Raw genomic sequence first — 117,509 nt, forward strand, 5'->3', positions numbered from 1 at the left:
CCAACCTTGAGCTCTTGAGGGGGCTCCTAAAGCACCGTGGTCCCAAAGTGCTCCCACCCCCGAGCCTTAGGGCGGGCGAGCCCCCCCCGCCCGGCATCAGCGGAGCTCGGAGGATGCCGACGCTCAGCCCCGCAATTAGCCCTGGGCTAATGACTCCCGTTAAGGCTAATTAACGCCGGCGCGACGTGCCTTTCAGCCCGCCCCGAGCTCTGCAGCCTGTCCGGCAGCTGCTAAAAACGCAATTCGGGGTTGGAGCAGGGTGTGCGGGGGGGGGGTGGGGGGGGGGTGGGGGGGCGGGGGCGGGGGCAGAGCATCCTCCTCCGGCACCGCCACCCACTCGTGAGCATCCCCCGCGGGTGGGAGGGGGGACCCTGCGAGCGGCGCGGGGCGCTTCGAAGGGATTAAAGAGCGAAACTCTTGCTTTTAGGCAGCAGAAAAAGGCGAGCCGGTCACCCTCTGCTTTCCCATACGCATCGCAAAGCTTTTTTTTTTTTTTTTTTTCTGATTTAAATTATTTTTATTATTTTTTAATATTTTTTTGTTGTTGGTGGTTGTTGAGATTTTTTAAGGGGGGCGGGTGTCGCTGGTAGGGATGCGGGGTGACCCCATTTTATCCCTAGCACTAGGAAAAAAAAAAAACCGCTTTTCCCTGTGGGAAGGGCCAGCCCTGGGCTGGACTCAGCCCCCGGGAGGTGGGGGGGGTGGGGATCGCCCTGCGGCCGCTTCCCCCCCCCCCCCCCCTCCGTGCCTCCGTGCGGGGCCGCTGCGGGCGGGCGCGCTGCCACCTCCCTGCGGTCCCCCTGCGGCGGGAGGGCACCCACGGAGGTGGCTTTCAAGAGGTGTTTCTTTTTGTTCTCCCTCCTTTCCACGCTTTTCAAGGCTTTTTTTTTTTTTTCCCTTTTTTTTTTTTTTTGTGGGGAGGGGGCATCCCGCAAATGGGGCGTGTGGGGTGGGGGTGTTTAATGGTCCCCGGTCGCCTGCGGTGGGCGAGGGGTGCTGGCAGGGGGGACCCTTCGGACAATTTTAACTCCTGATCGCTCCGGGGTTGCAGTGTCAGGTGCAGGGGAAGGGTTCCCCAGCGCAGCCCCCCCCCCAAAAGCTCTGAGCAGCCGCGGGGCAGCACCATCCTCATCCTCACCCCCCCTCCCCAGTCCCCTCCACCGCCCCCGGCCAGGCGCTGGGAGCGGGCAGAGGTGACCAAAACCCCCTGGAACTGCGGGAACAGCGTGTCCCCAACCCCAGTGTGACCCCCACACCCCACACCCCCCCCCAGCTACTGACCTTGAGCCCCGGGGCCGCGGGTGGAGGTGGGCGAGGGTGCGGGGATCCAGCGTCCGGCACCGCGATGGGGGGGCTGGGGGCGGGGGGGGGAGCGGCGGGGACCGATGGAGGATTTGGGGGGGGCTGTTTGTCCTACAGCATCCCTCAGCCTGGCTTGGGGGGGGCGGGGTGGGGTGAGGGGGGGGAAGGCTGAAGGAGGGGTGCCGTCCCCCTCGCTTTGCCCCTGGAGGAAGTTTGGCCGGGAGTGGAGCGGAGCAGGCGGGAGGTATTTTTATTTTAGAGCAGCACTGCAGAGGGGGGCTGGTTCAGGAGCCGTCTGTCACGGCAGCTGCTTGGAGAAGACCTGTGCTGGCTGCCAAAGCTCACCCCGGGCCAGGGAGCACGGCCCAGGGCTGGCCACAGGAGCCCCGGGCCACGGTAGCCCCTCCACGAAGGGACAAGCTCCCTCCCAAGGGGTGTCTCTCGGTGTCACCACTTTGAGCCTGGCAAAGGAGCAGGTAGCCCCCCCGTCGCTGTGAGCAAGAGGGGAGGCAGCTATCACCTCGTGGGGCTGGGGAAACTGAGGCACGAAGCCAGGAGGTGCAATTCCTCCCCTGGTTCGGGCAGTGTTTAAATCGGCGCGGGCCTGGGAGGTTGCAACATCTCTGCAAACCATCTCGGGGGTCGTCTTCTTGCATCCACAACCAAACCAGGGGTTAGGAAGGGGCTGGGATGGGTTGTGGCCTCTGTTATTTCAGGATGGACAAATGCAAGTCGGCCAAGAACGAGTCAACCCAGCGTCAGGTCCGTCCCCGTGTCCTGCACGAAGCTCTTTCTACCAAACCCCTACGAGATTTGGGGCGAGCTCACGCTGGGGCTGATGTCCCTGAGTATCTCCTGGGCTGTCTGTGGGGTTGGGGGAGAGAAACAAGGCAGATGACCCTGGATTTTAGAAACATTTCCATGGGTTCTCTGCTTTGGGGTGAGAGAAGTCGCGTTTTGGGGCTCCAGGGGGAGGATCTCCAGAATGGGAGCCCCTTGGGCCAGCCCAGCTTTGCTGGCGCATTGCCCACCAACGAAAAGGCTACCAGCGTTTTTCACTCGATGTACAGAGAGAGAAGCTCTCCGTAGAAAGCCTCGGCGATGGCTGTACGGCCACCACCTTCAGCACCTAACGAGCCACTTTAATTTGCAGCAGCCGGGGCAGGATTTGGCTGCCTGCCCCTCGGATGCCCCGGAGCTCCAGCCTTCCTCCTCCTGCCGCAGCTCCGTCCCTACCCAGGGACTTTGGCTCTTCAGACCTCGGCCTAATTGACTGTGTGCTTCGAGGCGGAGTAATTAAGAGGTTGGTGCAGATAAGCGCAGCGAGACACGACTGTGCCCTTGTGGAGGGCAGGGGATTATGGCCACCGGCCAAGGAGCCTCGGCAGGAGGGAAAATCGTGTCCGTCCCCCCCACCAGCGGGTGCAGACGGACGGACGTCGGCTCGCCGCGATGGAAGGCAACGAGCAAAGGGGCACCGAGGGACCGACAGGTCCCCGTCACCTTCCCTGCCTCCCAAACCCACTCACCCCCCACGCAGAAACCAAAACCAGCCCCGAAATCCTTCTCGCCGAGTGCTGGAAGCACAGTGGGCCCCGTTGTGTAGCCACGGGGCTGGAGGCGGTGGGGATCTCGTTTTTGGGGACACGCGGGACGCCAAGGGGGGCTCCGGGGAGCGGGTCCCGGAGGGCAGGAGGATCACGGCCCCATCGTGCTGCTCCTGCTGGGCACTGGTATCCAGAGAGTTATGGGCTGATGCTGAATTTTTCTTTTCCATTTTTCCTTTTAATCCTGAGTAATTTGTTATCTTGCTGGATTGAAAGTGCAACGTAGGTGGAGGGCTGGGCGGCGGTTTTTCATGAGGCTCTGGGAACTGCGGTGATAAAAATCATTTAGCTTTAATTTATAGATATTATAAAAAAAATTAGAATAAACCCCCCCCCCCGCTCTTCATTTCTAATATAAGAAGATTTATTTTTAATGTGACCAGCGCGCCTTCCGCTGCACAGGGGACGCCTCCGTGTTTTATTGCCCCCGTGCCGCTGCTTTACGACGAAGGGCTGTTTATGGCTGCGAGCTGGTTTTAAAGGTAGTTGTTGTTTTTTTTTTTTCCCAAACCTTTGGTGGGTTGCTGGAAGTTGTGGCAGAGGAGCTGAGGCCAGGCCCCTCTTTGGTGTCTGAGAAAGGGAGCAGGGAAGGTGGCAGGGTTCGAGGAAAGGCGCTTGGCTCCGTCCCAGCAAGGCACGGCACGCCTTGGCGATGGGGACGCCAAAGGAGCCTCCTGCTGGCTGCTTGCTCCTGCCCTGGGCTGCTGGAGCTGGGAGGAACTGGAAGGCGAGAGGGTTATAATAACCCACACGGGGTGTTTTGTGCTGCCTTAGGTTGCCCCATCGGGTTCCCCATGTTGGGAACACGCCAACCCCACCAGGACCTCGGCAGGCCCCTCCCTGCTAGCAGGGCAGCTCAGGAGAGGTGGATGTGTGCCCCATCCATCCATCCATCCATCCATGATCACCCCCAGAAGGGCTCTGCCTGTCCCCCATGGCACACACCAACCCCATCAAACATCCCAGGACCTCCTTCCACCACCCTGGAGGAAAAAGAAAAAACCTCTGAAGAAGGCTCCCACCACCTGGCGGGGACAACCCAGCTGCCAACTGCCTTCAGCTCCTCTCCTCGCGATCCCCTCCCGCTCTCGAAAGCAAAAATGCCCCAATTAGGTCAACGCCGCCGCGGGAGGACCCCGCTCCTCCTCTCGCCGTGCCCCGCAGAGAACTATTCTGGCTCATGAGCTGCTCCAAAGCCCAGGACGTCACCCCCTGCCTGCGGATGGGTTTCGGAGCTGTAAGGGGAGACGCGTGGGGATCGAGGTGGCATTTGTCGAGCGAGGCCGCCCTGTCCCGCGGGGGCTCGGAGGGGAGAGGATGAAGGGAGAAACCCAACACTCCTCTGGGCTCAGTCGTGGCTTAATTTAGAGCACGGGGTGGGGGGGGGCGGGGAGGCGCTCTCGCTGGGGTGTTTTTCCATTTAAAGCCGAACCTCGTCGCTTTTGTCAAGCACGGGGCGAGGGCCCTGCGGCTTGCAGGGCAGAAGCAGCTGCTGGGCTGCGGCTGCCGGAGGGGTTGGCAAAGCAATTTCCAAGCGAGTTGCCCTTTGCCACCAGCTTTTCCCCCCGTTTCGGCCTGCAATCTGTCTCCTCCTCGCACCTCCGTCGCGCTTTGGAGCCTCGGGGAGGGCGCGAGCCACCCGCAGCCCCAATCTACTGATACGGGAAAGCAGAAAATATCTGAAAATAGTCTTTTTGAAATACGTGATACGCTTTAGTCTCTGCAATGTTAGCTCGCTAGCCTTGTCTTTGGTAAACAAGAGTGTAACCCCCTGCCCCTTGGCAGGGCTTCAGTAGGGTCTTGATCCCTCCAAGGCCGGCTTCAGTGTTTTGGGTGAGATGGGGACGGGGGAGGAATTGTCTTTGTGCCACAGACCGTGACCACGGAGGGGGATGTCGCCTTGAGCTGTGGTCGCGGGGGGAGACCCTGCCCAGCTGCCCCTGAACCGCCCACTCTGGAGGATGGGTTCAATGGGACAATCGTGATGAAGACCATCGAGGAACTCTTACTCCCTCCCCAAGACCACCAAAAGACCCCCGAAGGGGAAGACTGCGCCTGCGCGAGGGGGAAGAGATCTAATTGACATCCGAAGCGGGACAGAGTGATAAATATGGAAATACGTCAGTTTTGTTGCTTTAAATAGGAGGCAACGCCCGCGGCTCGGGGTGCAGCATCCTTAGGGCACCGGACCCTCGCTGCACCCAGCGCTGCAGGGCTGTAATAACCAGACCTGCTCCACAATCCACTGGGATGGCGGAATTCTTGCGCAGATCACTACGGCTCCAAACGGGAGCCGTTACGGTGGGATGGGCTGTGACCTGCTGGCTGGTCCTGGGCCACTCGGCCGAGCGGAGCCCAGGGCAGGGAGAGCTCGCCCGTGGCGGCACCGTCTATATTTAACCGCACTAATGCAACTTAATTCACGGCCCGGCCCGCCTGGAAAGCCGCGCTCCTGCCGCGCCGGCTCTTCGCAAGGAAAACGATGACGATTCATCAAAGGTCGTTTATTCCCCGCGGGTCAGCTGTAGTTTTTAAAAATGGGATGCATCCGTCAGGCACTTTATGGCTGCTTTGTGGAAGGGCTCTGCCCAGCTCCAGGGCAGGAGACAACCTTTGGCTCAGCCCAAGTGTTGGGAGGACTCATATTCGGACCGTACATTAGCTAAAACCCGTCCAATTCCACACAAGGAGTGTCCGTAGCCTCAAATACTTGCAGCAAAATTCACCTGATGCTGTTCCTCACAGCTTAACTGCAGCCACCAGGCTGTGCCAGCGGTGCCGAGCGTTGTCACCACTAACCTGTCGCCACCAGTAGCTGCAATGAGAGGCTGGAAAAACTCAGAGCTTATCAAAACGTGGCCTGGGATGTGACTTTACAGCGGATGAAGGCTGTCCCAGTGAGGAAGCGCTGGGGGCTCACGCCGCTTTTATCTAGCAGAGGAAGGCGTAACGATGACTGGCTGCAAACTGCAGCCAGAGAAATTCAAGTGAGAAAGCAAAGCACGGGATTTTTTTTTCCACAAGGACAACCTTCCAAGGAAAACAGGGGGTTGTGGAGGTTTCAGACCAAGCCCAGTTACATCCCTGAAAGAAATGGTGTAGCTCAAACAGCACAAGCGTGCTGGAGAGATTCAGCTGGCTGAGGACCAGTGGTATGCGTTTGTGCAGGCAGGGAGAAAAGTATTTTCACTGATTTTCTTCTCTGAGTGATGGGCTGGGGGACGTGGGGCTGCTGCAGCCAGCTGAACTGGGGCTGCCGCTTCCAAAATCTGTCAGGGTTTCTTAACATTCAGCAACCAAACGACACGCGCTGCAAGAAAATCGGTCTCATACCTCGGAAACGGGGAAGCAGTTGCTGCAAGAGTCAGCATTCGAATTCAGCATGTGGAGGAGGGTCACTCTGTGGAAGCGCAGAGGGAATTTATTTCAAAACTAAGGTGAAAACTGAGAAGACCTGGACAATCTGGGCCGTGTTCAGACGCCTCCACTGCTCTGTGACGGGAGAGAGGTTGCACATTCCCATGAGAAGCAGTTACTTACAGGCACGGGCTCTCCAAATGAACTGTTTTACAGTGCCTTTAGTTCCTTCTTTGTCCAGGCGTGTGGCGGTGCTGTGTGTTTGTGCAGAAAAAAAAAATAGAGAAAACGCTTCTGTGCGACCCCAGACAAGCGTATGTTTAAAGAAATGAGTGTTGCAGCACTTGAGAAGAGGTTTGCACCGTGTGCTAGCGAGCCATATGCTAACACCTAGCACTCCCAGGTCCTTATCTGCCTTTCCTGCCTTGATTCACAGCCACCCCAGGAAGAATTTTGCTGGGGAGTGGCAGGAACTTCACTGCTTCGTCACAGAACAGGAGGCAAACGCTGGGCATGCATTAGAAAGGACAGAGAGGCAGATTGCCTCTCCTGCACTCCTGTGAAAACATTATTGATTCACACCGCTGCGCAGGCGAAACCAGAATCTCCAGCTCCAAGCTACCAGCCTGAATTTAGCAGGCACGGCATAGCAAAAGCTCCCCACCTCTGCCACAGCTCAGGCAGCTTTTCGACTCGCGAATGCAGGTCCTTCAAATACCTGATTTCTTTGGTCTGCTCACCCTAGCCCACGCTACGTGATCATCGGGACGGAGCTGAACAGAGACGAGCCGCAGCTCACCTGAGTGAGACTCTGTCGGTCTCTCGCTCGAGGATTTACGATTCCTCGAGGTCACCGGGAGGACTGCAGGTTCAAGATGCCTTTTCCTGGGATGCTACCGGCAGGGTGAGCAGGAGGAATAGGGCAATGGACCCTTTTGGTCCCGGGAGAAACACCTGGTGGCTTTGCTGAGCTCCAGGCCAGCGCTGGGGGAGCAGAGCAGGGCTGTTAAGCACAGGGAGGGTTAACCCGCAGGTGCTGAGTTTATCCTCGGCTCCGTGACCTCCTCCATCAGATTCCATGAACTGTTTGAAGAGAGACTTAAGCAGGGAAAAAAGCCAGGGACGACACCACCCTCACCGCCTCTGGAGCGACTCCTGCTCTCTTTTTCCACCCTGCCTTGGTGGAGTCAGGACGCAGTCGCCGTTCTGGGGAAGGGAGCAGCTGGGGTTAAAGTCTGACCCACTCCACGCTCACAAAAAGAGGCTGACAGAGCAAAGCAGGAAAAGAAAAGCTTTCAAGCCGTTCCACCGAGGAACAAAGCAGCACTCTACCAAAACGACCAGCTCTCCATTTGCTTGTAATCCCCAAGGCTAGCCCTCCGCTGGCAGGCTGCATGTTAACGCCTCATTAGCTTGCTCTTGGTGTTCTCCCCGTGCTGCAAGAGAAAAGGACGGAGAGGCAAGGGCTTCCAGCACCTCCAAAAGTCCCTCCGCTACTGCGTGGAGGACCTGCCTGCGTTCTGTTAGCGGTTCTTCCTAGCGAGAACAAGACCTGCCTGACGGATGAATGCAAAAATAGGGAGTTCATCACCCGGATGGCAAGTTGTCGTACGGAAGGAGCTGGGTTTAAGGGAGGTCTGACTGATGGCAGAGGTAATCTGCACAGGTTTCAGTGGAAACTCCACTGAGTTTCAGAAAACTCTGCTGCCAGTATGGTCAAGCAAAGAAGCAGGTTGGAATGGTGAGTGGAGGCCCCCCCGAAGTTCCCTTGTGGTATTCACAGGCCAGGCTAACCCACTCCCTCGGCACTTAAGCCCTGCAGAGAGCTGAGACAGGCAGGTGTCAGCGTGCTGATAAAAACCAGCATTCAGTTTGCTCCTGGCCTGACTTTGGAAGGGAGCTGGCATAACTTTGGTTTAGCGAATGCCTTTAGGCGCTGATAAAGGCAGCAGCATATTCAATATTGAGCCCTCTCGAGGGAAATTCTGTTGAAACTACACGGGGGGAGTCTTGCCCCCACCCCCCCACCCCCAATCACACTGCGGAATTGCAGCTTCCGAAACCTGCGGCATGTGCAGCCTGGGAGCCAGCTGCTCGCTGGCTCTTAACAGGCAAAGCTTGCTGACACACAGAACCTTCCCTCTTTCTGTGTTTCCTCTCCATTTCTCATCCTCGCCTGCGGACGCTAAAGAAATGACACGATCCGAGGCTGCAAAACTACACTGCCACTGCATTTCAAACCACGGGCACGATGCCGGAGCTCTCTGTCCCTGCTTTGCAGCCCAAAGGACTCTGAATCTCTTGCTTAACTCTTCTGCTGTTTCTGCTGCCGAATGGCCTGTAGAAAGATGTCCTTCACTTGGTCCATTGTGTCTTGAAACAGTTTAAAGTCTTCCTCTTTCTTTCTCCCAGCAGCCTCCAAAGCATCCTTCAGAGCTTCGTTCTCAGCCAGCTGGATCACAAGCCTACGAGGAAACAAAAGGGAAACTTTCATGTGAGCCGCGGAGCTTCAAAGCAAATTAGAACAGTGCTTCAGCTCTGGGGGAGAAAACAGAGAAACACATGCTCTCTGCTCGTTTTATGACAGGCATGAGAAAGAGCAGACTTAACGCTTGGTCCTTCTCTCTTTGAGACAGGGTATTAGATGACCAAGATACTTTTCAGATCTGTTTTGTTAAAGATTGTCATTTTATTTTCACTAACAAGCTTGCAATCGACGCACAAGGACAGAAAAGGGAAAAAAAAAAAGGCGTCGTCCTTGCACGTGTTTTGTGTTGCTTAATACTTGCATTAGCTTAACTCTTCTGGATAGCGGTATAATTACGAGGAAATTTGTGTAAGGATGACCTAGACAAACTCAAACCAGAGGATCTGCCGTTTCTACAGAGTTTGCTAGGTTTTCTCTTCTGAGGAGCGGGTGCAGGTAGTGCCACTGCTGGAAGGACAGCCATGAATTGTAGCTATTGTAGGTAACCCAGCACGGAAAGAGGGAAACCGTACCTTGTGCTCAGCTCCTCTACCTGCGATTCCAGAGGCAACTTGGAGGGCTGGGCTGCAGAGGGCTCCTTCCTGCCACCCACAGTCAAGGGGAGCCTGGAGTGACTCGCAGACGGGCCTGTCGATTTAATCACGACATGGAGTTTTAGGAAAACATTTTCACGGGTAGCGCACTGAGTAAATATCAGGAAACGGTGAATCAGTGCTAAGGAATCTGTTAAGTTCTATGTATATCCATGAAGATACCGCAAATGTATAGGACAGGCTTTTATTTTAATCTCCTTTCAGCAAAACGCAAACACGATGAGTTTGCACTGCAGGGCTAAACGCAGGAATGTGTGTGCCTACCTGTTTAGAGCAGAAAAAAATCCAAAATATTTAAGTGGCGAAAAAAAATGGATGAGAGAAACAGTTGAAAAGGATTATTTTAATGTTTATCTTGTCGTTGTGTTGCCTCCCGAATGCCCGTGATAACGTTTGCGTGTGGCACACGCTTCTGTTTTGACCCCCAGCACAAACACTGCCCAGGGTAAGTGCAGGAAAGCACTTCAACGTGTACTTCAACCTAAGGTTCTGATTCAGGAATGCTCCCCTCATTTCAAAGGGACACGGGACCTTTTTTCAGGGTTATAGGGAAAATACGATTCGAATTTACTGCTGGGATGGGAGGAGCAAAAACCCTGGGGTCGGCCAGTGAACGCCTGCAAGGGAAGAAGGCTCAGAGGAGACAGGCAAGGACGATGGGCTCAGGAAGCTCAGAAAAGAAGGTAGAGAGTGACCACAGCCGTTGTAGAGGATGCTGAACTCCCCCAACCAACAGCAAGGGGGCCGGAGGGTGGTCTTTGCTGCAGACAAAGGGCTGATCAGTCGAGTAAATGGGAATGGACTTCCCTAAAACGACCAACAGAGCCTTGAGCCAGCCACTGACAGGCCTTAAATTGGGATGCGTCCTTTTAATTCTGCTCTTAACCTTCAGATGAATCTCTCGGGCAGAAGTGCACAGGGAACACAGCAGTGGGCACGGCGGCAACACAGAGCAGTGTCAAGTTTGCTCTGTAGACTGTGATCCCGTGGAAGAAAACACGTTGCAAAAGTCCTGCTCCCACTTAAATCTGTGACAAAATCCTCTTCAACTAAGTGCGGCCAGGATTTCACCTCCTGGCTTGGCCCACTGGCCTGAGTCGGTCCAAATCGCGGTGTGTAAGTTCAAGCCCTTGTGGAGGTTTGACAGATAAAAGAGTCCAAATGTTGTTGCTGTCCATTAACCACGGTGGGACGGGGGACATAGGTGCAGATAAGGGCTCCACCTCACCTGCTTTGCTCCTCAGGGGGGGTTTCTGTGCGCTCCTGTTCCTCCCTGGGTCCTTTTGCAGTTTTTCAAGCTGCTGTTCCAACACGACACATCGCCGCCGCTCTTCCTGAAGCCTCTTCTCAGCTTCTAAGGCTTTGTCGCTGCCTTCCTCCACCCTGATGGGCAAAAAAAGGTGGTTCAGCTTATTTATTTCACGACTAGCAAGCATCAGTCAGTCTTGATACTCAATCCTTCAGGCTGCACAGCTCCCAACAGAGGGAAAAGGAGAATTTTCCGTGCACCCACAGGCAGAAATCCCAGCACAATTGTTCCAGATGTCATCCTCCAGATTTGCCCACCAGACTTAACTAGTGAGTACAGTGAATGGAAGTTGCCCAGGTCCCTTAACACTGGCTACTCGGGTGAACTGACCACTCAGACGAGCAGCCAAGCTGCAGATTGCTGAGGAGAGATCTTTTATTACAGGAATCATAAACTGTGGGGTTTTTTTAAACACTCCGGGAAAATTTGGAAGGAAAATAGTTTATAAAACCGCTGTCTCGTATTTAGCTGTTTTGCGTCAGTTATCTGCAAGAAAGAAAAGAAAATTGACGTTGCTTTTAATAAACGTGGCCCTTAGACACTACTGTGGAAGGGAGTGAGTGGAAAAGAAAGGGATGGTTCACGCTGCAGCACAGAGCAGAGGGGCAAAGTGCCTCAATTCACCCCCAAAAAACATCTTAGAAAAGCAACTACAAAAAATTTGACATGCGCCCACAGCTGCAGTCAGTGGTGCATCTCCTGGTACCAAATGATTTAAAGGAGTTTAAAGCTAGAGAGAAACCTGAATTGACTCGCTGTGTGGTATAGTGCAGAATAAAGGAATTTCCTTCTTGACCCCACGGGTGATAGCTGACTAATCCCTGAATCAAAAGGCTGGACCAGTCTTAGTTCCCTCCTAGTTGGCATAGCTAAAAAAAAAATATTACGACTGTGATAAAATTATATCGCTCTCTTAAAAATCTAGCTACAGGCAAGACTCTGACCTCCTGTGGCAGTAAATTACCAGACTGGTGACGTGCTATGAGAAATTGTGTTTCCCTCGGTGGTTCTGAAGTCACTAAACTTTCACTTGACCAGGTCTTCCCCCAGCATCCACAACCAGCGGAGGAAAAACGACAAGGCTAGCTGGTTTTTATTAAATCTTCTGCCAATATGAATAACAAACTAAAACGTTCCTCTGGCTCTTCCCCTTCCCCCAGCAGGGCCCAATCCTCCGAACCCTTTACGTTCTGCTCCGCAGTGACTGTGCAGCCCCGTCCTAAATCCTGGCAGCTGCTGTTCAAAACCACCACTCGTGTAACCCTTCCCAGTGCTCCTCTCTTGACTTAAGCACTACGTGCACTGCTTGAGCTTCGCTGCCCCACGCTCTGACAGGGGAAGAGGAGGAATGCACCATTTTTTTTTTTTTTACACATATTCACGTTGAAATGTGACCGGGTGCTCTATTATCCTGAGGTCCTCCAAGAGTTATTGCACGCGGTCTCACGGAATTTACTTTACCTGCAGGAGCTCTTGATAAATGTGCCGTTACTGTGGAGGTGCTGAATCATCAGTCTGCGGTACGTTTTACAAGCGACTCTGCATTTCATTGACTCCACGTTCTCCATGACCCCACGTTTGTGACGGCCCCATTTCAGCCATCACTCACACCTCCATCCTCCTCTAATTGCATAGCTCTATTACACTCACCGGACTTACAAACAGGAATAAAAGTCTCCCCGTTTGTATTTCCAGGATTTAGCCCTTAAAAGCACAGGGGATGATACCTTTACCACAGTTACCAAAAAACGTGTTTTCCTGACTGCGATGAATTGTACGGCACAAAAGCCAGACAAGCGAGGAATGGTAACTAGCGTAAAATCACGCAAGCAAATAGTGCCTGTTGTATTCAAAAGTGCACAGACAAATACATACCTTCCCACAGGCTGTAACGCAGATTTGGGAATCTAATAATATACGTACTCTAACTGCGAAAAAAAGCAGTAGCTAGAAGGTATGTAGACAGAAAAGACTTTGCTTCCTGCCCTCCTAAAACTGGCTTTTAACACCATCTTAAATTGAACTGAATAATAGAAAAGAAAAAAAAAAATCACTGCTATGCTTCAGTTGAACCAGAAGGAATTCATTTAAAAGAGGATACAGCGAAACTTAAAAGAGTGTGAATCTGGCACAGAAGTCAGATTGTAACTATAATTACAGTATTTACTACTGATGAATAATATTGCTGCCTAAATCAGACCACACACATAAACACACGAATTTTAGTTTTATCTAGGTGCAGCAAGCTTGAAGACGACACTGTTTTCTCTGTCCTTTGTTCTAAAAGAATAATAATAATAAAAATGAATCATCAACTAGGCGGGGAAATTGAGCAGAAAAAATTTAAAAGCCCCTCTTGAGGGAAAAGCTCACGCTGGCAGCGTGGGGGTGCACCGTACAGCCTCTCCCACGTCTCAAGCGCTCCGTCATCGCAGCATCCCACAAAGGATCCTGGCGGAATCAGCCTCTACCTTTTCTGCAGCACAGTGACCAGCTCCAGGAGCCTGTTCCGTTCCACTTCAGCAGCCTGGCAGAGCGCCTTGTGCTCTGTGACCTGCGTCTGCAGCACCTCCAAATCCGGGCTGTCAGCGCCAGCGAGCCTAAAAGCAGCAGAAGCGTAGAGAGTTTGTTTCCCATTTCAGCAACAAAAGAAAGGAAACAAAGAGGGGATTTGAAAACCCTATCAAAATACACTCGTCTGAAGACTAAGCTAGAATGCAGAGCCAGGCTCCCTACCTCCCCCCAGCACCAATCTCTACGCTGCAATAAAGGAAAGAGAAAGATTTGGAAATAAAGCCACTGTGAGTTTCACTAGAAAGGGGTTTTCCCTCGCAAGGAGGCTTCCCCTTCCCATCACCCCTGAAACCAAACTTCCACCCCTGAGCAAGCCACGATCGCTGACTCTCCTCCCTTTGCTACTGCCCAAGTAAAACAAGCCTGTACGTGGGCTCTCCAAAAGCTAAGCCTTTAAGCGGCACGCTGTTGATTTTCTCCCACTGAAAGGCTTCAGGCAGCATCAGTACAACGGCTGTTCTTGTGCCTGATACCTGACGAAAGGAAGGGGCAGTTTTCCCACGCATCCCATTATTATGTACTTCATCACTTCTCCCATCTCTCCCTGCAAGAGTATTCAGGAATATGTCCTTTAGAGCAAAAAGCAGGAGAAAACGTGGTGACTGGGGGTAAAAAGGGAAAAATGGGATTTATGGGGAAATAAAACTAGAAATCGATTAAAAAATTGAGACAGCAAGAAGACATTAGAGCCTTTGGCAGCAGGTAGGAAAGGACGGTGAAAGAAGCTGTTCACAGCACCAAGGCAGACACGGACAAGGTTTGCCAGCAGCTCGCGGAGCGTGGCGGGAAACCTCCCGTGTTTTCGAGGAAGTTGATGCACGTACCTTCCAGGCGTGAGGTTAGTACCGGGAAGGAAAGGCTGCGTGGCGGCGGACTCGACAAGCGTATGGCCCATCTTGGACACTGTGCTGGGAGGAAGAAAGCTTTGTGAAGCCCTGAGCTCTCCAGAGGGCAGTCGTCCAAGAACTCCGGACCTTTTCCAGTGTCTGTGTTTATTGCTGCCTTGTAGGGAAAAATCTCCCAGAGCTTCCTAAGTGGGTATCACTCCGGCTCTGCATACACAATAGCTCAGCTTGCTCCCCGACTCCAAAACACTGCTGCAAAAACACCTCGTGTCTCCGTTTTAGGCAAAAACTACCGGGCAGCGTTCGAGCTCTGCGCTTCTGGGGATACTTTGCTGGCCCTCCAGACCGGCCTGGAGGAGCTCCACGGCACAGAGGAGCCCCACAGCAGCTCGTGAGCAGGAATTTCTCTCGATCCCGCTTGGCTCCAGCTGAGCACGCGGCCACACAGGCGGCCACTGCTGCTCTGCTGCCTCAGACCCTGGCAGGGAGCACCCTGATCTTGCACCTTCCCCCACTAGGATGAGGGACAAGCACAGGTTACTGTGCATGTTTTACGTGCTTTCACAACCAACAGAACCCCTGCTCTGCAGCCACGTGCGCAGCTTTTCTTTCCAAATGCCCTTTAAAAGTACCTTTATACAGTTTTCTGAACCCTTCTGCTTTGTGGAGACGCTCAGGAAGAGCTGTCAGGCTTACTGCTGCAAGAGGAGGAGTGAACTGGTAACACGAGAGTATCACCTCCACTCTGGATGAGTTTTATGCATAATGACAGGTGTGCTCGGGAGGTAAAATTCAAGTTTTCCAAACTTGAGCTCCGCTGCCTCAAGGCAAGTCCTCCACGTTTCCTTGCCTTTAGGCTGCAGCTAACAGAGGATAAAGCCTTCGTATTGTGGAAGAGGCAGAGCTGCCTTCCAGGCTAGGAGTGGTTAACCCCCAAAATCAAGTGAAGGCTGATAACGACAGGAGCGGCCCAGTCTAACAATGCAGACTTTTCTTTCGACATCTCCGAGGGGCTTTAGCTCCTATTTATAGCATTTTTCATGTCATCTTTCCTGATAGGAAAAGATGATTCACTAAAGTAAAATGAAACAGAGAGTTCATCAGCATATTAAAGTTAATGGAAGGAGTGAGCCCTGCTGACCAAGTCATTAACGGCTCTTGCAGTTCTCAGACTCCCTCGTTGCCCACCTGCCAGGTCAGCTGGTTTCGTGACCGAGCGGTGTCGGCCACGTACACAAGCAGTCAGTTATGCATCGCACTTAGCGGTTTCTACAAAGCCATTACCCAACCTCGTTTTCCCACTTGCCTTCCTGCTTACCGTCAGCAGCCCTACGAAGTAAAAAAGTGGCTAAAATGCAGATTTGCTCCGTGAGAGCACAACTTCTGCAGAGTTAGAGGTGGGAGAATAAAGCCAGTCAGAGGGGTATAGCAGTGGAGATGCAGGCACAAAGTCAGGATGCTCTAACTCTAACTCAAAAAGAGCGAGAAGAGCTTTTCTTAAATTTTGTAGTAAAGCTCTACTTAGACTCGGGGATACATCTGACGATTTACAAGCCAAATTCATTAGAAGCCCCGTTTCTCATAAGAGGGAAGAATCACAGGCACTTAAGCTAACCACATAGACATCCTCTGAGCTGCAGAAAGGGAATTAGCTGCGCTGCCATCATGCCAAATGCAGTAATGTCTGCAAGTCTGTGTATCTTTCTCTGTTCCAGGACGAAAGTCGACGAGATAACGTGATTAGAGATTCCCATATACTGTAAACAGGCTGCCACAGCTGTTGGCACACAGCACTTGTGGTTGGAGCCAACTGCCTGGGAAAACCACGCTTCTGAATAACTCCCAATCATTTTCAACATTGACATTGGGGGCTTCTTACCGAGCAGATCCAATCCTTCCAACCTGATTGCTGCCTGATGCCAGAGGCTTAAACAGAGTAAAACCTGGATCTTCCAAGGGTTCAGAAGGTGGTGGGTCAGCAGCTCCTGAACGGTCCCCTTGATGGGCAGATTCCTTCTGTTGATGTTGGAGCAGGTTATAAAACCAGTTACGCAGTTCAAAGGAAAATAGCTGCGTCCGTGCCTAATCAGCAGCTTAAGATCATTGCTACGAGCATGCCAGAAGGTTTGAGTTACAGGACTTCCTCAGAAACTTTTCTTTCGTTTCTATCCATTGCAGGATGGAAACAACAAAAGTCAGTAAAAAGTTGCAATTTCATATGAAATCCTAAGGGGGCACACAGTGTTGCTAGAGAACCCGCAGCACAGCACCACCGCTACTGGTGCCAGCATGGCTGGTTTGTGTCCCTAACCCAAGTTTTACCTTGGGTTCAACGCTCTAGCTCCCATTACCGAGGGACCTGACAGACTGAAAATCTCACCACGGCCCTCTGAGGGTGTTAGATCAATGGGAATAGATCTCAAAGGATTACAACGTGCGCTCCTCCAGCTCGTTTCTTCTGGCTCTCTACCTGGAGTGCGAGTTGCCCAATCTCCTCTTCCAGCTCTTTAACCTTTGCCTCTCGTTCAGCCACCATCTGTCTGAGCTGCTCTAGAAGGCAGTTTTGCTTCTGAACCTCGCTGTTCAAGTGCTGCCCTAGCATCTGCTGGGACTCCTTGTTCTTCTCATCCTGCTGGTTCAGGTGCTCCTGCATTTGCTTCTGCTGGTTCTGATAACACAGAAACAAAGAGTGAGACACTGACTTTTGTACACAACGATCATTAAGACTCTTTGGGTGTTACACCCCCCAAGACAAACACCCGTTTAGGAATGCTGGGACAAGCCACTGCCCTGCCAAGCCCCTTCCTCAGCGTAAGCACGCTGATGTCACTAGTGCTGCTCCAAGAATCTGGTCCGTTACGTTTTAAGCACGAGATCACCTTGTCTTGCTCGTGGCGTCTGTGCCTTGAGAAGACTGCACAGCACATCTACGGGCAATGCCCAGACACACGTGGCTGGGTAAGGACCATCCATCCCCACTGTGGGTCATATCAAGACTTTAGTGACTGGATGGTGCAAGTAGAAAAGACCTGAGCAATTGAGAGATTCAGCTTTCTGGCAGGTTTGCTACTCGGTGTGGCAGAAAAGAGAGCACGAAAGGCTGGCCTTTGACAAAGAAGGTGACTTTTTCATAAATTGGATACGAGTAAAGCTTTCAATGTGCTTTTTGTGAAATTAGAACACAGATTGTGCAGTAGTGGCAGTAAAAGATGAGGGATGTATGAGACAACAGCTATGAGGCTAGGCTGCTTTATCAATGGGCTTTGGAGTTTTTCTCACACTGACAAATCTAACACTTGTTGGACAGTTTGTTCCGTCAAGCCAACCAACTGCAAGCAAGGTGCTTCTTTGATGTAAGGGATAAAACAAGTTAACCCTTCCTTCCCAAGGAAACTCCCATCTTTCTGTAACAATTTTAGTGAGAATGCTCAGGCTGTGCAAAAGTGACCACAGTTATTTGGCTCCCCTGCAATCTGCCTAATCTGCTGGTCCGTACCCGTATTCCCCACGGCTGCCTGGTGGGCAGAAAGGCAAATGCCAGCTTAGTCATAAGCATGTCTTCGCTAAAACCGAGGTACAGAAGCAAGGAAATGTGATTTGAAACTTGGGAGGGGCTGGATCAGGAAACACAGAACTAACCCTACTAGAAAGTGGCATGTTTTCCACTAATGGTTTTTTATTATTGTAATTGGGGAAGACTATTTAGAATCATGGCAGGACGAAAGGATGCCGCAAGACCATGAGAGCAGCCATTTATTTCAGCATAACTGCACCTCGAGTCTCTGCTAAAACTCTTGGTTTCGAGGAGGCCAAATCCCCTCAGCTACTGCGAATGGGTGGGCGCGTGGTTTAGTGCACGGGGTTCAGCTCGTGCGTTTTGGGCTGCGTCCCGCACCAAATGAGAGGGCAAGACGGCAGGCATTCTAAGGAAAAAAAATATCTCCCAATGAGCTGAAAGCAGGACAAAGTCCAGCTTCCTGAGTCAGGAATGAAGCCCTTCCTACTAGACAATCCTACTTCAATGCTGCTGCAAAACGTTTCCTCCGATACTTGCAGCTTAGAGCCACTTTGCTGCAACTGTGTCACGCCTGGTGCCGTCTCGCAGCCTTTACACAACCCGATGCAAAAGGGCTTTGGCTGACTAGGCAACCTCCGCTTGTCACAGTTTGATTCATCAGGCCCCTGTACACCTGAAGGTTGTCTATGTCACCGTGTCATTAAACAACACCATGTTTCATCACCGATCTGCAGGGGCTGGGACCAACAGGAATAGCCAAGACTGTACCAGTAAGGCGTCTATGAGCTCATCGTCGTGTTTTCCTTTCTCCAGCAAGGTGACGATCTGTTCCTTCAGCGTCTTCACCTCGCTGCACAGCACTTTGTTCCTGGCTTTCGATGCCTCAAGTTTTCTTTTCACTTCCTCGTGACTTTTTTGGAGAGCATCGCGTTCCCCACTGAGTTTCTGCAGTGATGCAAACACACCAAGGGAAATGACAGCGACAGCCTATCACCCAGCCCCAGGTGCTCTGGTGAGCTAAAGGAATCACCCAGCACCTGGGAGAACCTAAAAAAAAAATAGAACTGGCATACCCCATCATCCCGAAGCAAGTAGAAATTACAAGTGCTACTACTCGCTGCCTGCTTGCCAGCATCAAAAAAAGGTCTGTCTGCTCAGGAATACGAGTGGACTAGGTTGCTTCAGTAAATGCCAGGAAGCAAATAATAATTTTGTGTTAAAATCTCATTCTGTAGGCTCCTGCTTTTTCATTTGCCTCATCGTTCTCCACGGGGAAGCTCTCTTCCAGCCAGATACAGGGGGGGGATGCCACACTGTCTCCCAGAAGCTGCCCTTGGCATATGCTGCCCCTTGTGCCATGCCTTCACCCAGATGAAGCCGGCCAGGGAGCACGCTAGAAGTGAAGTAGTAACGGAGAAGTGCGAGGGAAGTTACTGTGAACGAAGCCTGAAACACAAAGGCACAAGTGGGACCATGCAGGCTACAGCTATTGAGGAAAGCCTTCCCTGTGCTGCGTGCCTGTAGCCACAAATCTTCTCTTTCCTTCTCATGGCCAAGAGGGAAAGGTGGGCATCAGCCCATTGCTCATTTTGTTGCCCAGTTAAACTGTGGTGAGAAAAGCAGGAGCTAATCAAGCTCCGGGATGGTGCCAGGCAGCCTCTACGGAAGCGACTACAGTGAAGAAGCACAGGGAGATGCGCTTTGCTAACCTGGGTAGGTGCAGCTGACCCCAGCTACCCAGGTTTCTTGTGGACACAGGGCTACACATCCTTTCCACCTCGGGGTTTACCACGTGTGCCACTAGCTATAGCCTCCCTCAACCCCTCAACAACGGTTGCCCGTTTATTTTTGTGGCAATTCCATGTGACAGACAAACGGTGGGACCCATTTTCGGAATGCCTCTTAGAGGGCGTCTGGCGTCGCTCTCAACGTTATCCTCTTCAAATGTAGAAGGCCACAGCCACCCAGATACGTGCGGTGTGAGGGGGACGTTTGTACTTAACACCACATGAAGAACGGCCAAAGGGTGAGAGGGATGCTACAGCCTTCGGATGCAGCTGTAGCAGGGATTTTCTCTGCGTCCACCTTCAGTACAAAGCCAGTACCAGCTGCATTGCAACCCAGGGCCTCCCTCCCTCTTTCCAACATCACCCATCAGGCACAGTTGTCAGATGGCCACATTTCAGGCCAGGCAGACGTATCTGACACACCGATCATGAAGCAGAGGGGAAGACCAAACCTTGTACTGCAGAGGCAGGCCTGGCCACGTAAGAGTGCGGTACCGAAAACACACGGGGAAGCCCTTTGCTCAGTCTGTGAACTATGGCAGGACTTCCTCCAGCAGATCAAATGGGTTCCTGACATTGTCTCCTGGTAGGGTGTAACATACACCCTGAAGGTCAGGCAAGTTATTACACACTATATACCCACACAGCTCAAGGTTTTTTACCTCCAAGGTTTCTTTCTTTTCTTTTTCCAAGCTGCGAATCTTCAGCAAGTTCTTCTTTTGGGCTGACAACTTTCTCGGATCAGTAAGTGCCAGCAATTCCTCATCAATCTCACTCAGTGATGTTCTGGTCTTGTTTTGACCCAACTGATTCTCCAGCTCTCGAACCTAGGGGACAATAATGACGACTCATCCAGAGGCTTTACCAGGGGTACAGTGGTCCAGCATCAAAGAGGACATCACCAAAAGGAGCTCAGAGTGTAGCATCATATTACTTCTTGACCTTATTGTGGTTAACTAACATAAAGCAGTGTCTGCTCTTTCAAATTTAAATTTGTTAGCTGCTAACAAACATGCAGATGTCTACAGCATCTGTGCAGGGAGGAGATGTGACACCAGACCTACAGGAGAGTCAGGACATGTGGGAGATCTGTGCCTTACTGGAGCCACGTGTGGAGGCCAGGCAGACACTCCAAAGCATCCTGAATGCCACTAAACACGTGTGGGCAACAGAATAATACCTTAGATCGCCTCTAAAAGGGCAGACACCCACTCACCCCTATACACTTAAGCACCTTGGTCTGTAGCAGAATCACCATCCAGGATGTCCACAATCCAAGGCACAGTTCATCAGCCTCAACACAGGTACCTAGCACTGGTCTAGATGTCTTGGGATACTGGAGACCCATATGATGCAGGATTTACAAGTCTCTGGAGAGATGACCAGAGGTCAGAGGGACACCCTATGGCATCTGGGCTGGCATTAGACACTTAGGTGCAGCCAAGTGAACTCAGCCCCTGCATCCCAGCTCTTCACCACAGACTTCTTCGAGAGTCAGTAGAGGGAAACGGGCACTGCTACAGCACAGTTCCTCTGCCCTGTTCTGGAGGTGCCTCCCAAGAGGGGATGCACCTTTTGACTCAGTGACTGTATTGACAAGATCCCCACTGACTACACAAGGGGCCTGAGGAGGCTGGCTCAGAGAGAAACTTCTGCAGTACCGTAGAGTACAGTACGTGCAGTCTTCAGATGAATCCCAGCCAGGGGGTCTCATGGAAGGAAGATGTAATCGGCTCAAGGGAAAATTCAGTCAATCAGTGCAAAAATCAAAAGTTTGTTGGCATATAATTAAACAGCGGAAAAATGGAAAAATACGTATCAAATTGCCTGAGAGAAGTTTGATTTAAGATGGAGACAGAACTGCCTCCCTGTCTCCAGCCGACATTTCGGCTAGACTGTGCCCTTCAGGAGATTCAAGAGTTAAAGATTTTACTCAAGTTCCTGGGGGAACAACTTGAAAAACTTATCTGGCCTCAATTCTTCCCATCTGACTTTAGGCACTGAACAAAGGTGTCCAAGTCAGAGCACAGACACTGGCAGGGCTCCTTCAACACTCAGTGGAGAGAGGCACCTTCAAACCATCCTGGGGTTTTAACTAGGCTGCCACAGCTCTCCAAGGTCCCTGAACTCTCTCCTTCAACAAAGATGTGAAAGATTCCCAGCTTAAACACTGAAACTTGCATGTTTGCAATAGACTAATTAAAATAGTTTGCAGGAACTCCGAAAGACACATCAACACATATTTAAAATTTAACACCCCACCTCCCCACACATATGTGCACACACACATATAAACATACCAAAAAACTATATAAAAGTTACCATAAAGTGTTTTATTCTAACAGTTGCTTCCTTCAACAGAGAAAAACCTGGCCATCTATTTGCAGTAAGCACTGCAAAGTACTGGGATATGCCTTATAAGCAGGTACAAATGTTAGGAATTAGGTAAAGAAGAACTAAGAGTATCTTTAACTCAAACTGAGGGAACACCTCGACGTAGAAAGAGCATCCCAGACCCAGCACCACGCAGGGTCTTAACTCACCTTGCTTTGGAGAACAAGAATTTGCTGGGCTCGTCCACGCCAGCTGCCAGAATTGGTCAAGAGACTTTGAATATTCACATCGTCACCAACTTCATTTGCTAAAAGCTACGAAAAAGGGATGAACACCAACAATAAGGCTAGGCTCAAATACACGGGTTGGGGAGAGGGGAGGGAAAGCTACTCTTCCCAGCGGCAAACACAAAACACTGTATCTATAAGCAGGGGCCATTCTTTATCGCCTGTATCTGACCCCCTGTACCCCACGTGATGGAAGCTCTTTCAGATCGTTGCCACGGTACAGGGTGTTGATGCTTAGGAGGGGTTGGGCTAACGTGAATTATTTCACTTTGTGAGGTGGGTCATTCGGTATTTGGACGTTTGAGTAATATCCTTTGAGTTTTGAAAAACGTGAATCGGTGGTTTGCTGCCTGCCGACGGGGAGGGTCAAATCGTACCATCCAGCTGGGTGTCAAACTGCGCTAGTGTTGTAAAAACGAGGATTTCAAGTTCGTCACCGAGGTTGACTAAGCGTTACTAACAGGTTTCCATATTAGTTTTGATATCATGAACACTTAACCAGAACGAAACAGGAACAGAGTAGAGCTATTTTCTTAATACACACCCTTGCCACCAGGAATTGAGCCAATCTCTCTTGCACAGTTCTGACACAGCCACATTAACGAGAGCTAAAGTTAGTATGAAGAGCATTTAAATTATTTATAAAAAGGTCAGCAGAGTTCTATTTTTAGGACCATATCCTCTACTCTGATCCGCATTGCAGGTCTCTTCTGCAAAGTAATGAAACCCAAGGAAACAGAGCACATAGTAACACGTTAAAATCCATCACAAATCAAAGAGGAAAAGGTTACGCCGGATGTCACTCCAACAAACTGTTGTTTAAACATGTGCTGTAGTTCAAGTGTGGCCTTTAATCCCGTTGACTTCCACGGGACCGAAGCCTACACTGAAAGTCAATACACAATCAAACGTTTCGGAAAGGAGGAATGGGCCTGAACGTATGCTGCAAGTCAGTCACAAACCTATTTGGCTGAACTGGGACTTAGAAACCTTCAAGAATCTGAGCCCATCGTGGCAAAAGAAATACTGGACGCAGGCATCCAGCTATGGTGGCAGAGCATGAAGGCTGTGTGTCCACGTGCACGCCTTCCCAACGCAACCACTACACCCCTGGATTTTCTTACCTCCTTACACTTCACTGAAATACTTCATGGAGGTTAATCAAAGCTCAACAGAAAAGCAGCTTCCTGATTTCCCAAGAATATACCTCTCGCACGGGATCCCAGCCACAGACTCTGTCCTGCAACAGTACCTTTTGGGTCATCTTCAGCTCCTGCTTTGCAGACTGGAGTTGGTTACGATACTCCGTCACTTTGAAGTTGGCTGTGGTTAATTTTTCTTGCAATGCTTTCACCTCTGGACTTTCAGCCTTTGAAGAGAAGAATGTACTTGGGGAGAACGGAATCCTCAGGGAAAAACTGAAGTGATTAAGATCCACAGACCCATCAGGATCGCAGAATCTTTTTTCCCCAGACCCATGCAAATGCCTTCCCTCGTTTTTGGGGTCACAGAGAAGGTACAAACAGAGCAAATTGGTTATAAAACTAGTGACACGGGTACATCCTTGTCATGAGGAAAGGACTGTGCAATGGGAGAGAACTAAATTTTCCCTTTTCAATTACAATTCGTACCAAGTTTCCTTCTATCATCTGCAGAATTGATTGCTTGATTCCTGCATCACCACCACCAAGAGAATGTATTTTTTCTATGGCTGTCTGTAGCTGGAAAAAAAAAAAAAAACAACATTGTTATTATAGAATGAACACAGTGAAGAGCACATCTCCATGGAATAGTAATTAGTAAAAAAGTACAACAGCGGTTTTGATGATCCTGGATGTTTACTTACTCTAGAAAAAAAAAAAAAGTACTTCATTTTCCCCTTGATTTTTTAAACACAATCAGTAGGAAAGCATATAATTTTTTTCCTGAAACGCTTCCCAAAGAAGCACATGTTATTTTACTGTGGAATAACTTCAGTGAAAACGTCTCTGGATCCGCTGAGATGGGATCTGTTATCAAGTGTGGAGACTTCTGGGGGATTTTATCACCATAGGTTCATAAAGTAAGTGTTTATATACCTAAATGCAAATCCAGTACCGTACAGATCAGGATGCTGTCTCTAGATTCTGGATGCCAGTTTACCCATTTTGAAAGAAAATCACAGGATATTTCATAAAAAGCACATAGTTCTACTCACCAGAGGAATGTAAAAGGAGAAACGACTACCTAAAGCCCTATAGCTGAGATTCAGTAACGATGTTAAAGCTATTTTCTTTAGCTGGTGGCTCTAAAGTAGCATTTCTCAAGCCGTGAAGGGTATCTCTCCTGTTGGTTGCCACAGCAAAGGCAGGCAGTCATATAGTCCCTCCTGGTCTGAATCATGCCCAATGTTGAGGTTGCAAAGACTTCTTACTGGAGGGGAGGGCAGGGAATTTGGAGCTGGAAAGGCCAGGAAGTGTTGCTTTAAAGGGCTGAGACTTCATTCTTTGAGGTGGGTGGGAAATCTTGACTATTTGCCCCAATTAAAGAAGGCTGTAAGGAGCAGCTTCTTCATTAAAGTGATACCAGGGGAAACCCGGCGTGTAACTCGGAGCCAGCTGCAACTTCACCCCTTCTTTGCAAGTCAGTCAATGGTTGGGCCACCCTTTCTATCCAGCTCATCAAGTCTTTCAGTCAATGGACTGAGAACGAGACATTTCAGCTAGTGGTGGCAGCTGCTAGGTCAAATCCTAAGGAAGCTTTCTGCAAACATCCATTTGCAGCCTTTGTTTACATCTACCACCCTTTGCCAAGCGATTGCTCAACGGCCACACCTTCCATTTTGTTTGTGGGAATGTAGTCATGTTAAAACACTTACGATTTACATATTTTTCGGTCTTCATACGAGCAAAGAGCTAACAATTATGTAAAAGGACAGTGTTTTCCACTGGGGAAAGCGCATCTTGTGAGGCATTTGGAAGGTACCATCACCACAATTCATTTTGCAGAGCTTAAGGCATCAAGAAGTAGGCAGAGGGGATGAGATTCGACTCACAAATTAACACGTTCCTTGCTCTCGGCGTGGGTGTCTCTATAAAGAATGGAGTCTCCTCAATACGACCAGGGAAGTCTAATCTTCACCTCACTCTACAGCAGACACCTACACTACATCGAGTGGAGGGACTGACTGCACACTCGGTCTTGTTGCCCACCCACAGCTGTCTAGTCCCCTCGGAGGCATCCGAGGGTACCCCGGAGGCCTTCGGCTGCTCGCCAGCACTGCCTGTCCTGTCACGTCTAACAGCCCTGCAGGGATGTCTGAGAGGTCAAGTGACATCACAGACTGGACTTTTACGCTCCTGTGTGGGCAACTGAATTGCACTTTAGCTGTCTTGGCTCTTCCTACAACCAATGGAAAAAGACGAGTGTGTCTAGACAGTGATCTTCTCTCTCATCCCTCAACATTTTTCATGGATACCTCCCACTGTCCACATCGCTTTCTTTTTACCCATCTTTTACACCTTCATATAGTTCTACTGAACAAGTAGAACCCACAAACTCAGCCAGTGACCATTAGTTTAGAGAAGAGCCACCCCAAATGAGGTTAGGAGAAAATACAGCCCATTGACCAGGTTTCAGCGGGTTCACGTTGCGGTTCATCTTTACCTCAGACGAGACAGGTTGCTGTGTTTGGGTTTGATTCTGATGGCGCTGGTGTCTAAGAACAGATTAGCTCATATCTAAAGTGTCCATCACTGCTCTGACCAGCAATTATTGCTTCTTGAAAATTTCTGTTTGCGTTGAGTTTGATTTCCTTTCCGGAAATGCCTGTGGTCCCTTCTTTTGGGTCAAGATCTGACGATATTTTAAGTTTGTGTTTGAATAACGGTCATTACAATGCTACAGTAGGGGATTATAACCAAGTGGATTTTACTTGAAATTATTCACGGCTTGCTCCCCTACTTGTGTGATTTTCTAGGTCCCCAGCTACACGGGATGTTTCTTAGCCAGCCTGCCAACTGTTTGACAAGACTCCTCTGACCAAAACGCTCTGGATTTCTGCAGGAGTCCTCAAAAATTTAATCTACCATTTCTTGATCTTTCAGGTAACTAGAGCACAATTCAGATAGAGGCACAATTCCTGATCAGAAGTGATTATGAAAGATGCAGTCAAAATGCATCTGTCAGCATGACAAATGTTATTGATCCATTGACATGCTGTCTCTGTTCTGGAAGTACTTATGCCAGAAAACAGCTTTCATTATGTGGATTAATAAAGTTTCGAAGAATAGAGTACCAATTCATGACTGGTATTAACAAAGTGGGAATGTAAGACATAATAATATGAAATTTGTACCTTCTCTCAAAAAAAAACCACCAGAAAAATATCATTGCCATACTGTTAGAAAAGCCCTTGTGCTTCAAATCCAAGTGAACACCCTTTCCCAGCTGCTCCTTTCTGCAAAGGTGAAAACAGCTGAGGGCACACATCCCTCCTATCATGGACAGACATTACCAGAACTCAAAGCAAACACAGATTTAAGAGCAAATTCAAAATGGGAGCATGAATCAAATCCAGTTTCTACAGCTCCTCTATCCCAAAGGCTGGATTTCTCTGGTTTAGCATGCAAAAGAGAACAAGAAAAAATGCCTCACTTCTCTCTCCAGCTCTTTGATTTTGTTATTCAGTTGCTTCACTTTGGCTTTTTCACTCTCAGCCTCGGCAGTTATCTCACGATTCTTTTTGGCCAATTCAACTATTTTAGTAGCTGCGACATCTCCAGCTAAACCAGCCGCCCCTGAAAAGTATACATAAAAGCAAAGGACATGTCTTAGAGGCAAGATTCAGCACAGATGACGCTTTTCTTCTCTGTCCAGTGCACAATGTTCTTTTATTGTCTAATCCATTTCTCTCAGAGCTGTGCCAGGCACTTAAATGAACAAGTGAGGGAAAAGAGGCGTCAGCGGCTCCAGCTGGATCGCCTGCTCCTTTCAGCCAGCATCACACTGTGGCTAGCAAAGCCACGTTTCACACTTCAGCAACAGCCACACATCAAAAGGCCACAACAGCGGTGGTAGCAACATTACCACAGAGAAAGGGTAGAGGTGTTTTTCTGCTCGCCGCTGTGAAGGACAGTTATGAACAGGTTTTTGAGGCATATTACAGAAAAAGACAACGCTCTGTTTCGCACTGGTTGTTTACTACTGGAGGAGCTGCTGAAACAGAGGTGCGAACTTTTCCAGACATCTGTCCTAAAAGGTCAGGCACACTGTGACAGTTGGGCCCTGGATAAGGTCCAGGAAATGTCATTGTGCCTATTTATATGTCCCTTGAGATTATACATGGAGCCTTTACTGTATTACACGTTTAATTGCTCTTTTAAACTGGTACTTCATTCACCTCCTCAGCAGAGAGGGTTTGGTTAGTGTCACGGATAAAGCAACCCCCAGGACTGGCTCGTGTGTCACTCGTGTTCTTGTGAACATCACAAAGGTCAAGAAAAGTTCTTGCACAAGTGCAAAACTAATATGATTGTACACCATGTCCATGGAAACCTCTAGCTCAGCAACGAGCACGACCCTGCAACAACAAATCCTTGGTGGGATAAATGAAGATGGAACTGGGCTCTCGTCATTCTTCTTAACTCTTCCATCCTCCTTCAGCGCTCTGAAGTAATGACTTTTCTACTGACATCCATGAAGATTATATTGAAGAACCAGGGTGAGATGCAAGGATGACAGATTACTCTGAAGTGAATTCTGAGTCCCACAAAACCCCTACAGACATTAAAGGGGCAATGCAGAATATAGCTGAGAACAGAATATGACTCTATATCACTATTTAAAACCCTGTGGAGAGCATAAATTTATTATTTTTAAAAGCATTTCCACTGTTCTCACTCCTTTATGTGATTTGTGTTTCTCTTCTCATCTAAAAGCTACTTTCTCCCTAGTTTTCATGACAAATAATGCCTGGTAAGGATCACAGTAAGTACTAAACTCACCAAAAGCCAGGCTGTTGCTTCCACGTGATGGTCTTCGAACACACTGTACACATTTAACCAAAGCTTTTAATTCCCAAACAATGTGGGCGAATCTCTTGCCACGATGTAGACAGGGAAGACAGAGGCATGAGGCAAACTGCTGCAAGCTGGCATACGAGTCAGCCAGAGAAGCTGCAACAGCACCCCTGGCTCCAGACCTGACCCAGTAATAGCTCATCGTGTCTCCTACATACAGCTAGAGAGAGATTCTACGAATTAAGGCGTAATTTAAGTGTTACTTATTTCTGCTTATTGCTGGTTTCCCCCTTCTCTATTAGCCCGGTCACCACCGCTGCCCTGAACAACAGTGGCACCCAGTGGAGGAGGTGCAACCTGCACAGTTCAGCTTCCCGAGGACACCCAAGCCACTTTAGAAGCTGGACTTTGCATTCCCCCAGCACCCTGCTCAGACAAACGAAAGGAGCCTCCACAAGGAATTTAACACCACGTAGCACAGAAAGCTGCAACACTGTTCTTGGACATTAACAGAGAGTTTTCCAAGCCACGATTTCTACGAATCATCGGGTTTTGTGCCGATAATAGCAAGCTTGCAGAAGATCTGTAAGGAACAGAGGGCACTGCGCCCCCCAGAAGAGCGTTCTACTTCTTTTCAGGGACACATCATTATCAATAACACCTTAGGTCTGACCTGCCTGACTACCAGAAGTCATTTGGTCCTTTCCACAGCTCCCTGAGATGGGGAATAGCAGTATTCAGATTTTGCAGCTCATGGCACTGAAGGGGAGAGCAAGTGTACGTGCCATTCCATGCGTGAGTGCTGACCTGTCAAACCACCGTGAGGAACCTCCCTCTGCAAATAAAGCAATGAGACTCCTTACACGGGAGAGACAGGGATGTCCAGCAAACTCTGCAAATGCAAACCAGTGTCAGACCCTTGCAAGTTGAGGGAGCAACTCTGAGCGTTGACTAAATCTATACACCGGTGTCCAAGTATTTTCAAAGTTCGGAGGCAAGTGGTTTCAGTGCTATTGCAAATTCCTGCAGGCTCAACAGAGCTCTCGGTTGAGAGCTGAATTTTGATTCTTCCTGGCAAAAGCTTATTACAGGAGTGGAAAGGGAGGCAACCAAAATATGACCAAAATACTCCTTTTTAATATAAAGCAGGTGAAGAGATGTCACATGAATATTTCACTGCCCGGAGCTCACAATGACTCTGTCATCCTACCTCTATTGTCACCACCATCAAGCAAACACTGGTACTAACACAGCGAGAATACAAAGTTTACCGTGCTTACCTGACAAAGCTAATCTGTCCTCCGGGATTTTTTTCTGGAGTTGCTTTATTTCAAAGTCTTTCTCTGTCAGCAGTTTGTATAGTCTGCAGTTCTCATCTTGGACCTCTCGAAGCTGATTCTGGAGCTGCTCGTTCTCAAGCTCAAGCAACCTGGGAAAAAAATAAGCCATAATGGCAAATGTCACTGTAATGTGCTTCAGATTCCAGGAGTAAAATAATTAAATGACTGTATGCTGGATGAGCTGAGTTCATCAGGAGTGAGTTTACTGAATTAAGCAGAATATCCTAAACCTCAGATCAGAACACCAGATGATCTGATCTATCCCTATAACTTATTTCTTCTTAAAAAATTCTGCACTGCCTTGTGTTGTCTGGGGCAAAACATCACAGAACAGGTACCTTTTCAGTGCTCTTGAGGTTACTGAATAGTCTTGTCTCACTCAGTCTTATGTATCTGGTTCCTCAGAGGAAATCAGAAGGGTTCACCATCCAGCATCCACGGCATCCAGGCTTTCCTTTCTGTACTTACCAAAGCTAACAGAAGCCAACAGCGCACCAGCTACAAAAGCTGCTGCTGAGGTTCTTGAAAAAGGAATGCTTCATAGCAACTCACAAAAGACCAATTTCCTCTGCCCCTATCTGATTTTCTTGGAACCCCACCAGGATGGACTGGCATCAGTTTGTATTTTTGGAATTCATTTAGAAACCAAGGCTATCAAAAAGCGCTCTGAACAGGAGGAAATAGCCTCTTGCTTCTCCTGTTCTTCGGTACATTGAGTAACATTCATGAGTTTCATCTCTCTGAGACATCCAGAGAATTAATAACTCCAATCTCTTTGCTGTCCTTACATGATGGTACTGCAAAGGTAAAACCAAGAAGCTAAGGCCTCAGGGGCTCAACTCAATTGTGGGCACGCAGGCATCTATTTGAGATGCCCCAGGATTAGCTGAGCTCCCTATGTGAGGCCAGCAGCCACCACGCAGGGCTCTTGGGAAAACCTCTGGAGCCCAGGCAGAGAATTGAGAGCATCTCAGAGAGCGCTCGCCACCCCTGTGCGGACATCTGAGCCAACCCCAAGAATTACTACCATCCTCCAACTTCAAGCTGTCAGCCAGATTCCTCCAGACAGCAGCACTTCAGGATAGAAATGAACCTGTCTCCATCCCCCAGAGAGGGGGGATGTGCTAAGCGAAGTCATACTGACACAAATAGGTTTGGGGTAGAGATCCTGCTGGCTCAAGCCAGCAGCTCCCGTTCTGCCTGCCTCTGAGCTTCCTCTTTTCTCCCCTCTGACTTTCCAGGCAAGGTCCCACTCCATACACAGGGGTGTCTCTCTGTGAGCAGCAAGCCAAAATGCACACAAAAGGCCAAGGAGGTCTAGTCAATACAACCAGCGTCGCCTACAGACCAGCTGCCACTGTGGGGTGATGCAAACGGCTCTCAAACTGCCACGGAGTGAGCTGATGAGGGGACTCAGTTCAGTTACAGGTGCCATTTGGGCTGCCCACCCATCCCCCAGCTGCTGAAGGGTGCAGACCTCCTGTGTCCTGGAAGTTTCCGATACCCTACAGCATCTCAGACACCATTAGACACCTAAGCCAGGCAGATGATTTGACCTCTAGGTTCTTATTATCTACACTGTGACTCTGAATGCCTACATTTTGGTGATTTAATCTGGAATAGTGTCCCACTCCTTTGGCCTACAGAGAGATTGCTCCAAACTACAACAGGAGTAAGTTACTTGGATGATCACAGAGACTTGGATAAAGCTCAGTTGTTACAGTATAGACCCGTGGCTGTAGACATATCCACAGCCAGACAAGTCAGCTACCTTTGGCTTGCACCCATTGGTTGCTTTGCCCTTACCTGCCTCTGGAAATTTCTCATGTAGGGGACTAGTTTGTTTTCAAGGATAGGCAGGAATGAACCAACAGTTCCGAGGATGTCAGTGATCCTGAGTGACTGGATTTTGTCAGAGGGCAGCCAGCTGCCCCTAGCCTGTCACGCTTAATCCCGCTGTCCTTCTGCTCTCTGTTTGTGAAACACTGATAATACAGTGCACACCACAACGCTCTGAGGATAAACATGTTAGGGACAGCGAGAGTCTCCTCAGGATAATGAAAGCCCAACATGTGAAGACATGACACAGGTTGTGTAAGAGCATATGAAAATAGAATTCTGTGAGTTCCTGAAGGAACGGTGCTGCTATGCCTTTACCTTTTGCTGTTATCTTCATTTACAGGCTGTCCTGTTTCAAACAGGTTTAGATCACTCGAGATTCCGAAAGTCTCCTCTGCGTTGCCATTGTCACCCTTCTGACTGTCCTGCTTTTCCTTCTGACTGTCCTGCTTTTCCTTCTTCCTCTCCATTACATTTTGCAGCCGCCTTTGCTGCTGTTCTTGATAAGCCTTAAACTGCCTTTTAAAATGTTCATCCGCTTTTCTGTCTGACTCCATTGTTTACTAAAAGCATAACAAGAAGAGAATAAAAGAGACAGAGATCAACATCGCTTTGAAAAACGTCCTCTTCCAGCAGCTGCTTCGCCGTTTTTCTTCACTGACCTCTGCGTGATCTCCCTGACACCGCCTCCTCTCAGCCACTGGGCTCTTCAGTCCCACTGCCTTGCTTCAAGGGCCTCTTCCCATAAATGGCTTTCAAATCGTCTTCAAAAAGGTTTTCGGGTCTTTTTCACTCTATCATTCAAAAAAGCAATGTTTTAAAATGTTTTTAAACAGATTCTGTTGAAATAAACATTTTTACAGAAGAGCAAGTTGGGGTCAAATCCATGCCAGCGTGGCAACCCCATTATACTGACGAAAGGGAACGCAGACTGCTTGCAACCATCCAGCCTTCCTTCCCACGTTTCAAGGAAGGTGGAGATCCCCCCGTTTTTGGGTTAATGTGGGAAGAAAGATCTCTGTTAAACCTAATTTTGGGGCACTAGTTGGCAAGAGCGTGGCTTACATCTTTCCCCCGATTCTCTAAGCATTAAGTGACAACATTAAAGCGATAACATCGCTACCTATTTCAATGTCTAGAGCTTTACTTAGCATGACTAAAGGCCATCAGGTTTCGAATTTATTCCAGCCCCCTCTCCTTCTGTTTGGCATTTACTGTCAGCAAAAAAATAATCGAGTGCACCTTTGGTCTAGGAAAAACAATCAGTACAAACTTTCCAAGGCACACCCTCCGCTGAGTACTGGCCCTTTCTCACACCAAGGCAGCAACCATCCCGACCAAGTGCCAAAAGGCACGTTATGTCCCTTTGTGCAGCTTTACCTCCACGCCCGGACCCCCCGGGCGTGGACGAGGTGCATTAAGGACCGACAAAGCAGCAGAGCCCGGTGCCTCTGCACAGCCCGGGGCCCCCGGGGGCAGAAGGGCTGGCCTGGGGGCAACCTTTAGCCCTCCGGCCTACCTGGGTACCGCCTGAACACAGAGGGCTCTGCCACAGAGCTGCTGGGGGGACGACACAGGGGGTTCCCTCTCTCCCCCGCCCAACGCCCGCCTCGTCCTGCGGCCTGCCAGGGCCGCGCTGCCTCTCCCTCCGGCTGCGCCTCCTGCTCCCGGCCCGGCCGCGGCCCCACGCGGTTCCCATAGCAACAGCGGCCCCGCCGGCGACAAGAGCAGGGGAAGGGCAGGGCCGCGCATGCGCCGAGCGCGGGACGTCACCGCCCGAGGGGCGGGGCTGGCGGCCTTCCCCTCAGCCCGGCCGCCAGGACAGTTGCCCTCAGCCGCCCCGGAGGCGCCACCAGGCCGCGGGGCCCGTAGCAAGCCCGGTCCCTCGGGGATCCGGCTGTGCCCGGGAGGGAAGCGGCTCCTCAGCCCGCCCCGGGGTGGGCAGGAGAGTGGCAGCTGCAGGAAAAGGCCTGTGCGCGGTGGAGGGGCGGCTCCTCATGCCCAACCCCCCCCCCCCCCCGCCCCCCGCCAAGCTCAAGCCCGGTGAGGGAGACGTGCCAGGGCGAGCAGTCGAGGAGAGCAGGAATGTACCGGCTCGGGGTGCCCTTTCCAGTAGCGCTGCTACAAACAGAAGCTCAAATGCCTCCATCTTGGTGGGATTCAGCTCACAGATTAAGGGCCACACAGTGCCTCGATGTGAGCAGTGCCTGAGCTCCCACCATGGACCAGGTAGATCTGGTCAATACAGGCAGCAGAGCCTGCAGAGGAGCTCAGCTCCCTCTGGAGTAACACACATGCTTGGTCAATCCACCCAGGTCTCTTAGGACATCCTAAATCAATGCTAGTGCCATCCTAGCTGCATTAGGATTTTCTCCTGGCCTCCAGCTGCCACTCTGGAGAGACATGGGCGTCCTCCTGCTTGTCTGCTGTCCGTGTGGATGTCAGATACGCTGTGGCATCTGAGATGCTGCCATCAGACGTGTATTTGGCCAGCTGAAATCCTCCATCCAGCTGCCAGCTGAATGCCAGTGTTGCTACCATGACTCATCCGGGGAGTTTGGCTTCTGGAGGTCCCTAGTCCAGCCCTGCTCAGAGAACAGCCCACTTTAAAGGGAGATTAGGTTGCTCTCTACCTTGTTCATTTGAGCATTGAGTATGTCTGTTTTTGGAGAATCCATAACCCCTCTGGGCCTCTGTTGCAGTGTTTGACCACTCTGTGAAAAACATTCCTCACATGCAATGAGGCTTTGCCTTGCTGCTCCTTGTTTGCTGTGTCCCGCTTCTTCCCTTCCAGCCTCCAAGAAGAGCTCACCTTCTCTGTAACCCTCTGTTAGCCAGTTGAAAACAGCAGCTACAACTCCCCTGAGCTGCTCGCTGTGCACCCTATGCCTGGGACCATTTCAGTGGCTCACAAACACCCGTAGTGGGTGGCCACCTGGGAAGGCATCTGAGATAGCAGATGTACCTCTTGCAACAGCATAGGGCTGGTTTTTTTGGAGGTGCTGAGCTACCTTCCAGTCCAAAGGCAATGGGAATGGCTTGATGCTCAGCCTCTTAAACCCGGAGCTAAACAATTTACACTTGGACCCGGGGAGAATGTCAGCCCAACACCATCTGCTTTCTAGGGCTCCAGCTCTGTGTATTGTCCACGGGAAGAAGAGGGGCTTTGCTCAAACCTGCCCAACATAGGCATTGCCAAAGCCTCTCAGTAGGGATGGATGGAGATCTGGATCACCCACCGCTGCCTCGAAGCTGAGTACAGGTGTGAATGTGTCCAAGCACGGCCACTCACCCAAGGACCAGTCCGAGAGGCGGTTCATGAACTTCAGGTCAGAAGGGAGGGTGAGGATGTAGAAGAAGTGGAAGAAGATGTCCACAGCAATGATGGCCCCTACGTGGAGGAGGGCATGGACCCGGATATGCCTCATCTCGTCGTCTTTGCGTCTTAGCTCTTGGGTGCTCACCTGCCGGGATGGCAAACCAGGAAAGGGCTGAGCTAAGAGACAGGATGGACAGTGTGTTCCTCCATCCAGAGGAGCAGTCAAGGTCCAAATGGGGACCGAACACTCTCCTTTAGAAATCACACCATGGACTATGTGGCCCGAATCTCCATTGATTAAGGAAGACCCAAGGGACTAGCTCAGGTGAACCCATCCACAAGGAGCAGGACATGTCCCACCCACAGCATCCCTCCAACACCCCCACCTCAGTGCTGAGCACGGCAGCAACGCGCCTCCTGGAGCACCCTCCTAGCAAAGGCTGTTCCCATCACTGGCGTTTCCAGCAGAGCAGGCACATGGTGTGACACAGCAGTGACAGGTCTGGCTGTACCTAAGGGACCCTAGGTGGGGTGAAGACCGTACTGACCGAGGAGCTGGGGTTTATGCTCTTTCTGCAGGGACATGCTTAGAAAATCAACTTTGCTTAAGGGCGGCCCCTTGCACAAGTCACCCAGAGGGAGCAAATGCTCGTACTCATCACATCTACAGGGCGCCACAGCCTGTAGGGAAGGGCATCCACATGCCCAGGAGAGGCTGGGAGCAGTGCTGGAATCCCACCTGACAGCTCTGCCAGGGCTGGATGTGTATCTTTGGCCAGGGTCACTTGGGAGGAGGAGGAGGAGGAGGAGAACTGGTGGTCTCTGGAGCTTCTGCTGCAGAGGCCTGCTGTAAATGAGAGGGAGAGCTGCTGGAGGAGCCATCCTGAATCGGTTGGGACCTGATCAATGGGGATTTTGTCTCTGCTGTGTCTTGTACAAACAGGGGCCGGGCTTTGCCTCCAGGAGTTGTCATGTCTCTGGCCGTTGTAATATAAAAAATCATCAGAGCGAGCTTTCAGGATTACACCGGGCAGACTGATGTCCTCACTTCCCCACATCGCTGTAAAAATTGCTGCTCTATTCAAAATCCTCTTATGTTTATTACTTTCCCTTTATTCCCTGCAAGAGGTGGGAGCTCTCCCGACATAATCCGCAGGCTGCCGCACCAGCCCCATCGTCAAATCCAGATGATTCCTGAGAATTAAAGCCTTTGCCAGATTTTTTTTTCTGTGTGTGTGTGTCTGTTATATGCCAAGTGCTTTAAGGACACAAAGAGGCTGCTGGACTCTAAGCTGGAGGAGAAGCTGAGGGAGGACAGACTCTGGCATGGAGATGTGTGGGAGGACACGGAGCCCCCCTTTCATAGAATCATGGATCATTTAGGTTAGAAAAGATATTTAAGATCATCGAGTCCAACTGTTAACCTAGTACTGCTGAGTCGACCACTAAACCATGTCCCTAAGTGAAATACCTCCAGGGATGGTGACTCAACCACTGCTCTGGGCAGTGACAACCTTTTCTGTGAAGAAATTTTTCCTAATGTCCAATCTAAACCTCCCCTGGTGCCACCTGAGGCTGTTTCCTCTTGTCCTCATGTCTGCGTGTGGTGGCAGCACTCTGCCACCATCCCCGTGGGATCAGGGAGGTGTCCCCCACACTTGCAGCCCTACAGAAGTGAAATTATTCCCTTGATCCTAGTAAGGAAGATGCTTTTCAGCTCAAATGGGGCTGAGCAAGCCCTGGTACAGATGAGTTCCCATCACACAAGGTCTCCACCAGGATGCAGCACCAGTAGGAGCCAAAAAGACACAGATCTGCCCCCTAACTGGGTCAGACTCCATCTACCTGCCCCTGTAATTGCTGTTGGGCAATTAGGAATTCACCCCTAAAATTAGCTGCGGCTCCAGCAGTGCAGGGGGGCATCTAACCAGGAGATGGCAGTGGTGGCCAGGCCAAGACAGGACCCTTAGCTGGGGCATGGCAAAGGGGTTGTGGAGTTAATCCTTGTCCCTTTGGGGTGAGCGTTTTAAGCAGCAGAGGCGGGAATTGCTCATTAAGTGGCTAGAGACATCCAGGTTTGGGGCTGTGCAAAGGAGCCCAAAATAAAACCCCCTCCAGATCAAGCCATGTAGAAGCGGTGGGAGTTCAGGTCTTGGGGACAGGAGGAGTTCAGGTCTTGGGGACAGGAGGAGTTTAATGCCCTGATTTACAGATAACTGGCTGCAGCGTTAGGAGAAGCCAGGGCTGCACATTTCATAGGAACGACTGATGGAAACTGGGGAAGGAAGAGGAATATGGGATGAGGACAGCACCCCAGCGCACTGTAAACCCTCCAGAGGGGCTTGGACAGTGGGACTGCTGGAGCCACGCTCAGCTGGACTTCAGCCTGACAGATAAGACATGACTGGAGAGATGAAGCCTTAGGATGAAGCGTTTCTTCCAGCAGGTTGGGGAGAAAAGCCCATCAGTGGCCTGGCCATCCCTAGCACTCGTCTGCTGAGAATGGGCTGCCAGTAGACTCAGTGCACCACCAGCATCCCTTGTGGGGGACACCAGCGCTGACCTTATGATCTCTAGGGTCAAATGGGTCACCAGGGTATTTCATGAAGAGCAGAGGAAGCCCCTGGTTGCTGAAAGACAGCCTGGCACCCAATCTTACTTATTTCTAGAGAAATAACTTCAGATGAAGACACACAGACCATGCCTGGAAATTCATGCTTGTTGGGTGAACCAGCAGGATGGAAATGTGAGGCTGACCTTGCTGTCACACCCACCAGCATGCAGAGGTCCCACAGATGGGCACCACACGTCTGGCTCTCACCGTGGCCTCCCGGTACCGCGCAGTGGGGCAGCATGGAGCTGCTGGGGTGACAGCGCATGGAAACTGAGGCACCGAGCAGTGCAGGTGCCCAGCGAGCAAGGACATGAGCTGAACCCTCCCCTCCTCATCCCAGTGTGATGCTTTCACCACAGCAACGTCTTCCCCTCTGAACAGATCAGCGGCCCAAAACCCAAAAAAGAAGGTTGATGCCCCTCCACACAAAAATCACAGCATCATGGCACAGACTAGGTGACCACAAGAAGCTCTACAACCATTTGCACCTTCACTGTGGCAAAAGATGGGGTTTTGCAGGCATTAAACCCAAGCAAATACATGCAGGGAGAGGTCCTCATCCAGCCCTGCCTCAGGAGCACTCACCTGGGCATGGAACTGGTCAAACGTCATGACGGGCCCGAAGAAGAAGAATGGGAGGTAGAAGTTGTACTTGAGGAGGTCGAAGATGGAGTAGATGCCCTCTTTCCTCTCAGAGCTCTCAAGTGCAAAGCTCATGCAGCGCATGATGGTGAAGCCGCTTCCTCCGTAGAAGAGGACATCTTGAAGATCAAAAGCTCCAGTTACAAATCCGCTCTGGATGAGAAACAAATAGTTACCACCAGGAACGCGGTGTCGCTTCTGTGCTCCCTTGCTTTGTGGAGGACATCACTCCTGGGGCAGCTGGCAAAGCCTCTAATTACCCTCTGACACCAAGTGTCCCTGGAGCTCATAAGCCTTGCTGTTGGAAAAAGAAAAAAACTGGGGCTCGATTTCCCAGCTGGCTCCTGCATCCCGGAGGAGATGGGAAGTGGTGGATCCTCTTGGCCACGTCTTCACCAAGCAGCTGTGGGCCACGTAGGCTTTGGTCTGGGGTGGGAATGTCCCCCTCCCCAGGGAGTGAAGAAAAGCCAGCAGAAGCCTGATGGAGAGGGGAGGGGAACGCATATCAGGAGGTAAGCAGCAGGCAGGGAGAGGCAGCACTGTCCTTCAGAGGGACTGAGTAGCTTTATAAGGTCCTTCCTGGGCTTCTCTCCACCCACCAGTGAAAGTCTTAACTGGGCAGAGAGCTAAGAGATAGGTATGGGCATCACTGAACCCATCCCAGCACCATGTTACGGATGGGGAAGCTGAGGCACGGGACAGGAACACACCTTGCCTGTCTGACAAGCTGTTGCCTAAGCAACAAGGAGGATTCAGGTGTCCTGAGCTTTGGCCCAGCATGAAGCCACCAAAACATGACATAGTCCCCGTGTGATTATTCCCAAGCAGCACAAAGTCCCCTCCTTCTCAAACCCTGTGGGAGATCTGAAGTAGCCAGAAGAAGTGCCTGGGGTTTGCGGGTGCCACAGGAACCCTCCTTGGAGATAAACCCAAGGAGATGGACACAAGTGGGCTGGAAATGAGGCAGAGATGGCCCGAGACAGCCCCTACCTGCCACGAGCTGAATGGCTCCACCTTGAAGGAGGCGAGACAGCAGAGCCCGGCCACGTAGCAGAGCCACTTCTGCTTGGCCAGCGCGACGGAGTAGAGGACAAGGCAGTGGGAGAGGATGATCATCAGGTAGACGAGCCCCATGCTGCCCAGCACGGCCGAGACCCCGTAGAGCATGTACACCACAGCCCGGTGCTGTGAGGAGAGAGCGGTCCCGACCCGTGGTCAGCGTGGTGAAAACCCCGACCCTGCTCCCGCCCATCCCAGAACATCCTTCAACCCCCCCTCCGCAGGTCCCAGGTCACCCTTGGTGCTTTCAGATCCATCCCACCACATCCCCGGCTCACCTGCGTCACCGTCATGGAGCAGATCTTGCCGAAGAGGACGTGTCCCGAGAGGGCGAAGATGATGACGTTCCTGAACGAGGTGAACCACATCACCCACTCGAAATCGGCCACGTCCTGCGGGAGCAGCACCGGGTGCCTTACTGCCCCCAGCCCTCGCACCCCTGCCCCAACACCCGTCTGGAGGGGAAACCAGACCATTTCCAAAGCCTTTTCTTCCCGTTTTCCACCCAAGGGCTCCCGAGCACCCCAGCTTGGTCATAAAACCCCAGGAGAGATGCGCAGAGGTTGCTCGTCTCGGTGCGCACAAAGCAGAGCATCCACGGTGCTGCTCAGGATATTCTCCTGACTGGTTCTTTAGGGAGAAAAATAGGAGTCACGTGGACTTTGCAAAAAATATGTCAGCAGCAGAAAAACCAGCTCTGCTTCTCCAGCGGTCAGCACCGACCGTGTCACCGGTAACTAGAAAAGACCGAGTCCTTCCTCGGCTTACCATCTTCCTGCCGAAGTAGTGCCAGCCCGGCTTTATGCCGTCCCGAAAAGCTTTTCTGTTCATGCTGTCTGCAAAAGAACCAGAGTTATGGGGAAAGAAACAGCTCTGGGAAACGGGGCCTGGGTTTTGGCAAAGCAGGGAGCCTTCCTCAGCGCGATGATGAGCCGTCAGGGCTCAAACAACCCATCCCCAAAGCGCCTAATTCCCGTAGATAACCACAGGAGTCAGGAACCTCGATTTCTGCAAGAATTTCCAGCAAAGCCTTTTCGCAGTGCCCATCCCAGGGACCCTCAGCTGATCCCATGAAATTTTCTGGGTTTTTTGGGCTTCCAGATGAAGCATTGGGGAAGCAGCCCTGTGTAGGCAGGGTGGTTGCCTGGAGAGCTGTGACGTGCCACAGCCTCTTGCCCTGAGCCACAGAAATGGGGACAAGGGGGCAACCGGGCAAAAAGGCCAAAAACTCTCTTGGAGCCTTGCAAAGGATTCCCAAGTCGTTCTCTGCCAAAATTAAATCCGGGGATCTGCTGTTGGTATCGACAGCTGTAAAAGCAGCCGCCTGACATCCATCCTCCCTCCCAGGGCCCCCTCCAGGGGGGGGATGAGGTGGGGAGCGTTACCTCTGGAAGCTTCAAAGATCCCGCTGCCGCTGTACACCACAGCGCACGTCACGGTGAGAGCATAAAACCCCAGTTCGTAGCTGGGGAGCATCGTTTTAACCCCCATGGTGGCAGGTCAGCGCCCCAGCTGGTGCAGGGGATCCAGACCTGGGAAAGAGAAGGAGGAGAGGAAAGTAAACCAGGGGTGGGAGCTCACCTGCCCCTCCAACACCCTAAATTGCTGCTGGTCCTCAGCAGCTCTGCTTTGTGGGCTTCCTTGAAGGCCGGGAGCTGAAGAGATGGAGAAGACGGTAACACCTGGGACACAACTCAGGTGTGAGGAAAGAGGTTGCTGCTGAACCCTGCTGCAAAACCCACCCAGGAGCCAGGATCTGGGGGCAGCTCAAGCAGGAGATCCTGATAAAAAGGCTCTTCCCAGCAAGTTGCATCCGTCCCAATGTTCAGAGATGCTCCGGGATGCCAGCTCCCCAGGATGGGGTTCCTCCAGCGTGCCTCTGATGTCCCCTCTTAATTGGATCCTTGGAAGGGCTCCGGGATAGAGCACAAAGATGCCCGTGCTGGAGGGGATGGGATGGGATGGGATGCCCCTATTCCCCTGCCGTGGGCTGCTGCTCGCCTTCTCCTGGGATTTTGCCCAACCTTGAGCTCTTGAGGGGGCTCCTAAAGCACCGTGGTCCCAAAGTGCTCCCACCCCCGAGCCTTAGGGCGGGCGAGCCCCCCCCCGCCCGGCATCAGCGGAGCTCGGAGGATGCCGACGCTCAGCCCCGCAATTAGCCCTGGGCTAATGACTCCCGTTAAGGCTAATTAACGCCGGCGCGACGTGCCTTTCAGCCCGCCCCGAGCTCTGCAGCCTGTCCGGCAGCTGCTAAAAACGCAATTCGGGGTTGGAGCAGGGTGTGGGGGGGGGGGCGGGGGCGGGGGCAGAGCATCCTCCTCCGGCACCGCCACCCACTCGTGAGCATCCCCCGCGGGTGGGAGGGGGGACCCTGCGAGCGGCGCGGGGCGCTTCGAAGGGATTAAAGAGCGAAACTCTTGCTTTTAGGCAGCAGAAAAAGGCGAGCCGGTCACCCTCTGCTTTCCCATCCGCATCGCAAAGCTTTTATTTTTTTTTTTTTTTTTCTGATTTAAATTATTTTTTAATATTTTTTTTTTTTGTTGTTGAGATTTTTAAAGGGGGGCGGGTGTCGCTGGTAGGGATGCGGGGTGACCCCATTTTATCCCTAGCACTAGGAAAAAAAAAAAAAAACGCTTTTCCCGGTGGGAAGGGCCAGCCCTGGGCTGGACTCAGCCCCCGGGAGGTGGGGGGGGTGGGGGTCGCCCTGCGGCCGCTTCCCCCCCCCCCCCCCCCCCCCCCTCCGTGCGGGGCCGCTGCGGGCGGGCGCGCTGCCACCTCCCTGCGGTCCCCCTGCGGCGGGAGGGCACCCACGGAGGTGGCTTTCAAGAGGTGTTTCTTTTTGTTCTCCCTCCTTTCCACGCTTTTCAAGGCTTTTTTTTTTTTTCCCTTTTTTTTTTGTGGGGAGGGGGCATCCCGCAAATGGGGCGTGTGGGGGGGGGGATGTTTAACGGTCCCCGGTCGCCTGCGGTGGGCGAGAGGTGCTGGCAGGGGGGACCCTTCGGACAATTTTAACTCCTGATCGCTCCGGGGTTGCAGTGTCAGGTGCAGGGGAGGGGTTCTCCAGCGCAGCCCCCCCCCAAAAAGCTCTGAGCAGCCGCGGGGCAGCACCATCCTCATCGTCACCCCCCCTCCCCTGTCCCCTCCACCGCCCCCGGCCAGGCGCTGGGAGCGGGCAGAGGTGACCAAAACCCCCTGGAACTGCGGGAACAGCGTGTCCCCAACCCCAGTGTGACCCCCCCACCCCCCCCCCCCCCCCCCAGCTACTGACCTTGAGCCCCGGGGCCGCGGGTGGAGGTGGGCGAGGGTGCGGGGATCCAGCGTCCGGCACCGCGATGGGGGGGCTGGGGGCGGGGGGGGGGAGCGGCGGGGACCGATGGAGGATTTGGGGGGGGCTGTTTGTCCTACAGCATCCCTCAGCCTGGCTTGGGGGGGGCGGGGTGGGGTGGGGGGGGGGAAGGCTGAAGGAGGGGTGCCGTCCCCCTCGCTTTGCCCCTGGAGGAAGTTTGGCCGGGAGTGGAGCGGAGCAGGCGGGAGGTATTTTTATTTTAGAGCAGCACTGCAGAGGGGGGCTGGTTCAGGAGCTGTCTGTCACGGCAGCTGCTTGGAGAAGACCTGTGCTGGCTGCCAAAGCTCACCCCGGGCCAGGGAGCACGGCCCAGGGCTGGCCACAGGAGCCCCGGGCCACGGTAGCCCCTCCACGAAGGGACAAGCTCCCTCCCAAGGGGTGTCTCTCGGTGTCACCACTTTGAGCCTGGCAAAGGAGCAGGTAGCCCCCCCGTCGCTGTGAGCAAGAGGGGAGGCAGCTATCACCTCGTGGGGCTGGGGAAACTGAGGCACGAAGCCAGGAGGTGCAATTCCTCCCCTGGTTCGGGCAGTGTTTAAATCGGCGCGGGGCTGGGAGGTCGCAACATCTCTGCAAACCATCTCGGGGGTTGTCTTGCATCCACAACCAAACCAGGGGTTAGGAAGGGGCTGGGATGGGTTGTGGCCTCTGTTATTTCAGGATGGACAAACGCAAGTTGGCCAAGAACGAGTCAACCCAGCGTCAGGTCCGTCCCCGTGTCCTGCATGAAGCTCTTTCTACCAAACCCCTACGAGATTTGGGGCGAGCTCACGCTGGGGCTGATGTCCCTGAGTATCTCCTGGGCTGTCTGTGGGGTTGGGGGAGAGAAACAAGGCAGATGACCCTGGATTTTAGAAACATTTCCATGGGTTCTCTGCTTTGGGGTGAGAGAAGTCGCGTTTTGGGGCTCCAGGGGGAGGATCTCCAGAATGGGAGCCCCTTGGGCCAGCCCAGCTTTGCTGGCGCATTGCCCACCAACGAAAAGGCTACCAGCGTTTTTCACTCGATGTGCAGAGAGAGAAGCTCTCCGTAGAAAGCCTCGGCGATGGCTGTACGGCCACCACCTTCAGCACCTAACGAGCCACTTTAATTTGCAGCAGCTGGGGCAGGATTTGGCTGCCTGCCCCTCGGATGCCCCGGAGCTCCAGCCTTCCTCCTCCTGCCGCAGCTCCGTCCCTACCCAGGGACTTTGGCTCTTCAGACCTCGGCCTAATTGACTGTGTGCTTCGAGGCGGAGTAATTAAGAGGTTGGTGCAGATAAGCGCAGCGAGACACGACTGTGCCCTTGTGGAGGGCAGGGGATTATGGCCACCGGCCAAGGAGCCTCGGCAGGAGGGAAAATCGTGTCCGTCCCCCCCACCAGCGGGTGCAGACGGACGGACGTCAGCTCGCCGCGATGGAAGGCAACGAGCAAAGGGGCACCGAGGGACCGACAGGTCCCCGTCACCTTCCCTGCCTCCCAAACCCACTCACCCCCCACGCAGAAACCAAAACCAGCCCCGAAATCCTTCTCGCCGAGTGCTGGAAGCACAATGGGCCCCGTTGTGTAGCCACGGGGCTGGAGGCGGTGGGGATCTCGTTTTTGGGGACACGCGGGACGCCAAGGGGGGCTCCAGGGAGCGGGTCCTGCAGGGCAGGAGGATCACGGCCCCATCGTGCTGCTCCTGCTGGGCACTGGTATCCAGAGAGTTATGGGCTGATGCTGAATTTTTCTTTTCCATTTTTCCTTTTAATCCTGAGTAATTTGTTATCTTGCTGGATTGAAAGTGCAACGTAGGTGGAGGGCTGGGCGGCGGTTTTTCATGAGGCTCTGGGAACTGCGGTGATAAAAATCATTTAGCTTTAATTTATAGATATTATAAAAATAAATTAGAATAACCCCCCCCCCCCCCGCTCTTCATTTCTAATATAAGAAGATTTATTTTTAATGTGACCAGCGCGCCTTCCGCTGCACAGGGGACGCCTCCGTGTTTTATTGCCCCCGTGCCGCTGCTTTACGACGAAGGGCTGTTTATGGCTGCGAGCTGGTTTTAAAGGTAGTTGTTGTTTTTTTTTTTTTCCCCAAACCTTTGGTGGGTTGCTGGAAGTTGTGGCAGAGGAGCTGAGGCCAGGCCCCTCTTTGGTGTCTGAGAAAGGGAGCAGGGAAGGTGGCGGGGTTCGAGGAAAGGCGCTTGGCTCCGTCCCAGCAAGGCACGGCACGCCTTGGCGATGGGGACGCCAAAGGAGCCTCCTGCTGGCTGCTTGCTCCTGCCCTGGGCTGCTGGAGCTGGGAGGAACTGGAAGGCGAGAGGGTTATAATAACCCACACGGGGTGTTTTGTGCTGCCTTAGGTTGCCCCATCGGGTTCCCCATGTTGGGAACACGCCAACCCCACCAGGACCTCGGCAGGCCCCTCCCTGCTAGCAGGGCAGCTCAGGAGAGGTGGATGTGTGCCCCATCCATCCATCCATCCATCCATGATCACCCCCAGAAGGGCTCTGCCTGTCCCCCATGGCACACGCCAACCCCATCAAACATCCCAGGACCTCCTTCCACCACCCTGGAGGAAAAAAAAAAACCCTCTGAAGAAGGCTCCCACCACCTGGCGGGGACAACCCAGCTGCCAACTGCCTTCAGCTCCTCTCCTCGCGATCCCCTCCCGCTCTCGAAAGCAAAAATGCCCCAATTAGGTCAGCGCCGCCGCGGGAGGACCCCGCTCCTCCTCTCGCCGTGCCCCGCAGAGAACTATTCTGGCTCATGAGCTGCTCCAAAGCCCAGGACGTCACCCCCTGCCCGCGGATGGGTTTCGGAGCTGTAAGGGGAGACGCGTGGGGATCGAGGTGGCATTTGTCGAGCGAGGCCGCCCTGTCCCGCGGGGGCTCGGAGGGGAGAGGATGAAGGGAGAAACCCAACACTCCTCTGGGCTCAGTCGTGGCTTAATTTAGAGCACGGGGGGGGGGGGAAGCGCTCTCGCTGGGGTGTTTTTCCATTTAAAGCCGAACCTCGTCGCTTTTGTCAAGCACGGGGCGAGGGCCCTGCGGCTTGCAGGGCAGAAGCAGCTGCTGGGCTGCGGCTGCCGGAGGGGTTGGCAAAGCAATTTCCAAGCGAGTTGCCCTTTGCCACCAGCTTTTCCCCCCGTTTCGGCCTGCAATCTGTCTCCTCCTCGCACCTCCGTCGCGCTTTGGAGCCTCGGGGAGGGCGCGAGCCACCTGCAGCCCCAATCTACTGATACGGGAAAGCAGAAAATATCTGAAAATAGTCTTTTTGAAATACGTGATACGCTTTAGTCTCTGCAATGTTAGCTCGCTAGCCTTGTCTTTGGTAAACAAGAGTGTAACCCCCTGCCCCTTGGCAGGGCTTCAGTAGGGTCTTGATCCCTCCAAGGCCTGCTTCATTGTGCTCCAGTAGGGTCTTGATCCCTCCAAGGCCGGCTTCAGTGTTTTAGGTGAGATGGGGACGGGGGAGGAATTGTCTTTGTGCCACAGACCGTGACCACGGAGGGGGATGTCGCCTTGAGCTGTGGTCGCGGGGGGAGACCCTGCCCAGCTGCCCCTGAACCGCCCACTCTGGAGGATGGGTTCAATGGGACAATCGTGATGAAGACCATCGAGGAACTCTTACTCCCTCCCCAAGACCACCAAAAGACCCCCGAAGGGGAAGACTGCGCCTGCGCGAGGGGGAAGAGATCTAATTGACATCCGAAGCGGGACAGAGTGATAAATATGGAAATACGTCAGTTTTGTTGCTTTAAATAGGAGGCAACGCCCGCGGCTCGGGGTGCAGCATCCTTAGGGCACCGGACCCTCGCTGCACCCAGCGCTGCAGGGCTGTAATAACCAGACCTGCTCCACAATCCACTGGGATGGCGGAATTCTTGCGCAGATCACTACGGCTCCAAACGGGAGCCGTTACGGTGGGATGGGCTGTGACCTGCTGGCTGGTCCTGGGCCACTCGGCCGAGCGGAGCCCAGGGCAGGGAGAGCTCGCCCGTGGCGGCACCGTCTATATTTAACCGCACTAATGCAACTTAATTCACGGCCCGGCCCGCCTGGAAAGCCGCGCTCCTGCCGCGCCGGCTCTTCGCAAGGAAAACGATGACGATTCATCAAAGGTCGTTTATTCCCCGCGGGTCAGCTGTAGTTTTTAAAAATGGGATGCATCCGTCAGGCACTTTATGGCTGCTTTGTGGAAGGGCTCTGCCCAGCTCCAGGGCAGGAGACAACCTTTGGCTCAGCCCAAGTGTTGGGAGGACTCATATTCGGACCGTACATTAGCTAAAACCCGTCCAATTCCACACAAGGAGTGTCCGTAGCCTCAAATACTTGCAGCAAAATTCACCTGATGCTGTTCCTCACAGCTTAACTGCAGCCACCAGGCTGTGCCAGCGGTGCCGAGCGTTGTCACCACTAACCTGTCGCCACCAGTAGCTGCAATGAGAGGCTGGAAAAACTCAGAGCTTATCAAAACGTGGCCTGGGATGTGACTTTACAGCGGATGAAGGCTGTCCCAGTGAGGAAGCGCTGGGGGCTCACGCCGCTTTTATCTAGCAGAGGAAGGCGTAACGATGACTGGCTGCAAACTGCAGCCAGAGAAATTCAAGTGAGAAAGCAAAGCACGGGATTTTTTTTTCCACAAGGACAACCTTCCAAGGAAAACAGGGGGTTGTGGAGGTTTCAGACCAAGCCCAGTTACATCCCTGAAAGAAATGGTGTAGCTCAAACAGCACAAGCGTGCTGGAGAGATTCAGCTGGCTGAGGACCAGTGGTATGCGTTTGTGCAGGCAGGGAGAAAAGTATTTTCACTGATTTTCTTCTCTGAGTGATGGGCTGGGGGACGTGGGGCTGCTGCAGCCAGCTGAACTGGGGCTGCCGCTTCCAAAATCTGTCAGGGTTTCTTAACATTCAGCAACCAAACGACACGCGCTGCAAGAAAATCGGTCTCATACCTCGGAAACGGGGAAGCAGTTGCTGCAAGAGTCAGCATTCGAATTCAGCATGTGGAGGAGGGTCACTCTGTGGAAGCGCAGAGGGAATTTATTTCAAAACTAAGGTGAAAACTGAGAAGACCTGGACAATCTGGGCCGTGTTCAGACCCCTCCACTGCTCTGTGACGGGAGAGAGGTTGCACATTCCCATGAGAAGCAGTTACTTACAGGCACGGGCTCTCCAAATGAACTGTTTTACAGTGCCTTTAGTTCCTTCTTTGTCCAGGCGTGTGGTGGTGCTGTGTGTTTGTGCAGAAAAAAAAAATAGAGAAAACGCTTCGGTGCGACCCCAGACAAGCGTATGTTTAAAGAAATGAGTGTTGCAGCACTTGAGAAGAGGTTTGCACCGTGTGCTAGCGAGCCATATGCTAACACCTAGCACTCCCAGGTCCTTATCTGCCTTTCCTGCCTTGATTCACAGCCACCCCAGGAAGAATTTTGCTGGGGAGTGGCAGGAACTTCACTGCTTCGTCACAGAACAGGAGGCAAACGCTGGGCATGCATTAGAAAGGACAGAGAGGCAGATTGCCTCTCCTGCACTCCTGTGAAAACATTATTGATTCACACCGCTGCGCAGGCGAAACCAGAATCTCCAGCTCCAAGCTACCAGCCTGAATTTAGCAGGCACGGCATAGCAAAAGCTCCCCACCTCTGCCACAGCTCAGGCAGCTTTTCGACTCGCGAATGCAGGTCCTTCAAATACCTGATTTCTTTGGTCTGCTCGCCCTAGCCCACGCTACGTGATCATCGGGACGGAGCTGAACAGAGACGAGCCGCAGCTCACCTGAGTGAGACTCTGTCGGTCTCTCGCTCGAGGATTTACGATTCCTCGAGGTCACCGGGAGGACTGCAGGTTCAAGATGCCTTTTCCTGGGATGCTACCGGCAGGGTGAGCAGGAGGAATAGGGCAATGGACCCTTTTGGTCCCGGGAGAAACACCTGGTGGCTTTGCTGAGCTCCAGGCCAGCGCTGGGGGAGCAGAGCAGGGCTGTTAAGCACAGGGAGGGTTAACCCGCAGGTGCTGAGTTTATCCTCGGCTCCGTGACCTCCTCCATCAGATTCCATGAACTGTTTGAAGAGAGACTTAAGCAGGGAAAAAAGCCAGGGACGACACCACCCTCACCGCCTCTGGAGCGACTCCTGCTCTCTTTTTCCACCCTGCCTTGGTGGAGTCAGGACGCAGTCGCCGTTCTGGGGAAGGGAGCAGCTGGGGTTAAAGTCTGACCCACTCCACGCTCACAAAAAGAGGCTGACAGAGCAAAGCAGGAAAAGAAAAGCTTTCAAGCCGTTCCACCGAGGAACAAAGCAGCACTCTACCAAAACGACCAGCTCTCCATTTGCTTGTAATCCCCAAGGCTAGCCCTCCGCTGGCAGGCTGCATGTTAACGCCTCATTAGCTTGCTCTTGGTGTTCTCCCCGTGCTGCAAGAGAAAAGGACGGAGAGGCAAGGGCTTCCAGCACCTCCAAAAGTCCCTCCGCTACTGCGTGGAGGACCTGCCTGCGTTCTGTTAGCGGTTCTTCCTAGCGAGAACAAGACCTGCCTGACGGATGAATGCAAAAATAGGGAGTTCATAACCCGGATGGCAAGTTGTCGTACGGAAGGAGCTGGATTTAAGGGAGGTCTGACTGATGGCAGAGGTAATCTGCACAGGTTTCAGTGGAAACTCCACTGAGTTTCAGAAAACTCTGCTGCCAGTATGGTCAAGCAAAGAAGCAGGTTGGAATGGTGAGTGGAGGCCCCCCCGAAGTTCCCTTGTGGTATTCACAGGCCAGGCTAACCCACTCCCTCGGCACTTAAGCCCTGCAGAGAGCTGAGACAGGCAGGTGTCAGCGTGCTGATAAAAACCAGCATTCAGTTTGCTCCTGGCCTGACTTTGGAAGGGAGCTGGCATAACTTTGGTTTAGCGAATGCCTTTAGGCGCTGATAAAGGCAGCAGCATATTCAATATTGAGCCCTCTCGAGGGAAATTCTGTTGAAACTACGCGGGGGGAGTCTTGCCCCCCCCCCCCCCCCCCAAATCACACTGCGGAATTGCAGCTTCCGAAACCTGCGGCATGTGCAGCCTGGGAGCCAGCTGCTCGCTGGCTCTTAACAGGCAAAGCTTGCTGACACACAGAACCTTCCCTCTTTCTGTGTTTCCTCTCCATTTCTCATCCTCGCCTGCGGACGCTAAAGAAATGACACGATCCGAGGCTGCAAAACTACACTGCCACTGCATTTCAAACCACGGGCACGATGCCGGAGCTCTCTGTCCCTGCTTTGCAGCCCAAAGGACTCTGAATCTCTTGTTTAACTCTTCTGCTGTTTCTGCTGCCGAATGGCCTGTAGAAAGATGTCCTTCACTTGGTCCATTGTGTCTTGAAACAGTTTAAAGTCTTCCTCTTTCTTTCTCCCAGCAGCCTCCAAAGCATCCTTCAGAGCTTCGTTCTCAGCCAGCTGGATCACAAGCCTACGAGGAAACAAAAGGGAAACTTTCATGTGAGCTGCGGAGCTTCAAAGCAAATTAGAACAGTGCTTCAGCTCTGGGGGAGAAAACAGAGAAACACATGCTCTCTGCTCGTTTTATGACAGGCATGAGAAAGAGCAGACTTAACGCTTGGTCCTTCTCTCTTTGAGACAGGGTATTAGATGACCAAGATACTTTTCAGATCTGTTTTGTTAAAGATTGTCATTTTATTTTCACTAACAAGCTTGCAATCGACGCACAAGGAAAGAAAAGGGAAAAAAAAAAAGGCGTCGTCCTTGCACGTGTTTTGTGTTGCTTAATACTTGCATTAGCTTAACTCTTCTGGATATCGGTATAATTACGAGGAAATTTGTGTAAGGATGACCTAGACAAACTCAAACCAGAGGATCTGCCGTTTCTACAGAGTTTGCTAGGTTTTCTCTTCTGAGGAGCGGGTGCAGGTAGTGCCACTGCTGGAAGGACAGCCATGAATTGTAGCTATTGTAGGTAACCCAGCACGGAAAGAGGGAAACCGTACCTTGTGCTCAGCTCCTCTACCTGCGATTCCAGAGGCAACTTGGAGGGCTGGGCTGCAGAGGGCTCCTTCCTGCCACCCACAGTCAAGGGGAGCCTGGAGTGACTCGCAGACGGGCCTGTCGATTTAATCACGACATGGAGTTTTAGGAAGACATTTTCACGGGTAGCGCACTGAGTAAATATCAGGAAACGGTGAATCAGTGCTAAGGAATCTGTTAAGTTCTATGTATATCCATGAAGATACCGCAAATGTATAGGACAGGCTTTTATTTTAATCTCCTTTCAGCAAAACGCAAACACGATGAGTTTGCACTGCAGGGCTAAACGCAGGAATGTGTGTGCCTACCTGTTTAGAGCAGAAAAAAATCCAAAATATTTAAGTGGCGAAAAAAAATGGATGAGAGAAACAGTTGAAAAGGATTATTTTAATGTTTATCTTGTCGTTGTGTTGCCTCCCGAATGCCCGTGATAACGTTTGCGTGTGGCACACGCTTCTGTTTTGACCCCCAGCACAAACACTGCCCAGGGTAAGTGCAGGAAAGCACTTCAACGTGTACTTCAACCTAAGGTTCTGATTCAGGAATGCTCCCCTCATTTCAAAGGGACACGGGACCTTTTTTCAGGGTTATAGGGAAAATACGATTCGAATTTACTGCTGGGATGGGAGGAGCAAAAACCCTGGGGTCGGCCAGTGAACGCCTGCAAGGGAAGAAGGCTCAGAGGAGACAGGCAAGGACGATGGGCTCAGGAAGCTCAGAAAAGAAGGTAGAGAGTGACCACAGCCATTGTAGAGGATGCTGAACTCCCCCAACCAACAGCAAGGGGGCCGGAGGGTGGTCTTTGCTGCAGACAAAGGGCTGATCAGTCGAGTAAATGCGAATGGGCTTCCCTAAAACGACCAACAGAGCCTTGAGCCAGCCAGACCAACGTGAGGGAAGCGTGCACGTGGTTCAGCCCAACAGAGAGCATAAAAATCAACCCACCAGCAACATGAACTTGGAAGAAAACTGGTTTGACCTGGCTTCAACCCATGTATTCCTTTCCGGCAACTGGGGACACCCCGTGTCACGATGGTGAGCATCCAGGCTGGTCATGGGAGTCGTATTTACCTTGTGATTCAAGTGCATATCACAACTGCTGTATCGTACTCTTGTGATTGCACTACACTGCTGTATCACTTTTCCAAACTAAGATCCCACATCAAATACCTTCCAAGGAATAAATTCGCTATTAAAACGCTAAATCCTCCTCGTGTGGAACACCTAAAAGAACCGGGTCAGAAAGTATTGGACTTGGACAGAAACACGCGAGAAGAAAAGGCTCTGTTGATCGCTTTTGATCTCGAGGTGGTGTTTTACAGGACTGAGGAAAACCTGCCGTTACTTACCTATTCTCTTCTGGGATTATTCTTTGCTAATTAGAAATTTGGATAAGACAGAAAAAAAACCCTGAAAAGCATGAATAATTTGAAAACACAACTGGGTTGTTTCTAGCTACTCAGCTTCATTATCTGCTTCCCTTGAATTGAAGAGACTAGAAGCATTAGATGAGCAATTAGATCAGCTCTCTCCAATTTTGCACTTTCAGAAAGAAAAGAAAATATTATGTTAATTAGCGGGTTCTCTAGTCTCTATTTCATATTCGATCTTTTCATTCCTTCTTATTTCCTCAACTATCTGGCACGAAGGCATTTAGATAACCTACATGCTCTGCTGAAGAGGTGCATTCCAGACTTGGAGACTCATTTCTTGAGCAAACTCCAGAGACTTTTGGCACCTCACAAAGGGCTGAGCTCTCTTCAAAGAAGGGTGGTGAAATAGATTTTTACCTACTCATCTTACAAACTTAGAGAGGATTTCTTCTCCTTACTCTTACTGCCAATCCTTTTCAACCTTTGCTTTTAGCCCTTCAGCAGACAAGACTAATGAACTAAATATTGAGTAGGAAGGAACCTGTCCGCTGGTAAGAACAGCCTGCTGCCTCCAGCTACGAAATGCCAGTCTCCCAGAGGTGAGTTATCAAACGGTTGCTGCAGCACAACAACGTGACCAAAACAGCTCAGGCTCTGGAGGGTTCAGCGCTGTTACCTCTCGGAGGCTGCGAGGGAAATCTAAGCGGAGTGCATGTATGAGAACAGACCAATACATCAACGCTTTGCGCTGCCAGGTGGTATAAAAGTCTGAGCTCTCAAAAATTCAGTGAAATTCTCCTCTAGAAGACAGCACCAACATGCTCCCACCACACTGCTGAAGGCATGGGGTGAGTAAAAAGTGAACCACTGGGAGCTGCGTTCCCACCACTCTCGTCTGGCTACTGCCTGTCCCTGCACACACCTGGATTTCTTCCTCTGGGCACCTGCAGAACCGTATCAGGGCTCCAAAGCCTCTCACCTCCAAACCCTCCCGGGAATCACAAAGGGCATCCCACAAGGTGAGGCCCAAGCTCTCTTATCAAGGTGAATGTCCTCTATCCTAAAGGCCAAAGGCTGCAGCACTTGGTTTCTCAGCACCAGGTTTCTCTTAGGATCTAAGTTTTTCTGCACTACCTCCTCTGCTGTCAGGCTCTTGGTTAATACAGGTAAGACAGCTCTAAAAAATCAGTGCTCGCAGAAAAACTCCTCTGAATCCTGTTCCTGTACACCTAATGCTCTCGACACGCTGGATGGGTGCATGGCAGCGCTTCCCTGGAGGTCCTGAACGCCGGGTGGATGTTAGACTGTGATCCCGTGGAAGAAAACACGTTGCAAAAGTCCTGCTCCCACTTAAATCTGTGACAAAATCCTCTTCAACTAAGTGCGGCCAGGATTTCACCTCCTGGCTTGGCCCACTGGCTTGAGTCGGTCCAAATCGCGGTGTGTAAGTTCAAGCCCTTGTGGAGGTTTGACAGATAAAAGAGTCCAAATGTTGTTGCTGTCCATTAACCACGGTGGGACGGGGGACATAGGTGCAGATAAGGGCTCCACCTCACCTGCTTTGCTCCTCAGGGGGGGTTTCTGTGCGCTCCTGTTCCTCCCTGGGTCCTTTTGCAGTTTTTCAAGCTGCTGTTCCAACACGACACATCGCCGCCGCTCTTCCTGAAGCCTCTTCTCAGCTTCTAAGGCTTTGTCGCTGCCTTCCTCCACCCTGATGGGCAAAAAAAGGTGGTTCAGCTTATTTATTTCACGACTAGCAAGCATCAGTCAGTCTTGATACTCAATCCTTCAGGCTGCACAGCTCCCAACAGAGGGAAAAGGAGAATTTTCCGTGCATCCACAGGCAGAAATCCCAGCACAATTGTTCCAGATGTCATCCTCCAGATTTGCCCACCAGACTTAACTAGTGAGTACAGTGAATGGAAGTTGCCCAGGTCCCTTAACACTGGCTACTCGGGTGAACTGACCACTCAGACGAGCAGGCAAGCTGCAGATTGCTGAGGAGAGATCTTTTATTACAGGAATCATAAACTGTGGGGTTTTTTTAAACACGCAGGGAAAATTTGGAAGGAAAATAGTTTATAAAACCGCTGTCTCGTATTTAGCTGTTTTGCGTCAGTTATCTGCAAGAAAGAAAAGAAACTTGACGTTGCTTTTAATAAACGTGGCCCTTAGACACTACTGTGGAAGGGAGTGAGTGGAAAAGAAACGGATGGTTCACGCTGCAGCACAGAGCAGAGGGGCAAAGTGCCTCAATTCACCCCAAAAAAACATCTTAGAAAAGCAACTAGAAAAAATTTGACATGCGCCCACAGCTGCAGTCAGTGGTGCATCTCCTGGTACCAAATGATTTAAAGGAGTTTAAAGCTAGAGAGAAACCTGAATTGACTCGCTGTGTGGTATAGTGCAGAATAAAGGAATTTCCTTCTTGACCCCACGGGTGATAGCTGACTAATCCCTGAATCAAAAGGCTGGACCAGTCTTATTTCCCTCCTAGTTGGCATAGCTGAAAAAAAAATATTACGACTGTGATAAAATTATATTGCTATCTTAAAAATCTAGCTACAGGCAAGACTCTGACCTCCTGTGGCAGCAAATTACCAGACTGGTGACGTGCTATGAGAAATTGTGTTTCCCTCGGTGGTTCTGAAGTCACTAAACTTTCACTTGACCAGGTCTTCCCCCAGCATCCACAACCAGCGGAGGAAAAACGACAAGGCTAGCTGGTTTTTATTAAATCTTCTGCCAATATGAATAACAAACTAAAACGTTCCTCTGGCTCTTCCCCTTCCCCCAGCAGGGCCCAATCCTCCGAACCCTTTACGTTCTGCTCCGCAGTGACTGTGCAGCCCCGTCCTAAATCCTGGCAGCTGCTGTTCAAAACCACCACTCGTGTAACCCTTCCCAGTGCTCCTCTCTTGACTTAAGCACTACGTGCACTGCTTGAGCTTCGCTGCCCCACGCTCTGACAGGGGAAGAGGAGGAATGCACCATTTTTTTTTTTTTTTTACACATATTCACGTTGAAATGTGACCGGGTGCTCTATTATCCTGAGGTCCTCCAAGAGTTATTGCACGCGGTCTCACGGAATTTACTTTACCTGCAGGAGCTCTTGATAAATGTGCCGTAACTGTGGAGGTGCTGAATCATCAGTCTGCGGTACGTTTTACAAGCGACTCTGCATTTCATTGACTCCACGTTCTCCATGACCCCACGTTTGTGATGGCCCCATTTCAGCCATCACTCACACCTCCATCCTCCTCTAATTGCAGAGCTCTATTACACTCACCGGACTTACAAACAGGAATAAAAGTCTCCCCGTTTGTATTTCCAGGATTTAGCCCTTAAAAGCACAGGGGATGATACCTTTACCACAGTTACCAAAAAACGTGTTTTCCTGACTGCGATGAATTGTACGGCACAAAAGCCAGACAAGCGAGGAATGGTAACTAGCGTAAAATCACGCAAGCAAATAGGGCCTGTTGTATTCAAAAGTGCACAGACAAACACATACCTTCCCACAGGCTGTAACGCAGATTTGGGAATCTAATAATATACGTACTCTAACTGCGAAAAAAAGCAGTAGCTAGAAGGTATGTAGACAGAAAAGACTTTGCTTCCTGCCCTCCTAAAACTGGCTTTTAACACCATCTTAAATTGAACTGAGTAATAGAAAAGAAAAAAAAAAAAATCACTGCTCTGCTTCAGTTAAACCAGAAGGAATTCATTTAAAAGAGGATACAGCGAAACTTAAAAGAGTGTGAATCTGGAACAGAAGTCAGATTGTAACTATAATTACAGTATTTACTACTGATGAATAATATTGCTGCCTAAATCAGACCACACACATAAACACACGAATTTTAGTTTTATCTAGGTGCAGCAAGCTTGAAGACGACACTGTTTTCTCTGTCCTTTGTTCTAAAAGAATAATAATAATAAAAATGAATCATCAACTAGGCGGGGCAATTGAGCAGAAAAAATTTAAAAGCCCCTCTTGAGGGAAAAGCTCACGCTGGCAGCGTGGGGGTGCACCGTACAGCCTCTCCCACGTCTCAAGCGCTCCGTCATCGCAGCATCCCACAAAGGATCCTGGCGGAATCAGCCTCTACCTTTTCTGCAGCACAGTGACCAGCTCCAGGAGCCTGTTCCGTTCCACTTCAGCAGCCTGGCAGAGCGCCTTGTGCTCTGTGACCTGCGTCTGCAGCACCTCCAAATCCGGGCTGTCAGCGCCAGCGAGCCTAAAAGCAGCAGAAGCGTAGAGAGTTTGTTTCCCATTTCAGCAACCAAAGAAATGAAACAAAGAGGGGATTTGAAAACCCTATCAAAATACACTCGTCTGAAGACTAAGCTAGAATGCAGAGCCAGGCTCCCTACCTCCCCCCAGCACCAATCTCTACGCTGCAATAAAGGAAAGAGAAAGATTTGGAAATAAAGCCACTGTGAGTTTCACTAGAAAGGGGTTTTCCCTCGCAAGGAGGCTTCCCCTTCCCATCACCCCTGAAACCAAACTTCCACCCCTGAGCAAGCCACGATCGCTGACTCTCCTCCCTTTGCTACTGCCCAAGTAAAACAAGCCTGTACGTGGGCTCTCCAAAAGCTAAGCCTTTAAGCGGCACGCTGTTGATTTTCTCCCACTGAAAGGCTTCAGGCAGCATCAGTACAACGGCTGTTCTTGTGCCTGATACCTGACGAAAGGAAGGGGCAGTTTTCCCACGCATCCCATTATTATGTACTTCATCACTTCTCCCATCTCTCCCTGCAGGAGTATTCAGGAATATGTCCTTTAGAGCAAAAAGCAGGAGAAAACGTGGTGACTGGGGGTAAAAAGGGAAAAATGGGATTTATGGGGAAATAAAACTAGAAATCGATTAAAAAATTAAGACAGCAAGAAGACATTAGAGCCTTTGGCAGCAGGTAGGAAAGGACGGTGAAAGAAGCTGTTCACAGCACCAAGGCAGACACGGACAAGGTTTGCCAGCAGCTCGCGGAGCGTGGCGGGAAACCTCCCGTGTTTTCGAGGAAGTTGATGCACGTACCTTCCAGGCGTGAGGTTAGTACCGGGAAGGAAAGGCTGCGTGGCGGCGGACTCGACAAGCGTATGGCCCATCTTGGACACTGTGCTGGGAGGAAGAAAGCTTTGTGAAGCCCTGAGCTCTCCAGAGGGCAGTCGCCCAAGAACTCCGGACCTTTTCCAGTGTCTGTGTTTATTGCTGCCTTGTAGGGAAAAATCTCCCAGAGCTTCCTAAGTGGGTATCACTCCGGCTCTGCATACACAATAGCTCAGCTTGCTCCCCGACTCCAAAACACTGCTGCAAAAACACCTCGTGTCTCCGTTTTAGGCAAAAACTACCGCGCAGCGTTCGAGCTCTGCGCTTCTGGGGATACTTTGCTGGCCCTCCAGACCGGCCTGGAGGAGCTCCACGGCACAGAGTAGCCCCACAGCAGCTTGTGAGCAGGAATTTCTCTCGATCCCGCTTGGCTCCAGCTGAGCACGCGGCCACACAGGCGGCCACTGCTGCTCTGCTGCCTCAGACCCTGGCAGGGAGCACCCTCATCTTGCACCTTCCCCCACTAGGATGAGGGACAAGCACAGGTTACTGTGCATGTTTTACGTGCTTTCACAACCAACAGAACCCCTGCTCTGCAGCCACGTGCGCAGCTTTTCTTTCCAAATGCCCTTTAAAAGTACCTTTATACAGTTTTCTGAACCCTTCTGCTTTGTGGAGACGCTCAGGAAGAGCTGTCAGGCTTACTGCTGCAAGAGGAGGAGTGAACTGGTAACACGAGAGTATCACCTCCACTCTGGATGAGTTTTATGCATAATGACAGGTGTGCTCGGGAGGTAAAATTCAAGTTTTCCAAACTTGAGCTCCGCTGCCTCAAGGCAAGTCCTCCACGTTTCCTTGCCTTTAGGCTGCAGCTAACAGAGGATAAAGCCTTCGTATTGTGGAAGAGGCAGAGCTGCCTTCCAGGCTAGGAGCGGTTAACCCCCAAAATCAAGTGAAGGCTGATAACGACAGGAGCGGCCCAGTCTAACAATGCAGACTTTTATTTCGACATCTCCGAGGGGCTTTAGCTCCTATTTATAGCATTTTTCATGTCATCTTTCCTGATAGGAAAAGATGATTCACTAAAGTAAAATGAAACAGAGAGTTCATCAGCATATTAAAGTTAATGGAAGGAGTGAGCCCTGCTGACCAAGTCATTAACGGCTCTTGCAGTTCTCAGACTCCCTCGTTGCCCACCTGCCAGGTCAGCTGGTTTCGTGACCGAGCGGTGTCGGCCACGTACACAAGCAGTCAGTTATGCATCGCACTTAGCGGTTTCTACAAAGCCATTACCCAACCTCGTTTTCCCACTTGCCTTCCTGCTTACCGTCAGCAGCCCTACGAAGTAAAAAAGTGGCTAAAATGCAGATTTGCTCCGTGAGAGCACAACTTCTGCAGAGTTAGAGGTGGGAGAATAAAGCCAGTCAGAGGGGTATAGCAGTGGAGATGCAGGCACAAAGTCAGGATGCTCTAACTCTAACTCAAAAAGAGCGAGAAGAGCTTTTCTTAAATTTTGTAGTAAAGCTCTACTTAGACTCAGGGATACATCTGATGATTTAAAAGCCAAATTCATTAGAAGCCCCGTTTCTCATAAGAGGGAAGAATCACAGGTACTTAAGCTAACCACATAGACATCCTCTGAGCTGCAGAAAGGGAATTAGCTGCGCTGCCATCATGCCAAATGCAGTAATGTCTGCAAGTCTGTGTATCTTTCTCTGTTCCAGGACGAAAGTCGACGAGATAACGTGATTAGAGATTCCCATATACTGTAAACAGGCTGCCACAGCTGTTGGCACACAGCACTTGTGGTTGGAGCCAACTGCCTGGGAAAACCACGCTTCTGAATAACTCCCAATCATTTTAAACATTGACATTGGGGGCTTCTTACCGAGCAGATCCAATCCTTCCAACCTGATTGCTGCCTGATGCCAGAGGCTTAAACAGAGTAAAACCTGGATCTTCCAAGGGTTCAGAAGGTGGTGGGTCAGCAGCTCCTGAACGGTCCCCTTGATGGGCAGATTCCTTCTGTTGATGTTGGAGCAGGTTATAAAACCAGTTACGCAGTTCAAAGGAAAATAGCTGCGTCCGTGCCTAATCAGCAGCTTAAGATCATTGCTACGAGCATGCCAGAAGGTTTGATTTACAGGACTTCCTCAGAAACTTTTCTTTCGTTTCTATCCATTGCAGGATGGAAACAACAAAAGTCAGTAAAAAGTTGCAATGTCATATGAAATCCTAAGGGGGCACACAGTGTTGCTAGAGAACCCGCAGCACAGCACCACCGCTACTGGTGCCAGCATGGCTGGTTTGTGTCCCTAACCCAAGTTTTACCTTGGGTTCAACGCTCTAGCTCCCATTACCGAGGGACCTGACAGACTGAAAATCTCACCGCGGCCCTCTGAGGGTGTTAGATCAATGGGAATAGATCTCAAAGGATTACAACGTGCGCTCCTCCAGCTCGTTTCTTCTGGCTCTCTACCTGGAGTGCGAGTTGCCCAATCTCCTCTTCCAGCTCTTTAACCTTTGCCTCTCGTTCAGCCACCATCTGTCTGAGCTGCTCTAGAAGGCAGTTTTGCTTCTGAACCTCGCTGTTCAAGTGCTGCCCTAGCATCTGCTGGGACTCCTTGTTCTTCTCATCCTGCTGGTTCAGGTGCTCCTGCATTTGCTTCTGCTGGTTCTGATAACACAGAAACAAAGAGTGAGATACTGACTTTTGTACACAACGATCATTAAGACTCTTTGGGTGTTACACCCCCCAAGACAAACACCCGTTTAGGAATGCTGGGACAAGCCACTGCCCTGCCAAGCCCCTTCCTCAGCGTAAGCACGCTGATGTCACTAGTGCTGCTCCAAGAATCTGGTCCGTTACGTTTTAAGCACGAGATCACCTTGTCTTGCTCGTGGCGTCTGTGCCTTGAGAAGACTGCACAGCACATCTACGGGCAATGCCCAGACACACGTGGCTGGGTAAGGACCGTCCATCCCCACTGTGGGTCATATCAAGACTTTAGTGACTGGATGGTGCAAGTAGAAAAGACCTGAGCAATTGAGAGATTCAGCTTTCTGGCGGGTTTGCTACTCGGTGTGGCAGAAAAGAGAGCACGAAAGGCTGGCCTTTGACAAAGAAGGTGACTTTTTCATAAATTGGATACAAGTAAAGCTTTCAATGTGCTTTTTGTGAAATTAGAACACAGTCAGATTGTGCAGTAGTGGCAGTAAAAGATGAGGGATGTATGAGACAACAGCTATGAGGCTAGGCTGCTTTATCAACGGGCTTTGGAGTTTTTCTCACACTGACAAATCTAACACTTGTTGGACAGTTTGTTCCGTCAAGCCAACCAACTGCAAGCAAGGTGCTTCTTTGATGTAAGGGATAAAACAAGTTAACCCTTCCTTCCCAAGGAAACTCACATCTTTCTGTAACGATTTTAGTGAGAATGCTCAGGCTGTGCAAAAGTGACCACAGTTATTTGGCTCCCCTGCAATCTGCCTAATCTGCTGGTCCGTACCCGTATTCCCCACGGCTGCCTGGTGGGCAGAAAGGCAAATGCCAGCTTAGTCATAAGCATGTCTTCGCTAAAACCGAGGTACAGAAGCAAGGAAATGTGATTTGAAACTTGGGAGGGGCTGGATCAGGAAACACAGAACTAACCCTACTAGAAAGTGGCATGTTTTCCACTCATGGTTTTTTATTATTGTAATTGGGGAAGACTATTTAGAATCATGGCAGGACGAAAGGATGCCGCAAGACCATGAGAGCAGCCATTTATTTCAGCATAACTGCACCTCGAGTCTCTGCTAAAACTCTTGGTTTTGAAGAGGCCAAATCCCCTCAGCTACTGCGAATGGGTGGGCGCGTGGTTTAGTGCACGGGGTTCAGCTCGTGCGTTTTAGGCTGCGTCCCGCACCAAATGAGAGGGCAAGACGGCAGGCATTCTAAGGAAAAAAAGTATCTCCCAATGAGCTGAAAGCAGGACAAAGTCCAGCTTCCTGAGTCAGGAATGAAGCCCTTCCTACTAGACAATCCTACTTCAATGCTGCTGCAAACCGTTTCCTCCGATACTTGCAGCTTAGAGCCACTTTGCTGCAACTGTGTCACGCCTGGTGCCGTCTCGCAGCCTTTACACAACCCGATGCAAAAGGGCTTTGGCTGACTAGGCAACCTCCGCTTGTCACAGTTTGATTCATCAGGCCCCTGTACACCTGAAGGTTGTCTGTGTCACCGTGTCATTAAACAACACCATGTTTCATCACCGATCTGCAGGGGCTGGGACCAACAGGAATAGCCAAGACTGTACCAGTAAGGCGTCTATGAGCTCATCGTCGTGTTTTCCTTTCTCCAGCAAGGTGACGATCTGTTCCTTCAGCGTCTTCACCTCGCTGCACAGCACTTTGTTCCTGGCTTTCGATGCCTCAAGTTTTCTTTTCACTTCCTCGTGACTTTTTTGGAGAGCATCGCGTTCCCCGCTGAGTTTCTGCAGTGATGCAAACACACCAAGGGAAATGACAGCGACAGCCTATCACCCAGCCCCAGGTGCTCTGGTGAGCTAAAGGAATCACCCAGCACCTGGGAGAACCTAAAAAAAAAATAGAACTGGCATACCCCATCATCCCGAAGCAAGTAGAAATTACAAGTGCTACTACTCGCTGCCTGCTTGCCAGCATCAAAAAAAGGTCTGTCTGCTCAGGAATACGAGTGGACTAGGTTGCTTCAGTAAATGCCAGGAAGCAAATAATAATTTTGTGTTAAAATCTCATTCTGTAGGCTCCTGCTTTTTCATTTGCCTCATCATTCTCCACGGGGAAGCTCTCTTCCAGCCAGATACAGGGGGGGGATGCCACACTGTCTCCCAGAAGCTGCCCTTGGCATATGCTGCCCCTTGTGCCATGCCTTCACCCAGATGAAGCCGGCCAGGGAGCACGCTAGAAGTGAAGTAGTAACGGAGAAGTGCGAGGGAAGTTACTGTGAACGAAGCCTGAAACACAAAGGCACAAGTGGAACCATGCAGGCTACAGCTATTGAGGAAAGCCTTCCCTGTGCTGCGTGCCTGTAGCCACAAATCTTCTCTTTCATTCTCATGGCCAAGAGGGAAAGGTGGGCATCAGCCCATTGCTCATTTTGTTGCCCAGTTAAACTGTGGTGAGAAAAGCAGGAGCTAATCAAGCTCCGGGATGGTGCCAGGCAGCCTCTACAGAAGCGACTACAGTGAAGAAGCACAGGGAGATGCGCTTTGCTAACCTGGGTAGGTGCAGCTGACCCCAGCTACCCAGGTTTCTTGTGGACACAGGGCTACACATCCTTTCCACCTCGGGGTTTACCACGTGTGCCACTAGCTATAGCCTCCCTCAACCCCTCAACAACGGTTGCCCGTTTATTTTTGTGGCAATTCCATGTGACAGACAAACGGTGGGACCCATTTTCGGAATGCCTCTTAGAGGGCGTCTGGCGTCGCTCTCAACGTTATCCTCTTCAAATGTAGAAGGCCACAGCCACCCAGATACGTGCGGTGTGAGGGGGACGTTTGTACTTAACACCACATGAAGAACGGCCAAAGGGTGAGAGGGATGCTACAGCCTTCGGATGCAGCTGTAGCAGGGATTTTCTCTGCGTCCACCTTCAGTACAAAGCCAGTACCAGCTGCATTGCAACCCAGGGCCTCCCTCCCTCTTTCCAACATCACCCATCAGGCACAGTTGTCAGATGGCCACATTTCAGGCCAGGCAGACGTATCTGACACACCAATCATGAAGCAGAGGGGAAGACCAAACCTTGTACTGCAGAGGCAGGCCTGGCCACGTAAGAGTGCGGTACCGAAAACACACGTGGAAGCCCTTTGCTCAGTCTGTGAACTACGGCAGGACTTCCTCCAGCAGATCGAATGGGTTCCTGACATTGTCTCCTGGTAGGGTGTAACATACACCCTGAAGGTCAGGGAAGTTATTACACACTATATACCCACACAGCTCAAGGTTTTTTACCTCCAAGGTTTCTTTCTTTTCTTTTTCCAAGCTGCGAATCTTCAGCAAGTTCTTCTTTTGGGCTGACAACTTTCTCGGATCAGTCAGTGCCAGCAATTCCTCATCAATCTCACTCAGTGATGTTCTGGTCTTGTTTTGACCCAACTGATTCTCCAGCTCTCGAACCTAGGGGACAATAATGACGACTCATCCAGAGGCTTTACCAGGGGTACAGTGGTCCAGCATCAAAGAGGACATCACCAAAAGGAGCTCAGAGTGTAGCATCATATTACTTCTTGACCTTATTGTGGTTAACTAACATAAAGCAGTGTCTGCTCTTTCAAATTTAAATTTGTTAGCTGCTAACAAAAATGCAGATGTCTACAGCATCTGTGCAGGGAGGAGAGGTGACACCAGACCTACAGGAGAGTCAGGACATGTGGGAGATCTGTGCCTTACTGGAGCCACGTGGGGAGGCCAGGCAGACACTCCAAAGCATCCTGAATGCCACTAAACACGTGTGGGCAACAGAATAATACCTTAGATCGCCTCTAAAAGGGCAGACACCCACTCACCCCTATACACTTAAGCACCTTGGTCTGTAGCAGAATCACCATCCAGGATGTCCACAATCCAAGGCACAGTTCATCAGCCTCAACACAGGTACCTAGCACTGGCCTAGATGTCTTGGGATACTGGAGACCCATATGATGCAGGATTTACAAGTCTCTGGAGAGATGACCAGAGGTCAGAGGGACACCCTATGGCATCTGGGCTGGCATTAGACACTTAGGTGCAGCCAAGTGAACTCAGCCCCTGCATCCCAGCTCTTCACCACAGACTTCTTCGAGAGTCAGTAGAGGGAAACGGGCACTGCTACAGCACAGTTCCTCTGCCCTGTTCTGGAGGTGCCTCCCAAGAGGGGATGCACCTTTTGACTCAGTGACTGTATTGACAAGATCCCCACTGACTACACAAGGGGCCTGAGGAGGCTGGCTCAGAGAGAAACTTCTGCAGTACCGTAGAGTACAGTACATGCAGTCTTCAGATGAATCCCAGCCAGGGGGTCTCATGGAAGGAAGATGTAATCGGCTCAAGGGAAAATTCAGTCAATCAGTGCAAAAATCAAAAGTTTGTTGGCATATAATTAAACAGCGGAAAAATGGAAAAATACGTATCAAATTGCCTGAGAGAAGTTTGATTTAAGATGGAGACAGAACTGCCTCCCTGTCTCCAGCCGACATTTCGGCTAGACTGTGCCCTTCAGGAGATTCAAGAGTTAAAGATTTTACTCAAGTTCCTGGGGGAACAACTTGAAAAACTTATCTGGCCTCAATTCTTCCCATCTGACTTTAGGCACTGAACAAAGGTGTCCAAGTCAGAGCACAGACACTGGCAGGGCTCCTTCAACACTCAGTGGAGAGAGGCACCTTCAAACCATCCTGGGGTTTTAACTAGGCTGCCACAGCTCTCCAAGGTCCCTGAACTCTCTCCTTCAACAAAGATGTGAAAGATTCCCAGCTTAAACACTGAAACTTGCATGTTTGCAATAGACTAATTAAAATAGTTTGCAGGAACTCCGAAAGACACATCAACACATATTTAAAATTTAACACCCCACCTCCCCACACATATGTGCACACACACATATAAACATACCAAAAAACTATATAAAAGTTACCATAAAGTGTTTTATTCTAACAGTTGCTTCCTTCAACAGAGAAAAACCTGGCCATCTATTTGCAGTAAGCACTGCAAAGTACTGGGATATGCCTTATAAGCAGGTACAAATGTTAGGAATTAGGTAAAGAAGAACTAAGAGTATCTTTAACTCAAACTGAGGGAACACCTCGACGTAGAAAGAGCATCCCAGACCCAGCACCACGCAGGGTCTTAACTCACCTTGCTTTGGAGAACAAGAATTTGCTGGGCTCGTCCACGCCAGCTGCCAGAATTGGTCAAGAGACTTTGAATATTCACATCGTCACCAACTTCATTTGCTAAAAGCTACGAAAAAGGGATGAACACCAACAATAAGGCTAGGCTCAAATACACGGGTTGGGGAGAGGGGAGGGAAAGCTACTCTTCCCAGCGGCAAACACAAAACACTGTATCTATAAGCAGGGGCCATTCTTTATCGCCTGTATCTGACCCCCTGTACCCCACGTGATGGAAGCTCTTTCAGATCGTTGCCACGGTACAGGGTGTTGATGCTTAGGAGGGGTTGGGCTAACGTGAATTATTTCACTTTGTGAGGTGGGTCATTCGGTATTTCGACGTTTGAGTAATATCCTTTGAGTTTTGAAAAACGTGAATCGGTGGTTTGCTGCCTGCCGACGGGGAGGGTCAAATCGTACCATCCAGCTGGGCGTCAAACTGTGCTAGTGTTGTAAAAACGAGGATTTCAAGTTCGTCACCGAGGTTGACTAAGCGTTACTAACAGGTTTCCATATTATTTTTGATATCATGAACACTTAACCAGAACGAAACAGGAACAGAGTAGAGGTATTTTCTTAATACACACCCTTGCCACCAGGAATTGAGCCAATCTCTCTTGCACAGTTCTGACACAGCCACATTAACGAGAGCTAAAGTTAGTATGAAGAGCATTTAAATTATTTATAAAAAGGTCAGCAGAGTTCTATTTTTAGGACCATATCCTCTACTCTGATCCGCATTGCAGGTCTCTTCTGCAAAGTAATGAAACCCAAGGAAACAGAGCACATAGTAACACGTTAAAATCCATCACAAATCAAAGAGGAAAAGGTTACGCCGGATGTCACTCCAACAAACTGTTGTTTAAACATGTGCTGTAGTTCAAGTGTGGCCTTTAATCCCGTTGACTTCCACGGGACCGAAGCCTACGCTGAAAGTCAATACACAATCAAACGTTTCGGAAAGGAGGAATGGGCCTGAACGTATGCTGCAAGTCAGTCACAAACCTATTTGGCTGAACTGGGACTTATAAACCTTCAAGAATCTGAGCCCATCGTGGCAAAAGAAATACTGGACGCAGGCATCCAGCTATGGTGGCAGAGCATGAAGGCTGTGTGTCCACGTGCACGCCTTCCCAACGCAACCACTACACCCCTGGATTTTCTTACCTCCTTACACTTCACTGAAATACTTCATGGAGGTTAATCAAAGCTCAACAGAAAAGCAGCTTCCTGATTTCCCAAGAATATACCTCTCGCACGGGATCCCAGCCACAGACTCTGTCCTGCAACAGTACCTTTTGGGTCATCTTCAGCTCCTGCTTTGCAGACTGGAGTTGGTTACGATACTCCGTCACTTTGAAGTTGGCTGTGGTTAATTTTTCTTGCAATGCTTTCACCTCTGGACTTTCAGCCTTTGAAGAGAAGAATGTACTTGGGGAGAACGGAATCCTCAGGGAAAAACTGAAGTGATTAAGATCCACAGACCCATCAGGATCGCAGAATCTTTTTTCCCCAGACCCATGCAAATGCCTTCCCTCGTTTTTGGGGTCACAGAGAAGGTACAAACAGAGCAAATTGGTTATAAAACTAGTGACACGGGTACATCCTTGTCATGAGGAAAGGACTGTGCAATGGGAGAGAACTAAATTTTCCCTTTTCAATTACAATTCGTACCAAGTTTCCTTCTATCATCTGCAGAATTGATTGCTTGATTCCTGCATCACCACCACCAAGAGAATGTATTTTTTCTATGGCTGTCTGTAGCTGGAAAAAAAAAAACCCACAACATTGTTATTATAGAATGAACACAGTGAAGAGCACATCTCCATGGAATAGTAATTAGTAAAAAAGTACAACAGCGGTTTTGATGATCCTGGATGTTTACTTACTCTAGAAAAAAAAAAAAGTACTTCATTTTCCCCTTGATTTTTTAAACACAATCAGTAGGAAAGCATATACTTTTTTTCCTGAAACGCTTCCCAAAGAAGCACATGTTATTTTACTGTGGTATAACTTCAGTGAAAACGTCTCTGGATCCGCTGAGATGGGATCTGTTATCAAGTGTGGAGACTTCTGGGGGATTTTATCACCATAGGTTCATAAAGTAAGTGTTTATATACCTAAATGCAAATCCAGTACCGTACAGATCAGGATGCTGTCTCTAGATTCTGGATGCCAGTTTACCCATTTTGAAAGAAAATCACAGGATATTTCATAAAAAGCACATAGTTCTACTCACCAGAGGAATGTAAAAGGAGAAACGACTACCTAAAGCCCTATAGCTGAGATTCAGTAACGATGTTAAAGCTATTTTCTTTAGCTGGTGGCTCTAAAGTAGCATTTCTCAAGCCGTGAAGGGTATCTCTCCTGTTGGTTGCCACAGCAAAGGCAGGCAGTCATATAGTCCCTCCTGGTCTGAATCATGCCCAATGTTGAGGTTGCAAAGACTTCTTACTGGAGGGGAGGGCAGGGAATTTGGAGCTGGAAAGGCCAGGAAGTGTTGCTTTAAAGGGCTGAGACTTCATTCTTTGAGGTGGGCGGGAAATCTTGACTATTTGCCCCAATTAAAGAAAGCTGTAAGGAGCAGCTTCTTCATTCAAGTGATACCAGGGGAAACCCGGCGTGTAACTCGGAGCCAGCTGCAACTTCACCCCTTCTTTGCAAGTCAGTCAATGGTTGGGCCACCCTTTCTATCCAGCTCATCAAGTCTTTCAGTCAATGGACTGAGAACGAGACATTTCAGCTAGTGGTGGCAGCTGCTAGGTCAAATCCTAAGGAAGCTTTCTGCAAACATCCATTTGCAGCCTTTGTTTACATCTACCACCCTTTGCCAAGCGATTGCTCAACGGCCACACCTTCCATTTTGTTTGTGGGAATGTAGTCATGTTAAAACACTTACGATTTACATATTGTTCGGTCCTCATACGAGCAAAGAGCTAACAATTATGTAAAAGGACAGTGTTTTCCACTGGGGAAAGTGCATCTTGTGAGGCATTTGGAAGGTACCATCACCACAATTCATTTTGCAGAGCTTAAGGCATCAAGAAGTAGGCAGAGGGGATGAGATTCGACTCACAAATTAACACGTTCCTTGCTCTCGGCGTGGGTGTCTCTATAAAGAATGGAGTCTCGTCAATACGACCAGGGAAGTCTAATCTTCAGCTCACTCTACAGCAGACACCTACACTCCATCGAGTGGAGGGACTGACTGCACACTCGGTCTTGTTGCCCACCCACAGCTGTCTAGTCCCCTCGGAGGCATCCGAGGGTACCCCGGAGGCCTTCGGCTGCTCGCCAGCACTGCCTGTCCTGTCACGTCTAACAGCCCTGCAGGGATGTCTGAGAGGTCAAGTGACATCACAGACTGGACTTCTACGCTCACGTGTGGGCAACTGAATTGCACTTTAGCTGTCTTGGCTCTTCCTACAACCAATGGAAAAAGACGAGTGTGTCTAGACAGTGATCTTCTCTCTCATCCCTCAACATTTTTCATGGATACCTCCCACTGTCCACATCGCTTTCTTTTTACCCATCTTTTACATCTTCATATAGTTCTACTGAACAAGTAGAACCCACAAACTCAGCCAGTGACCATTAGTTTAGAGAAGAGCCACCCCAAATGAGGTTAGGAGAAAATACAGCCCATTGACCAGGTTTCAGCGGGTTCACGTTGCGGTTCATCTTTACCTCAGACGAGACAGGTTGCTGTGTTTGGGTTTGATTCTGATGGCGCTGGTGTCTAAGAACAGATTAGCTCATATCTAAAGTGTCCATCACTGCTCTGACCAGCAATTATTGCTTCTTGAAAATTTCTGTTTGCGTTGAGTTTGATTTCCTTTCCGGAAATGTCTGTGGTCCCTTCTTTTGGGTCAAGATCTGACGATATTTTAGGTTTGTGTTTGAATAACGGCCATTACAATGCTACAGTAGGGGATTATAACCAAGTGGATTTTACTTGAAATTATTCACGGCTTGCTCCCCTACTTGTGTGATTTTGTAGATCCCCAGCTACACGGGATGTTTCTTAGCCAGCCTGCCAACTGTTTGACAAGACTCCTCTGACCAAAACGCTCTGGATTTTTGCAGGAGTCCTCAAAAATTTAATCTACCATTTCTTGATCTTTCAGGTAACTAGAGCACAATTCAGATAGAGGCACAATTCCTGATCAGAAGTGATTATGAAAGATGCAGTCAAAATGCATCTGTCAGCATGACAAATGTTATTGATCCATTGACATGCTGTCTCTGTTCTGGAAGTACTTACGCCAGAAAACAGCTTTCATTATGTGGATTAATAAAGTTTCGAAGAATAGAGTACCAATTCATGACTGGTATTAACAAAGTGGGAATGTAAGACATAATAATATGAAATTTGTACCTTCTCTCAAAAAAAAACCACCAGAAAAATATCATTGCCATACTGTTAGAAAAGCCCTTGTGCTTCAAATCCAAGTGAACACCCTTTCCCAGCTGCTCCTTTCTGCAAAGGTGAAAACAGCTGAGGGCACACATCCCTCCTATCATGGACAGACATTACCAGAATTCAAAGCAAACACAGATTTAAGAGCAAATTCAAAATGGGAACATGAATCAAATCCAGTTTCTACAGCTCCTCTATCCCAAAGGCTGGATTTCTCTGGTTTAGCATGCAAAAGAGAACAAGAAAAAATGCCTCACTTCTCTCTCCAGCTCTTTGACTTTGTTATTCAGTTGCTTCACTTTGGCTTTTTCACTCTCAGCCTCGGCAGTTATCTCACGATTCTTTTTGGCCAATTCAACTATTTTAGTAGCTGCGACATCTCCAGCTAAACCAGCCGCCCCTGAAAAGTATACATAAAAGCAAAGGACATGTCTTAGAGGCAAGATTCAGCACAGATGACGCTTTTCTTCTCTGTCCAGTGCACAATGTTCTTTTATTGTCTAATCCATTTCTCTCAGAGCTGTGCCAGGCACTTAAGTGAACAAGTGAGGGAAAAGAGGCGTCAGCGGCTCCAGCTGGATCGCCTGCTCCTTTCAGCCAGCATCACACTGTGGCTAGCAAAGCCACGTTTCACACTTCAGCAACAGCCACACATCAAAAGGCCACAACAGCGGTGGTAGCAACATTACCACAGAGAAAGGGTAGAGGTGTTTTTCTGCTCGCCGCTGTGAAGGACAGTTACGAACAGGTTTTTGAGGCATATTACAGAAAAAGACAACGCTCTGTTTCGCACTGGTTGTTTACTACTGGAGGAGCTGCTGAAACAGAGGTGCGAACTTTTCTAGACATCTGTCCTAAAAGGTCAGGCACACTGTGACAGTTGGGCCCTGGATAAGGTCCAGGAAATGTCATTGTGCCTATTTATATGTCCCTTGAGATTATACATGGAGCCTTTACTGTATGACACGTTTAATTGCTCTTTTAAACTGGTACTTCATTCACCTCCTCAGCAGAGAGGGTTTGGTTAGTGTCACGGAGAAAGCAATCCCCAGGACTGGCTCGTGTGTCACTCGTGTTCTTGTGAACATCACAAAGGTCAAGAAAAGTTCTTGCACAAGTGCAAAACTAATATGATTGTACACCATGTCCATGGAAACCTCTAGCTCAGCAACGAGCACGACCCTGCAACAACAAATCCTTGGTGGGATAAATGAAGATGGAACTGGGCTCTCGTCATTCTTCTTAACTCTTCCATCCTCCTTCAGCGCTCTGAAGTAATGACTTTTCTACTGACATCCATGAAGATTATATTGAAGAACCAGGGTGAGATGCAAGGATGACAGATTACTCTGAAGTGAATTCTGAGTCCCACAAAACCCCTACAGACATTAAAGGGGCAATGCAGAATATAGCTGAGAACAGAATATGACTCTATATCACTATTTAAAACCCTGTGGAGAGCATAAATTTATTATTTTTAAAAGCATTTCCACTGTTCTCACTCCTTTATGTGATTTGTGTTTCTCTTCTCATCTAAAAGCTACTTTCTCCCTAGTTTTCATGACAAATAATGCCTGCTAAGGATCACAGTAAGTACTAAACTCACCAAAAGCCAGGCTGTTGCTTCCACGTGATGGTCTTCGAACACACTGTACACATTTAACCAAAGCTTTTAATTCCCAAACAATGTGGGCGAATCTCTTGCCACGATGTAGACAGGGAAGACAGAGGCACGAGGCAAACTGCTGCAAGCTGGCATACGAGTCAGCCAGAGAAGCTGCAACAGCACCCCTGGCTCCAGACCTGACCCAGTCATAGCTCATCGTGTCTCCTACATACAGCTAGAGAGAGATTCTACGAATTAAGGCGTAATTTAAGTGTTACTTATTCCTGCTTATTGCTGGTTTCCCCCTTCTCTATTAGCCCGGTCACCACCGCTGCCCTGAACAACAGTGGCACCCAGTGGAGGAGGTGCAACCTGCACAGTTCAGCTTCCCGAGGACACCCAAGCCACTTTAGAAGCTGGACTTTGCATTCCCCCAGCACCCTGCTCAGACAAACGAAAGGAGCCTCCACAAGGAATTTAACACCACGTAGCACAGAAAGCTGCAACACTGTTCTTGGACATTAACAGAGAGTTTTCCAAGCCACGATTTCTACGAATCATCGGGTTTTGTGCCGATAATAGCAAGCTTGCAGAAGATCTGTAAGGAACAGAGGGCACTGCGCCCCCCAGAAGAGCGTTCTACTTCTTTTCAGGGACACATCATTATCAATAACACCTTAGGTCTGACCTGCCTGACTACCAGAAGTCATTTGGTCCTTTCCACAGCTCCCTGAGATGGGGAATAGCAGTATTCAGATTTTGCAGCTCATGGCACTGAAGGGGAGAGCAAGTGTACGTGCCATTCCATGCGTGAGTGCTGACCTGTCAAACCACCGTGAGGAACCTCCCTCTGCAAATAAAGCAATGAGACTCCTTACACGGGAGAGACAGGGATGTTCAGCAAACTCTGCAAATGCAAACCAGTGTCAGACCCTTGCAAGTTGAGGGAGCAACTCTGAGCGTTGACTAAATCTATACACCGGTGTCCAAGTATTTTCAAAGTTCGGAGGCAAGTGGTTTCAGTGCTATTGCAAATTACTGCAGGCTCAACAGAGCTCTCGGTTGAGAGCTGAATTTTGATTCTTCCTGGCAAAAGCTTATTACAGGAGTGGAAAGGGAGGCAACCAAAATATGACCAAAATACTCCTTTTTAACAGAAAGCAGGTGAAGAGATGTCACATGAATATTTCACTGCCCGGAGCTCACAATGACTCTGTCATCCTACCTCTATTGTCACCACCATCAAGCAAACACTGGTACTAACACAGCGAGAATACAAAGTTACCGTGCTTACCTGACAAAGCTAATCTGTCCTCCGGGATTTTTTTCTGGAGTTGCTTTATTTCAAAGTCTTTCTCTGTCAGCAGTTTGTATAGTCTGCAGTTCTCATCTTGGACCTCTCGAAGCTGATTCTGGAGCTGCTCGTTCTCAAGCTCAAGCAACCTGGGAAAAAAATAAGCCATCATGGCAAATGTCACTGTAATGTGCTTCAGATTCCAGGAGTAAAATAATTAAATGACTGTATGCTGGATGAGCTGAGTTTATCAGGAGTGAGTTTACTGAATTAAGCAGAATATCCTAAACCTCAGATCAGAACACCAGATGATCTGATCTATCCCTATAACTTATTTCTTCTTAAAAAATTCTGCACTTCCTTGTGTTGTCTGGGGCAAAACATCACAGAACAGGTACCTTTTCAGTGCTCTTGAGGTTACTGAATAGTCTTGTCTCACTCAGTCTTATGTATCTGGTTCCTCAGAGGAAATCAGAAGGGTTCACCATCCAGCATCCACGGCATCCAGGCTTTCCTTTCTGTACTTACCAAAGCTAACAGAAGCCAACAGCGCATCAGCTACAAAAGCTGCTGCTGAGGTTCTTGAAAAAGGAATGCTTCATAGCAACTCACAAAAGACCAATTTCCTCTGCCCCTATCTGATTTTCTTGGAACCCCACCAGGATGGACTGGCATCAGTTTGTATTTTTGGAATTCATTTAGAAACCAAGGCTATCAAAAAGCGCTCTGAACAGGAGGAAATAGCCTCTTGCTTCTCCTGTTCTTCGGTACATTGAGTAACATTCATGAGTTTCATCTCTCTGAGACATCCAGAGAATTAATAACTCCAATCTCTTTGCTGTCCTTACATGCTGGTACTGCAAAGGTAAAACCAAGAAGCTAAGGCCTCAGGGGCTCAACTCAATTGTGGGCACGCAGGCATCTATTTGAGATGCCCCAGGATTAGCTGAGCTCCCTACGTGAGGCCAGCAGCCACCACGCAGGGCTCTTGGGAAAACCTCTGGAGCCCAGGCAGAGAATCGAGAGCATCTCAGAGAGCGCTCGCCACCCCTGTGCGGACATGAGCCAACCCCAAGAATTACTACCATCCTCCAGCTTCAAGCTGTCAGCCAGATCCCTCCAGACAGCAGCACTTCAGGATAGAAATGAACCTGTCTCCATCCCCCAGAGAGGGGGGATGTGCTAAGCGAAGTCATACTGACACAAATAGGTTTGGGGTAGAGATCCTGCTGGCTCAAGCCAGCAGCTCCCGTTCTGTCTGCCTCTGAGCTTCCTCTTTTCTCCCCTCTGACTTTCCAGGCAAGGTCCCACTCCATACACAGGGGTGTCTCTCTGTGAGCAGCAAGCCAAAATGCACACAAAAGGCCAAGGAGGTCTAGTCAATACAACCAGCGTCGCCTACAGACCAGCTGCCACTGTGGGGTGATGCAAACGGCTCTCAAACTGCCACGGAGTGAGCTGATGAGGGGACTCAGTTCGGTTACAGGTGCCATTTGGGCTGCCCACCCATCCCCCAGCTGCTGAAGGGTGCAGACCTCCTGTGTCCTGGAAGTTCCCGATACCCTACAGCATCTCAGACACCATTAGACACCTAAGCCAGGCAGATGATTTGACCTCTAGGTTCTTATTATCTACAGTGTGACTCTGAATGCCTACATTTTGGTGATTTAATCTGGAATAGTGTCCCACTCCTTTGGCCTACAGAGAGATTGCTCCAAACTACAACAGGAGTAAGTTACTTGGATGATCACAGAGACTTGGATAAAGCTCAGTTGTTACAGTATAGACCCGTGGCTGTAGACATATCCACAGCCAGACAAGTCAGCTACCTTTGGCTTGCACCCATTGGTTGCTTTGCCCTTACCTGCCTCTGGAAATTTCTCATGTAGGGCACTAGTTTGTTTTCAAGGATAGGCAGGAATGAACCAACAGTTCCGAGGATGTCAGTGATCCTGAGTGACTGGATTTTGTCAGAGGGCAGCCAGCTGCCCCTAGCCTGTCACGCTTAATCCCGCTGTCCTTCTGCTCTCTGTTTGTGAAACACTGATAATACAGTGCACACCACAACGCTCTGAGGATAAACATGTTAGGGACAGCGAGAGTCTCCTCAGGATAATGAAAGCCCAACATGTGAAGACATGACACAGGTTGTGTAAGAGCATATGAAAATAGAATTCTGTGAGTTCCTGAAGGAACGGTGCTGCTATGCCTTTACCTTTTGCTGTTATCTTCATTTACAGGCTGTCCTGTTTCAAACCGGTTTAGATCACTCGAGATTCCGAAAGTCTCCTCTGCGTTGCCATTGTCACCCTTCTGACTGTCCTGCTTTTCCTTCTGACTGTCCTGCTTTTCCTTCTTCCTCTCCATTACATTTTGCAGCCGCCTTTGCTGCTGTTCTTGATAAGCCTTAAACTGCCTTTTAAAATGTTCATCCACTTTTCTGTCTGACTCAATTGTTTACTAAAAGCATAACAAGAAGAGAATAAAAGAGACAGAGATCAACATCGCTTTGAAAAACGTCCTCTTCCAGCAGCTGCTTCGCCGTTTTTCTTCACTGACCTCTGTGTGATCTCCCTGACACCGCCTCCTCTCAGCCACTGGGCTCTTCAGTCCCACTGTCTTGCTTCAAGGGCCTCTTCCCATAAATGGCTTTCAAATCGTCTTCAAAAAGGTTTTCGGGTCTTTTTCACTCTATCATTCAAAAAAGCAACGTTTTAAAATGTTTTTAAACAGATTCTGTTGAAATAAACATTTTTACAGAAGAGCAAGTTGGGGTCAAATCCATGCCAGCGTGGCAACCCCATTATACTGACGAAAGGGAACGCAGACTGCTTGCAACCATCCAGCCTTCCTTCCCACGTTTCAAGGAAGGTGGAGATCCCCCCGTTTTTAGGTTAATGTGGGAAGAAAGATTTCTGTTAAACCTAATTTTGGGGCACTAGTTGGCAAGAGCGTGGCTTACATCTTTCCCCCAATTCTCTAAGCATTAAGTGACAACATTAAAGCGATAACATCGCTACCTATTTCAATGTCTAGAGCTTTACTTAGCATGACTAAAGGCCATCAGGTTTCGAATTTATTCCAGCCCCCTCTCCTTCTGTTTGGCATTTACTGTCAGCAAAAAAATAATCGAGTGCACCTTTGGTCTAGGAAAAACAATCAGTACAAACTTTCCAAGGCACACCCTCCGCTGAGTAATGGCCCTTTCTCACACCAAGGCAGCAACCATCCCGACCAAGTGCCAAAAGGCACGTTATGTCCCTTTGTGCAGCTTTACCTCCACGCCCGGACCCCTCGGGCGTGGACGAGGTGCATTAAGGACCGACAAAGGAGCAGAGCCCGGTGCCTCTGCACAGCCCGGGGCCCCCGGGGGCAGAAGGGCTGGCCTGGGGGCAACCTTTAGCCCTCCGGCCTACCTGGGTACCGCCTGAACACAGAGGGCTCTGCCACAGAGCTGCTGGGGGGACGACACAGGGGGTTCCCTCTCTCCCCCGCCCAACGCCCGCCTCGTCCTGCGGCCTGCCAGGGCCGCGCTGCCTCTCCCTCCGGCTGCGCCTCCTGCTCCCGGCCCGGCCGCGGCCCCACGCGGTTCCCATAGCAACAGCGGCCCCGCCGGCGACAAGAGCAGGGGAAGGGCAGGGCCGCGCATGCGCCGAGCGCGGGACGTCACCGCCCGAGGGGCGGGGCTGGCGGCCTTCCCCTCAGCCCGGCCGCCAGGACAGTTGCCCTCAGCCGCCCCGGAGGCGCCACCAGGCCGCGGGGCCCGTAGCAAGCCCGGTCCCTCGGGGATCCGGCTGTGCCCGGGAGGGAAGCGGCTCCTCAGCCCGCCCCGGGGTGGGCAGGAGAGTGGCAGCTGCGGGAAAAGGCCTGTGCGCGGTGGAGGGGCGGCTCCTCATGCCCAACCCCCCCCACCCCCACCCCCCCCCCCCCCGGCCCCCCCCCCCGCCAAGCTCAAGCCCGGTGAGGGAGACGTGCCAGGGCGAGCAGTCGAGGAGAGCAGGAATGTACCGGCTCGGGGTGCCCTTTCCAGTAGCGCTGCTACAAACAGAAGCTCAAATGCCTCCATCTTGGTGGGATTCAGCTCACAGATTAAGGGCCACACAGTGCCTCGATGTGAGCAGTGCCTGAGCTCCCACCATGGACCAGGTAGATCTGGTCAATACAGGCAGCAGAGCCTGCAGAGGAGCTCAGCTCCCTCTGGAGTAACACACATGCTTGGTCAATCCACCCAGGTCTCTTAGGACATCCTAAATCAATGCTAGTGCCATCCTAGCTGCATTAGGATTTTCTCCTGGCCTCCAGCTGCCACTCTGGAGAGACATGGGCGTCCTCCTGCTTGTCTGCTGTCCGTGTGGATGTCAGATACGCTGTGGCATCTGAGATGCTGCCATCAGACGTGTATTTGGCCAGCTGAAATCCTCCATCCAGCTGCCAGCTGAATGCCAGTGTTGCTACCATGACTCATCCGGGGAGTTTGGCTTCTGGAGGTCCCTAGTCCAGCCCTGCTCAGAGAACAGCCCACTTTAAAGGGAGATTAGGTTGCTCTCTACCTTGTTCATTTGAGCATTGAGTATGTCTATTTTTGGAGAATCCATAACCCCTCTGGGCCTCTGTTGCAGTGTTTGACCACTCTGTGAAAAACATTCCTCACATGCAATGAGGCTTTGCCTTGCTGCTCCTTGTTTGCTGTGTCCCGCTTCTTCCCTTCCAGCCTCCAAGAAGAGCTCACCTTCTCTGTAACCCTCTGTTAGCCAGTTGAAAACAGCAGCTACAACTCCCCTGAGCTGCTCGCTGTGCACCCTATGCCTGGGACCATTTCAGTGGCTCACAAACACCCGTAGTGGGTGGCCACCTGGGAAGGCATCTGAGATAGCAGATGTACCTCTTGCAACAGCATAGGGCTGGTTTTTTTGGAGGTGCTGAGCTACCTTCCAGTCCAAAGGCAATGGGAATGGCTTGATGCTCAGCCTCTTAAACCCGGAGCTAAACAATTTACACTTGGACCCGGGGAGAATGTCAGCCCAACACCATCTGCTTTCTAGGGCTCCAGCTCTGTGTATTGTCCACGGGAAGAAGAGGGGCTTTGCTCAAACCTGCCCAACATAGGCATTGCCAAAGCCTCTCAGTAGGGATGGATGGAGATCTGGATCACCCACCGCTGCCTCGAAGCTGAGTACAGGTGTGAATGTGTCCAAGCACGGCCACTCACCCAAGGACCAGTCCGAGAGGCGGTTCATGAACTTCAGGTCAGAAGGGAGGGTGAGGATGTAGAAGAAGTGGAAGAAGATGTCCACAGCAATGATGGCCCCTCCGTGGAGGAGGGCATGGACCCGGATATGCCTCATCTCGTCGTCTTTGCGTCTTAGCTCTTGGGTGCTCACCTGCCGGGATGGCAAACCAGGAAAGGGCTGAGCTAAGAGACAGGATGGACAGTGTGTTCCTCCATCCAGAGGAGCAGTCAAGGTCCAAATGGGGACCGAACACTCTCCTTTAGAAATCACACCATGGACTATGTGGCCCGAATCTCCATTGATTAAGGAAGACCCAAGGGACTAGCTCAGGTGAACCCATCCACAAGGAGCAGGACATGTCCCACCCACAGCATCCCTCCAACACCCCCACCTCAGTGCTGAGCACGGCAGCAACGCGCCTCCTGGAGCGCCCTCCTAGCAAAGGCTGTTCCCATCACTGGCGTTTCCAGCAGAGCAGGCACATGGTGTGACACAGCAGTGACCGGTCTGGCTGTACCTAAGGGACCCTAGGTGGGGTGAAGACCGTACTGACCGAGGAGCTGGGGTTTATGCTCTTTCTGCAGGGACATGGTTAGAAAATCAACTTTGCTTAAGGGCGGCCCCTTGCACAAGTCACCCAGAGGGAGCAAATGCTCGTACTCATCACATCTACAGGGCGCCACAGCCTGTAGGGAAGGGCATCCACCTGCCCAGGAGAGGCTGGGAGCAGTGCTGGAATCCCACCTGACAGCTCTGCCAGGGCTGGATGTGTATCTTTGGCCAGGGTCACTTGGGAGGAGGAGGAGGAGGATAACTGGTGGTCTCTGGAGCTTCTGCTGCAGAGGCCTGCTGTAAATGAGAGGGAGAGCTGCTGGAGGAGCCATCCTGAATCGGTTGGGACCTGATCAATGGGGATTTTGTCTCTGCTGTGTCTTGTACAAACAGGGGCCGGGCTTTGCCTCCAGGAGTTGTCATGTCTCTGGCCGTTGTAATACAAAAAATCATCAGAGCGAGCTTTCAGGATTACACCGGGCAGACTGATGTCCTCACTTCCCCGCATCGCTGTAAAAATTGCTGCTCTATTCAAAATCCTCTTATGTTTATTACTTTCCCTTTATTCCCTGCAAGAGGTGGGAGCTCTCCCGACATAATCCGCAGGCTGCCGCACCAGCCCCATCGTCAAATCCAGATGATTCCTGAGAATTAAAGCCTTTGCCAGATTTTTTGTGTGTGTGTGTGTCTGTTATATGCCAAGTGCTTTAAGGACACAAAGAGGCTGCTGGACTCTAAGCTGGAGGAGAAGCTGAGGGAGGACAGACTCTGGCATGGAGATGTGTGGGAGGACACGGAGCCCCCCTTTCATAGAATCATGGATCATTTAGGTTAGAAAAGATATTTAAGATCATCGAGTCCAACTGTTAACCTAGTACTGCTGAGTCGACCACTAAACCATGTCCCTAAGTGAAATACCTCCAGGGATGGTGACTCAACCACTGCTCTGGGTAGTGACAACCTCTTCTGTGAAGAAATTTTTCCTAATGTCCGATCTAAACCTCCCCTGGTGCCACCTGAGGCTGTTTCCTCTTGTCCTCATGTCTGCGTGTGGTGGCAGCACTCTGCCACCATCCCCGTGGGATCAGGGAGGTGTCCCCCACACTTGCAGCCCTACAGAAGTGAAATTACTCCCTTGATCCTAGTAAGGAAGATGCTTTTCAGCTCAAATGGGGCTGACCAAGCCCTGGTACAGATGAGTTCCCATCACACAAGGTCTCCACCAGGATGCAGCACCAGTAGGAGCCAAAAAGACACAGATCTGCCCCCTAACTGGGTCAGACTCCATCTACCTGCCCCTGTCATTGCTGTTGGGCAATTAGGAATTCACCCCTAAAATTAGCTGCGGCTCCAGCAGTGCAGGGGGGCATCTAACCAGGAGATGGCAGTGGTGGCCAGGCCAAGACAGGACCCTTAGCTGGGGCATGGCAAAGGGGTTGTGGAGTTAATCCTTGTCCCTTTGGGGTGAGCGTTTTAAGCAGCAGAGGCGGGAATTGCTCATTAAGTGGCTAGAGACATCCAGGTTTGGGGCTGTGCAAAGCAGCCCAAAATAAAACCCCCTCCAGATCAAGCCATGTAGAAGCGGTGGGAGTTCAGGTCTTGGGGACAGGAGGAGTTCAGGTCTTGGGGACAGGAGGAGTTTAATGCCCTGATTTACAGATAACTGGCTGCAGCGTTAGGAGAAGCCAGGGCTGCACATTTCATAGGAACGACTGATGGAAACTGGGGAAGGAAGAGGAATATGGGATGAGGACAGCACCCCAGCGCACTGTAAACCCTCCAGAGGGGCTTGGACAGTGGGACTGCTGGAGCCACACTCAGCTGGACTTCAGCCTGACAGATAAGACATGACTGGAGAGATGAAGCCTTAGGATGAAGCGTTTCTTCCAGCAGGTTGGGGAGAAAAGCCCCTCAGTGGCCTGGCCATCCCTAGCACTCGTCTGCTGAGAATGGGCTGCCAGTAGACTCAGTGCACCACCAGCATCCCTTGTGGGGGACACCAGCGCTGACCTTATGATCTCTAGGGTCAAATGGGTCACCAGGGTATTTCATGAAGAGCAGAGGAAGCCCCTGGTTGCTGAAAGACAGCCTGGCACCCAATCTTACTTATTTCTAGAGAAATAACTTCAGATGAAGACACAGACCATGCCTGGAAATTCATGCTTGTTGGGTGAACCAGCAGGATGGAAATGTGAGGCTGACCTTGCTGTCACACCCACCAGCATGCAGAGGTCCCACAGATGGGCACCACATGCCTGGCTCTCACCGTGGCCTCCCGGTACCGCGCAGTGGGGCAGCATGGAGCTGCTGGGGTGACAGCGCATGGAAACTGAGGCACCGAGCAGTGCAGGTGCCCAGCGAGCAAGGACATGAGCTGAACCCTCCCCTCCTCATCCCAGTGTGATGCTTTCACCACAGCAACGTCTTCCCCTCTGAACAGATCAGTGGCCCAAAACCCCAAAAAGAAGGTTGATGCCCCTCCACACAAAAATCACAGCATCATGGCACAGACTAGGTGACCACAAGAAGCTCTACAACCATTTGCACCTTCACTGTGGCAAAAGATGGGGTTTTGCAGGCATTAAACCCAAGCAAATACACGCAGGGAGAGGTCCTCATCCAGCCCTGCCTCAGGAGCACTCACCTGGGCATGGAACTGGTCAAACGTCATGACGGGCCCGAAGAAGAAGAATGGGAGGTAGAAGTTGTACTTGAGGAGGTCGAAGATGGAGTAGATGCCCTCTTTCCTCTCAGAGCTCTCAAGTGCAAAGCTCATGCAGCGCATGATGGTGAAGCCGCTTCCTCCGTAGAAGAGGACATCTTGAAGATCAAAAGCTCCAGTTACAAATCCGCTCTGGATGAGAAACAAATAGTTACCACCAGGAACGCGGTGTCGCTTCTGTGCTCCCTTGCTTTGTGGAGGACATCACTCCTGGGGCAGCTGGCAAAGCCTCTAATTACCCTCTGACACCAAGTGTCCCTGGAGCTCATAAGCCTTGCTGTTGGAAAAAGAAAAAAACTGGGGCTCGATTTCCCAGCTGGCTCCTGCATCCCGGAGGAGATGGGAAGTGGTGGATCCTCTTGGCCACGTCTTCACCAAGCAGCTGTGGGCCACGTAGGCTTTGGTCTGGGGTGGGAATGTCCCCCTCCCCAGGGAGTGAAGAAAAGCCAGCAGAAGCCTGATGGAGAGGGGAGGGGAACGCATATCAGGAGGTAAGCAGCAGGCAGGGAGAGGCAGCACTGTCCTTCAGAGGGACTGAATAGCTTTATAAGGTCCTTCCTGGGCTTCTCTCCACCCACCAGTGAAAGTCTTAACTGGGCAGAGAGCTAAGAGATAGGTATGGGCATCACTGAACCCATCCCAGCACCATGTTACGGATGGGGAAGCTGAGGCACGGGACAGGAACACACCTTGCCTGTCTGACAAGCTGTTGCCTAAGCAACAAGGAGGATTCAGGTGTCCTGAGCTTTGGCCCAGCATGAAGCCACCAAAACATGACATAGTCCCCGTGTGATTATTCCCAAGCAGCACAAAGTCCCCTCCTTCTCAAACCCTGTGGGAGATCTGAAGTAGCCAGAAGAAGTGCCTGGGGTTTGCGGGTGCCACAGGAACCCTCCTTGGAGATAAACCCAAGGAGATGGACACAAGTGGGCTGGAAATGAGGCAGAGATGGCCCGAGACAGCCCCTACCTGCCACGAGCTGAATGGCTCCACCTTGAAGGAGGCGAGACAGCAGAGCCCGGCCACGTAGCAGAGCCACTTCTGCTTGGCCAGCGCGACGGAGTAGAGGACAAGGCAGTGGGAGAGGATGATCATCAGGTAGACGAGCCCCATGCTGCCCAGCACGGCCGAGACCCCGTAGAGCATGTACACCACAGCCCGGTGCTGTGAGGAGAGAGCGGTCCCGACCCGTGGTCAGCGTGGTGAAAACCCCGACCCTGCTCCCGCCCATCCCAGAACATCCTTCAACCCCCCCTCCGCAGGTCCCAGGTCACCCTTGGTGCTTTCAGATCCATCCCACCACATCCCCGGCTCACCTGCGGCACCGTCATGGAGCAGATCTTGCCGAAGAGGACGTGTCCCGAGAGGGCGAAGATGATGACGTTCCTGAACGAGGTGAACCACATCACCCACTCGAAATCGGCCACGTCCTGCGGGAGCAGCACCGGGTGCCTTACTGCCCCCAGCCCTCGCACCCCTGCCCCAACACCCGTCTGGAGGGGAAACCAGACCATTTCCAAAGCCTTTTCTTCCCGTTTTCCACCCAAGGGCTCCCGAGCACCCCAGCTTGGTCATAAAACCCCAGGAGAGATGCGCAGAGGTTGCTCGTCTCGGTGCGCACAAAGCAGAGCATCCACGGTGCTGCTCAGGATATTCTCCTGACTGGTTCTTTAGGGAGAAAAATAGGAGTCACGTGGACTTTGCAAAAAATATGTCAGCAGCAGAAAAACCAGCTCTGCTTCTCCAGCGGTCAGCACCGACCGTGTCACCGGTAACTAGAAAAGACCGAGTCCTTCCTCCGCTTACCATCTTCCTGCCGAAGTAGTGCCAGCCCGGCTTTATGCCGTCCCGAAAAGCTTTTCTGTTCATGCTGTCTGCAAAAGAACCAGAGTTATGGGGAAAGAAACAGCTCTGGGAAACGGGGCCTGGGTTTTGGCAAAGCAGGGAGCCTTCCTCACCGCGATGATGAGCCGTCAGGGCTCAAACAACCCATCCCCAAAGCGCCTAATTCCCGTAGATAACCACAGGAGTCAGGAACCTCGATTTCTGCAAGAATTTCCGGCAAAGCCTTTTCGCAGTGCCCATCCCAGGGACCCTCAGCTGATCCCATGAAATTTTCTGGGGTTTTTGGGCTTCCAGATGAAGCATTGGGGAAGGAGCCTTGTGTGGGCAGGGTGGTTGCCTGGAGAGCTGTGACGTGCCACAGCCTCTTGCCCTGAGCCACAGAAATGGGGACAAGGGGGCAACCGGGCAAAAAGGCCAAAAACTCTCTTGGAGCCTTGCAAAGGATTCCCAAGTCGTTCTCTGCCAAAATTAAATCCGGGGATCTGCTGTTGGTATCGACAGCTGTAAAAGCAGCCGCCTGACATCCATCCTCCCTCCCAGGGCCCCCTCCAGGGGGGGGATGAGGTGGGGAGCGTTACCTCTGGAAGCTTCAAAGATCCCGCTGCCGCTGTACACCACAGCGCACGTCACGGTGAGAGCATAAAACCCCAGTTCGTAGCTGGGGAGCATCATTTTAACCCCCATGGTGGCAGGTCAGCGCCCCAGCTGGTGCAGGGGATCCAGACCTGGGAAAGAGAAGGAGGAGAGGAAAGTAAACCAGGGGTGGGAGCTCACCTGCCCCTCCAACACCCTAAATTGCTGCTGGTCCTCAGCAGCTCTGCTTTGTGGGCTTCCTTGAAGGCCGGGAGCTGAAGAGATGGAGAAGACGGTAACACCTGGGACACAACTCAGGTGTGAGGAAAGAGGTTGCTGCTGAACCCTGCTGCAAAACCCACCCAGGAGCCAGGATCTGGGGGCAGCTCAAGCAGGAGATCCTGATAAAAAGGCTCTTCCCAGCAAGTTGCATCCGTCCCAATGTTCAGAGATGCTCCGGGATGCCAGCTCCCCAGGATGGGGTTCCTCCAGCGTGCCTCTGATGTCCCCTCTTAATTGGATCCTTGGAAGGGCTCCGGGATAGAGCACAAAGATGCCCGTGCTGGAGGGGATGGGATGGGATGGGATGCCCCTATTCCCCTGCCGTGGGCTGCTGCTCGCCTTCTCCTGGGATTTTGCCCAACCTTGAGCTCTTGAGGGGGCTCCTAAAGCACCGTGGTCCCAAAGTGCTCCCACCCCCGAGCCTTAGGGCGGGCGAGCCCCCCCCCGCCCGGCATCAGCGGAGCTCGGAGGATGCCGACGCTCAGCCCCGCAATTAGCCCTGGGCTAATGACTCCCGTTAAGGCTAATTAACGCCGGCGCGACGTGCCTTTCAGCCCGCCCCGAGCTCTGCAGCCTGTCCGGCAGCTGCTAAAAACGCAATTCGGGGTTGGAGCAGGGGGGGCGGGGGCGGGGGCAGAGCATCCTCCTCCGGCACCGCCACCCACTCGTGAGCATCCCCCGCGGGTGGGAGGGGGGACCCTGCGAGCGGCGCGGGGCGCTTCGAAGGGATTAAAGAGCGAAACTCTTGCTTTTAGGCAGCAGAAAAAGGCGAGCCGGTCACCCTCTGCTTTCCCATCCGCATCGCAAAGCTTTTATTTATTTTTTTTTTTTTTCTGATTTAAATTATTTTTTAATATTTTTTTGTTGTTGTTGGTTGTTGAGATTTTTAAAGGGGGGCGGGTGTCGCTGGTAGGGATGCGGGGTGACCCCATTTTATCCCTACCACTAAGAAAAAAAAAAAAAACGCTTTTCCCGGTGGGAAGGGCCAGCCCTGGGCTGGACTCAGCCCCCGGGAGGTGGGGGGGTGGGGGTCGCCCTGCGGCCGCTTCCCCCCCCCCCCCCCCCCCCCTCCGTGCGGGGCCGCTGCGGGCGGGCGCGCTGCCACCTCCCTGCGGTCCCCCTGCGGCGGGAGGGCACCCACGGAGGTGGCTTTCAAGAGATGTTTCTTTTTGTTCTCCCTCCTTCCCACGCTTTTCAAGGCTTTTTTTTTTTTTCCTTTTTTTTTTTGTGGGGAGGGGGCATCCCGCAAATGGGGCGGGGGGGGGGGGGGTGTTTAACGGTCCCCGGTCGCCTGCGGTGGGCGAGGGGTGCTGGCAGGGGGGACCCTTCGGACAATTTTAACTCCTGATCGCTCCGGGGTTGCAGTGTCAGGTGCAGGGGAGGGGTTCCCCAGCGCAGCACCCCCCCAAAAAGCTCTGAGCAGCCGCGGGGCAGCACCATCCTCATCCTCACCCCCCCTCCCCAGTCCCCTCCACCGCCCCCGGCCAGGCGCTGGGAGCGGGCAGAGGTGACCAAAACCCCCTGGAACTGCGGGAACAGCGTGTCCCCAACCCCAGTGTGACCCCCACACCCCACCCCCCCCACCCCCCCCCCCAGCTACTGACCTTGAGCCCCGGGGCCGCGGGTGGAGGTGGGCGAGGGTGCGGGGATCCAGCGTCCGGCACCGCGATGGGGGGGCTGGGGGGGGGGGGGGGGGGGAGCGGCGGGGACCGATGGAGGATTTGGGGGGGGCTGTTTGTCCTACAGCATCCCTCAGCCTGGCTTTGGGGGGCGGGGGTGGGGGGGGAAGGCTGAAGGAGGGGTGCCGTCCCCCTCGCTTTGCCCCTGGAGGAAGTTTGGCCGGGAGTGGAGCGGAGCAGGCGGGAGGTATTTTTATTTTAGAGCAGCACTGCAGAGGGGGGCTGGTTCAGGAGCTGTCTGTCACGGCAGCTGCTTGGAGAAGACCTGTGCTGGCTGCCAAAGCTCACCCCGGGCCAGGGAGCACGGCCCAGGGCTGGCCACAGGAGCCCCGGGCCACGGTACCCCCTCCACAAAGGGACAAGCTCCCTCCCAAGGGGTGTCTCTCGGTGTCACCACTTTGAGCCTGGCAAAGGAGCAGGTAGCCCCCCCGTCGCTGTGAGCAAGAGGGGAGGCAGCTATCACCTCGTGGGGCTGGGGAAACTGAGGCACGAAGCCAGGAGGTGCAATTCCTCCCCTGGTTCGGGCAGTGTTTAAATCGGCGCAGGGCTGGGAGGTCGCAACATCTCTGCAAACCATCTCGGGGGTCGTCTTCTTGCATCCACAACCAAACCAGGGGTTAGGAAGGGGCTGGGATGGGTTGTGGCCTCTGTTATTTCAGGATGGACAAACGCAAGTTGGCCAAGAACGAGTCAACCCAGCGTCAGGTCCGTCCCCGTGTCCTGCACGAAGCTCTTTCTACCAAACCCCTACGAGATTTGGGGCGAGCTCACGCTGGGGCTGATGTCCCTGAGTATCTCCTGGGCTGTCTGTGGGGTTCGGGGAGAGAAACTAGGCAGATGACCCTGGATTTTAGAAACATTTCCATGGGTTCTCTGCTTTGGGGTGAGAGAAGACGCGTTTTGGGGCTCCAGGGGGAGGATCTCCAGAATGGGAGCCCCTTGGGCCAGCCCAGCTTTGCTGGCGCATTGCCCACCAACGAAAAGGCTACCAGCGTTTTTCACTCGATGTGCAGAGAGAGAAGCTCTCCGTAGAAAGCCTCGGCGATGGTTGTACAGCCACCACCTTCAGCACCTAACGAGCCACTTTAATTTGCAGCAGCCGGGGCAGGATTTGGCTGCCTGCCCCTCGGATGCCCCGGAGCTCCAGCCTTCCTCCTCCTGCCGCAGCTCCGTCCCTACCCAGGGACTTTGGCTCTTCAGACCTCGGCCTAATTGACTGTGTGCTTCGAGGCGGAGTAATTAAGAGGTTGGTGCAGATAAGCGCAGCGAGACACGACTGTGCCCTTGTGGAGGGCAGGGGATTATGGCCACCGGCCAAGGAGCCTCGGCAGGAGGGAAAATCGTGTCCGTCCCCCCCACCAGCGGGTGCAGACGGACGGACGTCGGCTCGCCGCGATGGAAGGCAACGAGCAAAGGGGCACCGAGGGACCGACAGGTCCCCGTCACCTTCCCTGCCTCCCAAACCCACTCACCCCCCACGCAGAAACCAAAACCAGCCCCGAAATCCTTCTCGCCGAGTGCTGGAAGCACAATGGGCCCCGTTGTGTAGCCACGGGGCTGGAGGCGGTGGGGATCTCGTTTTTGGGGACACGCGGGACGCCAAGGGGGGCTCCAGGGAGCGGGTCCCGGAGGGCAGGAGGATCACGGCCCCATCGTGCTGCTCCTGCTGGGCACTGGTATCCAGAGAGTTATGGGCTGATGCTGAATTTTTCTTTTCCATTTTTCCTTTTAATCCTGAGTAATTTGTTATCTTGCTGGATTGAAAGTGCAACGTAGGTGGAGGGCTGGGCGGCGGTTTTTCCTGAGGCTCTGGGAACTGCGGTGATAAAAATCATTTAGCTTTAATTTATAGATATTATAAAAATAAATTAGAATACCCCCCCCCCCGCTCTTCATTTCTAATATAAGAAGATTTATTTTTAATGTGACCAGCGCGCCTTCCGCTGCACAGGGGACGCCTCCGTGTTTTATTGCCCCCGTGCCGCTGCTTTACGACGAAGGGCTGTTTATGGCTGCGAGCTGGTTTTAAAGGTAGTTGTTTGTTTTTTTTTTCCCCAAACCTTTGGTGGGTTGCTGGAAGTTGTGGCAGAGGAGCTGAGGCCAGGCCCCTCTTTGGTGTCTGAGAAAGGGAGCAGGGAAGGTGGCGGGGTTCGAGGAAAGGCGCTTGGCTCCGTCCCAGCAAGGCACGGCACGCCTTGGCGATGGGGACGCCAAAGGAGCCTCCTGCTGGCTGCTTGCTCCTGCCCTGGGCTGCTGGAGCTGGGAGGAACTGGAAGGCGAGAGGGTTATAATAACCCACACGGGGTGTTTTGTGCTGCCTTAGGTTGCCCCATCGGGTTCCCCATGTTGGGAACACGCCAACCCCACCAGGACCTCGGCAGGCCCCTCCCTGCTAGCAGGGCAGCTCAGGAGAGGTGGATGTGTGCCCCATCCATCCATCCATCCATCCATGATCACCCCCAGAAGGGCTCTGCCTGTCCCCCATGGCACACGCCAACCCCATCAAACATCCCAGGACCTCCTTCCACCACCCTGGAGGAAAAAAAAAAACCCTCTGAAGAAGGCTCCCACCACCTGGCGGGGACAACCCAGCTGCCAACTGCCTTCAGCTCCTCTCCTCGCGATCCCCTCCCGCTCTCGAAAGCAAAAATGCCCCAATTAGGTCAGCGCCGCCGCGGGAGGACCCCGCTCCTCCTCTCGCCGTGCCCCGCAGAGAACTATTCTGGCTCATGAGCTGCTCCAAAGCCCAGGACGTCACCCCCTGCCCGCGGATGGGTTTCGGAGCTGTAAGGGGAGACGCGTGGGGATCGAGGTGGCATTTGTCGAGCGAGGCCGCCCTGTCCCGCGGGGGCTCGGAGGGGAGAGGATGAAGGGAGAAACCCAACACTCCTCTGGGCTCAGTCGTGGCTTAATTTAGAGCACGGGGGGGGGGGGAAGCGCTCTCGCTGGGGTGTTTTTCCATTTAAAGCCGAACCTCGTCGCTTTTGTCAAGCACGGGGCGAGGGCCCTGCGGCTTGCAGGGCAGAAGCAGCTGCTGGGCTGCGGCTGCCGGAGGGGTTGGCAAAGCAATTTCCAAGCGAGTTGCCCTTTGCCACCAGCTTTTCCCCCCGTTTCGGCCTGCAATCTGTCTCCTCCTCGCACCTCCGTCGCGCTTTGGAGCCTCGGGGAGGGCACGAGCCACCCGCAGCCCCAATCTACTGATACGGGAAAGCAGAAAATATCTGAAAATAGTCTTTTTGAAATACGTGATACGCTTTAGTCTCTGCAATGTTAGCTCGCTAGCCTTGTCTTTGGTAAACAAGAGTGTAACCCCCTGCCCCTTGGCAGGGCTTCAGTAGGGTCTTGATCCCTCCAAGGCCGGCTTCATTGTGCTCCAGTAGGGTCTTGATCCCTCCAAGGCCGGCTTCAGTGTTTTAGGTGAGATGGGGACGGGGGAGGAATTGTCTTTGTGCCACAGACCGTGACCACGGAGGGGGATGTCGCCTTGAGCTGTGGTCGCGGGGGGAGACCCTGCCCAGCTGCCCCTGAACCGCCCACTCTGGAGGATGGGTTCAATGGGACAATCGTGATGAAGACCATCGAGGAACTCTTACTTCCTCCCCGAGACCACCAAAAGACCCCCGAAGGGGAAGACTGCGCCTGCGCGAGGGGGAAGAGATCTAATTGACATCCGAAGCGGGACAGAGTGATAAATATGGAAATACGTCAGTTTTGTTGCTTTAAATAGGAGGCAACGCCCGCGGCTCGGGGTGCAGCATCCTTAGGGCACCGGACCCTCGCTGCACCCAGCGCTGCAGGGCTGTAATAACCAGACCTGCTCCACAATCCACTGGGATGGCGGAATTCTTGTGCAGATCACTACGGCTCCAAACGGGAGCCGTTACGGTGGGATGGGCTGTGACCTGCTGGCTGGTCCTGGGCCACTCGGCCGAGCGGAGCCCAGGGCAGGGAGAGCTCGCCCGTGGCGGCACCGTCTATATTTAACCGCACTAATGCAACTTAATTCACGGCCCGGCCCGCCTGGAAAGCCGCGCTCCTGCCGCGCCGGCTCTTCGCAAGGAAAACGATGACGATTCATCAAAGGTCGTTTATTCCCCGCGGGTCAGCTGTAGTTTTTAAAAATGGGATGCATCCGTCAGGCACTTTATGGCTGCTTTGTGGAAGGGCTCTGCCCAGCTCCAGGGCAGGAGACAACCTTTGGCTCAGCCCAAGTGTTGGGAGGACTCATATTCGGACCGTACATTAGCTAAAACCCGTCCAATTCCACACAAGGAGTGTCCGTAGCCTCAAATACTTGCAGCAAAATTCACCTGATGCTGTTCCTCACAGCTTAACTGCAGCCACCAGGCTGTGCCAGCGGTGCCGAGCGTTGTCACCACTAACCTGTCGCCACCAGTAGCTGCAATGAGAGGCTGGAAAAACTCAGAGCTTATCAAAACGTGGCCTGGGATGTGACTTTACAGCGGATGAAGGCTGTCCCAGTGAGGAAGCGCTGGGGGCTCACGCCGCTTTTATCTAGCAGAGGAAGGCGTAACGATGACTGGCTGCAAACTGCAGCCAGAGAAATTCAAGTGAGAAAGCAAAGCACGGGATTTTTTTTTCCACAAGGACAACCTTCCAAGGAAAACAGGGGGTTGTGGAGGTTTCAGACCAAGCCCAGTTACATCCCTGAAAGAAATGGTGTAGCTCAAACAGCACAAGCGTGCTGGAGAGATTCAGCTGGCTGAGGACCAGTGGTATGCGTTTGTGCAGGCAGGGAGAAAAGTATTTTCACTGATTTTCTTCTCTGAGTGATGGGCTGGGGGACGTGGGGCTGCTGCAGCCAGCTGAACTGGGGCTGCCGCTTCCAAAATCTGTCAGGGTTTCTTAACATTCAGCAACCAAACGACACGCGCTGCAAGAAAATCGGTCTCATACCTCGGAAACGGGGAAGCAGTTGCTGCAAGAGTCAGCATTCGAATTCAGCATGTGGAGGAGGGTCACTCTGTGGAAGCGCAGAGGGAATTTATTTCAAAACTAAGGTGAAAACTGAGAAGACCTGGACAATCTGGGCCGTGTTCAGACCCCTCCACTGCTCTGTGACGGGAGAGAGGTTGCACATTCCCATGAGAAGCAGTTACTTACAGGCACGGGCTCTCCAAATGAACTGTTTTACAGTGCCTTTAGTTCCTTCTTTGTCCAGGCGTGTGGTGGTGCTGTGTGTTTGTGCAGAAAAAAAAAATAGAGAAAACGCTTCTGTGCGACCCCAGACAAGCGTATGTTTAAAGAAATGAGTGTTGCAGCACTTGAGAAGAGGTTTGCACCGTGTGCTAGCGAGCCATATGCTAACACCTAGCACTCCCAGGTCCTTATCTGCCTTTCCTGCCTTGATTCACAGCCACCCCAGGAAGAATTTTGCTGGGGAGTGGCAGGAACTTCACTGCTTCGTCACAGAACAGGAGGCAAACGCTGGGCATGCATTAGAAAGGACAGAGAGGCAGATTGCCTCTCCTGCACTCCTGTGAAAACATTATTGATTCACACCGCTGCGCAGGCGAAACCAGAATCTCCAGCTCCAAGCTACCAGCCTGAATTTAGCAGGCACGGCATAGCAAAAGCTCCCCACCTCTGCCACAGCTCAGGCAGCTTTTCGACTCGCGAATGCAGGTCCTTCAAATACCTGATTTCTTTGGTCTGCTCGCCCTAGCCCACGCTACGTGATCATCGGGACGGAGCTGAACAGAGACGAGCCGCAGCTCACCTGAGTGAGACTCTGTCGGTCTCTCGCTCGAGGATTTACGATTCCTCGAGGTCACCGGGAGGACTGCAGGTTCAAGATGCCTTTTCCTGGGATGCTACCGGCAGGGTGAGCAGGAGGAATAGGGCAATGGACCCTTTTGGTCCCGGGAGAAACACCTGGTGGCTTTGCTGAGCTCCAGGCCAGCGCTGGGGGAGCAGAGCAGGGCTGTTAAGCACAGGGAGGGTTAACCCGCAGGTGCTGAGTTTATCCTCGGCTCCGTGACCTCCTCCATCAGATTCCATGAACTGTTTGAAGAGAGACTTAAGCAGGGAAAAAAGGCAGGGACGACACCACCCTCACCGCCTCTGGAGCGACTCCTGCTCTCTTTTTCCACCCTGCCTTGGTGGAGTCAGGACGCAGTCGCCGTTCTGGGGAAGGGAGCAGCTGGGGTTAAAGTCTGACCCACTCCACGCTCACAAAAAGAGGCTGACAGAGCAAAGCAGGAAAAGAAAAGCTTTCAAGCCGTTCCACCGAGGAACAAAGCAGCACTCTACCAAAACGACCAGCTCTCCATTTGCTTGTAATCCCCAAGGCTAGCCCTCCGCTGGCAGGCTGCATGTTAACGCCTCATTAGCTTGCTCTTGGTGTTCTCCCCGTGCTGCAAGAGAAAAGGACGGAGAGGCAAGGGCTTCCAGCACCTCCAAAAGTCCCTCCGCTACTGCGTGGAGGACCTGCCTGCGTTCTGTTAGCGGTTCTTCCTAGCGAGAACAAGACCTGCCTGACGGATGAATGCAAAAATAGGGAGTTCATCACCCGGATGGCAAGTTGTCGTACGGAAGGAGCTGGGTTTAAGGGAGGTCTGACTGATGGCAGAGGTAATCTGCACAGGTTTCAGTGGAAACTCCACTGAGTTTCAGAAAACTCTGCTGCCAGTATGGTCAAGCAAAGAAGCAGGTTGGAATGGTGAGTGGAGGCCCCCCCGAAGTTCCCTTGTGGTATTCACAGGCCAGGCTAACCCACTCCCTCGGCACTTAAGCCCTGCAGAGAGCTGAGACAGGCAGGTGTCAGCGTGCTGATAAAAACCAGCATTCAGTTTGCTCCTGGCCTGACTTTGGAAGGGAGCTGGCATAACTTTGGTTTAGCGAATGCCTTTAGGCGCTGATAAAGGCAGCAGCATATTCAATATTGAGCCCTCTCGAGGGAAATTCTGTTGAAACTACGCGGGGGGAGTCTTGCCCCCACCCCCCCCCCAAAATCACACTGCGGAATTGCAGCTTCCGAAACCTGCGGCATGTGCAGCCTGGGAGCCAGCTGCTCGCTGGCTCTTAACAGGCAAAGCTTGCTGACACACAGAACCTTCCCTCTTTCTGTGTTTCCTCTCCATTTCTCATCCTCGCCTGCGGACGCTAAAGAAATGACACGATCCGAGGCTGCAAAACTACACTGCCACTGCATTTCAAACCACGGGCACGATGCCGGAGCTCTCTGTCCCTGCTTTGCAGCCCAAAGGACTCTGAATCTCTTGCTTAACTCTTCTGCTGTTTCTGCTGCCGAATGGCCTGTAGAAAGATGTCCTTCACTTGGTCCATTGTGTCTTGAAACAGTTTAAAGTCTTCCTCTTTCTTTCTCCCAGCAGCCTCCAAAGCATCCTTCAGAGCTTCGTTCTCAGCCAGCTGGATCACAAGCCTACGAGGAAACAAAAGGGAAACTTTCATGTGAGCCGCGGAGCTTCAAAGCAAATTAGAACAGTGCTTCAGCTCTGGGGGAGAAAACAGAGAAACACATGCTCTCTGCTCGTTTTATGACAGGCATGAGAAAGAGCAGACTTAACGCTTGGTCCTTCTCTCTTTGAGACAGGGTATTAGATGACCAAGATACTTTTCAGATCTGTTTTGTTAAAGATTGTCATTTTATTTTCACTAACAAGCTTGCAATCGACGCACAAGGAAAGAAAAGGGAAAAAAAAAAAGGCGTCGTCCTTGCACGTGTTTTGTGTTGCTTAATACTTGCATTAGCTTAACTCTTCTGGATATCGGTATAATTACGAGGAAATTTGTGTAAGGATGACCTAGACAAACTCAAACCAGAGGATCTGCCGTTTCTACAGAGTTTGCTAGGTTTTCTCTTCTGAGGAGCGGGTGCAGGTAGTGCCACTGCTGGAAGGACAGCCATGAATTGTAGCTATTGTAGGTAACCCAGCACGGAAAGAGGGAAACCGTACCTTGTGCTCAGCTCCTCTACCTGCGATTCCAGAGGCAACTTGGAGGGCTGGGCTGCAGAGGGCTCCTTCCTGCCACCCACAGTCAAGGGGAGCCTGGAGTGACTCGCAGACGGGCCTGTCGATTTAATCACGACATGGAGTTTTAGGAAAACATTTTCACGGGTAGCGCACTGAGTAAATATCAGGAAACGGTGAATCAGTGCTAAGGAATCTGTTAAGTTCTATGTATATCCATGAAGATACCGCAAATGTATAGGACAGGCTTTTATTTTAATCTCCTTTCAGCAAAACGCAAACACGATGAGTTTGCACTGCAGGGCTAAACGCAGGAATGTGTGTGCCTACCTGTTTAGAGCAGAAAAAATCCAAAATATTTAAGTGGCGAAAAAAAATGGATGAGAGAAACAGTTGAAAAGGATTATTTTAATGTTTATCTTGTCGTTGTGTTGCCTCCCGAATGCCCATGATAACGTTTGCGTGTGGCACACGCTTCTGTTTTGACCCCCAGCACAAACACTGCCCAGGGTAAGTGCAGGAAAGCACTTCAACGTGTACTTCAACCTAAGGTTCTGATTCAGGAATGCTCCCCTCATTTCAAAGGGACACGGGACCTTTTTTCAGGGTTATAGGGAAAATACGATTCGAATTTACTGCTGGGATGGGAGGAGCAAAAACCCTGGGGTCGGCCAGTGAACGCCTGCAAGGGAAGAAGGCTCAGAGGAGACAGGCAAGGACGATGGGCTCAGGAAGCTCAGAAAAGAAGGTAGAGAGTGACCACAGCCATTGTAGAGGATGCTGAACTCCCCCAACCAACAGCAAGGGGGCCGGAGGGTGGTCTTTGCTGCAGACAAAGGGCTGATCAGTCGAGTAAATGCGAATGGGCTTCCCTAAAACGACCAACAGAGCCTTGAGCCAGCCACTGACACGCCTTAAATTGGGATGCGTCCTTTTAATTCTGCTCTTAACCTTCAGATGAATCTCTCGGGCAGAAGTGCACAGGGAACACAGCAGTGGGCACGGCGGCAACACAGAGCAGTGTCAAGTTTGCTCTGTAGACTGTGATCCCGTGGAAGAAAACACGTTGCAAAAGTCCTGCTCCCACTTAAATCTGTGACAAAATCCTCTTCAACTAAGTGCGGCCAGGATTTCACCTCCTGGCTTGGCCCACTGGCCTGAGTCGGTCCAAATCGCGGTGTGTAAGTTCAAGCCCTTGTGTAGGTTTGACAGATAAAAGAGTCCAAATGTTGTTGCTGTCCATTAACCACGGTGGGACGGGGGACATAGGTGCAGATAAGGGCTCCACCTCACCTGCTTTGCTCCTCAGGGGGGGTTTCTGTGCGCTCCTGTTCCTCCCTGGGTCCTTTTGCAGTTTTTCAAGCTGCTGTTCCAACACGACACATCGCCGCCGCTCTTCCTGAAGCCTCTTCTCAGCTTCTAAGGCTTTGTCGCTGCCTTCCTCCACCCTGATGGGCAAAAAAAGGTGGTTCAGCTTATTTATTTCACGACTAGCAAGCATCAGTCAGTCTTGATACTCAATCCTTCAGGCTGCACAGCTCCCAACAGAGGGAAAAGGAGAATTTTCCGTGCATCCACAGGCAGAAATCCCAGCACAATTGTTCCAGATGTCATCCTCCAGATTTGCCCACCAGACTTAACTAGTGAGTACAGTGAATGGAAGTTGCTCAGGTCCCTTAACACTGGCTACTCGGGTGAACTGACCACTCAGACGAGCAGGCAAGCTGCAGATTGCTGAGGAGAGATCTTTTATTACAGGAATCATAAACTGTGGGGTTTTTTTAAACACTCCAGGAAAATTTGGAAGGAAAATAGTTTATAAAACCGCTGTCTCGTATTTAGCTGTTTTGCGTCAGTTATCTGCAAGAAAGAAAAGAAACTTGACGTTGCTTTTAATAAACGTGGCCCTTAGACACTACTGTGGAAGGGAGTGAGTGGAAAAGAAACGGATGGTTCACGCTGCAGCACAGAGCAGAGGGGCAAAGTGCCTCAATTCACCCCAAAAAAACATCTTAGAAAAGCAACTAGAAAAAATTTGACATGCGCCCACAGCTGCAGTCAGTGGTGCATCTCCTGGTACCAAATGATTTAAAGGAGTTTAAAGCTAGAGAGAAACCTGAATTGACTCGCTGTGTGGTATAGTGCAGAATAAAGGAATTTCCTTCTTGACCCCACGGGTGATAGCTGACTAATCCCTGAATCAAAAGGCTGGACCAGTCTTATTTCCCTCCTAGTTGGCATAGCTAAAAAAAAAAATATTACGACTGTGATAAAATTATATCGCTCTCTTAAAAATCTAGCTACAGGCAAGACTCTGACCTCCTGTGGCAGCAAATTACCAGACTGGTGACGTGCTATGAGAAATTGTGTTTCCCTCGGTGGTTCTGAAGTCACTAAACTTTCACTTGACCAGGTCTTCCCCCAGCATCCACAACCAGCGGAGGAAAAACGACAAGGCTAGCTGGTTTTTATTAAATCTTCTGCCAATATGAATAACAAACTAAAACGTTCCTCTGGCTCTTCCCCTTCCCCCAGCAGGGCCCAATCCTCCGAACCCTTTACGTTCTGCTCCGCAGTGACTGTGCAGCCCCGTCCTAAATCCTGGCAGCTGCTGTTCAAAACCACCACTCGTGTAACCCTTCCCAGTGCTCCTCTCTTGACTTAAGCACTACGTGCACTGCTTGAGCTTCGCTGCCCCACGCTCTGACAGGGGAAGAGGAGGAATGCACCATTTTTTTTTTTTTACACATATTCACGTTGAAATGTGACCGGGTGCTCTATTATCCTGAGGTCCTCCAAGAGTTATTGCACGCGGTCTCACGGAATTTACTTTACCTGCAGGAGCTCTTGATAAATGTGCCGTAACTGTGGAGGTGCTGAATCATCAGTCTGCGGTACGTTTTACAAGCGACTCTGCATTTCATTGACTCCACGTTCTCCATGACCCCACGTTTGTGATGGCCCCATTTCAGCCATCACTCACACCTCCATCCTCCTCTAATTGCATAGCTCTATTACACTCACCGGACTTACAAACAGGAATAAAAGTCTCCCCGTTTGTATTTCCAGGATTTAGCCCTTAAAAGCACAGGGGATGATACCTTTACCACAGTTACCAAAAAACGTATTTTCCTGACTGCGATGAATTGTACGGCACAAAAGCCAGACAAGCGAGGAATGGTAACTAGCGTAAAATCACGCAAGCAAATAGTGCCTGTTGTATTCAAAAGTGCACAGACAAACACATACCTTCCCACAGGCTGTAACGCAGATTTGGGAATCTAATAATATACGTACTTTAACTGCGAAAAAAAGCAGTAGCTAGAAGGTATGTAGACAGAAAAGACTTTGCTTCCTGCCCTCCTAAAACTGGCTTTTAACACCATCTTAAATTGAACTGAGTAATAGAAAAGAAAAAAAAAAAATCACTGCTATGCTTCAGTTAAACCAGAAGGAATTCATTTAAAAGAGGATACAGCGAAACTTAAAAGAGTGTGAATCTGGCACAGAAGTCAGATTGTAACTATAATTACAGTATTTACTACTGATGAATAATATTGCTGCCTAAATCAGACCACACACATAAACACACGAATTTTAGTTTTATCTAGGTGCAGCAAGCTTGAAGACGACACTGTTTTCTCTGTCCTTTGTTCTAAAAGAATAATAATAATAATAAAAATGAATCATCAACTAGGCGGGGAAATTGAGCAGAAAAAATTTAAAAGCCCCTCTTGAGGGAAAAGCTCACGCTGGCAGCGTGGGGGTGCACCGTACAGCCTCTCCCACGTCTCAAGCGCTCCGTCATCGCAGCATCCCACAAAGGATCCTGGCGGAATCAGCCTCTACCTTTTCTGCAGCACAGTGACCAGCTCCAGGAGCCTGTTCCGTTCCACTTCAGCAGCCTGGCAGAGCGCCTTGTGCTCTGTGACCTGCGTCTGCAGCACCTCCAAATCCGGGCTGTCAGCGCCAGCGAGCCTAAAAGCAGCAGAAGCGTAGAGAGTTTGTTTCCCATTTCAGCAACCAAAGAAATGAAACAAAGAGGGGATTTGAAAACCCTATCAAAATGCACTCGTCTGAAGACTAAGCTAGAATGCAGAGCCAGGCTCCCTACTTCCCCCCAGCACCAATCTCTACGCTGCAATAAAGGAAAGAGAAAGATTTGGAAATAAAGCCACTGTGAGTTTCACTAGAAAGGGGTTTTCCCTCGCAAGGAGGCTTCCCCTTCCCATCACCCCTGAAACCAAACTTCCACCCCTGAGCAAGCCACGATCGCTGACTCTCCTCCCTTTGCTACTGCCCAAGTAAAACAAGCCTGTACGTGGGCTCTCCAAAAGCTAAGCCTTTAAGCGGCACGCTGTTGATTTTCTCCCACTGAAAGGCTTCAGGCAGCATCAGTACAACGGCTGTTCTTGTGCCTGATACCTGACGAAAGGAAGGGGCAGTTTTCCCACGCATCCCATTATTATGTACTTCCTCACTTCTCCCATCTCTCCCTGCAGGAGTATTCAGGAATATGTCCTTTAGAGCAAAAAGCAGGAGAAAACGTGGTGACTGGGGGTAAAAAGGGAAAAATGGGATTTATGGGGAAATAAAACTAGAAATCGATTAAAAAATTAAGACAGCAAGAAGACATTAGAGCCTTTGGCAGCAGGTAGGAAAGGACGGTGAAAGAAGCTGTTCACAGCACCAAGGCAGACACGGACAAGGTTTGCCAGCAGCTCGCGGAGCGTGGCGGGAAACCTCCCGTGTTTTCGAGGAAGTTGATGCACGTACCTTCCAGGCGTGAGGTTAGTACCGGGAAGGAAAGGCTGCGTGGCGGCGGACTCGACAAGCGTATGGCCCATCTTGGACACTGTGCTGGGAGGAAGAAAGCTTTGTGAAGCCCTGAGCTCTCCAGAGGGCAGTCGTCCAAGAACTCCAGACCTTTTCCAGTGTCTGTGTTTATTGCTGCCTTGTAGGGAAAAATCTCCCAGAGCCTCCTAAGTGGGTATCACTCCGGCTCTGCATACACAATAGCTCAGCTTGCTCCCCGACTCCAAAACACTGCTGCAAAAACACCTCGTGTCTCCGTTTTAGGCAAAAACTACCGGGCAGCGTTCGAGCTCTGCGCTTCTGGGGATACTTTGCTGGCCCTCCAGACCGGCCTGGAGGAGCTCCACGGCACAGAGGAGCCCCACAGCAGCTCGTGAGCAGGAATTTCTCTCGATCCCGCTTGGCTCCAGCTGAGCACGCGGCCACACAGGCGGCCACTGCTGCTCTGCTGCCTCAGACCCTGGCAGGGAGCACCCTCATCTTGCACCTTCCCCCACTAGGATGAGGGACAAGCACAGGTTACTGTGCATGTTTTACGTGCTTTCACAACCAACAGAACCCCTGCTCTGCAGCCACGTGCGCAGCTTTTCTTTCCAAATGCCCTTTAAAAGTACCTTTATACAGTTTTCTGAACCCTTCTGCTTTGTGGAGACGCTCAGGAAGAGCTGTCAGGCTTACTGCTGCAAGAGGAGGAGTGAACTGGTAACACGAGAGTATCACCTCCACTCTGGATGAGTTTTATGCATAATGACACGTGTGCTCCGGAGGTAAAATTCAAGTTTTCCAAACTTGAGCTCCGCTGCCTCAAGGCAAGTCCTCCACGTTTCCTTGCCTTTAGGCTGCAGCTAACAGAGGATAAAGCCTTCGTATTGTGGAAGAGGCAGAGCTGCCTTCCAGGCTAGGAGTGGTTAACCCCCAAAATCAAGTGAAGGCTGATAACGACAGGAGCGGCCCAGTCTAACAATGCAGACTTTTATTTCGACATCTCCGAGGGGCTTTAGCTCCTATTTATAGCATTTTTCATGTCATCTTTCCTGATAGGAAAAGATGATTCACTAAAGTAAAATGAAACAGAGAGTTCATCAGCATATTAAAGTTAATGGAAGGAGTGAGCCCTGCTGACCAAGTCATTAACGGCTCTTGCAGTTCTCAGACTCCCTCATTGCCCACCTGACAGGTCAGCTGGTTTCGTGACCGAGCGGTGTCGGCCACGTACACAAGCAGTCAGTTATGCATCGCACTTAGCGGTTTCTACAAAGCCATTACCCAACCTCGTTTTCCCACTTGCCTTCCTGCTTACCGTCAGCAGCCCTACGAAGTAAAAAAGTGGCTAAAATGCAGATTTGCTCCGTGAGAGCACAACTTCTGCAGAGTTAGAGGTGGGAGAATAAAGCCAGTCAGAGGGGTATAGCAGTGGAGATGCAGGCACAAAGTCAGGATGCTCTAACTCTAACTCAAAAAGAGCGAGAAGAGCTTTTCTTAAATTTTGTAGTAAAGCTCTACTTAGACTCGGGGATACATCTGATGATTTAAAAGCCAAATTCATTAGAAGCCCCGTTTCTCATAAGAGGGAAGAATCACAGGCACTTAAGCTAACCACATAGACATCCTCTGAGCTGCAGAAAGGGAATTAGCTGCGCTGCCATCATGCCAAATGCAGTAATGTCTGCAAGTCTGTGTATCTTTCTCTGTTCCAGGACGAAAGTCGACGAGATAACGTGATTAGAGATTCCCATATACTGTAAACAGGCTGCCACAGCTGTTGGCCCACAGCACTTGTGGTTGGAGCCAACTGCCTGGGAAAACCACGCTTCTGAATAACTCCCAATCATTTTAAACATTGACATTGGGGGCTTCTTACCGAGCAGATCCAATCCTTCCAACCTGATTGCTGCCTGATGCCAGAGGCTTAAACAGAGTAAAACCTGGATCTTCCAAGGGTTCAGAAGGTGGTGGGTCAGCAGCTCCTGAACGGTCCCCTTGATGGGCAGATTCCTTCTGTTGATGTTGGAGCAGGTTATAAAACCAGTTACGCAGTTCAAAGGAAAATAGCTGCGTCCGTGCCTAATCAGCAGCTTAAGATCATTGCTACGAGCATGCCAGAAGGTTTGATTTACAGGACTTCCTCAGAAACTTTTCTTTCGTTTCTATCCATTGCAGGATGGAAACAACAAAAGTCAGTAAAAAGTTGCAATTTCATATGAAATCCTAAGGGGGCACACAGTGTTGCTCGAGAACCCGCAGCACAGCACCACCGCTACTGGTGCCAGCATGGCTGGTTTGTGTCCCTAACCCAAGTTTTACCTTGGGTTCAACGCTCTAGCTCCCATTACCGAGGGACCTGACAGACTGAAAATCTCACCGCGGCCCTCTGAGGGTGTTAGATCAATGGGAATAGATCTCAAAGGATTACAACGTGCGCTCCTCCAGCTCGTTTCTTCTGGCTCTCTACCTGGAGTGCGAGTTGCCCAATCTCCTCTTCCAGCTCTTTAACCTTTGCCTCTCGTTCAGCCACCATCTGTCTGAGCTGCTCTAGAAGGCAGTTTTGCTTCTGAACCTCGCTGTTCAAGTGCTGCCCTAGCATCTGCTGGGACTCCTTGTTCTTCTCATCCTGCTGGTTCAGGTGCTCCTGCATTTGCTTCTGCTGGTTCTGATAACACAGAAACAAAGAGTGAGATACTGACTTTTGTACACAACGATCATTAAGACTCTTTGGGTGTTACACCCCCCAAGACAAACACCCGTTTAGGAATGCTGGGACAAGCCACTGCCCTGCCAAGCCCCTTCCTCAGCGTAAGCACGCTGATGTCACTAGTGCTGCTCCAAGAATCTGGTCCGTTACGTTTTAAGCACGAGATCACCTTGTCTTGCTCGTGGCGTCTGTGCCTTGAGAAGACTGCACAGCACATCTACGGGCAATGCCCAGACACACGTGGCTGGGTAAGGACCGTCCATCCCCACTGTGGGTCATATCAAGACTTTAGTGACTGGATGGTGCAAGTAGAAAAGACCTGAGCAATTGAGAGATTCAGCTTTCTGGCAGGTTTGCTACTCGGTGTGGCAGAAAAGAGAGCACGAAAGGCTGGCCTTTGACAAAGAAGGTGACTTTTTCATAAATTGGATACGAGTAAAGCTTTCAATGTGCTTTTTGTGAAATTAGAACACAGATTGTGCAGTAGTGGCAGTAAAAGATGAGGGATGTATGAGACAACAGCTATGAGGCTAGGCTGCTTTATCAACGGGCTTTGGAGTTTTTCTCACACTGACAAATCTAACACTTGTTGGACAGTTTGTTCCGTCAAGCCAACCAACTGCAAGCAAGGTGCTTCTTTGATGTAAGGGATAAAACAAGTTAACCCTTCCTTCCCAAGGAAACTCACATCTTTCTGTAACAATTTTAGTGAGAATGCTCAGGCTGTGCAAAAGTGACCACAGTTATTTGGCTCCCCTGCAATCTGCCTAATCTGCTGGTCCGTACCCGTATTCCCCACGGCTGCCTGGTGGGCAGAAAGGCAAATGCCAGCTTAGTCATAAGCATGTCTTCGCTAAAACCGAGGTACAGAAGCAAGGAAATGTGATTTGAAACTTGGGAGGGGCTGGATCAGGAAACACAGAACTAACCCTACTAGAAAGTGGCATGTTTTCCACTAATGGTTTTTTATTATTGTAATTGGGGAAGACTATTTAGAATCATGGCAGGACGAAAGGATGCCGCAAGACCATGAGAGCAGCCATTTATTTCAGCATAACTGCACCTCGAGTCTCTGCTAAAACTCTTGGTTTCGAAGAGGCCAAATCCCCTCAGCTACTGCGAATGGGTGGGCGCGTGGTTTAGTGCACGGGGTTCAGCTCGTGCGTTTTGGGCTGCGTCCCGCACCAAATGAGAGGGCAAGACGGCAGGCATTCTAAGGAAAAAAAATATCTCCCAATGAGCTGAAAGCAGGACAAAGTCCAGCTTCCTGAGTCAGGAATGAAGCCCTTCCTACTAGACAATCCTACTTCAATGCTGCTGCAAAACGTTTCCTCCGATACTTGCAGCTTAGAGCCACTTTGCTGCAACTGTGTCACGCCTGGTGCCGTCTCGCAGCCTTTACACAACCCGATGCAAAAGGGCTTTGGCTGACTAGGCAACCTCCGCTTGTCACAGTTTGGTTCATCAGGCCCCTGTACACCTGAAGGTTGTCTGTGTCACCGTGTCATTAAACAACACCATGTTTCATCACCGATCTGCAGGGGCTGGGACCAACAGGAATAGCCAAGACTGTACCAGTAAGGCGTCTATGAGCTCATCGTCGTGTTTTCCTTTCTCCAGCAAGGTGACGATCTGTTCCTTCAGCGTCTTCACCTCGCTGCACAGCACTTTGTTCCTGGCTTTCGATGCCTCAAGTTTTCTTTTCACTTCCTCGTGACTTTTTTGGAGAGCATCGCGTTCCCCGCTGAGTTTCTGCAGTGATGCGAACACACCAAGGGAAATGACAGCGACAGCCTATCACCCAGCCCCAGGTGCTCTGGTGAGCTAAAGGAATCACCCAGCACCTGGGAGAACCTAAAAAAAAAATAGAACTGGCATACCCCATCATCCCGAAGCAAGTAGAAATTACAAGTGCTACTACTCGCTGCCTGCTTGCCAGCATCAAAAAAAGGTCTGTCTGCTCAGGAATACGAGTGGACTAGGTTGCTTCAGTAAATGCCAGGAAGCAAATAATAATTTTGTGTTAAAATCTCATTCTGTAGGCTCCTGCTTTTTCATTTGCCTCATCATTCTCCACGGGGAAGCTCTCTTCCAGCCAGATACAGGGGGGGGATGCCACACTGTCTCCCAGAAGCTGCCCTTGGCATATGCTGCCCCTTGTGCCATGCCTTCACCCAGATGAAGCCGGCCAGGGAGCACGCTAGAAGTGAAGCAGTAACGGAGAAGTGCGAGGGAAGTTACTGTGAACGAAGCCTGAAACACAAAGGCACAAGTGGAACCATGCAGGCTACAGCTATTGAGGAAAGCCTTCCCTGTGCTGCGTGCCTGTAGCCACAAATCTTCTCTTTCATTCTCATGGCCAAGAGGGAAAGGTGGGCATCAGCCCATTGCTCATTTTGTTGCCCAGTTAAACTGTGGTGAGAAAAGCAGGAGCTAATCAAGCTCCGGGATGGTGCCAGGCAGCCTCTACGGAAGCGACTACAGTGAAGAAGCACAGGGAGATGCGCTTTGCTAACCTGGGTAGGTGCAGCTGACCCCAGCTACCCAGGTTTCTTGTGGACACAGGGCTACACATCCTTTCCACCTCGGGGTTTACCACGTGTGCCACTAGCTATAGCCTCCCTCAACCCCTCAACAACGGTTGCCCGTTTATTTTTGTGGCAATTCCATGTGACAGACAAACGGTGGGACCCATTTTCGGAATGCCTCTTAGAGGGCGTCTGGCGTCGCTCTCAACGTTATCCTCTTCAAATGTAGAAGGCCACAGCCACACAGATACGTGCGGTGTGAGGGGGACGTTTGTACTTAACACCACATGAAGAACGGCCAAAGGGTGAGAGGGATGCTACAGCCTTCGGATGCAGCTGTAGCAGGGATTTTCTCTGCGTCCACCTTCAGTACAAAGCCAGTACCAGCTGCATTGCAACCCAGGGCCTCCCTCCCTCTTTCCAACATCACCCATCAGGCACAGTTGTCAGATGGCCACATTTCAGGCCAGGCAGACGTATCTGACACACCAATCATGAAGCAGAGGGGAAGCCCAAACCTTGTACTGCAGAGGCAGGCCTGGCCACGTAAGAGTGCGGTACCGAAAACACACGTGGAAGCCCTTTGCTCAGTCTGTGAACTACGGCAGGACTTCCTCCAGCAGATCAAATGGGTTCCTGACATTGTCTCCTGGTAGGGTGTAACATACACCCTGAAGGTCAGGCAAGTTATTACACACTATATACCCACACAGCTCAAGGTTTTTTACCTCCAAGGTTTCTTTCTTTTCTTTTTCCAAGCTGCGAATCTTCAGCAAGTTCTTCTTTTGGGCTGACAACTTTCTCGGATCAGTAAGTGCCAGCAATTCCTCATCAATCTCACTCAGTGATGTTCTGGTCTTGTTTTGACCCAACTGATTCTCCAGCTCTCGAACCTAGGGGACAATAATGACGACTCATCCAGAGGCTTTAACAGGGGTACAGTGGTCCAGCATCAAAGAGGACATCACCAAAAGGAGCTCAGAGTGTAGCATCATATTACTTCTTGACCTTATTGTGGTTAACTAACATAAAGCAGTGTCTGCTCTTTCAAATTTAAATTTGTTAGCTGCTAACAAAAATGCAGATGTCTACAGCATCTGTGCAGGGAGGAGAGGTGACACCAGACCTACAGGAGAGTCAGGACATGTGGGAGATCTGTGCCTTACTGGAGCCACGTGTGGAGGCCAGGCAGACACGCCAAAGCATCCTGAATGCCACTAAACACGTGTGGGCAACAGAATAATACCTTAGATCGCCTCTAAAAGGGCAGACACCCACTCACCCCTATACACTTAAGCACCTTGGTCTGTAGCAGAATCACCATCCAGGATGTCCACAATCCAAGGCACAGTTCATCAGCCTCAACACAGGTACCTAGCACTGGTCTAGATGTCTTGGGATACTGGAGACCCATATGATGCAGGATTTACAAGTCTCTGGAGAGATGACCAGAGGTCAGAGGGACACCCTATGGCATCTGGGCTGGCATTAGACACTTAGGTGCAGCCAAGTGAACTCAGCCCCTGCATCCCAGCTCTTCACCACAGACTTCTTCTAGAGTCAGTAGAGGGAAACGGGCACTGCTACAGCACAGTTCCTCTGCCCTGTTCTGGAGGTGCCTCCCAAGAGGGGATGCACCTTTTGACTCAGTGACTGTATTGACAAGATCCCCACTGACTACACAAGGGGCCTGAGGAGGCTGGCTCAGAGAGAAACTTCTGCAGTACCGTAGAGTACAGTACGTGCAGTCTTCAGATGAATCCCAGCCAGGGGGTCTCATGGAAGGAAGATGTAATCGGCTCAAGGGAAAATTCAGTCAATCAGTGCAAAAATCAAAAGTTTGTTGGCATATAATTAAACAGCGGAAAAATGGAAAAATACGTATCAAATTGCCTGAGAGAAGTTTGATTTAAGATGGAGACAGAACTGCCTCCCTGTCTCCAGCCGACATTTCGGCTAGACTGGGCCCTTCAGGAGATTCAAGAGTTAAAGATTTTACTCAAGTTCCTGGGGGAACAACTTGAAAAACTTATCTGGCCTCAATTCTTCCCATCTGACTTTAGGCACTGAACAAAGGTGTCCAAGTCAGAGCACAGACACTGGCAGGGCTCCTTCAACACTCAGTGGAGAGAGGCACCTTCAAACCATCCTGGGGTTTTAACTAGGCTGCCACAGCTCTCCAAGGTCCCTGAACTCTCTCCTTCAACAAAGATGTGAAAGATTCCCAGCTTAAACACTGAAACTTGCATGTTTGCAATAGACTAATTAAAATAGTTTGCAGGAACTCCGAAAGACACATCAACACATATTTAAAATTTAACACCCCACCTCCCCACACATATGTGCACACACACACATAAACATACCAAAAAACTATATAAAAGTTACCATAAAGTGTTTTATTCTAACAGTTGCTTCCTTCAACAGAGAAAAACCTGGCCATCTATTTGCAGTAAGCACTGCAAAGTACTGGGATATGCCTTATAAGCAGGTACAAATGTTAGGAATTAGGTAAAGAAGAACTAAGAGTATCTTTAACTCAAACTGAGGGAACACCTCGACGTAGAAAGAGCATCCCAGACCCAGCACCACGCAGGGTCTTAACTCACCTTGCTTTGGAGAACAAGAATTTGCTGGGCTCGTCCACGCCAGCTGCCAGAATTGGTCAAGAGACTTTGAATATTCACATCGTCACCAACTTCATTTGCTAAAAGCTACGAAAAAGGGATGAACACCAACAATAAGGCTAGGCTCAAATACACGGGTTGGGGAGAGGGGAGGGAAAGCTACTCTTCCCAGCGGCAAACCCAAAACACTGTATCTATAAGCAGGGGCCATTCTTTATCGCCTGTATCTGACCCCCTGTACCCCACGTGATGGAAGCTCTTTCAGATCGTTGCCACGGTACAGGGTGTTGATGCTTAGGAGGGGTTGGGCTAACGTGAATTATTTCACTTTGTGAGGTGGGTCATTCGGTATTTCGACGTTTGAGTAATATCCTTTGAGTTTTGAAAAACGTGAATCGGTGGTTTGCTGCCTGCCGACGGGGAGGGTCAAATCGTACCATCCAGCTGGGCGTCAAACTGCGCTAGTGTTGTAAAAACGAGGATTTCAGGTTCGTCACCGAGGTTGACTAAGCGTTACTAACAGGTTTCCATATTATTTTTGATATCATGAACACTTAACCAGAACGAAACAGGAACAGAGTAGAGCTATTTTCTTAATACACACCCTTGCCACCAGGAATTGAGCCAATCTCTCTTGCACAGTTCTGACACAGCCACATTAACGAGAGCTAAAGTTAGTATGAAGAGCATTTAAATTATTTATAAAAAGGTCAGCAGAGTTCTATTTTTAGGACCATATCCTCTACTCTGATCTGCATTGCAGGTCTCTTCTGCAAAGTAATGAAACCCAAGGAAACAGAGCACATAGTAACACGTTAAAATCCATCACAAATCAAAGAGGAAAAGGTTACGCCGGATGTCACTCCAACAAACTGTTGTTTAAACATGTGCTGTAGTTCAAGTGTGGCCTTTAATCCCGTTGACTTCCACGGGACCGAAGCCTACACTGAAAGTCAATACACAATCAAACGTTTCGGAAAGGAGGAATGGGCCTGAACGTATGCTGCAAGTCAGTCACAAACCTATTTGGCTGAACTGGGACTTAGAAACCTTCAAGAATCTGAGCCCATCGTGGCAAAAGAAATACTGGACGCAGGCATCCAGCTATGGTGGCAGAGCATGAAGGCTGTGTGTCCACGTGCACGCCTTCCCAACGCAACCACTACACCCCTGGATTTTCTTACCTCCTTACACTTCACTGAAATACTTCATGGAGGTTAATCAAAGCTCAACAGAAAAGCAGCTTCCTGATTTCCCAAGAATATACCTCTCGCACGGGATCCCAGCCACAGACTCTGTCCTGCAACAGTACCTTTTGGGTCATCTTCAGCTCCTGCTTTGCAGACTGGAGTTGGTTACGATACTCCGTCACTTTGAAGTTGGCTGTGGTTAATTTTTCTTGCAATGCTTTCACCTCTGGACTTTCAGCCTTTGAAGAGAAGAATGTACTTGGGGAGAACGGAATCCTCAGGGAAAAACTGAAGTGATTAAGATCCACAGACCCATCAGGATCGCAGAATCTTTTTTCCCCAGACCCATGCAAATGCCTTCCCTCGTTTTTGGGGTCACAGAGAAGGTACAAACAGAGCAAATTGGTTATAAAACTAGTGACACGGGTACATCCTTGTCATGAGGAAAGGACTGTGCAATGGGAGAGAACTAAATTTTCCCTTTTCAATTACAATTCGTACCAAGTTTCCTTCTATCATCTGCAGAATTGATTGCTTGATTCCTGCATCACCACCACCAAGAGAATGTATTTTTTCTATGGCTGTCTGTAGCTGGAAAAAAAAAAAAACAACATTGTTATTATAGAATGAACACAGTGAAGAGCACATCTCCATGGAATAGTAATTAGTAAAAAAGTACAACAGCGGTTTTGATGATCCTGGATGTTTACTTACTCTAGAAAAAAAAAAAAAGTACTTCATTTTCCCCTTGATTTTTTAAACACAATCAGTAGGAAAGCATATACTTTTTTTCCTGAAATGCCTCCCAAAGATGTACATGTTATTTTACTGTGGTATAACTTCAGTGAAAACGTCTCTGGATCCGCTGAGATGGGATCTGTTATCAAGTGTGGAGACTTCTGGGGGATTTTATCACCATAGGTTCATAAAGTAAGTGTTTATATACCTAAATGCAAATCCAGTACCGTACAGATCAGGATGCTGTCTCTAGATTCTGGATGCCAGTTTACCCATTTTGAAAGAAAATCACAGGATATTTCATAAAAAGCACATAGTTCTACTCACCAGAGGAATGTAAAAGGAGAAGCGACTACCTAAAGCCCTATAGCTGAGATTCAGTAACGATGTTAAAGCTATTTTCTTTAGCTGGTGGCTCTAAAGTAGCATTTCTCAAGCCGTGAAGGGTATCTCTCCTGTTGGTTGCCACAGCAAAGGCAGGCAGTCATATAGTCCCTCCTGGTCTGAATCATGCCCAATGTTGAGGTTGCAAAGACTTCTTACTGGAGGGGAGGGCAGGGAATTTGGAGCTGGAAAGGCCAGGAAGTGTTGCTTTAAAGGGCTGAGACTTCATTCTTTGAGGTGGGCGGGAAATCTTGACTATTTGCCCCAATTAAAGAAGGCTGTAAGGAGCAGCTTCTTCATTAAAGTGATACCAGGGGAAACCCGGCGTGTAACTCGGAGCCAGCTGCAACTTCACCCCTTCTTTGCAAGTCAGTCAATGGTTGGGCCACCCTTTCTATCCAGCTCATCAAGTCTTTCAGTCAATGGACTGAGAACGAGACATTTCAGCTAGTGGTGGCAGCTGCTAGGTCAAATCCTAAGGAAGCTTTCTGCAAACATCCATTTGCAGCCTTTGTTTACATCTACCACCCTTTGCCAAGCGATTGCTCAACGGCCACACCTTCCATTTTGTTTGTGGGAATGTAGTCATGTTAAAACACTTACGATTTACATATTGTTCGGTCCTCATACGAGCAAAGAGCTAACAATTATGTAAAAGGACAGTGTTTTCCACTGGGGAAAGTGCATCTTGTGAGGCATTTGGAAGGTACCATCACCACAATTCATTTTGCAGAGCTTAAGGCATCAAGAAGTAGGCAGAGGGGATGAGATTCGACTCACAAATTAACACGTTCCTTGCTCTCGGCGTGGGTGTCTCTATAAAGAATGGAGTCTCGTCAATACGACCAGGGAAGTCTAATCTTCAGCTCACTCTACAGCAGACACCTACACTCCATCGAGTGGAGGGACTGACTGCACACTCGGTCTTGTTGCCCACCCACAGCTGTCTAGTCCCCTCGGAGGCATCCGAGGGTACCCCGGAGGCCTTCGGCTGCTCGCCAGCACTGCCTGTCCTGTCACGTCTAACAGCCCTGCAGGGATGTCTGAGAGGTCAAGTGACATCACAGACTGGACTTCTACGCTCATGTGTGGGCAACTGAATTGCACTTTAGCTGTCTTGGCTCTTCCTACAACCAATGGAAAAAGACGAGTGTGTCTAGACAGTGATCTTCTCTCTCATCCCTCAACATTTTTCATGGATACCTCCCACTGTCCACATCGCTTTCTTTTTACCCATCTTTTACATCTTCATATAGTTCTACTGAACAAGTAGAACCCACAAACTCAGCCAGTGACCATTAGCTTAGAGAAGAGCCACCCCAAATGAGGTTAGGAGAAAATACAGCCCATTGACCAGGTTTCAGCGGGTTCACGTTGCGGTTCATCTTTACCTCAGACGAGACAGGTTGCTGTGTTTGGGTTTGATTCTGATGGCGCTGGTGTCTAAGAACAGATTAGCTCATATCTAAAGTGTCCATCACTGCTCTGACCAGCAATTATTGCTTCTTGAAAATTTCTGTTTGCGTTGAGTTTGATTTCCTTTCCGGAAATGTCCGTGGTCCCTTCTTTTGGGTCAAGATCTGACGATATTTTAAGTTTGTGTTTGAATAACGGTCATTACAATTCTAGAGTAGGGGATTATAACCAAGTGGATTTTACTTGAAATTATTCACGGCTTGCTCCCCTACTTGTGTGATTTTGTAGGTCCCCAGCTACACGGGATATTTCTTAGCCAGCCTGCCAACTGTTTGACAATACCCCTCTGACCAGAACGCTCTGGATTTCTGCAGGAGTCCTCAAAAATTTAATCTACCATTTCTTGATCTTTCAGGTAACTAGAGCACAATTCAGATAGAGGCACAATTCCTGATCAGAAGTGATTATGAAAGATGCAGTCAAAATGCATCTGTCAGCATGACAAATGTTATTGATCCATTGACATGCTGTCTCTGTTCTGGAAGTACTTACGCCAGAAAACAGCTTTCATTATGTGGATTAATAAAGTTTCGAAGAATAGAGTACCAATTCATGACTGGTATTAACAAAGTGGGAATGTAAGACATAATAATATGAAATTTGTACCTTCTCTCAAAAAAAAACCACCAGAAAAATATCATTGCCATACTGTTAGAAAAGCCCTTGTGCTTCAAATCCAAGTGAACACCCTTTCCCAGCTGCTCCTTTCTGCAAAGGTGAAAACAGCTGAGGGCACACATCCCTCCTATCATGGACAGACATTACCAGAACTCAAAGCAAACACAGATTTAAGAGCAAATTCAAAATGGGAACATGAATCAAATCCAGTTTCTACAGCTCCTCTATCCCAAAGGCTGGATTTCTCTGGTTTAGCATGCAAAAGAGAACAAGAAAAAATGCCTCACTTCTCTCTCCAGCTCTTTGACTTTGTTATTCAGTTGCTTCACTTTGGCTTTTTCACTCTCAGCCTCGGCAGTTATCTCACGATTCTTTTTGGCCAATTCAACTATTTTAGTAGCTGCGACATCTCCAGCTAAACCAGCCGCCCCTGAAAAGTATACATAAAAGCAAAGGACATGTCTTAGAGGCAAGATTCAGCACAGATGACGCTTTTCTTCTCTGTCCAGTGCACAATGTTCTTTTATTGTCTAATCCATTTCTCTCAGAGCTGTGCCCGGCACTTAAATGAACAAGTGAGGGAAAAGAGGCGTCAGCGGCTCCAGCTGGATCGCCTGCTCCTTTCAGCCAGCATCACACTGTGGCTAGCAAAGCCACGTTTCACACTTCAGCAACAGCCACACATCAAAAGGCCACAACAGCGGTGGTAGCAACATTACCACAGAGAAAGGGTAGAGGTGTTTTTCTGCTCGCCGCTGTGAAGGACAGTTACGAACAGGTTTTTGAGGCATATTACAGAAAAAGACAACGCTCTGTTTCGCACTGGTTGTTTACTACTGGAGGAGCTGCTGAAACAGAGGTGCGAACTTTTCTAGACATCTGTCCTAAAAGGTCAGGCACACTGTGACAGTTGGGCCCTGGATAAGGTCCAGGAAATGTCATTGTGCCTATTTATATGTCCCTTGAGATTATACATGGAGCCTTTACTGTATTACATGTTTAATTGCTCTTTTAAACTGGTACTTCATTCACCTCCTCAGCAGAGAGGGTTTGGTTAGTGTCACGGAGAAAGCAATCCCCAGGACTGGCTCGTGTGTCACTCGTGTTCTTGTGAACATCACAAAGGTCAAGAAAAGTTCTTGCACAAGTGCAAAACTAATATGATTGTACACCATGTCCATGGAAACCTCTAGCTCAGCAACGAGCACGACCCTGCAACAACAAATCCTTGGTGGGATAAATGAAGATGGAACTGGGCTCTCGTCATTCTTCTTAACTCTTCCATCCTCCTTCAGCGCTCTGAAGTAATGACTTTTCTACTGACATCCATGAAGATTATATTGAAGAACCAGGGTGAGATGCAAGGATGACAGATTACTCTGAAGTGAATTCTGAGTCCCACAAAACCCCTACAGACATTAAAGGGGCAATGCAGAATATAGCTGAGAACAGAATATGACTCTATATCACTATTTAAAACCCTGTGGAGAGCATAAATTTATTATTTTTAAAAGCATTTCCACTGTTCTCACTCCTTTATGTGATTTGTGTTTCTCTTCTCATCTAAAAGCTACTTTCTCCCTAGTTTTCATGACAAATAATGCCTGCTAAGGATCACAGTAAGTACTAAACTCACCAAAAGCCAGGCTGTTGCTTCCACGTGATGGTCTTCGAACACACTGTACGCATTTAACCAAAGCTTTTAATTCCCAAACAATGTGGGCGAATCTCTTGCCACGATGTAGACAGGGAAGACAGAGGCACGAGGCAAACTGCTGCAAGCTGGCATACGAGTCAGCCAGAGAAGCTGCAACAGCACCCCTGGCTCCAGACCTGACCCAGTCATAGCTCATCGTGTCTCCTACATACAGCTAGAGAGAGATTCTACGAATTAAGGCGTAATTTAAGTGTTACTTATTTCTGCTTATTGCTGGTTTCCCCCTTCTCTATTAGCCCGGTCACCACCGCTGCCCTGAACAACAGTGGCACCCAGTGGAGGAGGTGCAACCTGCACAGTTCAGCTTCCCGAGGACACCCAAGCCACTTTAGAAGCTGGACTTTGCATTCCCCCAGCACCCTGCTCAGACAAACGAAAGGAGCCTCCACAAGGAATTTAACACCACGTAGCACAGAAAGCTATGTGACCAAAATATGACCAAAATACTCCTTTTTAACAGAAAGCAGGTGAAGAGATGTCACATGAATATTTCACTGCCCGGAGCTCACAATGACTCTGTCATCCTACCTCTATTGTCACCACCATCAAGCAAACACTGGTACTAACACAGCGAGAATACAAAGTTACCGTGCTTACCTGACAAAGCTAATCTGTCCTCCGGGATTTTTTTCTGGAGTTGCTTTATTTCAAAGTCTTTCTCTGTCAGCAGTTTGTATAGTCTGCAGTTCTCATCTTGGACCTCTCGAAGCTGATTCTGGAGCTGCTCGTTCTCAAGCTCAAGCAACCTGGGAAAAAAATAAGCCATAATGGCAAATGTCACTGTAATGTGCTTCAGATTCCAGGAGTAAAATAATTAAATGACTGTATGCTGGATGAGCTGAGTTTATCAGGAGTGAGTTTACTGAATTAAGCAGAATATCCTAAACCTCAGATCAGAACACCAGATGATCTGATCTATCCCTATAACTTATTTCTTCTTAAAAAATTCTGCACTGCCTTGTGTTGTCTGGGGCAAAACATCACAGAACAGGTACCTTTTCAGTGCTCTTGAGGTTACTGAATAGTCTTGTCTCACTCAGTCTTATGTATCTGGTTCCTCAGAGGAAATCAGAAGGGTTCACCATCCAGCATCCACGGCATCCAGGCTTTCCTTTCTGTACTTACCAAAGCTAACAGAAGCCAACAGCGCATCAGCTACAAAAGCTGCTGCTGAGGTTCTTGAAAAAGGAATGCTTCATAGCAACTCACAAAAGACCAATTTCCTCTGCCCCTATCTGATTTTCTTGGAACCCCACCAGGATGGACTGGCATCAGTTTGTATTTTTGGAATTCATTTAGAAACCAAGGCTATCAAAAAGCGCTCTGAACAGGAGGAAATAGCCTCTTGCTTCTCCTGTTCTTCGGTACATTGAGTAACATTCATGAGTTTCATCTCTCTGAGACATCCAGAGAATTAATAACTCCAATCTCTTTGCTGTCCTTACATGCTGGTACTGCAAAGGTAAAACCAAGAAGCTAAGGCCTCAGGGGCTCAACTCAATTGTGGGCACGCAGGCATCTATTTGAGATGCCCCAGGATTAGCTGAGCTCCCTACGTGAGGCCAGCAGCCACCACGCAGGGCTCTTGGGAAAACCTCTGGAGCCCAGGCAGAGAATCGAGAGCATCTCAGAGAGCGCTCGCCACCCCTGTGCGGACATCTGAGCCAACCCCAAGAATTACTACCATCCTCCAACTTCAACCTGTCAGCCAGATCCCTCCAGACAGCAGCACTTCAGGATAGAAATGAACCTGTCTCCATCCCCCAGAGAGGGGGGATGTGCTAAGCGAAGTCATACTGACACAAATAGGTTTGGGGTAGAGATCCTGCTGGCTCAAGCCAGCAGCTCCCGTTCTGCCTGCCTCTGAGCTTCCTCTTTTCTCCCCTCTGACTTTCCAGGCAAGGTCCCACTCCATACACAGGGGTGTCTCTCTGTGAGCAGCAAGCCAAAATGCACACAAAAGGCCAAGGAGGTCTAGTCAATACAACCAGCGTCGCCTACAGACCAGCTGCCACTGTGGGGTGATGCAAACGGCTCTCAAACTGCCACGGAGTGAGCTGATGAGGGGACTCAGTTCAGTTACAGGTGCCATTTGGGCTGCCCACCCATCCCCCAGCTGCTGAAGGGTGCAGACCTCCTGTGTCCTGGATGTTCCCGATACCCTACAGCATCTCAGACACCATTAGACACCTAAGCCAGGCAGATGATTTGACCTCTAGGTTCTTATTATCTACAGTGTGACTCTGAATGCCTACATTTTGGTGATTTAATCTGGAATAGTGTCCCACTCCTTTGGCCTACAGAGTGATTGCTCCAAACTACAACAGGAGTAAGTTACTTGGATGATCACAGAGACTTGGATAAAGCTCAGTTGTTACAGTATAGACCCGTGGCTGTAGACATATCCACAGCCAGACAAGACAGCTACCTCAATAGTTACCTAAATCTTTTCTGTTCACAAGTTTTAGCAAGCTTTTTGCTCCAAGTGGCCTTTGGAGCTTTTAAGTGCATGCTCCCTACGTACACGTCAGCATAAATGACCCCTTAGAGCACCGCCATAACCAGCACGGTCAATTTACGACACGATTCACAATCCATCATTAAGAAATGCACTTCTGTTTCAAAGCTGAAAATCAAAGGGAGATCAAATGCAGCTGTTTACAAAGGAGAAGAAAGCAAGCAGCAATCTGAGCAGAGAAAAGGCAAAACTAAGTTATTCCCACATGTATCACTCATAGAAGTGAGCAACCAAACTGCGCAGATCCAATTAGAGACACAGGAACAAAAAGACTTTTAACAGTGAGGGAATTAACGTGAAAAAAAAGGTTCTAAGCTCTTAATACACCTGATCAGCAATGTCTTCCAAGTCATGACAAAAAGACCTTACAGTAGGATGGACAGAAATCCCAACTGCACAGAGCTGGAGTCTCCTCTGAGAAACTTCTCCATCCCATCCCTACATGTTACAAAGGAGGTAGCAGGTTGCACCCAAGTGGCTCAGCTACAGAAAGCCAGCCAAAAGAAACAGGCTGCAGAAAGACAACCCTTTTCACTCTCGTTCGAGGAAACAGAGCCAGGTGAAAGCTTATGAGCAGGGCCCAGGACTGGAAGTCAGGTAAGTCTCTTTCCCAACTCTGCTACAGATTCTCCATGTCATGGGGAGAATCACTTAAATACTTCAAACAGAGCAGGGAGGATAAAGTTACAGAAAGAACAAACCAGAAGGACACAAATGTCAGCTAAACACTCGCCTAAAAAAAATTTGGAAGCAGGATGGGAGGAAGGAAAAACGAACTCCCAAGGCGCAGAGGAAGGGAGACTTCAGAGAGGAGACCGTTTCCCAAGCGCTGCTATAAACAACGCTGACAGGCTGAAATCACTGCCACTGCAGACCATATGGAGCCCTGGTATCCTGGAACAAGTTTCTAACGTGTTGTCATGGGAATACTGCAAAGTACATCCTGGTGAATCCCTTCCAGAAGCAAATCCTGCCCAGATCGGATGCGCTCAGAACCACTCTGCTGCAGACGTACGTAAGCGAAGGACAAACCAGATAAATCTGCTACGCCTGCCATGGCAAACGTGGACTTTTAAGTCAGTGCCACTAAAGAGAGGTAGGTAACAGCTCTTGAATTGCTCAGACCTAAACTGCTGAACTGTAAGTAGCAGAGAACTGCTGGGATTCTCCTCTACTCTGCACCTCAGCGTGCGCACGCTGCACCAGGACGTGCTGTGGGAGCGCCTAAGCCTCTCCTCCACCAGACCAATCCACATCTCAACTGTGGGAATCAGCCTCTCACCCCATTAAAAAAAAAAGAAAAAAAGAAAGAAAAAATTTAAAAACCCCTCAGATCTCCAATATCAGAACAAAAAGTTGAAGGGGACAGCCGGCCGAGGTCAGATCAGAAGCAGAACTCGGCAAATCAGACAGCCGTGGCGCGGGCCCTATGGGTGAAGAAGACCATGGTACGATGCAACTGTGAGAGCATCAGTTTCTAGGGGGTCAGCCCCCCCGTTGCCCCACAGATGTCCTTTGCAGCATGAACTCTGCGTTCCCAGAAGGACCTGCAAGTTTCAGTGGTTCCCTGCACCTTCACAGAAGCTCTGCTGCCGCTTACGCACTGGGGCGTTGAAGGAAGCAATCCTCAGCAAGGAGCTGAGCAGGGCGTTGCCCAGAGTAACACAGAGGGGAGATCAGCGTTTAGGGCCTAATAAACCTTGGTGAGTGGCTTGATAAACTTTGGTGGAGCTGCCCTTCCCCACTGCGGGTTCTGGGAGGGGAAACTGTCTCAAAGGTATATGCCTAACTGTGGTTTTCCACCTGTGAGCTGTTGGGTTTGGCAGAGCTGCCAGCTCCTCCTTCCTGCCCCTCTTATCACAGTATCTCACCCCCATCGTGGGGCCGATAAAACAGTCTGTGGGCTTAAAGCTGTCACCTGGACCACTGAAATGCCTTGAGAAAAAAGCACCCTTGGCCCAGAAAGTGAAACCAGTTTCCGGCAAACAGCTGTACCAGCACAGCTGCAAGCGGGGAGCAGAAGCGGGAATTTCTTCAGCTGGCTTCCCCACCAACACGGGGGTGACACGGTAGGAACGGCAGACATCTGGGGGATATGTCCAAATTCAGACTTGTTCTAGTTTGGAAAAATGATACTAATTGGGTCAGAGAGTCTGAGTATATCCTAGGAGGGGGACGAATGATCTGAGCTGGGGTTTCAAATCCCTGCTCCAGTGAACTGAATTACGCACTCAGCTCCAAACCCAAGATGGAGGGAGATCCACACCAGGACATCCTGGTAATCCAGATACTACCCCCAATGGGTGAAGTAAGACCCAAACCCCTGTCCTCCCATAAGATTTAAAACCCTACCTTATATAACCCTGTCAAGTATCTCAACCAGGAGCCAACTCCGTCTGCGAGACCCTCCCGTGCAGCTGGCTGTCTTCCGAGCTACGAAATCGGGTTATATCACAAAGACAGCCAGGGGAACGCTCTTCTGTGCTGCAGGCCTTTGGCTTGCACCCATTGGTTGCTTTGCCCTTACCTGCCTCTGGAAATTTCTCATGTAGGGCACTAGTTTGTTTTCAAGGATAGGCAGGAATGAACCAACAGTTCCGAGGATGTCAGTGATCCTGAGTGACTGGATTTTGTCAGAGGGCAGCCAGCTGCCCCTAGCCTGTCACGCTTAATCCCGCTGTCCTTCTGCTCTCTGTTTGTGAAACACTGATAATACAGTGCACACCACAACGCTCTGAGGATAAACATGTTAGGGACAGCGAGAGTCTCCTCAGGATAATGAAAGCCCAACATGTGAAGACATGACACAGGTTGTGTAAGAGCATATGAAAATAGAATTCTGTGAGTTCCTGAAGGAACGGTGCTGCTATGCCTTTACCTTTTGCTGTTATCTTCATTTACAGGCTGTCCTGTTTCAAACAGGTTTAGATCACTCGAGATTCCGAAAGTCTCCTCTGCGTTGCCATTGTCACCCTTCTGACTGTCCTGCTTTTCCTTCTGACTGTCCTGCTTTTCCTTCTTCCTCTCCATTACATTTTGCAGCCGCCTTTGCTGCTGTTCTTGATAAGCCTTAAACTGCCTTTTAAAATGTTCATCCGCTTTTCTGTCTGACTCCATTGTTTACTAAAAGCATAACAAGAAGAGAATAAAAGAGACAGAGATCAACATCACTTTGAAAAACGTCCTCTTCCAGCAGCTGCTTCGCCGTTTTTCTTCACTGACCTCTGCGTGATCTCCCTGCCACCGCCTCCTCTCAGCCACTGGGCTCTTCAGTCCCACTGCCTTGCTTCAAGGGCCTCTTCCCATAAATGGCTTTCAAATCGTCTTCAAAAAGGTTTTCGGGTCTTTTTCACTCTATCATTCAAAAAAGCAACGTTTTAAAATGTTTTTAAACAGATCTGTTGAAATAAACATTTTTACAGAAGAGCAAGTTGGGGTCAAATCCATGCCAGCGTGGCAACCCCATTATACTGACGAAAGGGAACGCAGACTGCTTGCAACCATCCAGCCTTCCTTCCCACGTTTCAAGGAAGGTGGAGATCCCCCCGTTTTTGGGTTAATGTGGGAAGAAAGATCTCTGTTAAACCT

The 117,509-nt window shown here is 50.5% G+C and overlaps 5 protein-coding genes across 7 annotated transcripts; all 5 read right to left on the minus strand.

Moving 5' to 3' along the window:
* Positions 1 to 8,571: 8,571 nt before the first annotated feature.
* Positions 8,572 to 31,735, minus strand: LOC147415379 (coiled-coil domain-containing protein 13-like). Of its 2 annotated transcripts, XM_086467003.1 has the most exons (15): positions 31,497 to 31,735; positions 29,280 to 29,428; positions 26,636 to 26,778; positions 23,632 to 23,721; positions 23,253 to 23,369; positions 21,923 to 22,027; positions 20,042 to 20,206; positions 18,361 to 18,537; positions 16,546 to 16,743; positions 15,955 to 16,091; positions 14,055 to 14,138; positions 13,128 to 13,256; positions 10,576 to 10,730; positions 9,267 to 9,381; positions 8,572 to 8,731 (listed from the first exon to the last, which is right to left on the minus strand). In XM_086467003.1, the coding sequence occupies exons 1-15, from the start codon at positions 31,733 to 31,735 to the stop codon at positions 8,572 to 8,574; spliced, it is 2,163 nt and encodes a 720-aa protein (XP_086323129.1). The 2 variants fall into 2 exon arrangements, with proteins under 2 accessions (XP_086323129.1, XP_086323130.1); XM_086467004.1 differs by lacking the exon at positions 14,055 to 14,138.
* Positions 31,736 to 33,009: 1,274 nt separating this feature from the next.
* LOC147415380 (protein-cysteine N-palmitoyltransferase HHAT-like protein) lies at positions 33,010 to 40,303 on the minus strand. Its single transcript, XM_086467338.1, has 7 exons — positions 40,198 to 40,303; positions 39,581 to 39,648; positions 39,091 to 39,204; positions 38,744 to 38,938; positions 37,697 to 37,906; positions 34,471 to 34,642; positions 33,010 to 33,134 (listed from the first exon to the last, which is right to left on the minus strand). The coding sequence occupies exons 1-7, from the start codon at positions 40,301 to 40,303 to the stop codon at positions 33,010 to 33,012; spliced, it is 990 nt and encodes a 329-aa protein (XP_086323464.1).
* Positions 40,304 to 49,408: 9,105 nt separating this feature from the next.
* LOC147415381 (coiled-coil domain-containing protein 13-like) lies at positions 49,409 to 76,237 on the minus strand. The gene is made up of 17 exons (XM_086467339.1): positions 76,076 to 76,237; positions 75,450 to 75,632; positions 73,995 to 74,227; positions 71,780 to 71,928; positions 69,137 to 69,279; positions 66,134 to 66,223; positions 65,755 to 65,871; positions 64,425 to 64,529; positions 62,544 to 62,708; positions 60,863 to 61,039; positions 59,044 to 59,241; positions 58,453 to 58,589; positions 56,553 to 56,636; positions 55,626 to 55,754; positions 53,070 to 53,224; positions 50,104 to 50,218; positions 49,409 to 49,568 (listed from the first exon to the last, which is right to left on the minus strand). Exons 1-17 carry the CDS (start codon positions 76,235 to 76,237, stop codon positions 49,409 to 49,411), a joined length of 2,502 nt encoding a protein of 833 aa, XP_086323465.1.
* A 33-nt stretch (positions 76,238 to 76,270) lies between these two features.
* Positions 76,271 to 82,813, minus strand: LOC147415382 (protein-cysteine N-palmitoyltransferase HHAT-like protein). The gene is made up of 7 exons (XM_086467340.1): positions 82,708 to 82,813; positions 82,091 to 82,158; positions 81,601 to 81,714; positions 81,254 to 81,448; positions 80,207 to 80,416; positions 76,989 to 77,160; positions 76,271 to 76,281 (listed from the first exon to the last, which is right to left on the minus strand). Exons 1-7 carry the CDS (start codon positions 82,811 to 82,813, stop codon positions 76,271 to 76,273), a joined length of 876 nt encoding a protein of 291 aa, XP_086323466.1.
* Positions 82,814 to 91,908: 9,095 nt separating this feature from the next.
* Positions 91,909 to 117,038, minus strand: LOC147415383 (coiled-coil domain-containing protein 13-like). Of its 2 annotated transcripts, XM_086467015.1 has the most exons (15): positions 116,800 to 117,038; positions 112,001 to 112,149; positions 109,974 to 110,116; positions 106,972 to 107,061; positions 106,593 to 106,709; positions 105,263 to 105,367; positions 103,382 to 103,546; positions 101,701 to 101,877; positions 99,886 to 100,083; positions 99,295 to 99,431; positions 97,395 to 97,478; positions 96,468 to 96,596; positions 93,912 to 94,066; positions 92,604 to 92,718; positions 91,909 to 92,068 (listed from the first exon to the last, which is right to left on the minus strand). In XM_086467015.1, the coding sequence occupies exons 1-15, from the start codon at positions 117,036 to 117,038 to the stop codon at positions 91,909 to 91,911; spliced, it is 2,163 nt and encodes a 720-aa protein (XP_086323141.1). The 2 variants fall into 2 exon arrangements, with proteins under 2 accessions (XP_086323141.1, XP_086323142.1); XM_086467016.1 differs by lacking the exon at positions 97,395 to 97,478.
* Between the last annotated feature and the right edge of the window lie 471 nt (positions 117,039 to 117,509).

This window comes from Leptosomus discolor, chromosome 6 (genome assembly GCF_034619465.1).
Source record: "Leptosomus discolor isolate bLepDis1 chromosome 6, bLepDis1.hap2, whole genome shotgun sequence".
Lineage (NCBI taxonomy): Eukaryota > Metazoa > Chordata > Aves > Leptosomiformes > Leptosomidae > Leptosomus > Leptosomus discolor.

Excerpts from the sequence above, each read along its gene's own strand:
- LOC147415379 (XM_086467003.1), bottom strand. The coding sequence starts at position 31,735 with ATGGAGTCAGACAGAAAAGCGGATGAACATTTTAAAAGGCAGTTTAAG. Across the intron at positions 20,207-21,922 it reads TTCTTGTTCTCCAAAGCAAG|GTTCGAGAGCTGGAGAATCA; the intron begins GTGAGTTAAGAC and ends ATTGTCCCCTAG. Across the intron at positions 16,744-18,360 it reads AGCTCATAGACGCCTTACTG|AACCAGCAGAAGCAAATGCA; the intron begins GTACAGTCTTGG and ends CTGTGTTATCAG.
- LOC147415380 (XM_086467338.1), bottom strand. The coding sequence starts at position 40,303 with ATGGGGGTTAAAACGATGCTCCCCAGCTACGAACTGGGGTTTTATGCT. Across the intron at positions 38,939-39,090 it reads GCTCCATGACGGTGACGCAG|CACCGGGCTGTGGTGTACAT; the intron begins GTGAGCCGGGGA and ends CTCTCCTCACAG. Across the intron at positions 33,135-34,470 it reads CCTCTCGGACTGGTCCTTGG|CTGCCACTCTCCTGCCCACC; the intron begins GTGAGTGGCCGT and ends CTTTTCCTGCAG.
- LOC147415381 (XM_086467339.1), bottom strand. The coding sequence starts at position 76,237 with ATGGTAGCAACACTGGCATTCAGCTGGCAGCTGGATGGAGGATTTCAG. Across the intron at positions 71,929-73,994 it reads AATGAAGATAACAGCAAAAG|GTTGCTTGAGCTTGAGAACG; the intron begins GTAAAGGCATAG and ends TTTTTTTCCCAG. Across the intron at positions 53,225-55,625 it reads GTCACTGTGCTGCAGAAAAG|GGTGGAGGAAGGCAGCGACA; the intron begins GTAGAGGCTGAT and ends TTTGCCCATCAG.
- LOC147415382 (XM_086467340.1), bottom strand. The coding sequence starts at position 82,813 with ATGGGGGTTAAAATGATGCTCCCCAGCTACGAACTGGGGTTTTATGCT. Across the intron at positions 81,715-82,090 it reads ACTACTTCGGCAGGAAGATG|GACGTGGCCGATTTCGAGTG; the intron begins GTAAGCGGAGGA and ends CTGCTCCCGCAG. Across the intron at positions 77,161-80,206 it reads TTGACCAGTTCCATGCCCAG|GTGAGCACCCAAGAGCTAAG; the intron begins GTGAGTGCTCCT and ends CCATCCCGGCAG.
- LOC147415383 (XM_086467015.1), bottom strand. The coding sequence starts at position 117,038 with ATGGAGTCAGACAGAAAAGCGGATGAACATTTTAAAAGGCAGTTTAAG. Across the intron at positions 110,117-112,000 it reads GGACAGATTAGCTTTGTCAG|GGGCGGCTGGTTTAGCTGGA; the intron begins GTAAGCACGGTA and ends TATACTTTTCAG. Across the intron at positions 107,062-109,973 it reads TCAAAGAGCTGGAGAGAGAA|CTACAGACAGCCATAGAAAA; the intron begins GTGAGGCATTTT and ends TTTTTTTTCCAG.